A 135,222-nucleotide genomic window follows, 5' to 3' on the forward strand; every position below is an offset into this window, starting at 1 on the left:
ATAGCAGCAGCATCATTCAGGTAAAGGTATACAGACGGGTAGCACACGTGCATGTGTACCACAGCTGGCTGGAGGGTTAGTGGGATTACTATATGTGCAAGAAGGTGAATAACACATCAGTGTTTTGGGACGTGCTCTCTAGTCTTTGCTGGTGAGGCAGGAAGGACATGTGCAGGAGGGGCAGCTCATACTGTGGAATGCCTGCACACATATTGTTGTGGGACCATGCTGGAGCACACAGCAGTGACGAGCCCATAGACGAGATGGCAGAACTTGACCATATCTCAGCAAAGAGGTGCTGGTGCGAAGAGGTGGGCGGCTGGGAGCTGCACATGCAGGCAGGGAGAGTTTGCTGGTAGTCTGAGATGCTCCAGCACGCGGCACAGGTGATGGGATGGTGTTATGAAATACCTGTGTGCCCAGTGTATGTGTGGACTTCTTTTCTGGTGTGGTTTGGCAGCCAAAGCACAGGTTGTGTTACAGGATCTGTGATGGTCTGTTGCAGTCTATAGCAGTAAATCCCCCACTTGTGTTGTGAGATGTCTGCGTTGCACTGTGGTGGGACGGAACGTGCATGGGCACCACCAGGCACGGGACAGCGGAAACGTTTTTTCAAGGAGGAACGACTGCAGTTGTTGACACACACGTGTTTACTGGGAGAGGTGGACAGGGCTGTGCATCTTTGTTGAGATGAGCAATGAAGATGCTAAATGGGGGATAGGTGGCACTATGGGATGTGATTTTGTTTAATGGGAAATTAATGATATAGTTGCATGTGCATAATTGGGGTGTATTTATACCTATGGATTGTTCAAGTCCGTACAAAGTGATGATGAGTTTCCTGGTGGAGGGCCGCAGCAGGGAGCAGCATGCGGTGCTAGGTACTGGGTGAGAGAGAGGAATGGAGTACACGGAGATGCCGTGTATCCCTGGGGTACAGGTAGTTCTGCAGGGACCGGCAGTCAGGACAGGAGGAGGCCTCGCATTGCAGGCCCGCCTGTGTGGCAGGGAGGCAACGGAAGTCACCGCGGGCTCCCCACACACACGCTGGTGGTGGCTGCGCTGCGGGGTGTCACGGGCTGGGGACGGGCAGCCTTGGAGGGGCCCTGCGGGCACAGCGTGTGGGGTGGGGCATCGTGGGCGCGAGCCCAGTGGGTGCGTGAAGGCAAAAATGTGCCACGGGGGCCATACGCACCCCTCGGGGCACGGGACGGGGAAGGGGAGCGAGCAGGGTGCTCAGCCCCAGGACCGCGGGCCCACGGCGGGAGCCCGGCGCCTCCAGCCACAGGAGGGTGGTGCCCGCTGCGGGCCAGCCTGGGCCCTGTGTCAGCGGGCGGGCGGGCAGCGCGCAGGGGCCGGGCGATGCCAGAGCGCTCCGGGCTGCGTGGCTGGCCCCGTGCCCCGGGACCTTGACGGCAGCGCAGAGGGCCGGGGCCGGGCGGCGGGCAGGGGGCCGGGCGGCGGGCAGGGCGCCGGGGCAGCGCGCAGGTGGGGCGGACGGGGCGGGGCGGGCGCCAGGGTGGGCTGTGGGGGGCGGTGGCGGCGCGGGGCGGGCGGCCGCGGGTATTATGGGATGCCTGGCTGGACGGTGGCTCCCGGCGACTATTATGGGATGCCTGGCTGGGCAGGGTGTGGGGGGGTGACTATTATGGGATGCGCGCCCGCGGTGTGACTATTATGGGATGTTCTGGGGGTTACTACAGCGTGTGTGTGTGTGTGTGTGTGTGTGTGTGTGTGTGTGTGTGTGTGTGTGTGTGTGTGTGTGTGTGTGTGTGTGTGTCTCCGTCCGTGTCCGGCTCGAGGGACGTGCCTATTATGGGATGTCAGGCCGGGCGGCGCGCGCGCGGGCGAGGGGCCGCGCGGCGGGGGACGAGCTGCCCGGCGCGGGGTCCCGGGCGAGGACGGGGGGGGGGATGAGCGAGTATTATGGGATGCCGGAAAGAAGGGGTGCGAGCGTGGGGAGTATTATGGGATGTTTCTCGGAGCGGGTCGGGGTGGGGGGGGGGGTGCTGTATTATGGGATGTTCTCGGCGGGAGGGGTTATTATTATGGGATGCCGGGCCAGGCAGTGAGTGGGAAGTTCTGAGGGGAGGGTGAGTATTATGGGATGTCTCGGGTTGGGGGGGGGGAGTTGCCGGGGAGACGGAGGCGGGGCCTGTTGCCAGGGTCCCAAGGCATATTATGGGATGGAGGCGGGAACGGGGCGGGGCCTGGCTGGGTTTTTAGCCCTTTAAGAGGCGGTGCCGGGGTAGGAGCCATTTTCCCTTCAGCAGCTGCTGCAGCAGCGGCGGCGAGAGACGAGCGAGGGTCTGGAGCCGGGTGAGGATACGGGAAGGGACGAGGGCGGGCAGGGCCTTCCGTCGCCTCTTGGGGCATCTCTGCTGGTGGGCGCCCCCCTCCGGCGGGCGCCCCGTCGACCCCCGGCCGCAGCTTCCCCCCGGCGCCGTCCCCCTTGCCCGGGCGGCCGCAGGACGTTTCTCCCCTCCCCCACCCGGCACCGCGCCGGGGAGCGGCGGCCCCACCGGTCCCCGCAGCTCCGGCCGGCGCCTGCCGCTGGGCCCCCGCCCCGTTGCCTGTCCCTGGGGAGAGGCGGCCCCTCGCCGCATGCGAGCCGGACTTCCCCGGCCCCGCCCCGCGCCCCCGCCTGGGAGACCGTGGCCCGCCGAGACGCTGCCCCCCCCGCCCCCTCCCGCCGCCCCCGCCCTGCGCCGCGCAGCCCCGCTCCGGGCGGGGGCGCGGGTGCGGCGGGCAGCGGAGCGGGGCTGCCGGCGCCGCCGGGCCTGCCCTTGCCTTTTGTGTGCGGCCGGCGGTGAAGGAGCGTGAGGGCGACGCCGGGCTGCCTCTCCGGCCGCGGCTCTGTCAGCCCGGGGCCGGCGCGCCAAGTTTGGGCGGGCGAGTTGGGCGCTGCCGGCAGCGCCAGTTCCGCCGCTGTCCGCCGTACCGGGCCCCGAGCGGACTGCCCGCTCCCTGCCGCGGCTGGCTAGCAGCCTTCCGGCTGGCCCAAGGTCTCCTATGGAAGCCTTGCTGCCTTCTCCCAGCCCAAGGTTGAAATAACCGCGGGCACCCGGCTGCGGAGGAGGGGAGAATTTTCCTGTAGGACAGCTGTTTTGGTGTCCTCGTCGGAGATGAGTTGCTGACTCAGTTTAATATCTAGTGTCTTCAAAGCCCGCTTCATCACAACTCTAAGCTGATACTTGCTGCCAGTGTTTCTGTAAGCTCCAAATCCAGCGAAGTTGCTGTCTAAGCTTTCTCATGGATCCTCTTGGTAGCACTATTGCTTGGGAAAACTGAGTTCGGTGCTACTATAACTTTCTCTTTTTCTTTTCTACGAAGTACCGGCTTGACTGGCGAGAAGACGACGCCCTGTATAAGCCCAGGCCTCCCTTAGTTTGGAGGACATGGCATCGGGCATTGGATCTCCGTCGCCGTGCTCAGGGGGCAGTGATGATGATGAGATGGAGATCCTGTTGAACAACGCTATTCCCCAGCATCTAGGTATGGAGAGCCTGCACGGCATGCATGTGAAATGGGGATGATGCTGGTCTCAAGCTGAATATGTGAAATAAATGATGTGCAGGGGAATGTCAGTTTTTTACTATGAGTCACATATGTGTTTTTGGTTTTGGTATCCGAATCCTAGGGTTAATTTGAAGTGTGAGGCTCGTGGCTTTGTGTCAGGTGGAGCTGACTTTGTTCCAAGCTGTTGCAGGTTGTCAGGGCTTGTGCTTTGAGGAGGTGTTAAGGGGTGGAGGCACAGTGTCCAGTTCTGATGAGGTACCAAAATGCCTGTGAGTTTCATATTTTGTGAATGGAGGCCAGCGGGTGCAGTATGTGAAAGTGCAGGGTGCCTGACTTTCCTTCATCTGGGAACTCCGACCGGCTGATGTCCAGAGCAAAGTGCCTTGGGCTGTTGCGTGACCCACTTTCCTATGTTACCACACCCAATTATTGAGGTTTCTTGTTCTTGGTTCTTGCTCCATGCTGCTTGCTCACCTTTGCTTTTCTTGTAGTCTTTGTACCTTGCCTTTTCCCCTTGTGTTTGCATCCTTGTCATCAATATGAGACTTGGGTTAGAGCCCTGGGTACTCTTCTGTTTGGGGCTTTTTTATTGTTGCTGCTGTTGATAAATTGCCCTGTGGACCTACATCTCGATGCCCTGCTTTTTTGTGAAAAGGAATAATCTACATCCTGATGTGCTGGTCTGTAAGACAAGTTTGAGTTTTCCTACCAACTCATGGTGTGGTGTTGTAGTGTCATGTAAGAGAAATGTTGCAACTGTAAAGGGAGAATGTTGTGGGCTTTTTGAGGTTTTGTTTGTTTGGCATTTTTTCTTAAGCTTTGAGTCTAGGGGTTTCTGGCACCTCTGAAATCTTAGGCAGAAAGGGACTGTCTGTAAGCCTTGAAAGGAAAATCTTGGTGAAGAAAGACTGTTTAAATCCCTCCAAACTGGAGAGCTTTAGGTAATGTGTTGGAAAGGATGGGACACCAGAGACTCTAAACTGGAGCTTGGGGGAGAAGAAGTGGGATCCCTGAAAGGCCTGATATTGCAGGACCCTGGGACCGAAGAGGCATCCATCGCTTGGGAATATGGCAGAGGCCAGGCACAGGAACCCAGGTTCTGAGGGCTCAACCTCTGCCATTTCACCCCTGGCTGTGGCAGCTCCTCTGACCTGTGGCTTCCTCCATCCTGCTCAGCTCCTGTGGTCAGGAGGCCATTTTCCCTTGGAGGGAGAAGGAGCGACTCTGGCTGTGTGTGGTGGGCGGGGCGGCGGGGGAGGGTGGGTGGCCGGCAGGGCTGCGGGAGCAGCCACAAAGGGAAGGGCTGTCTGGCTGCCCCTGCCCCTCGGGCGGGGGACAGGCAGGGAAGGGGGGCGCACAGATGGGAGCCTGCGTGGTGGGGACCTGGCATGTGTTCCTCTGGCTGGGCAGTGAGCTTGCTAGCTGTTGGTGCAGAGAGAAGGGGGTTGGGGGAGGGTTGTGTCAAATCCCTGTCGGAGCTGCTGAGTTAACAACTTTCCTGTGGAGAAGGAAAGTAGTGGCTTACTGGCCTGTGTATGTAGGATACTCTCTACCGCCGAAGAGGCTAGACAGCTAGGGGTTTCTTTCCCGGATGCCCATGGACTGAAACAGTATCCTCATCAGGTTCTCAAATGTATTCACTGTTTTTGTTTCCTTTAGATGTGGCTATCTATGCTATGCTATTTCCTTTTCTTGGTGGGCTATGGCAAACTTCTGATCCCCAAGATCTGAGTGTAACTCTGCTTGGAGGAGGAATACTGTGGGAATAGGTGGTCTTGGGGGGCAGAGGGAAAACCATGTGAAGTGGTAACTTATGATTACCTAGTATCTGTTGTGAACAGTAACAGAGTAAGCTGTTGTAAACACTTTTATGTTTGTAAGTGTGTAACAAGATGTAGACAAGTTTAGTGATCTCTGAGAAGTGGACTATATGCTGTTTGGGGTTTGAATGAGACATGTCACATCTTTGCCTTCAGAGCCTGAAGAAGAGCCTGAGGAAGAGCTTCTGTCAGAGGCTGAGACACCCAAAATCAAGAAGAAGAAGAAGCCCAAGAAACTAAAGGAACCCAAAGTGCCCAAGCTCAGCAAGCGTCAGAAGAAGGAGGTAAGGAAAAGGATTTCTAAGGTCGCACTCTAAAATGGGGATATATGGGATGAGGGTGCTTACTGTCGTTGTTGGCCTATGGCAGCAATCCTTTGTATGAACCCTCTAGAGCCTGGGGAGAGTGCAGCGTGTAGTGTTTATCCAGAGTATTTTCTCACAGTTGCCTGATCTTCTCTCTCCCTCCCTCCCCCCCTAGCTGGGGGACAGCTCTGGTGAGGGGAATGAGTTTGTGGAGGAAGAAGAGGAGGTTCTGCGCTCTGACAGTGAGGGCAGTGACTACACTCCTGGAAAGAAGAAAAAGAAGAAATTAGGGCCCAAGAAGGAAAAGAAAAATAAAGCCAAGCGCAAGGAAGAGGAAGAAGAGGAGGAAGAAGATGATGACTCAAAGGTGAGAAGCTACCATGCTGACTGCTTGCTTCTCATTCCCATGTATCTGATTTTGGGGATCATTGTGCTCTCCATTTCTGATGGCACATGGAGTTGGGGCTGTTCAGTCTCTTCTTCCTCCACTAGACCTGCTTGACTTGACTGCTCTTCCACCTTGCATTTTTTCCCCTCTTCTGCCTTAAACATCTAGAATGTATGTTGAAGCCAAAGACCTTTCCCACCTCCACTGATGTTCTGTTGAGGCTGTGTCCTGTGGCAGTGATAAGTGGACGGGGGAAAAAAATCCCTTGATCCTGACTGACTGGATCATCTGTAGATGCATAACGTTCTACTCTTTCCTACAGCAGAACTAGAGCTCTTTCTCAGAGTTGCTGTGATTCTCTTTGCACAGGAGCCAAAGTCATCTGCTCAGCTCCTGGAAGACTGGGGCATGGAGGATATTGATCATATCTTCACAGAGGAGGATTACCGCACTCTCACCAACTACAAAGCTTTCAGCCAGTTTGTCAGGTAAACTGCAAGCCTGCACTTGGAAGGAATCTGGAGGGAAAAAAAAAAGAAGATTGGACAAGGACTAGGTTCCTTGTTTTTGGAACCTCAGAGTACATTAGAGACACTAGTGTCCTACTTAGAGCAAAACCTGAAGCAACAGTAAAATAATTGATCCACATCTTTTTTTGTTTTCAGTGGTCAAGATGATGCAAGTCCTCAGTCCCAGTCCCCTTTCTTCACTAGTATGCTAAATTCCATTTCACTTTCCAAGCCCTTGAGCATTTGCATCCTCCACACAGAGTGAAGGATGGGAGTGGAGAGATTCATTTGCTAGTGAGATCAGAGATAAGAAAGGAATGTAGTTTGAGATAGAGGTGCTGATGGGGGTGGTAGTGGGGAGGAATAATGATCTAGATTTCAGGGTGGTTCAATAACTTTTCCTTCCTTAACTGTATGCAGGCCACTTATTGCAGCAAAGAACCCTAAAATAGCAGTGTCGAAGATGATGATGGTACTGGGAGCCAAATGGAGGGAGTTTAGCACAAACAACCCTTTCAAGGGAAGTTCAGGTGCATCTGTGGCAGCTGCTGCAGCTGCAGCTGTTGCAGTAGTGGAGAGTATGGTGACCAATGTGGATACCGTCCTGCCACAGCCCCCTGTAGATGTGCCACTCAGGAAAGCCAAGACAAAGGAGGGCAAAGGTGAGATGAAGAATCTGACAGGATGGTAGAGAGTGAGTGATGTCAAGGCAATAGTCTTTCTGACTCGCAGGCTTCTCTGTTCCTAGGACCCAATGCCCGGCGGAAGCCGAAGGCCAGTCCTCGTATTCCTGATATCAAGAAACCTAAAACAAAGAAGGTGGCACCTTTGAAGATCAAACTGGGAGGATTTGGCTCCAAGCGTAAGAGATCATCAGTAAGTGATGCTCCTTTCTTGACCTGAGGAGGAGGTGATGATGTGCTGTTAGGTTGGTGCAAAAGGAATCGCAGTTTTTGCATTGTTGAAATTTGCCATTTGATATTGAAATACGTTCTTAAATGTGGTGGTGTTATACATCATTTTAATGCACTTTTCTTGCTTTATTTTGTTTTGCTACTGACTTATTACTTGCTGTTTATTTTATATTTATTTTAGACTGTGGAAATTATGTTAGACAAAAAGCAAATTCGAGCAGTTTTCTTATTTGAGTTCAAAGCAGTGGAGACATCTCAGAACATCAACAATACATTTGGCCCAGGAACTGCTAACGAACATGCAGTGCAGTGGTGGTTCTGGAAGTTCTGCAAAAGAGACAAGAGCATTGAAGATGAGGAGCGTAGTATCTGGCCATGGGAAGTTGACAATGACCAGTTGAGAGCAATCGTCAAAGCTGATCCTCTTACAACTACACGAGAAGTTGCCGAATAGCTCAACAGTGACCATTCTACGGTCGTTTGGCATTTGAAGCAAATTGGGAATGTGAAAAAGCTTGGTAAGTGGGTGCCTCATGAGCTGACCGAAAATCAAAAAAAAAAAAAAAAAAAATCATTGTTTTGAAGTGTCATCTTCTCTTATTCTGTGCAACAACAACAAACCATTTCTGGATCAGATTGTGACATGCAACAAAAAGTGGATTTTCTACGACAACCGGTGACGACCAGCTCAGTGATTGGACTGATAAGAACCTCTAAAGCATGTCTCAAAGTCAAACCTGGACCAAAAAGAGGTTGTGGTCACTGTTTGTTGGTCTGCTGCCAGTCTGATCCATTCCAGCTTTCTGAATCCTGGTGAAACCGTTCCATGTGAGAAGTCTGCTCAGCAAATTGATGAGATGCACCGAAAACTGCACCGCCTGCAGCTGGCATTGATCAACAGAAAGGGCCCGGTTCTTCTCCCTGATAATGCCCAACTGCATGTCACACAGCCAATGCTTCAAAAGTTGAAGGAATTGGGCTGCGAAGCTTTGCCACATTCACCTGACCTCTCACCAACCGACTACCACTTCTTCAAGCATCTCAGCTTTTCGCAGGGAAAATGCTTCCACAACCACCAGGATGCAGAAAACGCTTTCCAAGAATTTGTTGAATCCTGAAGCACAGATTTTTATGCTACAGGAATAAACAAACTTATTTCTTGTTGGCAAAAATGTGTTGATTGTCATGGTTCCTATTTTGATTAATAAAGATGTGTTTGAGCCTACTTATAATGATTTAAAATTCACGGTCCAAAACTGCAGTTACTTTTGCACCAACCTAATAGAAATGCTGGTTTGTGTGTCTGCTGCCCCCAGCATGTGTGCCTGAGTAGCATAGCTTTTTTTTCTTACCTCAGAGTGAAGATGATGATCTGGATGTGGAGTCAGACTTCGATGATGCCAGTATCAATAGCTACTCTGTTTCAGATGGATCTACAAGCCGAAGTAGCCGCAGTCGCAAAAAACTCAAAGCTGGGAAAAAGAAAAAGAAAGGTATCAATGGTTACTGTCAGTTGAAGACAGAAGCACAGCGAAGTGTGTAGGAAGATTAGAGGAGTGTCCGTGCAGAATTAGAATGTTTAACAACATACTTGAGGGAGGAGAATTGTGAAGGAAGAACCTAATATTATTTTTGATAAGGTAAAGGTTTTCAGGAGTTCTTTCTCAGCTTGGCAGGGGAACAGACACAGTGCTGAGTTTTCCTGGTCTCAACTACACCTTTAATGGGTGGAAGGAGGCAAAATGGGCCTTGTTTTACTCCTGTTCCAGCTCTTGCTCCCTGCCCTGTTTACTTGTATAGGCAGAGCAAGAGTTTTGGGTTCTGCTTCTCTATATCACTACGCAGGCTGTTGGGAGAGTACCTTCCCTTACTGTAGGAAGCCTGTACCTGTGGCTTGTACTGCTGTAACTCCTCATCACCATCTGCAGGTGAGGAGGACTCCACGGTGGCTGTGGATGGCTATGAGACTGATCACCAGGACTACTGTGAGGTGTGCCAGCAGGGGGGAGAAATTATATTGTGTGATACCTGCCCTCGTGCCTACCACATGGTTTGCCTGGACCCAGACATGGAGAAAGCCCCAGAGGGCAAATGGAGCTGCCCACACTGCGTGAGTACTGGATTTCTCCAGACTGTGCAAGAGATCATGGGGTGGGGATGTCAAGTGACTTGGGGCTGTTATTTTGTGGTAATAAAATAATCATAAATAGGTGATTGTTTGGTTTGGAATTTTGTTTTTCTGATTTCTCTTTCCTGTAGGAAAAAGAGGGCATTCAGTGGGAAGCAAAGGAGGATAACTCTGAAGGTGAGGAAATCTTAGAGGATGTTGTGGGGGATGCTGAGGAAGAGGATGACCACCATATGGAGTTCTGTAGAGTCTGCAAGGATGGAGGAGAGCTGCTGTGCTGTGATGCCTGTCCTTCATCCTATCATATCCACTGTCTGAATCCCCCATTGCCAGAGATTCCCAATGGAGAGTGGCTGTGTCCTCGCTGCACTGTGAGTTTCTGCCTGTACTGTTCTCCTATTGCTACAAGAGATGATTGATCTAATGCCTTTGGATCATCGTATTTTCCTGGAAATGCTTAATCCTAGGAAGACTCCATCTCTTCTCCCACTTTAGTCATAAAACATCAAGGCCTGGCTTTTTGTGGACGGATTGTGCCTTGTTGATTGGCTTTCTCTCCGGACAGCAGAAGGGACAGAGTTACTGCCATTGAGACTCATAAGGTCTGCCCATGTGCGGAGCAGTTGGGCAGTTTTGGGTCCAGGATGCCAAGGCTCAATTAATTTTCTTGGATCCTGTACATATGTAAAAGGAGGAGAGTGAGTGTGAGCCTATTCAGTGCTTAAGAAAAATACTTTAAACTGATGCTGAGCCAAACAGGTTTTTCACACAACAAGCTCTGTAATGCCAAGCCCTTTAGAAGTAGATGGTTGAGAGAAATGTGACCCTTTTCCAGGAAGTTCTTGAAATTAAGTATTATAAAGTGGTATTAGGTGCTTTCACTAGGTGATAAGGACTGTTAATGTGATGAACAAAAAAGCTGCTTCAGGACATATCCCTGTGCTGGGATATGTTTTCTGTACAAACTTTCATTGGAGTTGTAGTTGGATAGTCTACTGGGCTTGTCAAGCCTAGCAATTTCAGTATTTCATGTAGAACTACTGAATTGGTGTGGCCCTGGGGAGACAACTAAATTGAGATAATGGATTCAGTTTGAGGTTGTCCTAGGAAAAAAACAAAACAAAACAAAAAACCAAACAAACTGGAGAAAGCTCAAAGAAATGCTGGAGATTAGAGGACAAAAGCTTCCAGGTCCAAAAAGCAAGTACCATCTGTATAGCAAAGCTATAACTAAGGAAGGGAACTGTAACTCTGTAATACAGTTTCTACTCCTCAGTTGCTTGTATGTTAGAATATGTGCACTCTGATATAACAAGCTCAGTTTAACTTTTCAGTGCCCAGCTTTGAAAGGAAAAGTGCAGAAGATCTTGATCTGGAAATGGGGTCAGCCCCCAGTTGGTCCCCCACCACCACGTCCACCTGATGCAGACCCTAATGCTCCTCCGCCTAAGCCTCTGGAGGGCCGGCCTGAAAGGCAGTTCTTTGTTAAATGGCAGGGCATGTCCTACTGGCACTGCTCCTGGGTGTCAGAGTTGCAGGTGAGTGGAGAACTCTAACCACACATCATAAGGGTGGGTAGTTGGGGGAAAATATTTTAGATAGTTGGGGTGAAAACACCTACTGACTGCTTCTGTCCTTACTCCAGCTGGAGCTGCACTGCCAGGTCATGTTTCGTAACTACCAGCGCAAAAATGATATGGATGAGCCACCCTCAGGAGACTTTGGAGGGGAAGAGGAGAAGAGTCGAAAGAGAAAAAACAAGGACCCCAAATATGCTGAGATGGAGGAGCGCTTCTATCGCTATGGGATCAAGCCTGAGTGGATGATGATCCACAGGATCCTTAATCATAGGTAGGGGGAGGTAGCAAAGAGGATTTTCAACAAAGACCTTAAGCAGGGCTAAAGAAGAGTGAATGAGCTGAACTGCAGTATGACTGGGGGAAACTGTCGGAATTCTTTTGTTGGTATGACAAACATTGTTTTTATGTTGCTTCATTAAAGGATCCTTCTCCCATTTGCGTGGGTGAATACTGTAGTTTCACTGTGCTTAAGACTTACTGGTTTCTTCTGCAGTGTGGATAAGAAGGGGAATGTCCACTATTTAATTAAATGGAGGGACCTACCCTATGACCAGGCATCCTGGGAAAGTGAAGATGTGGATATCCAAGATTATGACCTCTACAAGCAAGGCTACTGGAATCATAGGTGAGAGAAGTATCTAGAGGTGGTGTTCCTTTGTCTTCCCTCAAGAGAAAATACTGGACTATGTCAACCACTAGCACTAACTGGATTAATATCTGGAGATAGCCAAGAAGCATCTTCTTGTTGCTGACTCCTTATTCCTTTGAGCAGGGACCTTGTGCTGCTGTACCAGTTCATGAAGGTTCCAGCCTTGTTCTCTTGAGCCTATCTGAGTTGGGTGATTGCCGTTGTATTCTTTGCAATAGTTTTTTCCTTGATCTGTTGCAAAAGCCATTAAACTTGCATATTCTTCTGTCTCTGCATAGGGAGCTGATGAGAGGTGAAGAGGGCAGGCCTGGTAAGAAGTTAAAGAAAGTGAAGCTGCGGAAACTGGAAAGGCCCCCTGAGACTCCCACAGTAGATGTAAGTTACTCTTTATTGCTTAGGAGCAATTTGATATAGCTGCTTATTTTGGGGAGGGAGGCAGGAAACTGAAGAGCATATGGTTTTGAGTTCTTTCCTGGCCCAAAGAATTAATGGGTTATAGAGCATGCAGACAAAGGCCCACCTTCTCCATTGGGTGAGACACTGGCTGGCTCTTGGTGAAAGGGTTTTACAAAAAAAAAAAAAAAGCTTTTTGGTGGATACCTTTGGCCATTTGGGAGTTTTGTCTGGTGCTAGTCTGGTTGAGAAGTCTCATCTGCACTGGGGAATATATGGGTGACTAGAAAAGGAGTCTTGGTAGCTGTCTAGCTAAGGTAAAGGATGTCAACTCTCTTCATTTCTGCCATAGCCAACAGTGAAATATGACCGGCAACCAGAGTACCTCGATGTAACAGGGGGGACCTTGCATCCGTACCAACTGGAAGGACTGAACTGGCTGCGCTTCTCTTGGGCCCAGGGCACAGATACAATCTTGGCTGATGAGATGGGTCTGGGAAAGACTGTGCAGACGGCCGTGTTCCTATATTCCTTATACAAAGAGGTGAGAGCTGGGAGATCACTACCCAGGGAGATTCTGCCTGTGTTAGTGATTGCACTCATCTAATGTTTTTACTGACTCTGTTCATAGGGCCACTCAAAGGGTCCCTTCTTGGTGAGTGCCCCACTGTCCACAATCATCAACTGGGAACGAGAATTTGAGATGTGGGCCCCAGATATGTATGTAGTGACCTATGTCGGGGACAAAGACAGCCGGGCCATCATCCGTGAGAATGAATTCACTTTTGAGGATAATGCCATACGGGGAGGCAAAAAAGCATCCAGAATGAAGGTACAGAACTCTGCTGTAACACAAGCCTGAACTGAAAGAAGAGATGCACTAGACTGGCTTTCAGCAGCTGAGATTCACATGCTCTGATGTCTCTGGGAACCGATTATACCTGTAGTTTCCAAGGAGAAATAACTACGAATTGACCAGTGGGTTTTTAGACTCCTGCTCTAGACTGTTTAAACACTCCTACCAGTCTGAACTAATTCAGTACTGGAAAATGGGTTGACTGAGGTAATAGTGACCCTAGGCAAGTCCCCCTCTCCTACTTAATCTGTGAAGTTGTGCATCGTTTTGAGATATCTAAGTCAATCTCGGAGTTGCCATTGTATGAAAAAAGGCAAACGTACAAAAAAAAGTATGAATGTCTTAATCTTTCTGAGGAACTGACTGACAGTGAGGCCATACAGAGACATCTGAGAAATAGCATTCTGTGCCCAGAGAGGAAGAAGAGCCTGTTCCTCGGTGGCTAGGTTTTTTTAGGACTTTAGTCTTCCTAGTAAAAGCAAGACGAGAGCTAAAGCTTTTTGTGTGACAGAGAAATAGGACTCCTTTGCTTCTTTTGAAATTGAGCTGCATTAAGTGCTAACAGTAATTTAAAGTTCCACAATAAACTACTTATCTTTTTAAGTCTTAGCTTTTTGATGAGCCACTCCTCCAAATCTTGTTTCTGTAACATGCCTCTACTCGCTGATTATTTGTTAAGCTTCTCGGTTACAATATTTGGCAACTGTCCGTAAGTAGCAGGTACTGAGAGAGTTGAGGAGACTTACATGTGTTACGAAGAGAATAATGGGAAATTAAAAGGATAGAATGGTTTGGGTAGTATTTTGAATCTTGTGACAGGAATCTGTGGGTGTAGAAAGTTTTTGTGATGTTTGACCAGGCAGGGCTCATCAGAATAACTTAGAGAAATGCTGCATCTACTTTGTCATGGGGCATTCCCTGATGCCATTACCATGTTTGTCCTTTTCCTTTGCAGAAGGAGGCTGCTGTGAAGTTCCATGTGCTTCTCACCTCTTATGAACTGATCACAATTGACATGGCCATACTGGGCTCTATTGACTGGGCCTGTCTCATTGTGGATGAAGCTCACAGACTGAAGAACAACCAGTCTAAGGTACAGGAAAGCAGAGGTCGTTTATTGGCATGGTGCATGTTCTGGGGGGAAGGGGCAGTGGGTGTACAAAAAATTAAATATCTGCCCCTAAGCACATAAGTTTCTCTTAGTAATTTGTTCAATAGTAAATCTGCTGTGTTACTAGAAAAAAAAATTATCATCCTTCCTTTGGAGGTTGATTATCATTGACAACAACTTCACATATCACTGGTTAAAACAGCTTTCTCTCTGGGTGAGCAGGCAATTGGTGTACACTGGTAAACAGAAAAACCTGGATGTCATTGTTGCTCTCAAATACAAACTGGCTTCTCTGAAAGCAGATTGTATATCTGTACCACCTCTCTTCTGGAAAGGCTTACCATAGTGAGCATGAAACAAGCATCATGAGCACAATTATCCTGCTTCCAGAGTAGGCTTGCTCTCTGCATTCAGTTAGCTTTGTAGCAGAACTAATTAGATGTTATAGAGATGGGAGAGGTGGGCAGAGGTGTTTAAAAAATGGCTGGGTAGATGCTGAAAGCCACATAGCTGCTTTCTTATGAGGCTGCACCTTAATTAAGCTTGTTTGAATTCAGTAGACTTGACTGTACTTTCTTAATCCAGCCCCTCCCTAAGACCTTGTACCTTAATTCTGGTATTGATTTGTCTGTCTTCAGCTGTGTTGTAGTGCTCAGTATGCTAAAAACAGTTGTTGTTGGATATACGGTTTTATAGGGACTGTATAAGACAAAGTTGCCTCTTTATTTCTCTTTTTTTAATTGTTGTTTAAATTGCTTTGGATCTTGGTGTGAGGTGTCTTTCCAAGACATCACAGCTGTGCTTGCAGTCCAAGTTCTGGATCTATTTTTTATTGTAGGCAGTAAGACTGGATGCCATTCTATGCTTAGCATTGAAATTACTGGAAGTAGTAATGAATGCTTAGTAGTAATATTCATTAATTGAAAGAGGATGTAAAGGCTCAAGGTTACATTATGACTAATAGTTACAATTGGTTATCCACCAAGACCGTTAAATCTACCTTTTTCTAGAGCAGTTTCCTGTCCCATAAGGACAGCTTCAGGTGCTTGCAAGACAGGTAAAACACACTTGGCAGATTGCAGTTATCTACCAAAGTTTTGCAGATATAATCAGTAACTTCCATATTTTATTCCAAAATGAGAATGTTTTTTGACTGTAACTATGTAGAAAGATAAACCCCCGTGGAGGCAACTAGAAGGATCATTCTGGTGTGATAACCGAAACATAAGTGATAGTGGGTTTCTCTTCTTTCTGTTTGTGGGGTTTTTGTTGTTTGCCATCTACAAGCTACTTTCATTAAGTTTGACCTTGTATCATGCGAAGTGTAAAATAAGTAAAGAAGTGGCCAAGCTCATGTATAAATTACTGCTTTATTGTCAATTTGTGCTGGTGAACATGGTACGCTTGTGCTTTTCAGTTCAGTACTTCAACTGCTCGCTACTTACATCTGGAATTATTTCATTGTAACCAGCACAAATTACCTTAAAGATGTGCTGGCAAACCCTTAGCTCTTTTTCTCCTCTGCTTGTTCAGAGCTCTGGAATATTGCCAGGATTGATATGAATAGGATGAGTGACTTAGCTGTTTCTAGAATTCTCAAGGCAGTGTAGTTGTAAAAATGTGGAACACTAACTTAGCAAGAAAATATACATAGTATGGCAGTCTCAAAACGACTGGTGGTCTGAAAGGGCTTGTAACTTACCAGAGCAAAGGAAGCCTACCAGCACCTGAAGGCTTGTAGGATTTGCCGCAGTCATGTTTTAGCTGTGCAGCACAATGATCAAAATGAGATCAGTCTCATGACCCTGACTGAAATGTGAACTACTTGGAGCTCTTGTCCAAACAGCTGATGTCCTCCAAATTGAACCGTAGCTTGATGTCAGCTTTTTTTATCTAGGGTATTTTTTTTTTGTAGGCCTATGACTTAATAAGCCTTTGACATGTTTGTGTGTTTTGTTTTGCGTGTGGTGGTTGGTTGGGGTTTATTTGTGGTGGTGGTTTTTTTTGTTTGGTTGGTTTGGGATTTTTCCCCACCATTTCTTCTCTGCTCTCTATTTCCTAGTTCTTCCGGGTGCTGAACGGTTACTCCCTCCAGCACAAACTGCTGCTTACAGGAACTCCCCTGCAGAACAACCTGGAAGAACTGTTCCACCTGCTGAACTTCCTGACACCAGAGAGATTCCAGTATGTCTTGCAGCGCAAGTCAGCCTGCCTGTCTTGTTGTTCCTATCCTCTTCCTTGTTTTTTGGTTTTTTTCTCTCTGTTTCCTTTGTGGCTCTTTCTGAGTGTCTGTTTCTCTGCAGTAACTTGGAGGGCTTCCTAGAAGAGTTTGCAGATATTGCCAAGGAAGACCAGATCAAGAAGCTGCATGACATGCTGGGCCCACACATGCTGAGGCGTCTCAAAGCTGATGTTTTCAAGAATATGCCATCGAAGACTGAACTCATTGTCAGAGTGGAGCTGAGCCCCATGCAGAAGTGAGTGTGGGGATGAAGAGAGCACCTGCTGTTGAACTACTTTTGCTCTGTTCTGCTGTTTCAAAGAGGATGCTAAAACAGCCTCATCCTCACTATAGGGCTCTCTACACAGTAGATAGGAGGAAGATTTCTTGCTGCCACTACAGCACAGGGAGATCTAATGCTGTACTCTGATCTAAGGGATAGAGAGGTGGTGAATGTCACTGGCAGAGCCTGGGTAGCTGGCAGGTAATGCCAGGACTTGTGCAGAGTTTAGCAAGAGAGTATGTTAGTCATTCTCATGAAGGATGTCTGAGTTGTCTTTTTTTTTTCCCCCTTTTCAGGAAATATTATAAATACATTTTGACAAGAAACTTTGAGGCACTGAACGCACGGGGTGGTGGTAACCAAGTCTCCTTGCTCAATGTTGTTATGGATCTGAAGAAGTGCTGTAACCACCCCTACCTCTTCCCTGTGGCTGCTATGGTATGTCTAGTCACTTATTCTATGTACACAAATTGCCTGCTGGCTGTTATCAGGGAGCTGGTTAGCTCCCTAGTGAAGGATGGAGGGGTTCCACTTCCTCTCTTTCTGCTTCTGTTTTTTCATCCTGTCTTTTTTGTAGACCCAAAATGCTGGAAGGCCTTTCCTCTTCCAGTATCTTTGTATGACAGGTAGAATCTATCTTGTGACTCATGTAAGACAGTGAAGACAATAAGAGTAATGGACTTAAGTCAGTAGAAAGAGGAGGGCATCTAGGAGTCAAATTGCAACAGAAGAGGCACAGGGTAGCACTGATGTTTGTTTCTTATAAGTAGTGCTACATGTTGTGGCTGTGCCGTGCTGAATGACCAGAAATGAGTCAGCATCTGATGAACACAGCTAGGCACTAAGACCAAGCTACATCCCTTCAAGCTGTTTTCTTCCTCTTCCCCTTATTCTTTTTCTCTTTTTCTTCTCAGGAAGCTCCAAAAATGCCAAATGGCATGTACGATGGTAGTGCTCTTATTCGGGCCTCTGGAAAACTGTTGCTGCTGCAGAAGATGCTAAAGAACCTTAAGGAAGGAGGTCACAGGGTGCTTATATTCTCTCAGGTATATGGGGAAAAACATTAAGGCTGGGAATTCTTTCTTTGAGAAAGCAGGCTGTTGATCCAGTATCCCTTTGCCTCTCACTCTACTGCGGTGTTTTTCTGGTGTGTAGATGACTAAAATGTTGGACCTTCTAGAAGACTTTTTGGAACACGAAGGGTACAAATATGAGCGGATTGATGGAGGAATCACAGGGAACATGCGTCAGGAGGCTATTGATCGTTTCAATGGTATGGAGTCTCTGACTTTCTCTGCAAAAGGAAAACTGCTGCCTTGTATGTGCTTAGTGGTCAACGTGGGATTGTTGTGGCCCAAGTCTTCCATTGCTCTCCTGGAATCTTAAATTAGGAGTGATTTTTCTGCCCACTCCCCACCCCAAGTTATGTGGATCTGATACAAATCCTTGTTTGAGTAATGCACTTTCCCTTGTTTACTTTTGTTCTCTCCTTTTATTGAAGCTCCTGGTGCTCAGCAGTTCTGCTTTCTGCTTTCTACTCGAGCTGGGGGTCTTGGTATTAACTTGGCCACAGCAGATACTGTGATTATCTATGATTCAGACTGGAACCCCCACAATGACATCCAGGTGAGTCTGAATGAGACCACTCACTATGGAGTAATCCTGAGGAAGCAGAGAAACAAAATCATCATCAGGAGTGAAGGAATGTGACACTTCTCTAGAAATATACAAAATTAGAGCAATGAGGATGGGTAGAGTGGGAAATGAAAGAATGGAGGGTTCTTCCAGGGCCCAGCCTTCACTAATATTAAGAGCCAACGTGAAGGTAACTGGAAAACTTGCTGGAGGTGGGTGGGGTGTATTGGACTACTGCTTGTATAGCTCTGGACTGTTCTGAGCACATCTCTTTTCTAGGCCTTCAGTCGTGCACACAGAATTGGACAGAACAAGAAAGTGATGATATACCGCTTTGTGACAAGGGCCTCAGTGGAGGAGCGTATCACTCAGGTGGCCAAGAAGAAAATGATGCTAACTCATCTGGTAGTGAGACCAGGGTTGGGCTCCAAGACAGGCTCCATGTCCAAACAGGAACTTGATGACATTCTCAAATTTGGCACTGAAGAGCTCTTCAAGGATGAGGCTACTGAGGGGGGTGAGTGCCTGAGAGTAGAACTGAAGGAGGTGGGGAGGTCTGGCTCCTTGTTTAGTGAGCAGCTGTAGGCACAGTGCTGGTTATAGCTCTTCAGAGAGGTCTAGGGTGGCATTCCTTTTCCTAGTCCCTTGAGATCCACGTGGCAGCTGTGTCTATTCTTTTCCCGCAGGGGATAACAAGGAAGGTGAGGACAGCAGTGTCATCCACTATGATGACAAAGCAATTGAGCGTCTGTTGGATCGGAACCAGGATGAAACAGAAGATACAGAACTTCAGGGCATGAATGAGTATCTCAGCTCCTTCAAGGTGGCCCAGTATGTGGTTCGTGAAGAGGAGATGGGGGTGAGTATGAGGTGGATGTCAGCTAGTATCTTCTGCTGAATGATGTAGGATCAATTAAGCAAATTGAGCTCTGATGCTTTTAAGGGCAAACAGGCATATATCTACTTAGGCTGGGATTTGGAGTGTAGGGCTCTAAATTTATTACCCTTCTATGGCAGGAGGAAGAGGAGGTTGAACGAGAGATCATTAAGCAGGAGGAGTCAGTGGATCCTGATTACTGGGAGAAACTGCTGCGTCACCATTATGAACAGCAACAGGAGGATCTGGCCAGGAATCTGGGCAAGGGCAAACGTATTCGCAAGCAAGTTAACTACAATGATGGCTCACAGGAGGACAGAGGTACAAATCCGCAGGAACATGAGGGAGAAATGGGTGTAAGTACATGTTGCTGGGAAGTAATGGAGTAGCGTCTCAGGCTCACGTGCTGTTTTTCTTTCAGACTGGCAGGATGACCAGTCAGATAATCAGTCAGACTATTCAGTTGCTTCTGAAGAAGGAGATGAGGACTTCGATGAGAGGTCTGAAGGTAAGTTCTGGTGAAGCCAGAGTTCTTGGGTCACTTACTCTGAGTGTGGGAACAGCTGGATCTTGATTTGGGTCATTTATACGCTTTGCTGTTCTGCCAGGGAAATATTCACACAACAATATGCTGTGCATTGTCTCTTCTCCTTAGCTGCATTTCTCTCTTCAGCAGCTCGTCGGCCTAGCCGCAAAGGCCTGAGAAATGATAAGGATAAACCTCTGCCTCCCTTACTTGCCCGTGTGGGAGGGAACATTGAGGTAAGTAGTACCAGGGTAGGTGTTTGCATCGTAGCTGCTTCTGTATGGCTTTTGCCATATGTGTCTGTCTTCTCCATTCTAGGTCTTGGGTTTCAATGCCCGCCAGCGGAAAGCCTTCCTCAATGCTATCATGCGCTATGGAATGCCACCTCAGGATGCCTTCACCACTCAGTGGCTTGTTCGGGACCTCCGTGGCAAGTCAGAGAAAGAGTTCAAGTGAGTCTGCAGTAGGCAGGGATGGAAGGTTGGCAACATCTGGTCGCTTTGGGGAAGAAAGGGAATTGAGCCTCTTTTGGCTTTTCCTTAGCAATGACATCTTTTCCTTAATGTATTAGTTGATTCTTTGTGGAGGAATAAAGTGTAAGCTGGGGAGAGACTAGGGGTTGTTCCTAGTTCTCTTCCTTGGACTAGACTTGCCAGTCATCAAAAGCAAATGCTTTTAGAGGAGTAGCATGGCCACACAGGCATGTAATGAATACTTTCCCTGAGTCCTTTTTGGCTTTATGGCTGTTTCTGGCTCAAGACTCTGAGTCAGCTGTGTGTCCCTTATGCATGTAGTAATTCTGTCAGGAAATACTCTCTTGAAAGGAGGTTGGAACCCCAGAACTTGTGTTACTACAGGTTAGGAGTCTTGGGGTGATTTTCCTTATCTGTTGGAAGAGATGTGATAATGTGTGTCTCTAGCTAACCTGGTTTATAGTCTAACTGCTTGTCTCTTAACTGCTACAGGGCCTATGTCTCGCTGTTCATGCGTCATTTATGTGAACCTGGAGCTGATGGTGCAGAGACCTTTGCAGATGGGGTCCCACGGGAAGGTCTTTCTCGACAGCATGTCCTTACTCGCATTGGGGTCATGTCTCTCATACGCAAAAAGGTAGGTGCCTAGCAGACCAGTGTAGCCTTCACTGTCTATACAGCTTGTAGTCACTGGAGTCTTGAGCTAGTGAGTTAATCTCCTTTCAGACCTATTTTAGTTGCGTGCTAAGTGGTCTGTCTCTTCTGGTTTGAGAATGAGCTTTGTATGACTTCCAATGATATGTCTTTCTATCTCATGCAGGTGCAGGAATTTGAGCACGTGAATGGCCGTTGGAGTATGCCAGAACTGGCAGAGATAGAGGAGAACAAGAAACTTTCACAGCCAAGCTCGCCCTCTCCCAAAACTCCAACTCCTTCAACACCAGGGGATACGCAACCAAATACACCTGCCCCTGTCCCTCCGCCTGGTGAGAGCTCCTCTCTTGCACAGTCCTGTGTCCTGACCCCATCCTGGCTGTTCCCCTCACCGGACCTGTGGTGGTGGGGTTTAGGGGTGGACGCAGATCAACTTACCTCTCATGTTAGGAGGGCTGCCAAAGACATGTGTAAGCCCTTAAAGGCAAGAGAGGACACTAACTTTCCTTGGATAAGCTGACATCAGTAAGAGGAGAAGCCCTGCATTTGTGCTGAGCAGGAAAGGGAAGGGGGGGGTCATCTTGAGTGGTGTTGGTCCTATTTTGATGGGCCTAATCTCTGGGAGCAAAGGAGATATGTGCTTAGTAACAGAGAGGGGAAGACCTTACTGATTGGCTTCTCTTCTTTTGTCTGCTGTGCTGCTCTGTGGTGGGTAATACACAGAAGAAGGAGTAAAAGTAGAAGAAGGAGCCAATGCAAAGGAGCAAGGAGAGTCATCTGAGCCAGAGAAAGAACTCAATGCCTCTGCTACTGAATCAGAGGTCCCTATGGAGGTGAGTGCTGGGTTGCTTGTTTGCCTCGTGCAATTGCAAATGTGTCTGCTTCTGCCCCCTCTTCTGTGTTGTTCAGCTGCTGAGACAGAGGTGTGTTCTTGGAATGATATTTAAAGATAATTCTCAGGTCCTCAGAACTGGCCTGACAGTTTTGTGCATCTTTGCTTTCCAAACTGCTGTGACTATCTTCTGTTTCCATGCACTGCTTCACCTTGCTTCTCATTGATTTCTGTCCTCAGCAATGTGTCCAGCCTGTGGAGACACCACCACAGGAAGCAAAATCCCCGGTGAACCCCACAGAAGCAGATGAAAAAAAAGTAGAGGAACCAGAGGTGAAGGAAAGACCAGATGAGCCAATGGAAGTAGAAAGCAAAGGTATCTCTAGGGACATTGTTAAATACCTTGAACAGCGATTAAACCCCACTTCCTCCTCAAGTACTACTTTTCCGAAAGTTGTATCTTGTTTGCTTCAGCACTTCATTGTAAAGAAATGGGATAAATGTAGACAATTAGTGGGGCTTTTCTCCAGGACTTTCAACAAGGAGTTAGGGAACAGTAGTAGGTTTCACAGGCTGCAGAACAGAACCTTGGGCTTGCATGTTGCCCTACATCTCATGTTCCCCTTCTCTCCTGCAGCTGATGTGGAGAAAGTGGAAGACAGAGCAGCGATTGAGAATCCCCCGGAACCTCCTATAATCACTCTGGATGAGAAAGGTGAGTCAGGAGATCGTAGTTCTATTCTCTCCGTTAAGTCCTCTCCTGCAAGGATTCCTTGTGGGTTCAACTTGCTGGGGTATCTGCCATGTTCTTTCTAATAATTTCCTGTGTATACAGATGAGAAGAAGGATGATGATAAAAGAGATGTGGTGATGCTGCAGAATGGAGAGATGCTGAAAGAGTCAGTAGATGAAAGGCACAAGAAGGGAGTAAAGCAGCGCTTCATGTTCAACATAGCAGATGGTGGCTTCACTGGTATGAGAAATCTTTATATGTTTGAACTTGTTTATATGCCCCTGCTTGTGTTCGTGAAATAACTTTCAACTCTTCTGGTGTCTCTTGCCTTTCCAGAACTACACTCCCTGTGGCAGAATGAAGAGCGAGCTGCAACTGTCACAAAGAAGACCTATGAGATCTGGCATCGGCGTCATGACTACTGGCTCCTTGCCGGGATTATCAAGTATCCTTACTCTGCCAGTTCTCTCCCCTTGTACATAAGCTGTCACGGTGAAGGTGACTGTCCTGGGTCTCACTGGAGAACATTAAGTGAGAGAGTGCTTTATCCTCTTTCACAAGAGTGAAAGAGATGGTGGGAGGAGGTGTTTCCTGCCAGCATAGTTAAGACTTAGCAGGACATAGTTCTCATTCCTCTTCCTTGGGTCCTGTTCCTCCCCTTTCTGCACCCCCTTTCCCCACCCCCTCTTGAGAACTGCATCTGCCTGGGCTGTGTATTCCCTTGTTCTCACATTGCCTTTGTTTGCCTGAGCTCATCCCATCTCAGTCATGGCTATGCCCGTTGGCAGGATATTCAGAATGATCCACGTTACGCCATCCTCAATGAACCCTTCAAGGGTGAGATGAACAGGGGTAACTTCCTGGAAATAAAGAATAAGTTCTTAGCAAGGAGATTTAAGGTAAGGATTTCTCTTCAGTGTGATAAGGGTCTTTCAGCCAGCTGGACCTCTAAGAACAAGAGCTTGCCATTCTGAGTTTCTGCTAAGAAAGTGAAGCCTTCTGCAGTGCCTTTCTTTTTGGGGGGAGTGGGAGGTGGGGGAATAAGCAATATCTCTCAAGATCATGCAGTAGCTCCATGATAGGAACTCTCTTTACTCTAGGACTGGTATTGAGGAGCTTGGTTCAGTGCTCTCCAATTGTTTACTGAACAACTGGTATGCGGGAGGCTTATAGCTCAAGTGGCTGTTTCCATCACAGCTTCTGCTTGGTGTGCAACAGCCTACTCAGTGTGCCTAAGCAGCATGTAGAACCACCATATGAATTGGTGAAAGGGTTGCCTTCAGTCTGTGCTGCAGCCTATTTGGGAGTGACTGTAGCTTAGTTCTGGGAGTGATTTAAGACCAGCCCAAATCAATGCCATGTAGTTCTCAGTCTTGGGGCAAAATGTTAGTTCAGTGTAGTCTGATCAGTTCTGCACTAACAGGATTCAAACTGATTTCTCCAAATGTCCCTGCATGCTTAACAGTTTTTAGACTCCGTATGAGCATGGGATACTTCTCACTTGGATTCAAAGAGAAAGCTCTATTCCCTTTGCTCTATAAAGAAAGTAAAATAGCAATCAGCTTGGTCTTTAAAAAGAATCTGAGGAGGAATGAGAATCCTGCAGAATTTATAGTAGTCTTCTATTAAACTAGATGTAGCCTGGTTTTCTTCTGTACGTGGCCTAGCCTAATGGAGTCCTTAATTGTTTTGGGCTCTTTAGGCTTTATTCAACTTAAATAGAAGCTGGGGAAAGGAGGTTCAGCTGCAGGATCTCACCTCATGAGATAGTGGAGAGCTGGATCAGGAGAGACTAGGGGTGCAAACACGCTGCTTTTCAGGCAACTGCTAAAAGACTTTTTCTCATTACTGCCACATCTTGCAGCTCCTGGAGCAAGCACTGGTGATTGAGGAGCAGTTGCGGCGAGCTGCCTATCTGAACATGTCAGAAGACCCATCTCATCCATCTATGGCTCTGAACACACGTTTCGCAGAGGTGGAATGCCTGGCTGAGAGCCACCAGCACCTCTCCAAGGAGTCAATGGCTGGGAATAAACCAGCCAATGCCGTGCTGCACAAAGGTAATGCAGTGTGTTAAATAGGCTGGGATAGGTGTTCAGCACCGCTGTCCACTCTGGTCTTTTCCCTGTGGGGTGTCCCTTTTCTCTCTGAACAGATGTCCCTTTTGCTTCCAGTTTTGAAGCAGCTGGAGGAGCTGTTGAGTGACATGAAGGCAGATGTGACTCGTTTGCCTGCCACCATTGCCCGTATCCCCCCCGTGGCAGTGCGCCTCCAGATGTCAGAGCGCAACATCCTCAGCCGGCTGGCCAACCGCAGTAGTGAGCCCCCTCCGCCACCCCCTCCCCAACAAGTGCGTACCCTCTCAGGGGAGCGGGGACTGCATGGGGAAAGCTGAGGCCCATTGACCAGCCGTTGAGTCTCAGATCGTCTTCTCTCGCCCCACAGGTGGCCCAGCAGCAGTGAGTCACTGGCCCAGTGCTGTTGACCTTTCAGCCAAGCTGAAGTGACCCCTCCCCCACCCCACACCCCTTCACACTCTACCCCTCTGCCTGACATTCCTGACTGGGTGCTGTTTCCCTCCATGGAAGCTGCTGCGCAGGTCTCAGGAAGGAGAAGAATCTCCTGCCTCCGCAGCCAGCCCGTTGGAGCAAGGAGTGTGCTTAGGAGAGAGGGGGATGTATGATGGACTCTGTACATAGTGACTGGAGGCCACAGCGCCATGTCTGTTACACGGAGAACCTGGCTGCGTTGCTCGCTGCCTCCGCCTGGAATTCCAGTTTTTGTTTTTAATTTTATTTTGAGTTTGTTTACTAAGAAGAGTGCACAGGTGAGACCAAGCAACAGCCAGGACAGAGACAAAGCTACCTCCATCAAGATCCTTTTTAATACAAAAACTGACTGGACTTGTCCACTAATAAGCAGCTTGAAGACAAAAACAAACAAAAAAAAAAATCAAAAAACAGAGCAAAACCTTGGTAAACTGAAAAATAAAGTTTCCTTGTATTTTATTTTGTTGCCTCTATTTAACAGAAGAAGGGTGGGGTAAGTACTTCCCCTAGTTACCTTTCCCTGCACAATTCCTGAGGAGTCAGGGATGTCCTTTTCCTGCATGCAGCAAGGTTTGGTGTATCCCATGCCTCTATACATTCTTGCTTCCTCCGTGTATATGCTGCAAGCCGCACTCCTCTACTGCCTGCTTCTCCTTACCGGCCCGCAGCTGGAAGCAGGGCCGCTCCACCCCTACCCGGGCTCGGGAGGGGGCGCTGGGGTCCGTAGCCTCCCTCAGCAGGAGCCCAGCCGCCCTTTGGGGCAGGGCCACCTCGACCTCCCTCCCTGTTCTGTTGCACTTCGTCGAGCTGCTGCTGCGGGCCCCGAGACGCGCGTCCAGGCTCCTGCGCGGCCTCCTGCCGGCGCGCCCCCGTGACGCCGTCACCGCGCAGCTCCGCCCCGCGCCTGGCCGGGCGTCTGACGTTCCTGTCGCCGAGCCACTCAGCGAGCAGGAGCGGCGGCAGCAGCCAATGGGTGGGGGCGGGGGCGGAGCCGAGGCCGGGCGCATGCGCCCGCGCGGTGGGCCCGCTGGCACGTGTGGCGGCGGGCCCGGTGCCGCCGGAGGGTGCCCGGCGCCATGGGGCGGAAGCTGGATCCCACCAGGAAGGAGAAGCGCGGCCCCGGGCGCAAGGCCCGCAAGCAGCGCGGGGCTGAGGTGGAGCTGGCCCGCTTCCTGCCGCCAGGTAAGCCCGGCCCGGCCCGGCCCGATGCCGCCTCGCGGCGCTCGGTGCCGCCGGAGCGGGCCGCCTGACCGCGGCGTGTCTTTCCCCAGAGCCCGACACCGGCAAGAAGAAGCTCTCCAGCCACGGGCGGAAGAGGTAAGGGCGGCCCGGTGGGGCGGGGGGGGGCGGCCGGGCTGGGGCTGACCGCCGCTTCCCCTCCTGATCTAGGGCTGCGAAGAGGCGACTGGGAGCGGGCGGCGCCGCGGCGGGGCGGAGGCCGCTCGGAGGAGGGCGAGAGGCGGCAGGTGAGTGCTGGGGCCGGGCCGGGGTCTGGCAGCCCCTCTGCCCTGCTGCCCCCCGGGGTGCCCCACCGCCCCCCGCCACCGACCGGCTCCGGCCTCCTTTTTGTGGCACGGGACAGGTGGAATTTCATTATTTTAAACTTTTTTTTTTTCCTAATTTCTGCCCCCTGCCGTGCCAGGCGGCAGCGCTGTCTGAAGAGCGAACAGGGAAAAGGTATTAAAACCACTTCTGACTTACCCTCTGTTGACAGTGAGGTTACTGCAGGCAGGTGGGGTAGCTGAGGTTTTTATACTCACTGCATTACATCCTGCATAGCCTAGGAAGCTGTCGTGGTAGGAAAAAGAAAGGAGAAACAAAGATTTGGGAAGGAGACTACTATAATATGTCTAGAGTGAATACCATAAGGATCTTGTAGCTGTGTTTTTCTATGGTAATTCTAGTTAGGTCTCTCTAAAATTTTATCAGAATTACCATAGAAGAACATGCTCTTGTTTATGACTGAGAAAACTGATGTGGAGAGCAAGCAGTCTCATCTCTTGGACAAGCAGTTCGGGACTAGGGTTAAGACCTGTTTTGTATAACAACTGAAAAAAACCAGGGCAGCTGCTTTTGAGAATAGCGTCTAATTTTTAACCACTTCTTCTGCCTGTAGTTGAAGAGCAGATATCCCCACAGAAGGAGAAACGTGCTGTAAAGGCAACAGGACAAACCCCTCGTGGCCGCTCTGGCTTCAGTGATGGCAATTCAAAATGGCTGGCTCCAGCCAAAGCCAAGAAAATCCCATCTAAAGGAAACAACATGGAGTTATCCAGCGATGGTGAGGTGGAAGAGGGCAGCTGGGAGATGGAGGAGGAGGATGGGAGCAGCGAGGAGATGATAGATGACTATGGTGCCTCTTCAGAAGAAGAAGAAGAAGAGGTAGGAGGTTTTTGCCCTTAATTACACAAGAAATACTTGATTTTGTTGACTGAAAGGACCCAGCAGGCCTGGGGAAAAAGAGTGGCTTTACTAGGGGGTGGATGGTGAGGTGGGGTAGAGCTTTTCCCATCTTCCCATCACAAGCACAATTTCAAGTTTAGCAACTGATCCCAGTGTACCATCTGGTGCTTTTGTTTGTTGTCCATTTTGAACAGAGCAGATAATTTTCCTGGATGGTGGGGAGTAAAGGGGCACCTGGAGATGTTGTTTGATTAATTTTTTTTGTCTGTCTTTAGTTGCTGCCTATTGAAAAAGCTGCCCTGAAGCAGAAGCCTGACAGGTGAGGATTTGAGAACATCACCAGTCTGCAGAGTCATTCCTGGTTAGAAAAGGAGCCTGTGTTGTTCGTTATTCTGTCCTCTCTGCCATCTAAGAAGTGGTAGTTGTGAACTGCCTGTGTGATACTGTTCTTGTGTAAAACTCCCATCCTGTTCTTCATCCTTAGGGGAGGCCTCAGTGAGGATGATAGTGAAGAGGAGGAGGAGGAGGAGGAAGAAGCAGAGGTGGCAAGCAGGCAGAAAATGGGACAGAAGGAAGAAGAGGGCCCAGATCTGCAGCTCAACCTGGATATAGATGAACAATTTAAACTGCCAACTAATGAACAGATTGAGAGAGAGGATATCCTTTTTATCTGTGACATCCATAAGCTGTATGCATGCAGCAGCACAGGGGTTGGATATGGCCAAAGAACTTCATTTGGACTTTATCATAAGTATTGCTTAGCAAGAGTGTTTTGCGTATGACAAGGTATTTTTAGATGAGCTGCCCTAATAGATAGCATACAACACTGTGCTTCTGTACAACACAGTTAAGAAATCTGTTACGCACTTGGAGCCTGCCCCAATTTCCTTTCTAGTCCCAAATGTGTGTGGATATCTTATCACGTGGTTCATTCCTCTGTACCCTGATTTTCCTGGCAGGTATTTGTCTAAACTATTCCTAGAGCCTCTGATGACAGCAATTCTGGTATGCAAAGTGCTTGGTCTTGGGTGATTTTGGTTTCCTGCCCCCAGTACAATTTAATCCTGCCTCTTCTTGTTCTCCTCTGTACCGCTTAGTTGCCTTTGGGGAACCTTTAGTCTGCTTTCTGATACAGGTAATGTCTTCAGTATTGAAAGACTCTTTTTTATTGTCTCTCTTTCCCAGTTTTTTCTGTTTACCTAAAGTAACTAACCAAGTTCTTTTAAATGTGTCATAGTTTCTGCCTTGCGAACCTTTTTGTCCAGCTCTGTCCTTTGAATGCCCCCCTCTGCTGAGCTTTGATGAAAGCGTACTCCAACAAGGCCTGTCTGGTGCGGGTGTTGTTGTGACACAGGAGTCCTGCATGATTGATTGTGCTCATAGAGAGCCTGTGTGCGAGTCTCTTGGCTACTTTTAATTCCTTAATGGTCCTTCTACCTGCTGAGCCGCCTGACCTGCACATCATTCACCAGCGCATCAAGGGCAACATGGAGGTGCTGCAGGACTTTGCGGTGAAGCGGGAGGAAGGACGCACGCGAAAGGAGTACCTTGCATTGTTGCGCCGGGACATGGCTGCCTACTATTCCTACAGTGACTTCTTGCTCACGAAGCTCATGGACATCTTCCCGCTCCCTGAGGTAAGATCTTGCCCTGTCCATGTCTTTGCTGACTGATGAGGATTTGGTTTCCTCTCTGGGTCTTCATTTTTATCTCTGTTCTCTGTCCCTTCTTTCATCCAGCTGATAAACTTCCTGGAAGCCAATGAGGTTCCCCGCCCTGTGACCATTCGCACCAACACACTCAAGACACGGCGACGGGACCTGGCACAGGTGAGCAGGAACCTGTGGTTGCCTCTTGCGCTGCTTGTCACACAGGGCAGTGTCTCAGTCCCATCTCCTTGTCTTGCAGGCTCTAATCAACCGTGGTGTGAATCTTGACCCCTTGGGGAAGTGGTCGAAAACAGGACTTGTTATTTATGACTCGTCTGTGCCCATTGGTGAGATCACCCTTGCTGTCGTAGGGCTGAGCTGACCTGCTCTTGGCTCCCTTTCTTTCACATGTCATCTTCTTTTGTTCTTCTTTCCCCGCCCAGGTGCCACCCCTGAGTATCTGGCTGGGCACTACATGCTGCAAGGCGCCTCCAGTCTCCTCCCTGTCATGGCTCTGGCTCCACAGGAGAACGAACGCATCCTGGATATGTGCTGTGCCCCAGGAGGCAAGACCAGCTACATAGGTACCACCCTGGAGCCTTGGGTGGGAAGCTTGGGAGGGATGTTCTGAGGAGTGGTGAGTTTCCACTGGTCTGTACAGAAAGGGGGAGCAGAGGGAGACTGACCTTGGGGAAAGGAGCTGGGTGGCTGTCCCTATGAGCAAAAGCGTAGGAAGTTTTCAGTCCCTTGCTGATGTGTTTTGCCTTCTGACAGCTCAGCTTATGAAGAACACGGGTATGATCTTGGCCAATGACAGCAATGCCGAGCGGCTACGTAGCGTGGTAGGGAACTTGCACCGGCTGGGAGTCACCAATGCTGTAGTGAGTAACTGCGATGGACGCCAGTTCCCCAAGGTACGTTTGTGCTGGCTCACCAGGGTGTCCTTACCTAGAGCTGCTGTGCTGAACCTTCAGTGAAGCTGTGTTCTCCAAAGCCACTTGTCACAGGAGAATGAGCAGAGCTGCTGGGGAGAGTTTGTTATTTGATACGGCGACAGGAGGGTGGACAAGGAGGAGTGAGGGATCTTTCCCGCCTTCCCGGTCCTCTGGTTCCCCTTGTAGTTTTGATCTTGTTCTGAGTTTTCACCTGTGAGCATAATTCCAAATATATATCTGCCTGTAGGTGCTTGGAGGGTTCGACCGTGTCTTGCTTGATGCTCCTTGTAGTGGAACAGGTGTCATTTCTAAGGATCCTGCTGTCAAAACCAACAAGGTGAGTGATGAGTGGGGACACAAGGTGGGGACTCAAGTATAAGTCGAGAGGAAGTACTTTAGGGCAGCTTTATTCTTGAGAGATGCCTGCAATAGGGACATGGATTTTTCCTTCTCTTTTCTATTCAGTATGTTGTACCAGAGCTAGTTTCTTTGAGGTTAGTTCTGCAGAAGACTCCAGAATCTTCTGTATTGTTTGTGCTTTTCTCTCCTGTCATCCCTTCATCCAAAACAGAAGCTTGGGGTGCTTCCCTGTGCCTCTGGCATCCTAACCTATCTTTCTCTTTCAGGATGAGAAAGACATCCTGCGCTGTGCTCACCTGCAGAAGGAGCTGATTCTTAGCGCTATAGATTCGGTCAATGCTGCCTCAGAGACAGGGGGCTACATTGTCTACTGCACTTGTTCCATCATGGTAGGTCCCTTCCATGTTCTGCTGTGGCCATCTCCTGCTCAGGGGACTGGTGAGCTTCGTATCCTAATGCTTAGTCTGTGGCAGGTGGAGGAGAACGAGTGGGTTGTGGATTATGCCCTGAAGAAACGCAACGTTCGTTTGGTGGCCACAGGCTTGGACTTCGGCAAGGAAGGCTTCACCAGGTGCGTGCCAGGTCCCAAGCTGCACAGGTGACTTGGTGGCCAGTTTTGAGCAGAGGCATTTTATCACTTCTCACCCCACTTTGTTCTCCAGGTTCAAGGAACGTCGCTTCCACCCCTCCCTCAAGTCTACGCGGCGTTTCTATCCCCACACACACAATATGGATGGGTTCTTTATTGCCAAGTTCAAGAAATTCTCTAATGCCATTCCCCAGGCACAAAAAGGTAACCTAGTGCTGGAGCTCAGCTGAGCTGCGTGGGCTTGCTCTCACAGGCTGCTTCCCCTGCAGAAGCCTTGTGGGTTCTTCTTACAGCACCTTTCTCTCTTGTTTTAGATGAAGAACCTGCTGTGGAAGCAGCAACTCCATCCACTGTCCCTGATACCGTCTTGGAGCCTCAGCCAAAAAAGAAGAAACTTGAGGGATCAAAAGTTGACAAGGAGCAGAAGCTGCCACAGCCTGCTTTGAAGAAGAGACGTTCATTGCAGGCACAGAAGAGGCCCTTGAAGGCTAGCCAGCCTTCTCCCAAAATGATGCGTCCTCAAGTCCCTACCAGGAAGAAGCACAGAGTGAAATTGAATGGACAGTGAGAGGAACTGCTTTTCCAGGTGTTGATCCCCTCCTTGGAGAGCAAAGGCTGGGGACTGCTGCAGCTGCACATGTACCACTGTGAACTGCTCTATGCAGATCATCTCTGCAGCTCTGAGCACCTGCAACAGTGATGGCCCCGTTTGCTGCTTCCCCTCCGCATCAAGGACTGATGCGCTGACCCATTAAAAGTTTTATACTCTTGCACAAGTCTGGTTCTTCTCCCTTGAACACGGAATACAGAATTCTACCCTGTCTCCTTACCCCTTCCATTCCCATCCAATGTTCTGGCATTTCTGGTGGCTGTTCTTGCACTCTGCAACTTGGATGTTTGTGAAGCAGCAGTGGGAGCTGAAATCCTGGCTGCCTGGATGGGGGCTGTATTGTGTGGTGCCTGCCAGCAGTGCTTCAGCAGGGCTGGAGCTCCTAGGGCAGTGGTCCTGCACCGGCCCCTATTCCCGGTTATCACTGTGTGCTAATCCAGGTCACTCTTGTCATTGTCCCCGTTTCACCCTTGCGCTGCTCTCTTGGTTCTTGGCCTCCCAGACTGCAACAGAGATTGCTGCTCATCCTGGAACTGTATGATCACCTCCTTTCTTTTTGCCTTTTTGTTCACCTAGATGTGGTTGCTTCTTGAGATATAACAAGCAGTGTTCTGGGCTGTTTCTATTTAAGTGTTAGCCCAAGGTCCCTTTCCCTTATCAGTGTGAGTTGATGTTCTCTTCTTTGGTTCTGCTCTCCAGTAAATAAATATTTTTCTGGAGATAATTCATTAATGAGCTTTCTACCAAGTATGCTCTACAGTTTCTGTTCCACCACAGTGTGCGTGGAGTTGGGTGTTTAACAGACCTGAGGCATAACTCTTTTCTGTGTATTTGCCACGTGTCTCTGCTCACATGAAGCTTTGCCTTGATTTGTTTTCCTCACCAAGCTTTGGGGTTGTGGCAGAACTTGATGTGCTATTCCAGTGTTTGCTATTAAAGACAGCTGAATGCAGTGGACCGTAGGATGTAGGGAATCCTTTCTGTCCCGGTTTGCTACATGTGAGGCTGCTGCTTTCCCAGGCTCAGCAAGTGATGAGGCTGAGTGTGAACTCCAGAACTCCCTCAGACACAAGCATAGATGCCAGAGATGCAACCAGATGCAGACTGATTAGCAAAAAACTAAGAAAGTGCTGTGGCAGGTGCCCAGGAAAACACAAACAGCAGTTGCAAAACAGGCATGGCAAAATAGACCTAATTCTGTTCTTGCTCCCTGTCCCATCAGACCTGGAGTGTGCTTGTCGGTTGCATACATGCACTTTCATGGATCACTGCTGGCTCGTCCTCAGACTTGTGGTCTGTCCAGAGGCTCTCAGACCTCTTCTCCTACTTAGGGGCTTGTCCAGCTTGCAGTTTGCAAGCAGCTCGCAAATGTGCATGCGTGCAGAGGAAGTGGCTGGGATCAGTTTAATACAAGGCCGGGACAGATGGTGATAATCAGGTGAAGGGCTCAGCCAGACAGGAACACTGACCAGCAGCCAGTCTCTGTGCCTGGCCCTGTCTATTTATTCCCCCTCTCCACTTCCCATGCTCATGTCTCCCTGATCTAGCCTGATGCCTTCTTTTCCCCTTCTTTGATTCTTCCCATAAACATCCCATAGTAAGTTTTACTCCCATAATCTTCCTTAAAACATTGCATGATAAACTTTACACACACTCACAATTCCCCTCAAGCATCCCGTAACAAATTTGTTCTTTCACATGAAGCCCACAATAATTTTGCTTTCTTATCAGTTGTGAAGTGTCTGGCTGAAACTCTTCGAGGTTGCACTTGAGTGGTTCCCGTAGTTGTTCAATCTGTCAGTGCCTCAGGAGTCCTGGTCTTTGTTACACCCTGTGTTATCATCTGCTTTTTAGGGCTTATGTATCTACCTGTTTAATTTATTATAACTCTGGTTATAAATAAAGACTTTGTCTTTTTGTGTTCAACAGCCATCAGCCAAATATCCTTACAGTTGAATATTACTTTTTCCTCATGCTTCTCAGTGAATTAGGGCAAGGAGGAGCCTCTGCATGCGACTGTCTCGCTCCAGGTTTGTGTGGTGAGGTTGCCTGACATACAGGATCAGAGGGAAGTTTTCTGGGGTCATTCAGAAAAATTAAATAAATGCTAGGTGCTATTAGGAAAGGAACTATTAGATAGCAAAATCGAAAAAAATTATTGCCTCCCTTTATAAATTGCCTCCCTGTACATGCACTTCAATACTGCGTTTCTAGTGCCCTCCATCCAAATAAGGGTTGTAGAACTGGGAAACGTTCAGGGATGACAGATATAACCGAAGTTACAGAATGATTTCTGTGAGAGGAACAGCTAGAGTCTAGGTCTCTTTAAGCTTGGAAAAGAGACCATGGGGAAAGAAGTGATATAATGGTATATAATGGTGTGTAATACCGTTAGTGGCATGGATATGAACAGAGAACAACTGCTTGCTTATTTCCAATAAACAGGAAAACCCCAAACCCTAAATGCACCAAAGGTGTAGGTAGCTGTGAAACTCCTTTCTGCAGGGCATGGTGGATGCTCGAAGCTTATGCAGGTTGAAAACCCAGCTGTATGCACACGGGAAAAACTTGTTTTGTAAGGGCTGGTAAACCCAACAGGCTCAGAAGACCCATGAGCTGTGAACTGCAAGAGGCTGGAAGAGCGCTGTGAGGAGGGTTTGTCGCTCACTTGCCCTGGTCACAGACCCCTCTGTCCTCCTCCTGCACTGGAAAATGAGTCCTGGGCTTAGATGGACCATCGGTCTGACCCAGCCTAGTGGCTCTTCTGTCTTTAGGAGGTGGCTGCTGCATTGGCCCTTGATTGTCCCAAGATGAGTCATGAGCTCTGCCTAGCACCTCGTATCCCTCAGCTGCGTCCTCATGGTACAAGGTTTGCATGGCTTGTGGCAACACCAGCTTCCAGGTAGGCTGAGCCCTGCCTCTGCTCCTCCAGCATTATTGCTGTTCCGGTCCTAGCAGATTTCCTCAGGAGTGATGAAATGCAAGATTTTAGGATAAATCTCAAACCTGGAGCCATATGGTAATCTTCAGCTACAGGGTGACTTGTATATAGAAGGGCCTTTACCTCTGGCAAGCCGTAAGCCTGTCGTTTTGGGAGTGATTGCTGACCTGTCCTACTTTGATGTTGCCGCCTATCAAGGTTCCTACACTAGTGTATAGTCTCAGCTTGATAACCAGTTTATCTCGATAAGCCTAGTGGCAGGGATAGAAAGTTCTTGGTCAGGATCCCAGTGTAACTGTCTGGTTCCTAGTGGATCTGCAAATTATGGTAGTCCTCTCTGAAAGGGGGGAACAGATGCTGCTTTAACCATGTGAGTCAAACTTCTTTCTTACTAAACATCATCCCACTCACTTGGCTTGCCTGCAAACCTTTTGTTGTAGGTGGAGAGAGACAGAAGAAACTTTTAGCTCTCTCAGGCGGTTCACTGCCCTTTTGCTCTTTATTTCAGCCATTGCAGTTGTCACTGCTCAGAGAGACAGTGTTGAGTGTGATGCTGAAATGCTGCCTTGGAGCTTTGGGGACAGCAGTGGGGATGCGGCAGCGGGGAATGAAGGGTGGTGGCTTCCCTCTGTGTTCTGGTATGAGGCTGCTGGTCACACTAGACTTGTGTTTGCAGCTGCCTTCTTACTCTGGGAATCTTCTGTTACCTGAAAGCTGAGACTTTGAGAAAATGTGAGTACTGGAGCAGCTTTCCATACCTTTCTTTAATGTATTTGAATCATAGAATAGTTTGGGTTGGAAGGGACCTTCAAAGCTCATCGAGTCCAACCCCCTTGAATGAGCAGGGACATCTTCAACTAGATCAGGTTGCTCAGAGCCCCGTCCAGCCTGGCCTGGAATGTCTCCAGGGATGGGGCATCTGCCACCTCTCTGGGCAACCTGGGCCAGTGTTTCACCACCCTCATTGTAAAAAAAAAATCTTCTTTGTGTCTAGCCTGAATCTCCCCTCCTTTAGTTTAAAACCATTACTCCTTGCCCTATCACAAGAGGCCCTGCTAAAAAGTCTGTCCCCATCCTTCTTATAGGCCGCTTTTAAACACTGAAAGGCCGCAATAAGGTCCCCCTGGAACCTTCTCTTCTCCAGGCTGAACAACCCCGACTCTCTCAGCCTTACATTATCTGAACATCTGAAAGGCAGAGCAAAGCAAGAACTGAGGCAAAGCAGGGGTTGAAAGCAGATCTGAGGAGTAAAAATGCCATCATAAATAAAAAGCTGTTTGAGAGCAATCGGTGTAATGTGTTGTGATACCTGTTCCACTGTGCTGTGTACAAATGTTACCAGGGTGGCATTTAATAAGTTGGAGGGGAAAAAAAATGGGTAAGCAATTCTGTAATAGAGTTGCCACATGGTGTAAAGTTATTTTAGACTAAACAAGGCCAGAAGTGTGCAAAACAAACCAGATGCGTGGAAGAGGTGAGGATCTGTGTTAATGACTGCTGGCACAGTGGGAGAAATATCACGCACACAGTAAGATCTTGAATTAGATGTAGTTTCTTCAAACCCTTCTCCCCAAACAGAGAGGAATGAGTCTATCAGAGAAGCCTTATCAGGGTGCAATTAAGATGGCCAGCTGGCAGCTCCTACCAGCCGGGCTCTAGATTGCTGCCAGCTCACCTCTGCAAAGCGGGAGGGAGAGGTAGGGGTAGGGCGCTGCGCTGCTGCACCCTTGGCGTGGCAGGGGAAGGAAACCGAAGACTTCTGGGGACAATAGTGCATAATGGAAAGAGAAGAGACTCCAATACGAGTCAGTCACTAATTCCAGTGATGTCATATGCTGTAATGTCTGTTCCGTGCTGGGATGTGTTGTCTCATGTCAGGGTCTTTTCCGCAGCCTGTGGTTGTGTTGTCTTGTGTCAGGCTGTATCCAGAGGAAGGGACTGAAATCCTGCACTGCACACTTCAGGGTCTTGGGTATAAAATTTAAATCCTTGAGTACACGCTCCGTTGCACATAACCTCATAGATATATATGCTTTTGTAGGGGTTGAGTCCACAAATGACCATGCTCCCACCAGTATGTTTTGCTCCCCCAAGCTGTCCATCCCCACTAAGGAGGGTGTGGAGAGCCCCCAAAGAGGATGTCTGCAAGTCCTACCTGCCTGTTGCAGTCAATGGGGTATTGTCGAGTAAGGTCAGTTAGGTCCCTGACTCCTGGCTGTAGTACCTAGAACTGCTTCTACACACAAGACCTGGCTACAAAACTCCCTCCTGGACTGGTGTTTAGGGTTTTTTTAAAACAAAATCCATTGCCTCCTTTGCTGTTACACAGGGGCAATTTTGTATGTTGGTTAGTGTGGTGATCACCCAGCTTCTCTTGGCAGCTGCTCCACTGTGCCAATTTCTCCCCATTTGCACCCAAATCTAGGCAGCTAACTCTGGGCTGCCAGCTTTGCTAGGCAGCAAGGTGCCCAAAAGTTGTGTGTTCATTGCAGCACCTGCCTCTGTGAAGAGAAACAATTTTATGGGTTGGTTTTAGTGAAGCATCCTGCAAGTTGGAAGACTTGGAGAGTTTACACTGAAATGTTCCAGCAGTGTGGTGCAAGGGAGAAGGTAGCGCTGGGGTACCCAGAGGGAAGAAGAGCAGGGAGGTGGGGTACACACACACTAATGTGACCTATGCCTTAAAAAAAGATCCTCGAAGAAAGCTGTGGAGCCAATTTGAACAGGTTTCACCTATGACACACCTTTGCAAGGAGGATGCATTATCTAGTAAGAGGTTCTGTGATCTGGGAGGGGGTGAGCATCTCAAACTGGCAATGGATGTTAAAACTAGGCAAATTCAAACAATGAAGCAAGGCAAAGCTCATGATTTTGATAGGTGGTTTAGCCACCTGGGAAATCTAGCTTGATATGAAGGGTAATGGTAGAGGCTCAGTCTCTTCTTACTGTGCTGTCAGCAACTGGAGACACAGTCCCACACAGGTACCTGACTTGAGCTACAGAAATTTGATAAGATCCCCTCTCAGACTTCTCCAGGCTGAACAGACCCAGTTCTCTCAGTCTGTCCTCTTAAGAAAGAAGCTTTAGGCCCCTAATCATCTTCGTAGCCCGCCGCTGGACTCTCTCCCAGCAAGTATCCCAAGCAGGGGAAGGTAGGAGAAAAAAAAAGGCTCCACGCTGCCCTGTCATCTTCAGTAGACAGCAGGAGTGTTAGTGGGAAGAGGCGCTGCAGGTCTGTAGCCCAGCCTGCTGCTGTAAGCAGGACCGTCCCAGCACTAGGTCACATTGCTGCGGTTTTGTGTAGCTAAGCCCTGAGAACCACCAAGGATGGAGATCCCCACCACCTGCTCCAGTGCTGCGCTGGCCTCCTGGTGAAAAAGCTTGTCCTGATGGATGGCGATGTCCTCCTCCACTGGCATTTCATTAATCAGCTCCACTTGCCACGTTTCCTCAGCAGGACAGAAGCAGGCCAAGCAGAACTTAAGGAAGGGCTTGCCCCATGGTTTTTGGCATTGCTCTCACCCATGCTCCCCGCTGGCTGCATGCAGCAGCAGATCACCTGCTGCCTGACCCTGCTTGCCTGCCTGCAATAGGAGGGAATTGCAAAGTGGGGGGGAGTAAAATCAGCGGTATGCAAGGGGGGAGGATGCTGGTAGGAAACACGGGTTGCTGTGCGTGCAGGCACGCTGCAATAGTGTGGGGGGCAGGTGAAGGGATGTGGCAGCAAGCAGCAGGGAGTCAGTGACGGTTTCCAGGGCACGTGCTGGGAGGTCTGGAGCTGCCACCACTGCTTCAAAGCAACCTTCTACACCAGGATCCCTCTTGTCCATCTGTCCTTCCCTTTCCCCTGGCTGTTGATTTGGTAGTAATGCTGCCGGGAGCATGGCTCCCTACCAGTTGCTGTTTCAGCTAGGGTTTTTGGAAGACAGGGATCTCCTGCAGCCCCTGTGAGAAAAGCCTTCGTGCCCTCCTCTCCCTTGACAAAAGCACTGTTTGCCATGGCTTGGCCTCTCTGCTCAGAGGCAGAGCAAGGTAACAGCCACTTAAGAAGAGGAAAAAACATTAAAAAGGAGGTGACAGGAGAAGGAAAACTCACTTCTTTGCCCACTCTAAGCCCATGTAGGAGGGACTGAAATCCAGTTACGACTTCCAGAAGTCACAGGTGTGCCAGGGAGGATGCAGCCAGGTTACTGGCAGGAGAGGAGGTGTTATACATGCAAGTGGGAACTGCTCCAGGGAGCCCAGAGTTGCGGGCAGGAGAGGGGAGACAGGCAGGTCACAGGACAAAACTGATGCTGGACACAGCAAAGCAGGAGAGGGGACCCAATTTCATTCAGTCTGCTCCCAGGCAAGGAAGGCAGAAGAGTAACATAGGGATGGAGGAGCTCTGCAGGCCTGGAGGAGAAGCAGCAGGAAAAATGCAATAGGCAGACTCCCAGCCAAGACTAGCAAAGCTGGCTGTCCTCAGTGGGCCCAGGAGGTTTCTGGAAGTGTGGACTCAGCCATACCTCAGAACCCAAGAGAAGGGCTGCAGCACACTACCCCACCGGAGCCTGCTTGCCTTCTGCCACAGAGTTCAATGTAGTGCAACACCGGGCTTCTCCTTTTAATTCAAACCCATTGCTCGCTCATCCTTTGCTAGAGGCTCAGCTGAAATGCCAGAGGCCGGTTTGCACAAGTGCCATGCTCAGCTGCGCAGGGGAAGTCCTGGGGGAAGAAGCCAAGAGCACACAGACACACAGGTGCCCACGTCCATAAATGTTTATGTATTGATCAATTTGTGCGCAGTCTCCTCCCACCAGATAATGGGGTGAGGGATCATGCCAGTGCTTTTTGCAACATTGACCTAGGGTTGAGGTCAGGCTCAGGGGGAAGAGACTGTAGGAAAAGACCTAAAGAAGGCTAAAATAGCGGGCAGGAAACAAGACCTGAGGCTGCTTTGTGAACAACAAAGGAGAAAGCCAGTCACAAGCCAAACATGATATTTGAGAGGCTGGCTGCCTCCACACAACCTCCTCTGCCCTCTGGCTCGCCGTTGTCTGGTGGCAGCTCTCCGTAGGCGTGCTGCTGGTGGAGCAGGACTGCTTTTAGAGGGGGGCTCGAGTGATGATAACAAGGGGGGCTTCAAGAGTGCAAGAGGGAAAGTTATGCCGTTTTTACGGGAGATGGCATAGGGGAAAGCACTAAAGGCTACGCAAAAAATAATAACAATTCAAAACCAGGAAAGCACAGGCACACTGGGTTGGTGCTGGGTTGATGACGGGAATCGGTGCCCGGCGGGACTTCAGCTTGCGGTGCTGGAGCGGGGCCCCTCCCTGCTGCTGCCGGGGCTGGCAGCGCGGAGGCCGGACGGTGCCCACCGGGGGCTGCGGCCGGAGCCCCGCTAGACGTGGCCGCGCTGCCCGCCTGTGCCACGTCCCTTTCCCCTGCGGAGTCCCGAAACCCGCCGGAGCGGAGCGCCGGGAAGACGAGCCGCGCCCCCCGGGGCGGGGGGACGGGACGGGAGAGGAGAGGAGAGGAAAGGGAGGTTTCCGCTTTGTCCCCTCCTGTTTCTGCTTCGTTCCCTCCTCTGCTCGCTCCGCCCGGGGCCGGCCGGCGGGGCGCGGGGCCGGGCGGGGGAGCGGCTCTCCGGCCCCGCCGCTGCCGCCGCATCCCCGCCGCAGCGGAAGCCGCACCCCCGCCGCCGGGGCCGCCCGGGCGCAGCCCCCCGGCGCATCCCGCCCCCGCCGGGCCCCTGATTGGCGCCGGCGGGCTCGGCTCCCCCCCGCGCCCCGCTCCCCGTCCCGCCGCCGCCATGAACCCGCTCTTCGGCCCCAACCTCTTCCTCCTGCCGCAGGAGCAGCAGGGGCTGCCGGGCCCCGAGCTGCCGCCGCCGCCGCCCGCCCCGCGCCCCGCCGAGCCCCTGGCGGGGGACCTGGCCGCCCCGCCGCCCCCCGGCCCCTTCCCCGCACCGCCCGCCGCTATGGCCCTCCGCAACGACCTGGGCTCCAACATCAGCGTCCTGAAGACGCTGAACCTGCGGTTCCGCTGCTTCCTGGCCAAGGTCCATGAGCTGGAGCGGCGCAACCGGCAGCTGGAGAAGCAGCTGCAGCAAGCGCTGGAGGAGCGGGGCGGCGGCGGGGGGAGCCGGGGCCGCGGACCCCCGCGCCGCGACCAGGCGGTGCAAACCGGCTTTGTGGGCCCCATCCGCACCCTGGGGCTGGGGCTTGGGCTGTCGCCGGCCCGGGCGCTGGGTTCCCCCGGCTGCCGCCTCAGCGCCCCCGCCCAGCCGTCTCCTCCCTTCTCGGCCGCCTCCCGCTTCATGCCCGGCACCATCTGGTCCTTCTCGCAAGCCCGGCGGCTGGGCCCGGGACCGGAGACCACCCTGGTGCAGGGACCGGGGGTCTCCTGGGTCCACCCGGACGGGGTGGGCGTGCAGATCGACACCATCACCCCGGAGATCCGGGCCCTCTACAACGTGCTGGCCAAGGTGAAGAGGGAGCGCGACGAGTACAAGCGCAGGTGAGAAGGGGCGGCGGGAGCCAGAGGGTCTGACCTGCGTCCCCCGAGGGACCATGACTATTGCTGGGGAGGCTGCAGGGCTCCGTCCAGCGGGTACCGGTGTGGGAGAAGCAGGCAGGGGTGGAGAGGCAGCCCTGGTCTGACTGCCTGTGAGTGCGGGCTCCAGTCAGCAGTGTGAGGTGAGGGAGGTTGTAAGGCAAAAATGTGGACTCCTGAAAGCATCTGCCTATGCCTGGGTCTCCTCACTTGCCATCTGGTGGTTGAACCCGCGTGGGATGCTCGCTGTGCCTTTTTCAGTCTTGTCAAACTGGTGCGAGGGACTAGAAATGCCTTTCCAAGTGGGGAAGAAATAACGTGACTCCAGGAGCGGCGTTTTAAAGGGAAGGGGATCTGGAAACACTCGGGAAGGAGGAGCAGCCAGAAAGTAGGTGAGGAAGGTGGATGTGCAGCAGTGAGCGGGGTGGGTTGGAAAAGGCTGCTGGGAGAAGGATGGTGCTCTGGGTATGTAAGATGATGCTGAGAAGCCCCTCAGCAGGACGACTGACTCTCCAGGCCCTTTCCCTCCCTAGTGGTCTCCCAGCTGGTGCCTCAACAGGAGCAAACTGCGCAGGAGCACCCCACTCCTCTGGGGCTTTCCTCCCAACCCAAAATAGCTGCGGCTTGGCATGTGCCTGGGAGAAGGGTGAAGCAGAATGGAAAGCTAATCTCTTGGCTGGTTCTTCTTTCCCATGTGGGGCAGTCGCTGCTCTCGCATCGCACTGGCGGCGCTTTTGTTTTAAGCCAGTTTCCGAGGCTGCTCTCAGATCTGCACATAGGATGAGGTTGGGCAGGGGGCTGGTGTCACTGGATCAGGGTGAGGGGCAGAGCGTGGGGCTGGGTGAGATCATCACTGGCAACTGACACCACCCTAGCGACTGTTTTTTGTTTTTGTTTTTTTTTCCCAGAAGTCACTTTATGATGCTTTAGAAGCACTTAGAAAGTAACTGATTATGTACTCAAAGGGGCAAACCAATGTACTCTAGCCACAGGAGCCGTACCGCTGACCTGGTGGGCTCTGGTGCCAAGATCAAGGTTGGGAATCTAATACGACACCTTCTGGTTTTGGCTTTGTAAGCCTTTGGCTGAGCAGACTTGCCTGTCAGATGCTCTGAATGCACTAGGCAAGGCACATGGAAAGGCGAAGTTGGCATCTCTTCTTTCCCACTGATTGCTGCGTGTGCCTAAGGCCTTTTATTATTAAGCCAGAGGTCAGGCTCCTTCTTCAGGGTTGGGCAGCTCTCCTTGCCTTGTGTTCAGATCAGATGTCGGGTAGCTGGAGGCACCTTATTTGGCACAGGGGGCTCAAGCCTCACCTATTCAAGGCAGGTCAGCCAGTGGGGAACAAGTTGGCTTTGTTGCTGCTGTAACTTTGGGAGAAAGGAGAGCTTTTGGGGGTTGTCCTGCTCTGGCAAGCGGACTTTGGGGAAGGCTGCAGGGGGGTGATGATGAAGGGAGCGGGCACGCTGGGAGCAGGCAGGGGGACACCATAAGCTGCTGTGGGCCAATGTTGTTGGTGGGATCTATTTTTGGACTGTGTTACCAGGAGCTGGGGAAAAGCAGACCCCACCCCCAGACCCTTTCCAGCACCGGAACTTTCTGACGGGTGCAGCCAGGTCCCAAACAGGGGAACGGGACAGGAGGATCCCATTTCCACACCCTTCCCCATGCTGAGGGCAGATACCAACATCCCCCGTCAGCAGAGATTTCCCTGCTATGGCAGGCTCTGATCTGCCGTGGGGACAGTGTGGCTGGTGTCATCCCTTTGCCGCTCACCTGGGGGCAGAGGGAAGAGATCGTGTTAACAGAGGACTTCCCAGTTCTCTGGCCCACGGCTTGGGTGCTTGAGCTTGTGCTTTTTTCAGGGCAGCATTGCCACCGTGCACCCCATAGTGCTCAGAGCAGTGCAGCCAGAGGAAATGTGCCGGGCCTGAAATTCAGGTCTGGGGTCTAGAAGGGATGAAGGGGCAATAGGGCAGGACAAGAAGAGATGCAGCAGCAGGAGAGAGGCTCACAGGAGCCCCACTTGGGAGAGCAGACTGAGGCTAGGTGGCCTGTGGGGGGCAAAGGGTGCCTGTGAGTATCATATAGACCCACAAAGTGCTGGGGATCTGAGAGTCTCATCAGGTTTGTGCTGTCTGCTACATCTGTGTTCCTGAGTAGTTTTTATCTTGGATGCTGCAAAGACATACTGGAGGTGTGGGTTGAGTAGTGTTATGGCACAGTGTTAAAGTCACAGAATGGTTTGGGTTGGAAGGGACCTTTAAGTCCAAGTCCCTGCCATGAGGTTTCACTAGATCAGGTTGCTCAAAGCCCCGGCCTTGAATGCTTCTGATGATGGGGCACCCACAACTTCTCTGGGGAACTTGCTCCAGTATCACACCACCCTCAAACTAAAAATATTCTTCTTTATGTCCAATGTAAATCTATTGTCTTTCAGTTTAAAACCGTTGCCCCTTGTCCTGTCACTACAGACCCTGGTAAAAAGTCTCTCTCCATCTTTCTTGTAAGCCTCCTTTCTATATTGAAAGGCCACAAGAAGGTCTTTTGTTGTTGTAATTGCCTTCCAAGGAGATGTGCAAGATGTCAGGGCATACACCATTAAGGCTGAAGTTCAAACATGGTGAGAGCGGAAAACGTGCAGCTTCAAGCCCCAAGCAGCCTGAAGGGTGCCCCACAGCACCGGTGTGCACTAGCTGTGCAGCACAGGGTAAGGCACCCCAGTGCCTTTCGCAGTGAACAGGATTTTTAAAGATGTAGGGGGTTGTTTATTCTGCTAAGTGAACTTCTTGAGGGGTCACACCTGGAGGAGGGACAGCACTGCATCTGGTCACCTCCCCAGCTTCGGGAGGACTCGCCTGTCACTGGCAAGGAGGTGGCCAGGTCTGTTTGCTGCTGGGACCCTCCTGTCCTCGCTCTCTGCCTTCTCCTGTATTTCAGCCTTTGGGCAGGTTGCTGCCTTGCAGCAGTGCAGGAAGGAAGCGTGTCTTCCCTTGGCGTGCGCCGGTGGCTGTGGGGTTGTGTGGGGCAGCCTTGCTTCCAGCCGGCAGTGACCTGGCAGCGGCGGCGGCCGCGCAGGGCTGCGGGCACAGTGCTGCAGGCGGGTTATTATTAGGAGTGGTGCATTGCAGGAGGGAGCAGGGAAGAAGGAGCCAGGCAGGAGGTGATCGGGAGAGAGGTTCGTAAGGGATGGGCGTGCAGATTTGTTGCTTGTGGGGCGAATCGCTGTTGCCTCCTGCCTTTAAATTGGCGTTTGTCTGATCCACACTCATCTTCTGTAGGATTGGTGTGAAATGAATTCTTCCAAGCATTTGCAGCTATGCTTTCCTTCCCCAGTAAGTCCAGGCTATATAGAGACCCGGAGGGAGGCGGGGACCAAAAAAGAGAGAGGAAGTGCCACGCTGAGAAAGATGCTGAAAATTTTTTCGTGTGGTGGAAGGCGTTTTTATCCCCGGGGAGGGAGGCTTTGTTTGCACAGTTCCCATATAAGGGCAGTTCTACCTTTTAACTTTCTCTTTCCCTCTTTCTTCATCTTCCTCTTCCCCCAAAGAGATAGGAACCCCTTTTGACTCCCTTTCTGTAGCTGCGGGATGAAGCCAACACCAGCACGAGGACTGCACACTTTCTCCTTGTTTGAGTAAGCAGCAGTGTTGCCAGCCTTAAGAACTTGGAAATTAATAAGCTGGGACTCTCTAACATGACCAGATTGTCCTGATATCCCAGGATAACAAGTGTGAGGGCATTTCATATGCTTTCTGGTCTCCTAGACCTCAGGATTTATTTTTCAAACTTGGTATAAGCGAGACATTTTTCACGTCTTCGTGCAGGGTCACAGTGCCTGTGTCAGTGCTTGAAAGCATTAAATAGAAATCGGAGATCACAGCACCAGGCAGGGCCCAGCTCTGGTTGCTTTCCCAGAGAAATCCTGCTTTCTCAGAGAAATCTGGCTCTCCCAGAAGAGCCAGGAGCTGGGTAAGAATGCAGCAGCCCTGCCCCGTGCCGCACCGCAGTGCGTGCCAACCCGTCTGCTCTATGGGATAGTCATTTAGCAAAGAGCAGTACAGCCTGGTGGCCTCCCAACAGACTGTGGATGGGGCCAACACCGCAGCATGGCCCAAGATGATGATCTCATGCAGTGAAATACAATATAATAATTGCTAGGCGATGTGTCTTTGTATAGCAAGGCTGGGCACCTTGCAGCTCAGCCTTTTGCAAAGCTGCAGAGCCTAATACAGTACCCACTGGCCAAGCTGGCATAAATTCGGACAATGCATCCTGTTTCCTTGTAGGATGAAACAGTGTTATTTAATCCATCATGTTATGTGGCAGTACTGCCAAGGAGACTTGTGCCCCTGCTCACGTAGCTTGGCCCAGTGCAGGGCAGCCTCCTGCACTGGTACGGGCAGAAGATCAGCCCTTCATGTTGACACACATCATGGCCACTCACACTGTAACATGGTTTGGTATTAGGTTGGGGTTTTGTGCTTCTGGACAGCCTGAACTGCAAGACTGCAGACACGCAAATGTGGTCACAAATATGACACAGGTGATTCTGCCCCTCTGCTCGGGTGACACCCCACCTGGAGCACTGCATCCAGCTCTGGAGCCTTCAGCACAGGAAAGACATGGATCTGTTGGAGAGGGTCAAGTGGAGAGTCACGAAAATGATCAGAGGGATGGAACAGCTCTGCTTTGAGGACAGGCTGACAGAGTTGGGGTTGTTCAGTCTGGAGAAGAGAAGGCTCTGGGGAGACCTTATTGCAGCCGTTCAACATAAAGGGGGCTTGCAAGAAATATGGGGATAGACTTTTTAGCAGGGCCTGTTGTGGTAGGACAAGGGGTTATGGTTTAAAACTAAAGGAGGAGAGATTCAGGTAAGACAGGATGAAGAAATTTTTTACAATGAGGGTGGTGAAACACTGGCCCAGGTTGCCCAGGGAGGCGGTAGATGCCCCATCCCTGGAGACATTCCAGGCCAGGCTGGACGGGGCTCTGAGCAACCTGATCTAGTTGAAGATGTCCCTGCCCATTGCAGGGGGGTTGGACTAGATGAGCTTTGAAGGTCCCTTCCAACCCAAACTATTCTATGATTCCATGATTCTGTGTTTCTATATGATGCAAGTGGGGGAAACCGTGCAATGTCTGCAAGCCTGTTATTGAGCGTCGGACCCGAGGCCAAGGGGTTTGAGGGTGGATGGAGAGGCCGGTGGGCTACATCGGGCCACAGGCCAGCCCCAGCGTGGCAGGCCGTGCAGTGCAGCTGCTACACAGAGCCTGCAGTTGGTGTCCCCAGCTTCCCTGTTGTGGAGCAGGCAGCTGTGGGCCAGCCCATGGTAGGGACAACGGAAAGCATGGTGGGGAAGGGGTTCATGGCTGGGGGTGGGTGGAGCTGACAGGCGTTTGGCAGCTGCCATCGTCTGGAAACAAGCGGAGATGCATTCCTGGGCACGTTGTCCTTCCCACCCTGGTGCCGTCATCACCCCCTCTCAGATAGCTTTGGGGTGAGCAGCTGCTGCTCCGTCCTTTCTGGCAGCCGGCGAGGCAAGGCCGGTGGGATCTGACCAGCGTGTTTGTCTCCCTAGATGGGAAGAGGAGTACACGGTGCGTGTTCAGCTTCAGGACCGGGTGACCGAGCTGCAGGAGGTGAGCATCGCTGTCCTCCCTGTCCCTTGCACCCCAGCTGCCCCACACTGATGCTGATCTGCACATCTCCCTCTGCCTGGGACAGGAAGCCCAAGAGGCTGAAGCCTGCCAGGAGGAGCTGGCCATGAAGGTGGAGCAGCTCAAGGCAGAACTTGTTGTCTTCAAGGGACTGATGAGCAACGTGAGTCCCTAACCCCTCTCCAACCCAGCAGCAGCGTCCTGCCAGAGCGGTGGGGCTGCATAGAAAAGCAATTCCTTGGTGGGGCACGTCCAGCACAGAGGTGGTCTGGCAGAGTTGGTCCAGGGTGCAGTGAGCAAAGTGGGGAGGCGGGTGCAGTCATGCAGCACGGGGGAGAGCCTGGGGGCTCTGATTGCTGTTTGCGTTGCCCAGTCTTCCTCCTTTGTCCCCCTCTTGTGGCGCTGTGGGTTCAGAACATCACAGAGCTGGACACCAAGATCCAAGAGAAGGCCATGAAGGTGGACATGGACATCTGCCGGCGCATTGACATCACTGCCAAGCTGTGCGACGTGGCGCAGCAGCGGAACTGTGAGGACATGATCAAGATGTTTCAGGTGAGAAGCGCCTGCTGCTGCTCCAGGCTCAGCCACTGGTTCTGGGGAGGAGAGTTCCCAAAGGAGGTAGAAGAGGCAACACCAGCTCCCTGGTAGGGGAGACGTTTGGTCACCCTCACCCTTGCTCCTTGCTGTCCTTTGCTCTCTGCCTCTCTCGGGAGGACCAGGCGAAAGGGCATGGAGAGGAGGTGGAAAGCTCCAGATGTTGCTTTGGGCATCACGAGTCCCCTCAACCTCTTGCTGACCTGTTGTGTTGGGATCAGGGACCCCTCAGTGGTAGGGGAGCAGCTGCAGGAGGGAGACGAGTTGCTTGAGTGTCTGTCTCTAACTCCATCTCTCTCCTTCCCCTTCCCCTCTCCGTCATCTTCTCTCTGTCTCTCTTTTCTATCTCTGTCTCTTCTCTCTTTCTGGATGTTGCTGCCTTTCTGTTTCGCTCTCTTTGTCCCTACAGAAGCAACTGGTTAGTTCCATTCAGTTGGGAAAGCATACAATTTTTAAACTTTCTTTAAATAAGGTCGGATTGTAAATATTGACATATTTCATCTTTTTCAGACTCTGTCTCTTTTTTCCTGTTTCTGTCACTGTGTTTCCCTGTCTGTGGACTGGGGTGGTGGGCAATTTGAGTTTTTCTGCAGTAAAATCACATTGTTTTTTCTCATCGGGTTCATAGATTCCATCTTTAGTTGCTTAGTTTTAATTTTAGAAAATGCTAAAACCATGTTTTATCCATTGCACCATCTTTAACCTGATCATAACGAGCCCATCTCTCTCTTTCTCTCTCGCTTTTCTTCTTTTCTTTCTTCCTTCCTTTCTTTCTCTCTCTCTCTCTTTCCCTGCCTTTCTGTCCCTCTGACATTCCTTTCCCCTCCATCTCCTCCCAACTACCTGCTCCCGACCTCGGACCCGGCCTCGTTTCTGTAGTCTCTGCACTTGTCTCCCGTTAAGGTCCCAGCCTCGGTGGGGCGGAAGCGGGAGCGCAAGCAGGTCAGTGACGAAGACACCTCGCTGTCAGAGAGCGATGCCTCCCGAAAACCTGACGAGGAAGAGGAGGACGAGACCACGGCCATGAGTATCAATGAGGAAATGCAGAGGATGCTGAACCAGCTGTGAGTGCGGCTGCTTCACGTTTCTGCCGCCAGCATTGAGCGAGGCTCTGGCACTGGGATCACCACCAGTGCCCAGGATCGGGGTGGGCAGGGGTGGGCTGTGGGCCGTCTGCCTGGGGGAGGGTGAAATGGGAGGTGCTGCCAGGGGGTACATACACCCTGTGCTCTGTGGTGCAGTGGGACTGACCTCTCAGGACACCTGAGCCCACCTGTGCTGTGGGTGGGAGCTGGTCCAACTCCCCTCCTCTTGCCCCCCTTCTCGCCTTTCAGGAGTCCCTACCTGAATTTGCTGGGGCTCCTGACCATGAAGCTAGTCCCTTCCCTGTCAGCTGTTGCGTTTGGCCACACTTGAGCCCACCCTGGCCAGACCTCCAAGAGCTGCAGCCCTGCCTGTGATTGGGGCAAGGCTTTCAGCACCGATGGTTTTCCTGCTGGGTGCTGATGTGTTGTTCCTTTGCCCCTAGGAGGGAATACGACTTTGAGGATGACTGTGACAGCCTCACGTGGGAGGAGACAGAAGAAACGCTGCTCCTCTGGGAGGACTTCTCTGGATACGCCATTGCAGCCGCAGAGGTGCAGGGGGAGGTAACAGTGGTGTCAGATCCCTGCGGGGATCCAGCCCTGGGTTGGGACACTTGGTTCTGCCTGAGACTGGGAAGGTGCTCCCTCAAAGACCAGACTTCAGCCCCTCCATCCCTTGCAGACCTGTAGAGATGCTTCCCCACCACACCCCATCTCCTCTACATGAATACATTACTGCATCCTTATGAAGGTCTCCTTGTTAGACAGACCAGGGACACGTAGCCTGAAAGATGTGCTGAGAGCATGGCCTGTACATGCAGGGAGAGCTGTGGCCCTCCCGTAAGAGGAGACCTTCTCTGGCTGGTGGTCCCTTGCTCAGGCTTTCCAGCCCACCTGCCCACTGTGCAGCAGCACTGCCCAAACAGTGACCTCGGTGTCTGGCCAAAGCCCTCACTGTCCCGCATCTTTGGCCCTCTGCAGTTCCCTGGGGATGTGTCATGCTTGGGGATGGTCTCCGCTCTCCAAAGCTTCTGTGCATTGGCTGGGCTTGTTCCGGGCTGAGGTGCTCACTGCCCGGCGTGGGGAATCCTGGGTCTCTCTACCCCATGTTGGCAGGGCTGACTCGTGCCTTATTTATACTACATTGCTCATGTTTCTTCCCCTTTCCCAACTGCTGCTAGTTCTTTCTCTGATTTCTCTCTCTTCTGCCTTTGGTTCCTTGTGTTGAATGCTTCCCTGCCTCTAAACATGCCATCTGCTCTCCCCAACAGCAGGACGACAGTCTGGAGAAGGTGATCAAGGACACAGAGTCGCTATTCAAGAGCCGCGAGAAGGAGTATCAGGAAACCATCGACCAAATAGAGGTGAGAGGAGGAGGAGGAAGTGGGGAGGACGTGGCACAGAAGGATGGGAAATGAGGTAGTGGGTCCCCAAGGGAGGGAGACACCATGCTGGAGCAGGTACTTGGTAGTGGGGGACAGCAGCCTTGGGTCTGGCCGTGCCCCCTGCCCTGCACTGCACTGTGCCTTGGGCTCATCTCTGCACTGTTTTCCTTGTGCAGCTGGAGCTGGCCACGGCCAAGAACGATATGAACCGGCACCTGCATGAGTACATGGAAATGTGCAGCATGAAGCGCGGCTTGGACGTGCAGATGGAGACTTGCCGGCGGCTCATCACCCAGTCTGGGGACAGGTGAGCTTCAGCATGAGGGCGCCCTGGGCAAGGACCAGAGCCAGTGTGGTGGTGCGTGGGAGCTGAAGCGCAGGGTAGTAGCCCTGCCCTGCTGTGGCCTGGGGAGAAGAGAGTTCCCATAGGCTGCTGGACTCATGGTGACCAGCCTCTGTGGTGCCACCTCAGCAGAAGGTGGACTGCGTGCAGGAGTCAGTTTTGATAGGTGAAACGAGACACCCCCAATGGAGAGAAGGGCTGCTGTTTGTGCAGGGATGTTGTACAAGTCCCCACAGGTGTGTGAAGCCAGGGTGGCTCCAGGCTGGGGACCTTGGTGGTGGGCTTTCACTGACCCCTAGCCTCGCCTGCCTTGACAGTGTCCTGCTCTGAGCAGGCTCCCCCCTGCACCTCCCCCAGCTTCATGCTCTGGACCTCTTGGCTAGTGTTCTCTGGGACACCCTTCTTGGCACCCAAGGATTCCCATGGACCCACACATGTCCCAAGGGAGTAAGAGGGACACTTCAGCTTCTCTTGTTGTTCTGGTGCCCACTGCCCACACCAAACGGGGTCCTTTCCCTCCCCTGGGCAGTGCTGTGACTGCTGCCCTTTACTCTTCTCTGCAGAAAGTCTCCTGCCTTCACCCCAGCCTCCAACAGCGAGTCAGCCCCGAATGAGGAGAGTGAGGAGTCCGACCGCGACCCCCCCAGCGATGCTTCCATCAGATAATGAGGGCAGGCCCTGCTCCCTCGGACCCCTCTCCTGGCACGGGGATGCCTGAGCTGCACCTGGGAGAGACTGTCAGGGATGTGGAGCCACTGGTAAACATCTCTTGCCCAGGCTCACTCCCGTTTTGGGGTGCTTGGCAGACCCCACGCTCCCCTGCTGCTGGATATTCTGCACATGGGAATAGCTAGATAGACCTGAGGGCCCTTGCTGGGGCTGCTCAGCCCCCAGCCCCTTTTCTGTTCTCTTCCCCTGCTTTGGTTAAACCGTGGTTCGGGCAGGGAGGCTCCAAACCTGCCGTGGTGGCATTCTCCAAGGACCTGTCCCTGAGCCCCCCAGACTCATCTCGTCCGGTCTCCATCCTGGTACGCTTGACCCATCCCCTGCCCTCCCTGCACCACATGGAGCCGAGCGAGAGCCGTACCTCCCTGCAAACTGGACCTGACACTGGTGCCAACTGGACCGAGCCCTGGGCTTTCTCCGTCCTTGCTGCTGGCTGGGCGCCTGGCTGGGGGTCCCCATGCTGCACAGGGCACCCTGAGCCCCCCTGCCTCCTCCAGGGCGGGGGCCGAGTCCTGCTCACCGTGCACTTTGCTTTGCCGTGCATTGGCGGCACGCTCACTTTCTGTGTTACGGGGATGAGGGGTCATTAAATGGGACAGTTTCCTTTTCTACAGCTTCGCCAGGTGTGGGCTCTCCCTGTGCTGCTGTGGGCGCCGTGGGGCTCAAGGCAAGGGGTGTCCTTTGCTGGACCCCCAACCCCACATCAATGAGGACCTCCCATGGGACACTTTCATCCCTTGGATGTGCCAGATGGGGCTGGCAGATGGGACAATGACAAGATCCCTGTTCTGGGAGCCACTGGCTGTCCCTGTGTAACACTGGTGCTGTGTGGGCCGCCTTGTTCTTAACCATGGAGCAGCACCAATGCTGAGGCTGAGGGATTGGAAAGGTCTTGGCTCTCGTGGGGAAAACAAAGCTGAACGACGCTTACACCTGCAGACCTTCCTCTCCCAGAGCCTGGCCTCCTCTGCCATGTCAGCTTTTTACCAGGGCATCCCAGAGCATCTTCTTGCCTGCCCCCAGTCCCACATCCAACCTTGGCGTAACCACAGCAGGGGTTCCCCTGTCCCGTCATCTCTTGTAGCATTTGCTTGGGTGGCTGTTGCATGTGCTTCTCCAGTGACGGGAGGCTGGTGCCTGGCAGGGTCGCAAGATGGGGTGAGCAGCCTGCTGAGAGGAATTGTTTTCTGGGACCATCTGCTGACCAGTGGACCCAGGCTGCACAGCCAAGGCAGGTAAAGCTCCAGAGAAAAATGCTCCTCATGAAAGTTCCTGAAGGAAGGAGAAAGTAGATGGCAAGTAGAGTTTTTGGATCATCTCTAAGATTAGGTAAGGTAGATAAAATGGGGACTGGGGGATGCAACACTTTGTCTTCACAGGTTTGGTTTGGGTAACTAATGCTGCTCACTTGAGCTGTGAGCACGGGCGCATCCTCACAGCGCAGTGCAGGGAGTCGGTGTTTGGACAACGTGAGGTCCTATGCCTGGAAGACGTGTTAAGACACATGTTGGCGTTTCAGCGAAGGCTGAGCTAGGGGTGGTGAGACAAGGCCCTGCAAATGGCAGGACAAGTCAGCAGCCGAGGAAACCTTCCAGGCCAGGGCGCAGCTGGGGCTTTGCCGCTGGCTCAGGGAAATTGCAGTTAATCAGACAATGGTCTGCTGTGCTTGGGCTCTGAGTCATGAGTGCCTCACGGGAGCAGCAGGTGTGGGACAAGAGCAGAGGGGTGCTCCCCCTGCCCCAGCAGTGTGAGGCTGCACGGGACCTGTGCCTTGGTGCCTGCCCTGGGACAGGGCCTTCTCCATGTGCCTCACCTGCAAGCCTTGCCCAATTGCTTCTGGTTTTTTCCCTCTTCTCTATGTTTCTTCCTAAAAGGGCTGAAGCCAGAGGAAATATTTTAATCTGGGCTTTTTCTTTCTAGTGATGATGCCTCACATGCAGTAGCTCAGGGATGACTTTATATCCTGCCTGGAGGCTCTTTTGGTTGATGAAAATCCTCTTTCCCATACATTTCTTTGCAGCGTTTTCTTTCTCTGCTGTGGAGATCTCTCTGAGTGGCTGGATAAGTCTGGCTTCCCCTTTGTGTAATCCATGACATGCATATCTTGGCCTCTCAGTACTGCTTAAGAAATCCACAGGACTGTAGAGCATGTACGCTGAGAAATTTCAAACATGAAGCACAGAAGGACCAACCACCTCTGCCTCGAGCAGGGATGCCCAGAGGAGCAGCTGGTGCTGCCAGATGCCCGTGTACAAGGACATGTGGGGACCCCAGTCCCACATTGCTTGTCAGAACTTCATTTGCAGTGAAACCAAGATCTCCTCTGCCCACATGTGCAAGATGCTGTTCTCTGGTGAACTGTATTGCCAGCAGTAAGGTCCATTCTCCGACCAGTGTGAAAGCCCATGAGATCTCACAGGCAGGACACACCAATCTTTTGCCTCAACAGTTTCTCTGCATAGGAAGCACAGCCCAAGACCTCCAGTGTTATCTGGACCATCTCCCCTGCATCTGTCCGTCCATCAGTGGTGACCCCATAGCCTTGAAGCCAGATATGAAGAGATGTGGACCTTCCATTTGTCCAAGTCTTCTCTGTGGGCTCCTCTCAGTTCTTTGGGGAGTATCTAGACAGCTTTTCTCCACCATGAGCCCTGCTGGGAACTGTGCTGTGTTTCTTCTCGCTTCCCTAACCTCATTCCTTTCCCAAGACACCAGGCTCAGGAAGCAATATTGGAAGAAATTGTCTAGACAAGACCCAGGCCTCAGCTGCTTGATCTTTTGAACACCTGCTGGTCTGTATTCATCTCACAGGAAATAATTGTGTATCTTATTTACCCTTAGACCCCAGCCCGCTAAAAAAATCTTTGTTTGGCCTAAACTTTCTCCAAGTCTTGGTTGCAGGGGCAGCTTGGCCTTTTCCTATTCTTGACCCAGCTCATGAGTTGAAATGATGATGATGATGATTAAATGAACTATGGAGGAACAGGTCAGTTCCTCTTTCCAGCTGACCATGCTTACCCGTGAGCGTGTTGCAGCTGAGCCTGGTGTGGTGCTTGGTGTACTAGAGCATACCTTGGCATGTCATGTCTCACTTGGCATCCATGGATTAATGGCAATGTTTATTGCCCAAGTACAGCCCAAGCACAGATGTCTCTTACTGAATGGGGTCTCATGACAGGATGCATCTGGGCAGTCTCTCTGTCAGCAGCCATCTCAGGACTCTTCAGATGTGGCTGCTCTCTGGTCACCTCCATGAACATCTCTCCAAGACCATCCTTTTAGGATTATGTCTCTCTGGATTGGCAGTGAGGTCCTCTGTCATGGAGGCGTCCCAAATATAAGTTTAGGCGGACTAGCACTCTGATAACATAAGATAAAGGTTCGGATATTAGGTTAGGAAATTATTTGGGGTGCAGCAAAATAAGAATGAGGATCCACAGCGTGCATATACGCACTCATGAGAAAACAAAACCAGAGCCCTCTCTGCCCCGTTCTGCTCATAAGAGAGAAACACTAGCCTACTGCGGCCAGGACTTACACTCGCCTGCCCCAGACGAGGAGTTCACACTTACCTACCAGGCAAGGACTTATTAGAGCATATAATCAGTAATTTATCACTCACCCACACACGGAGGTGAGGCGCTCCCCATCCCGGGAGGTCACCTTAGACGGCTTCTCCGTCTAAGGGGAGGGACTCCGGCAGCATGGCAGACCTGCAGCTCCAAGGAGACCACACAAAGGGGGTCGCTGGCGGGAACCCCATTTATAGTCTGCTCAGATCTGGCTGTGGGCATTCCAGAAGCTTCTTGGCTTCTCTACACCCCGCCCCCTCAAGCGTGGGCCTTCAAGAAGCTTCTCAGCTTCTCTGGGCTGTGGGCGCTCTGGGCCCCTCCTCTGCTGACGACCCTGCCCAGCGACCCTGGGTCTCCACAAAGAGCCGTCAGCTGCCCCATTGAAGGCCGCAGTTCTGAGAGGGCATGGCCAGCTACCAGTGCGACTGCCACACCAGTTCTCAGGGTGCGTGGGGGAGGAAAGTGCAACTGCCAACACGTCCTCCCACTGAACATTTAGGCAGGCCGGTTCAGCTTCCCCACCCTACACAAGTTTGTGTTGGTGGAGACTTACTTGGGCAGCCTGAGAACATGCTAGTGATTGCTCTGGCTTCCCACTCCCCAACATTTGGACTGTTGTGTCTAGGTAAGGACAGGCACAACTTGTGTTTCAGCAGCGGGAGTGGCACAAAAACCCTCCCTTGAGGCAAGAGCTGTCCCCAGGCTGGGACAAATCCTCTTGTCAGCATCCTGCCTCCATGAGGTGATAAGGGACACGATCAGGCTTTGAGCTGGGGTGGGAGATGCAGTTCTCCGTGCTCCATGTGCTGAGATCAGCCTCTTGGCAAGCGACCAGAACAGGCGGTGCGAGGCATGTTGCAGAAGTGAGCCCTGGCTCCCTGCTGAATGTGTTTCTGATCTTGTGGCATGCCGAGTGGCCTCCCCTGTCCCTTCTCTAATGAAGTTCCCTAGAACTCATCTCAAGGGTGAGCCCTCATCTTCAGAGATGACACTGTATGGCAAGCTAACTCTGAGACCAGGCCCACTGAGTTTCTTGATGAAGACCACCAGATTTTCCCACACAGAGGGCAGAGAGCATCGCTCTCATTGCACCTCGCCACGTGGACGTGAGATGTTCTTAGTGACTCTAGAGAGGGTTCCGTCAGCCTAACCATTAAATAGCCCAGTTCATCTTCCCTGTGTTAAGCAAGCCTGCTTCCTCCCATCTCTCATTCCTGGATCCCATCTATTTTAGATCATATCTCAGAACTGAAAGAATCTAATTTGCCTCTCCATTCAGTTAAGGTCCTGTATTTTCCACCCAGCACCCTTTTGCTGAAGACACTTTGTTATCTGTCCCATACGACTCTGCTTTGTCTGAGTTAGCTTTTTTCCCCTTTCAGGATTCTTTAGGTGGACCTAAATGTGATGCTGACAGCCTTTGCTGGAGCAACTTTTGATTCCCTGGTAACCTGTTTATCTTGTTTCTTAGCCAAGAGGTAGGAGAGATCAAAGCTGCATAGAAAGATGTTCTTGTTTCTAGATTTGTGCTAGGATATTGGCTTTCCTAAGCCGCCTACATCTGCCACAAAAGCTTTGATTGTTCTCAAAAGGCCATGTTTGTGGTCGTTGCTGCCTTGGGTACCTGTGGCACAGAGTGTCTCAGAACTTGCACATGATGATCAAAGATGTCAAATGCTCTGGTTGCGGGTAAAAAAAAACCTCCTTTTGAGAGGACAGGTCAGAATTAACGCAGAACACAGTGGAGTGCTGTCTCCTTGGAGATACACCTGAATGATGCACAGACAGGCTCCTGAAAACATCTCGCAAGCCCCTATACACAGTGGTAAATGCTGGGAGTGATAGTAAGACAGCATGGAGAAATCGATGAGCTACTGACAGCTTTAGGGAAGCCCAGTCACCACTGACAATCTTCCACTGGGTGTATGAGACTGTGAGGAGTGTTTTTACATGTGAATTTTCTAAATGCTTAGGCCACTTTCTCTTGGGATAGGAACAAGGAGAGGATGTCGTAGTCCACTGGCAGAGGGGAGTATAGATTTCAGAGCTGGGAGAGCCGCTGCAAGAGCTGGGAAGGTACTAAGGCAACACTATGGAAAAGGAGCTCAAGTGGCCACTAAAAGTATCGTGACCAAGTCAAACCGGTATCACAACAGATCAGAAGAGGTAGCGTTTTCACCTTCCATGGCAGACTGCATCTGGGCAAGGTGCAAGAGAAAAACAGAAGTTCTTAGGGAAGGAAGAAATGCGTTTAATTGACATTTTTAATGTTCATGGACACATTGTAGAACTGCTAGATCACCATATTAGTAAAGGTGGAATAGGCAAGAACAATTGTGAATTGGGGTTGCAAGCTGTGCTAAAAAACACATTCACTCTAGAATTAACAGCAAAACAACATGATCTGACACACAACTTTGTCAAGGCATTGAAGGATCTTTTATATACTCCTGAATCACCAAACAAAACACAGTGATTTATTTGTTAAGTACCTCTCTGCTTTGTGTGAAAAGGAAAATTATGTTGTCATGGGAGACCTTGGCTGGAGATCCTGAAAAATATGCTGTGCCATGTAGAGTTTCTCATCAACTTACAAATGATGGCATGCCCAAGTAAGGCAATGATTTTATATGTCCTTATGACAGATGAAGACTGGGTTAGGATTGATGGTTGCCTAAAGACAAGGAATCAACTGAGAAACAAATCAAGATACTACCCAGGACAAAAATGCCATAACAAGGAACTGCATGGTGTTATGTAGCCTTTTTCTACAATCAAATTACTTGGGGGAAGTATTAAAAAAGTATGATTAAGTGGGAGACCTTTGGAAATAAGAGAGTTTTTCCAGTTATCCAAAAAGCTGTGATTTAGTAGGCATGAGAAAATAGCTTTCAGTAAACTACTTCCTTGAATAAGTGGCCATGTGACAATTAGAAATAATAATAAAAAAATAGTAATTAAGCCTGACCTTAATTAATTAAAATAAACCCTGTAACAACTGCAGCAACTGTGGGTGCAGGAAAAGGAATAGAGGGACAACAAAATAATTCAGCTGTATAAAAAAGTTCTTCAGCTACTCCTATCACCTCAAGAAAAAAGTGACAATGTCTAAGGACACTAACAAGTTGATATAGTTATATTTAAAGAAAAATCAATCCTAGCAGTAATATAAACCTTTCTTCTTGGCTGATATTGGGAAAAAAAATGAAAATTAGGGAAAAAAAATATAAGTACTCACCAGATATGTCTGTTCTGCATTTAGAAAGAGCAGAATGTGGTCAGAGGGGCATGATGAAGCACTTTCCAGGCCATTAGCAATTAAGGAGGATCCTTGACAGGATCTTCTCAGAATAAACACTTCTACATTTCCAGGCACAGATGCCCTAGAGCAGCAGAGAGGTGCACGGGGTGCCACAGCAGCGAAGGAGCCACTGCACAGAGCCTGAGGCTGCTTGGGGAGAGGGAGAGAGTGGTGCTGGCAATGAGCACAGCGCTGCAGCTGCCTTCCTGCAAACAGTGTTTTGCAAAGCACTCTGACCCTGAGCGGTGATGAAGCAGCGTTGACTGCTGAAATCTGTGGTTTGCTGATGTCAATTTTTAAATGCACTGGAGAAGACATTTTGAGAAGACAGGTGAACAAATGACATCAGTGGTTAGTCTGACAAGCCATGTACGAAAACCAATGAGAAGCCAGGGAGGAGAGTAGAAATCATGAAGGAGTAGAAAAAAGCTGCACAGATTTATAGAGGGACAAGTAATTGACAGCCAAAACGGATACCATTTTTGATACATAGGAATGATATAGATTCTCAAAAGGAGTAAATATCTCAGTCAAAAATGCCAGGAGGAATTAAAATGTATTTTAAAATAGAGTCAAAGCATAGGTTCTATTGCCATACATATATAGCCAATACTTAAGCTATGCATAGATACATCTAAGAGCAAGAAATACTAGTGACTCATCAACCTTGGGGCAACAGGAGGTTTGGAAAGACTTAGGAAGCAGGGCTCGCAAGCAACCTTGTGTGAGTTCCCAGCCAGATGCTGAAGCTGATGGTATCTAAACATCTTTTATCCCCATGTGACATTGGTGTGCTTCGTCGTGCTTTGCATCACAAATTGGAGCAGGTGGAGCAAAGACTCCTAACCATGATTCCAGGCTGGAGAAAAATGTTTTGAGAGTGAAAAGTTTAGTTATTTTGGTCTTTAAAAGAGAAAGGTGAGTGAGCATTTTTGCCCAGTGCCTAAACTCACTTCATGATGTGGTCTAGATGGCAGTGTAGTCAGGCTGAGGAAGGCATACCAGGAGTCTGAAGGAGATGGAGGAGCTGGGGGCCACATGCATTCAGTGAGATTTCAGTGTCTGCTTAGGGTCCAGCGCCTAAATCAGTACCCAAGTTGGCAACTGAAAAGCTGATTACAGAGATTACAAACCACCTATATTTCTTCTGTCCCAGGACTCGAGAGCAAGGCCAATAAAGTCGCTCTTTTGGTGCGGAGTTTGGTAACATTACACAGGGCTTTGAGACCTGCAATGTCAGAGTTCCCCCCTCCCCACATGTATTGCTTTTCACTTAGCAACCTTGAATTTTACCCATCATTTTTAATAACCCAGTCACAAGATCTTTCTGCACCTTTCTACAAGACTGATTCAGTGTTAAGTGTGTCTACATCATTTTGCATAATCAACAAAGCAAATTGTTCTGAAGGTGCTGAATGGGAATGACACTGGGGCAGTGTCCTCAGATGCTAGTTACTTGCACCTTCTCTCTCAGTCACCACCAGCCTTGCTACTAGTTTTCAGCATGGAGAGCTGTCCTGGGGCAGTTCAGGTTCTTTGAAAGTTTTTGCCAGTCTGGTTTTTTTTTCCTAAATCCAGTTGTTTTTCATCACACGGGAGCTGATGTGAGTCATGAATTACTTATAGCATGACTATCTGTTCACCCATTTTGTGCTGGAGACCAAGTCTGGCCACCTGGTACTGAGGATTTGCTGCCCTTTAGGTCATGGACATGTTCCCAAGTCCTGACACTTCAGTTTGCAATGGTGGCTTTGTTTCATTGCTGCTGAGGAAAAAATTCTCTCGTCTAACAATACCCCAAAGCTCTTCTGATGGCAAAACATCGGTTTTACTTTTCTGCTGTGCTTTTTAGCTTCCTTAATCAGTCCCACACCATCTTATGGCTTTTTGGTAGCTTTCTGGTCTCCGAGATGCGTTCAAAAAAGGTTTTCATACTACTTTTTCTATTTGTCACATAGTTTCCTAAAAAGCTGCCCTTTTTTAGGTTCAAGTTTAATGTGCTAGTATTTATAAGTTTTTCTTCTGTATTCATTTGACTACAGCTTCAGCTTTTTGAATGCTGCCTTTGCAAATCTTATTCGGTAAAGTATAATCCGTACTACTCTTCCTTCTAGAAACATTTAATTGAGAATAACTCCCTCAAGAAGATGACACTTTTATAGCAAGATAATGTATGGACTTAAGTTAGCTGTCCTGTAGTAAGAAATTACATTCAGCTCAGAAGAGTAAGAAAGAATTTATTGGGTTTTGCAGTGTGTATACAGTACAATTGCACAAAGGCAGGCAGCTTGTTTTTGATGAAATGCCTGCTTTCTGTGAGTATTTACATACCCCGAGTTCAAGTCAGGAACCTGCATTTTTTGAATGGCATCTGTTACAAAGGAGTTTGGAGCATTATCATTTAAAATGTTTGATCTTATACGACTTCCAGTATATGCCTTGTGTCATAGTCTTTCCTATCAGAGACCCGTATCTCCTCTTCCTTGCACAGATCTTGTCAATTGCTTTGCTCAAAGACTCATTTACTTCAGAAGCGGACAGAGTATTTTTTAAATGTCCAAGACTGTTTTTACTGTGCTTATGCAGTCATCATTTTGTTACATTTTGGTGTGATTTTTTTTCAAGCAAGCTTATTTAGTTTCCACATCTGCTTGAGATGGTTTTCACTACACGGTATCTTCCTTAATGCTGAAGTTTCGTGCTGGCATCTTGAGAAGAAGGTGGTCTGAGGACAACCAGCCCTTTCTTGGGGGGAATAGTGCACGTTTGGTAGTGTGTGCAAATACCAATGAAGTATAAAATAATTTCTCTAAACATTCAATGTTGCCATAAAAGGGAATTTTCCTGTAACATCACTGCTAAATACCATACAGAAGCATCACTTGAATTTCCTCTGTCTTAAAAAAGAAAACAAGAGGTGCAGCTTACCACCCCTAGAAGTGGTTGGCTGCCCATCAGAGAAGTTGTCCCTCGGGTCAGCTGGAGACCTTTGTGTTGGCACAGCCCTGCAAAGGGGTGACCCTGTGTCTCAGGTGCATCCCTCTCCCCCGAGGGCCCAGCGCAGCCAGCCCCAGTGCCAGGCCAGTCGAGGAAGGCAGAGCCGAGCCTTTGGCCAGGGTCAGCATCTTTCTATACCTTCCCCTTGCAAGGTGTTCATAAACCAGGATGGATTCTGGCTTGTCGCAGCTGCTTTTAGGGCCGGTTCCTCCCAGCAGAGTAGCACGAGTGGTTTTAGTTCCTTTGCTGAACAAGAGCCTCTCTATGTCTCCCTGAGCGCCTGCCTTCCCTGACCAAGCATTTCTATCAGTTTTCCTTATAAATGCTTTAAAAGCAAAGCTAGAGCTCCCCTCGTTAAGGAAAAACTTCTCCAGAGAGAGAAGCAGCTGCCACAGCAGATCTCCCATCTTTATCCCAATGCCATCCGCAGTCATGCATGTCAAAAAAAAAAAAAAAAAATTAGGACAGGGTTGCAGTTCCTGGACAGGCTGGCCACTGAGCTAGCTTTTCCATCTGTCTGGAGAGGCCTTGCTGTGGTGCCATCTGCAGGCACAGTGTCTGGACACAAAATGGGGATTGAGGAGAGCTGTGCTGCTTTGGAAGCTTATGAGAGAGGAAACCAAGCCCTCCAGGCAATCCAAAGGCAGCATGACTTGTTTGCTGTGTGCTTACCCTGTTTCTATATAAAAGCAAACATGTTTTAAATTCTGTGATTCCTGGCTTGCATCACCTAGATACCATTATCATTTTTCCAAGAATTTCAAGCAAGATTGTAAAACCGTTGAAATAGCATTTTAAAACACAGTGAACCTTTATCTGAGACGTTCTCAGCAATTGTTGGTCTGAGATCACATACTCTTCTGCCACCTAACCCCCCAGGCAGCATGAATTTGCTCATTCTCACAGCAATTTGATCTCGAGTTACATAGGGCTCTTGTTAAATAACAAGCATTCTTGAGTTCTTTGCTCTAGGTGAATTTCCAGGCAGTCTTAACTTTCTCAGGAAACAAGGCTTTTTAGAGGAATAAGGTGACTTGTTGAACAGTTCCTACTTTAAACTCAGTTCAAAATCTCTTTGCTTTACATGGAAAAACAGGCATCCCCCACAACAAGGAGTTTTGGTAGCCTCTCTGCACTTCCAGATTATCAAGCAAGGTACTCGCTGGCTCACACACACAAATGGGCAGGCAGCAGCAGCAGCACACAGGACAACTGCTCAAAGCACCCAAGCACAGCAGTCAAGGACAGGATAAGACCAACCCAAGACTCTGTAAGCCTGACAGGCCCACAGGCTACACCTCTCCCCAGCAGAAACCCAACTCTGCAGGAGGGCTATCACCAGTTAGCCCTAGCATCAGGCAACCATTTAACCCCAAAGTTGCCTAAATCTCCCCTGGGGCAATTTGTGGGATAAGGCAGGTGTTGCTGCTGTCCCAGAGCTAACAACCTGCTCAAAGTCCCAGCTCCTATCCAGGGCCAGGTTATTCAACCTGTTCGTCCTTGCAGAGCAGCTTTGAGTCATTGCCCTCTAGCCCAGTAAACATTTAATTTTTACACAGCCCAACCACTGGAAATAAGCAGCTCCAGGAAACTGTGTCCAACATATCCCAAACCTGGGAGTTTTAAGTCCTCTAGCTTAAGTCCTTGCTCCAGATCAGGGTCTGAGGCTCCAACCCTGCCTGCCAGGGAAAGGATGACACACCAGCCTTGAGACAGTAAACTGAGCTGCTAAAAATGGAGGGCCACATGTTTCTGTGCAGTGCACCTTCTATCTACCCCAGTGCTCATGGGTTACAGAAGACTTGGTCGCTAGGCAGCAGCAGAAGGTAACATGTTCCTGGCCTCGGGCTGACACTCACCTTGCAGAGATCTGCTGCTCAGGGAGCTTAACTGCAACAGCCTCTCCTTCTGCAGAGAATTAATCCAGAATTAAGACCAGCTACCACCATGCTAACACTGGCCTCCCACACGTCCCTAGGCAGCCATCTCCTCTGGGGCAAGTTGATTATCTTAAGAAGTAAAAGCAAATTAAAGATCCTCCTTGTAACATTTATGCTAAGGCAGGGGGAATGAGAAGAAATAATTCCTGTTTCTTGTACCCCTTTGCCAAACCAAATGCAAAAGTAGTCAGCTGCTTGGCACTTCATTCTGCCTACATCAGACAAGCAAATCCATAGAGCCACAAGGTGGATGGAACAGCAGAGCTGCTTTTGATTCTACCACATAGCAGTCCTGCAAGTGCAGCCCTGCACCACACCTTAATTTGGCTCACAGGCAGGAGTCTTGCTGCTTGCATCTGGCACAGGTTGCTCACCAGTCTGCATGCCACAGCTCTGCTCACTGCAGCCCAAAGATGGACTGTCCCTGCAAGTCAGGTGTCCAGGGCTGTGCCATGCCTGTGCATGACTCCAGCTGTCCTAACAACTCCTTACAGCACTTCCCATGTCTCTGTCACCTAGGTTCACACCCTCAGTGTTCATGTGCCACTGCTTAGAAGACCTGGCCCAGCAGTTGCAGCCAGGCTGGCAGGGCCCATCTTAAAGCAAGCACCTACATTTGCTCATTACCCCCCACTTTCTCCCATTTCCCACTGACAGATAAGGCATTTCAGATGGTGATCACTTTTATTGATGTAAGGTGGTACACAAACAGATCAGTTTCTATCAGCCTCTCCACCTCCCCCAGGCTCGGGGAGAAGTTGGAGGAGTGGGGGAGACAAGGGAACAGAACTGGCCTCTCACTGCAGGATGCAGAGCTAAGCGGTGGTGAAGAAGGGCAGGGGCTCCAACAAAGGAGAGTCCTGCTTCCCTAGGCAGCAGGGGGGGCTGTGTGCTTGGCTCACTCCTTGGATGCCATGTGGACCATCAAGTCCACAACACGGTTGCTGTATCCATACTCGTTATCGTACCTGCAGACAGAAAGAGAAGAGCTGTCAGGACTGACCCATTTCTTGCATCTCATTCCTCAATTGTTCCTGCTCCTCTGCCCCATCCCACACAACTGAACCAGGCAGCTTCCCATCTACTTCCAGTAAAGAAAGCAGTAAGCACCCCGTATGCCCTCCAGTAGGGTAAGGAGAAGGCTACAGCAACTTCAGATAAAAAGCAATCTTGCTCCACAAGAGACTGCTAGTGTTGGAGCCACCCTACTGAGCAGGGGTCTATGTATCACCCCACATGGACAGCTGACAGTGATGAACAGAAGTCTGTAACTTGTCTGTGTCAGCCTCCCCAACCACTCCCAAGGCCATGCCTACCAGGAAACCAGCTTGACAAAGTGGTCGTTCAGTGCAATGCCAGCACCCGCATCAAAGGTGGAGGAATGGCTGTCACCATTGAAGTCACATGAGACAACCTGGAACAGAGAGGAAATTGTAATACATATGCTTGATCTAGAAATCAGGATCCCAAAGCAGCTGCTACCATCAGGAAAAAAAAAGGCGAGCAGCAATAGCCACATGCCAAGAGACTACAAGTTACCTGGTCCTCTGTGTATGCCAGGATGCCCTTCAGGGGCCCATCAGCAGCAGCCTTCACTACCCTCTTAATATCATCATACTTGGCCTGAGAGGAGACAAATTTAAGATGGTCAGATGCCAAGTAACACAAAATGTCTGCCGGGGAGGGGGAGGAGACACATGGGAGCACCAGGGCAGCAGTCATACATGGCAGTAGTCATACATGGCAGGTGCTATTTTCACCAAGATCAAATCTTCTTAGGGAAGAGATAAACGCAGATAGGGCAATTCCAGGTGAAAGTAGTTTAGAGGAAGCAGGGGCAGATCTGGAGGCTGTTGGGCCTTGTCCATAACACTTACTGGTTTTTCCAGACGGCAGGTCAGGTCCACAACAGAGACATTGGGGGTTGGCACACGGAAAGCCATTCCAGTAAGTTTCCTGTACAAGACATGAGTCAGCACGGAAGAGCATCCAGCACCCTTCTGCCAGCCCTCCATTCTGCTGGGAATAGGTCAGAGCTGGCCAGGCACTGGCTGCCACCTCCTGACACCCAAGAAGGGACACCACTCACCCATTGAGCTCAGGGATGACTTTTCCCACAGCCTTAGCAGCTCCAGTAGATGCTGGAATAATGTTCTGGGCAGCACCTCTGCCATCCCTCCACAGCTTCCCAGAGGGCCCATCCACTGTCTTCTGTGTGGCTGTGATAGCATGGACAGTGGTCTGCAGGAAGAAAGCACTGGAGTAAGAGCACAACCGATACTCTTGAGAAGAAGCATCCCAAGCACCTTCACCCCACCCCAAGGGACACAGGGAATACAAATGCTTTTCCTCTCACATGGGCACCCTCCTGAGCAGCAAGTTCCAGACCTACCATAAGACCCTCCACGATGCCAAAGTTGTCGTGGATGACCTTGGCCAAGGGCGCCAGGCAGTTAGTAGTGCAAGAGGCATTGCTGGGGAAGAGAAAGAGGAAGGCTCATCAGCCAGAGGCATCTACAGAGGTGAGATGAGACCCTCACACAGCTGGTGGGAACTGCAGGCCAGGGAGCATCTTCCTTTCTCCTTACCTTACAATTTTCAGGGACTTGTCATACTTCTCATGGTTGACACCCATCACAAACATGGGAGCATCAGCTGAGGGGGCAGAGATGATAACACGCTTAGCACCACCCTTCAAGTGAGCCTGCAAAAAAATGGAAGATTAACTCAGAATCCATCCAACAGCTCACTTCTTCAGACAACCTGTTCTCCCTCCCAGTCCCATCTCTTTCCCAGCTTGAGCAACTCTATACGTGATGATGTGCCTGACAGACAGGAGCAGTGGTCCCTTCGCCTGTGTGCCACTGTGGCATACTCACCCCAGCCTTCTCCATGGTGGTAAAGACACCAGTGGACTCCACAACATATTCAGCACCAGCATCTGCCCACTTTATGTTGCTGGGATCACGCCTGCAGAGGGACAAAACTGTAAGAGCTGCTCTGCAATAAGCCTGCTTTCATCCTCCAAAGGGGCAAGAGATACTTACTCCTGGAAGATGGTGATAGGATTCCCATTAATCACGAGTTTCCCATTCTCAGCCTTGACAGTGCCCCGGAAGTGACCATGAGTAGAGTCATATTTGAACATGTAAACCTAGCAATGAGGAGAGAGGAAGATCAGTCACCCCAGCTGCCATCTCTCCAAGCCTTGTTCTACCTACACCACAGTCCCAGCTCCCCACCTCCTCAGTGACCTTGTCAAACTGCTGCGCTGTGCTTGGTTCTGCCGAACCTCTCATCTCTGTGCCTCCACCCCATACCCATTTTTCCTCAGAAGCTACTAGAACAGAGCCGGAGGAGCCCTACTTGGAGAGGCCTCAAGAGGGCACTGTAAGGCAACTCACCATGTAGTTCAAATCAATGAAGGGATCGTTGATGGCCACCACTTGGACTTTGCCAGAGAGGATAGCAGCCCGGGTGACCAGGCGGCCGATACGGCCAAATCTGGGGAGAGAGACACATGGGTGAGGAGGAGCAACAGAGAACCTGCTAGGCTGGGCAGGTCCTACTGTGTTCCCTCGGGAGCATCCACCGCTCCCTGCCCAGGGGGTTGGGAGGGAGCCCAGCAGCATGTTCAAAGGCCGAGGTGCCTCAGTTAAAGATTAAGAGTGACCCTGCACCGGAAAGGTCAAGCTAAATTTACTGAGGGCCCTGGGGATCTGGTTACTCCTCAGCCCGGCGGGAGAAGGTCACATCCCCCGGGCCGCTGCCGACACACGATCCACCCGGTGACCTTTTGGTGGGGGGCTGCAGCCCGCCGGAGGGGTGCAGAGACCCCCGGGGGCGCCAGAGCAACGGGGGAGCAGCAGTGCTTCCGGGGTGAGTCACCCCGAATCTGCAGGGGGAAGTGACTCAGCAGCCCGCCCTGCCCCAGCCCCTCAGCCCGCCACGGCGTCGACGATGGAGCAAGATCGGGGGTACACACAGTTCCCCCCCGCCCTTGAAGCGACCTTGCCCGCCCCCCCCCCCCCGCGCCTCCCGCTGTGGCAGCCCAGCGCCAGCGCTCACCCGTTGACTCCGACTTTCACCATCTTCGCTTCTTCGGGATGTTCCTGCGGGCAGAGACCGCCGGTGAGGCGCCCCGAGCGGGGATGGGCGGGTGGGGAGGGCGGGTCACCGGCCACCGCCCGCGGCAGCCGCGCCTCGCACCCCCGCCCGGCGCGCCGTTAACGGCTCGCCCACCGCCGGGGGACAGGGAGGGAGAGGTGCGCGCGCTCCGAACCCGCCCCCTCCCGGGGCGATCTTCCCCCCCCCTCGCCCCCAACCAGCGACGCCTACCCGCCGCCCCCTCCCCTCCAGGCGGCCTGTGTGTGTCCCCCCGCTCCCGCCCTCCAACGCCTCACCGCCCCCCTCACTCGCCTCACGCCGCCTCCATCTTACGGCGCGCCGCTCCGCAACGCCTTTGTGCCCGCAGGCCCCGCCGCCACGCGGCGCCGCTCCGCCCGGGGGCTGCCGCCCGCCGCACCCCGCTCCAGCCCGGCCCACCCCCGCGGCGCCGGCCCCCGGGTGGGCGATAGTGGCGGCTGGTGTGCGGTCTCCCCCCCCCCCACCCCCCTGCTCCCCCCGCCCGTTACCTGCTGCCTCTAAGCCGCCCCGGCGCGCAGTGAGAAGGTGGCGCAGGAGCCCTTCACCGCCCTTTATAGCCGCGCAGGGGAAGGTCTGGGGCCCGCCCCGCCGGGCCGGCGCCGAATGGGAGCGCGGGGGCCGGGCCGGGCTACGTGCGCCCGCGCTGCGGGTGCGGCTGCCTCGGTCCCCCCAGCGACCCCCCCACCGCCCCCGAACAAAGGCCCCGCGCCGGGTAGGGGGGTCCGCGAAGGTCCCCGCGGAGCGGGGGTGCGCGCTGCACGTTCTCTCCGAGCCACCCCTGGGCTGGGGGGTGAGGGCGATCGTGGTGGTGGTGAAAGATGCTCTGGACACCGAGGACACCGGATCCTCGCTCTGCGGCGGGGAGGTGTCCCCAGGACAGGGAAGGGCAGCTGGGCCCTTGTCTGGGGAGGTGGGAAAGGCCCCCATCCCGGTGAGGAGCTGCTTTCTCAGGGCTGGCTGCCGCCAGCGACCGGTGCAATGGTGTGTGCTGTTTCACAAAGGAGAGAACCCCCCAGCTGCAGCCTGCGCCCTGCGCCCCTTCCCCAGCCTGACCCGCTCCCCTGACATGGCAGTGAGGACAAAGGGGCTGCAGAGATGCTGGAGACACCCTGAGGGAGCAGCAGGTCCCCAAGCATCTCCCATTCCCCCCAGCACTAGGAGGCAGCAGGTGCTGGCTAGGAGCTCTCTTGCCCCCAGGCTGGGGACCCCCTGCCCGTCTTTGGCTCCCCTGGTGGGGGATTTAGCCAGGCATGCTCTGGTTGGGGCCGGAGGCCCAGCTGTCTCCCCGGCAGGCCATGCGCCGCAGCGTGAGCACCATCTTAATGAGGCACTGCGGCACTGCTGCTACCCGCGGGACGTGACGGCGGAAATCCTGCCCGTCTGCCGCCTCGGCCCGCCTTCGCCGGCCACCTGCGAGGAAGGAGCGCTCCCTGTATGGCCACTGCTGCTGCCCTCCGTGCCAGGCTTGCTCTCTGAGCCACGCCAGGCTGCATCCCCCTGGCTTTGCACAGCCCAGGTGTGGTGGGACAAAGCCACACTAGGCACAAGATCCAGAGCACACTGGAAAGCCTCCGTCTGTTGGGGAGGTGGTTCTGGAGGAAAGTGTGGGAATGGTGGGGATGCAGGCTGGGGGTGGTGGGAGCAGGCCTGTCCCCCCAGCTGCTTGGCTGATCTGGGCTCCAGGATGAGGAAGGAGGAGCTGGCTGGGGGAGCCACTCGGGCACTGGGAAGGGGGTCCAGAGATGGGTCACACAGCTTGAACGTAACCCAACTCTCCTTATACTGCTGCTATTCCCGGTGCCACTGAGGGGCTGGTGTCTAAGTTTAGCCCCAGCCGAGGTTACGACCTTTTCTTAAAGGCCAGGGGATGACGGCTCCCGTGGTCCAGCGCAGGGCTCAAGGGGTGCAAGCCCGCGCCGGGGTTCGTGGTGCCCCAGCCGCAGCACGGCGCGGGGGGGGGGGCCTCTCGGGGGCAGCTTCTGCGCAAACAGGAGGCCGCTGTGTTTGCTCGGCAAACACCGCAGCGCCCGGGGGCACAGTGCGGCCGGGATGAGCCAACGCGGCCCTTCTGCCCCCGCCTGCGGTCGATCCCTCACCCGCCGCCCCCCCCGCGGCCCCGGCAGAGCCGCGCTGCAGCCGCGCGTGCCGCCCGGCCCACCCGCAATGGCGGCGCGTACCCAACGTGGCCCCGCGCCTGCGGCCCGGGGTGGCGGGCGCTGCCGCCGGGTCCGGCCGGCGCTGCCGCCGGGTGCGGCCTCCGCTCGCTGCCAGCCCCTCGGCCCCGCACCGCCCCCCGGCCTGGGGGCAGCCACGGCCTCCCGCGGGGGCACTGCCGCCGAGCTCGCACGCAGCAATTAGCACAGCTCCGTTTAATTAGCAAGCGCGTCCTCATTCGCGGCGAGGGCGCAGGGGCCGTGCGGCCGCGGGGCAGCCGCGGAGCCGGGCAGCTCCTCCTCGTAGCGCCGCGCCGCTTCCCCGCCGCCGCCGTGCTCCTTCGGGGCAGGAGCTTCCCGGTTTCAGCCGCCGGCACGCCGTGCTGGTTCCCAAGCCGGTCCTGCGGGCGCCTGGGTCTCCTCCTCCGGCTGCGGAGAAGCGGGGCCGGTGAGCCGCGCAGCGGCGTGCAGCCCGCCCGCTCTGGCACCGCGGCCGGGCCCCGCTAGCACGGAGGGTCCCGCGTCCCAGCCTTCGCCCCGGCTGCTGGCAGGTGGGGGCTCCACAGCCTGCCCTGCTGTCCCCGACCCTCGCTCCTGGTCCTCCCCACCATCCGTGCTCTCACATCGCCCCGTAGTTCTTCCCTGCCCGCCTGGCCAAGCCCTCACAGCTGGCTGTCTCACCTCAGAACCCCTCCAGGGCTAACACCCTAAACCACTGAAGGTCCCGATCCGGTCCAGTTTCAGCCCAAAGCAGCCCCTGGGCATGGCCTTCCAGGCCCAATCTCCAGGCAGTGCCCACTTGCGACTGGTGAGGGTCTTGCGCCAGAGAGAGGGACGGGCAGCTCTAGTCCCAGACGGGAGGAACGGGAGCGTGGAGGAGAGCAGCTGAGGGCCAAAGCTGGACCCCTCCTTTGTGTCCTCTTCAGCCAGCGTGGGCTCAGGCTCCAGGGGCAGCAACTGGGAAAGGAGCATCTGGGAAAGCGGGATAGAGAGGAGAGAGGGGTGAGAGTAGAGTTGCCTGTGCTCCTGATGATAAGCTTTGTACCCCTTTGTACTCCTCTGCCCTACACCTTCCCTTGGGCTCAGGCAGGACATAAAATGGTGCCAATACACAGGCTTTGTGCTCGTGATGTTGCATGCAGGCAGAGGGAAGGGCTAGACCAGCAGCTCCTGCAGTCTGAAATGATTTTGTGGTCCAAAAGAGCAGGGAGGTAGCTGCTGTGAGCCTCTGCCTCTGTGCAGATTGCCCTGGTCTTGTCAAACCGTACCCCCCTCATACGTGGAAGGTGACAGGCTTCAGTCCTTGCTCCTTTTGCTGATGCTGAGCACCTCTGTGTGCTGCTGCGTGGCATTTCTGTTTGTCCAGAGGGGTGGTGGAGACATACCTGCCCAAATACCTGCCTATGGGGGGTATAGAGGAGCAGCAGCATCAAGGATGCAGGTGTGAGGAAGGGGAGGCTCTCCATCTACTGGGAATCCTCTAGGGTATCTGTGTAGGCGGGCACATGCTGATCACACACCCCCAGCAGCCTCTGGCTGTAGGGAGGCGAGGGTGCATTGGGCACAGCAGAGGCATGGCGCGGCTGCCCAGGGAAGCAGCCTGCAGTAGCCATTCCACATCTGTCCCTCACGTGGGTGCTGAGCTAAGGCTGAAGATGCCTTTGTGCACCTCTTTCCGGTAGTGAGTTAATTGAAGCGGACACGGGCATCCTCAGCAAGGAGTAGAAAGTGGTGAGTCATAGCAGCATCGGTCTTGTGATTTTAGTTCATGTCCTAACTACTTCCCTGTAGCTTTCCCAGGATGATGTAAAAGCAAGGTGTTGGGGCTCAGGTTAGGATTTGGGTAAGAGAGAGCTTGGTAGATTTGAAAGCCAAAGTATTTTTGCTGTAATTGCTGAGGGTTAATGATTTACCCAAGTGAAGAAACCCTTAGCTGGCATCCTGACGGGCTCTTGGCCTTAAAGAGGGTCTACTGGAGGGTAGTACTGACTTAGGAGTGAAAATCCTGACCTAGCAGGGTGAGCCTGCCCTCTGAGACATCAGAACCAGAACACTGCACATGATGAGGGACACAACTATAATTTCTGGTGGCTGCTGACACAGGGCAGAGTTAGACAGCACTGGTCTCTTCACCGTTAAAGCCTCTGCAGGCAATGTGGGGAGCCCCACAGGCAGCCTGCCCCAGACCAGAGCTCACTAAAAAGCTTTTGTCTGTCTGCTCCCTTGCAGTGCTGGTGGTTCTTAGGAGCTGGGTTATAAAGACACAGTCACCCAAGAGCTGAAGCTGTTGGAGTGGAGGTGAGGGAGCAGTGAAAATACACAGTAGCCTCCAGTAGCTGGAATTTGGACCCCCCACTTATTCCAGGTTTGACCATGACCTTCCCAAATTGCCCCTGCTACTCCTGAAACCTCCCTCAGTGCTCTCCCAGTCCTTCCTACCTGTAGCCTCTGTGCTGGTAAGGACACAGTCTGAACGCTGGCAGAGAGCAGAACTAAGAGAAGGAAAAGCGAGCAAGGCCACGACTGGAGCCCCAGCATCTTCTTTTTATCCCAGGGCTTGCGTGAGGCGAGGCAGGACCTGCAGCATCTGTGTCAGATGCAGTCTGTAGCCCCTCTTTGCCTTTATAGTGTTGGTTCTGGCAGGCACTGGGCCCCCAGCTCTCTGCTGAACCACCCCCTGGAGCTCCTTAACCTTTCAGCCCTTTTGTCCAGGGTGATATATTTCAGGGTGAGCTCAGCAAGACCCCTTCCTCTAAAGAAAAGGGACACAAAGGTGTTTACTGAGTGTCTGAGAAGACAAATGTGAGTTGAGCTGCTGCTGGCCAGGACCTGGAGGTATCTGTCAGGGTCAGGAACGAGGTGACACTTTGAAACACATCCCGAAGGAGGGTATTGGAGGCTGCATTGTATAGTGATATTGAACATACTACTTGTAGGCAGAGTGCTGTTAACACTATTTCTCTAATCAGCATGAGCATGAACTAGCAGTAGCCACACTGCTGGCTGACACAAATTCAGCTCTGTGACAATACAGGCTTTTGTTTTTCATATTTATATCTTGGTGAGCTGGTTGGCCTGGGAATGAAGAGCTCTCGCTGCAGAAGGTGTGTGAATTCCAGCACTAACTCTATGGGATTTGTAGTGGGAGTGTTGGTCTAGTACTAGGCAGGCATATAACTTGCAGGCTGGTTGTCCTGCGGCACCATCTGGAGGGCTGGGCTGAGTTTCCAGAGGAACCAGCACAGAAAAGAGCTCGTCGAGGCTCAGCTTGCACTTTCTCAAGCTCAGACGCACAATGGAAGTGGGATGGCAAGGAGCAGATTCATTCCTCCTAAATCTTCTGGCCATTAGTTTCCCCCCACTTTGTTTACCTCTCCCATTTTACTGTAGTTTCTCACCAACTGAACAAGGCAATGAGGTCACTGTTTGGAGACCAGGGTGCAGAAGTCAGCCTGGATGTGAAGACAGAAACTAATCAGGAAAGTTTGTCAGGGGAGAGGAATGGAGGGACTGTACCCCAGTACAAGATTAGTTGTGAGTGTGCTGGGTGAGTTTAATAACACCTTAAACTTCCCTTTCTTCAGTACTGTTGCACAAAGCAGTTGGGTCAAAACTTGATAGTGTTCTGCTGCCTGCTTTTGGGTGGTTGGTTGGTTTTGTGTGGTGTTTGTTTGCTTGTTTTTTAAGGAAAGAAGAAAATTAGAAGAAGTGTTTTGCAGAGATAACAAAAGTCACAGGTCAGATATTTGCCCCTTCCTTCCTTCCGTCCTTCCTGTACTTGCAGATGCAGATTTGTGGGTCCCTTTTTTCCCTACCCAAGAAGCCAGAAAGTTTTACAAACCATTTTACATCCAATCCATGAAAAGTGGGCATGGGGCTTCAGTGTGGAGCACTGATGCTGGAATCAGGAAAGGTAAGGTTACCCAAGTATGTTAGTTCCACCTGATACCTGTGACCCAGGGGTGGTGCTGGCTCCAGAGCAGTGTTCTGGTGATCCTGCCTGGCAGTCCTGTCACCCCTGCATCTGGGCTAGCTCTCTGGGGCATGCCAGCAAATGGGCTCCCCTGGCTTACGGCCTCAACTGACACATTTCATGGGGAATGGGATTACTTCGGTACCAGCCTTTTAAACCACAAAGCACAGGTGTCTGCTGGAGAGTCACGGGATGCACTGTTCGTGTGGGCTTTCAGATGGGGTGCCTGTGTAGAAACGGAGTGCGGGATGTGTGTGGACAGCCAGCCCCTCCGTATGGAGCCTTGCAGTTGTGAATGTTTCAGAGGGGTCGGAAAGAGGAGGATGGGAAGTAAGCACGTGTCCATCCCACATGCAAGATGTCTCAGAGGATGTTGTTCTGCACTTTCTGGTCACATTCAACCATCCAGAAGCAGCTGAGTCAGTCTGCTAGGGTATTCATGCTGCTGGCAAGACAGCCACAGGCAGATGCATCTCAAGTTGAATGCACTGGTTCCGGGAGTCAGCCTGTCCCTAAGTGCAAGGTAAGCACTAAAGTGGTGGTTTGATCTGGCATCCTTTAAATGTGGTGGCCCCCATACTGAAAGAAGAATGCCAGAAATGTGTTTGCAACTTCTCTGAATTCCAGCCCACTTGCACACAGACTGAGCTCTGCAGGGATGGGCAGGCTCTGGGCTCTCAGTGACAGGTCCCTGCCTTGGGTCCAGCAGGAGGGAAGGAGTCATCATTGTCCCATACCAAGCAAGAAACATTGGGGTCTGTAGAAGATTTGCAAATTTTCTTGCAAATCCAGCAAAGTCTGGATAAATTGCAGGTGCTTAATGACTCAGGTGCTGTGAAGTTGCAACTGCTGTGTCCCAGATCCTTGCTGGGTCTGCAGTAGAACTGAATAGTTGCTCTGATACATCCTGGCAATGACTGTGGAGCGAAAAGGCTTTGGCAGACGAGTCCCCGATTGCCCCAGTTTTCTCAGACTCAAATAGGTTATTGTCCTTCTTTCCTCTCTGGTACTAACAAGTTTCTTCTGTAAAAACCCTTCCCCCTCTGATGCCAGCATACCAATTCTAGAGCTTGCAAGACCACCAGAAAAGTGGCCTCCTGCTGAATCAGATTTTTACAAGCTGTTGCTTACAAAGGCAAGGAGCAATACCCTGTGTGAAGTAGCCTGGGGGAACAGCCCCTGGCTTGTGGTGATGCAAAGGGCTGATGGTTGCTGCAGGCTCTAGAAGCAAGGACTATACTCATGCCACTGCACTAGTACCATGTGTAGGAGCCTGGAGCCTCCTGTGGCTGGCAGTCCCTCAGAGAATGGAAACTCCACTATCTCGGCACTGAGAAATCCCACTGCCTCAGAAGCGAGGGAGTGGGGTTACTCTCTCAGCAGCAATTCCTGGTCATCATGGCAGCCACCAAAATAGTTGCTTGCCAGGAACAGAAGAGCAGCAACCAGCTGCTTAAGGCAGCAGCCACTGTGTAGCTGTTTTAACCCCTCTTGGTTTTTGCTGCATCCTTCTGCAGACGCCCACTCACTGACTTTCCATGCTCACTTGACCAGGCAGCGCTGTGCCCAGGAAAGGGCAGAAGACAGACTGCAATGCACTGAAGGAGCCACCGTGTCAGCCCAGTCATTGACTGCCAAACCTTCCGCCTCAGAAAGGTGGCTGCGTGTCTCTCCCGAAGGAAAATTTTAACCACTTGTAGTGGAAAAGCATGGCCTGAAGGTAAACCAGTGCTTAGACAGTTTTATGGCTACCTTGTTTCCTCCATCCACTCATTCATATCTCTTTAACTGCAGTATTATCAACATATTATCTTATATAAACAGAAGATTTACTGCAGACTTGTAAAGCCTTGAACCTGGGTAGAAATCCATTTATGCTTTTTTCTTTTCATTCCCACTTGTGAGTGACATACCTGTGGGTGGTGGCGGGAGAATCACGTACAGTATGCATGACTGTGTGCCGTATTTACTGTTAATGCCGTAGCTGCTGCCTCTGTCTCCTGTAGCCTTCAGTGAGTATTATAGCAGGGAGGACAGGCAAGAGGGACAATATTGCTGTAGCTTTCTGACCTTTGTATTTCATGTGATTTTCTGGTTCTCACTAGGGTGCTCTGGAGCTGGAGAGCATGTCTATATTGGTATCTGGCTATTACACTAGTGGCTGCAAGGGGGCAGGTCTTTCCAGTGAGTTGTGGGACTCGAGTGTGGTATTTGGTCCCCATGTCCCAGCCCAATAAATACACTTGTCATCCCATCATTCCCTAGTCTACTCATTTCTACAGCATTTAACATGTTTGTCTATTCACATGTTGGCATTTAAAAAAAATATTATTAAGGCCAATGCAAAGCAATGCAATTCCTAATGCCTTTTTTCTTTCTTTTTTTTTTTTTTAAATAGAGATAAAAATAAGCTGCAGTAGTCTTTTATCGCTACTCATGCAGCCAGCCCACAGAACTGAGCAGCAGGCTCTACTTGCTGGAGAACCAAGGGTGACCATGACAACTGCAGGAACTTGGTAGATCTCAGAGACAGAGAACATGGAAGATCTGCACAAACCTGCTGACAGGAAGACCCTTCCAATGCCTGCCCAGCTAGTGATTAGTCTGCTTTCTAGGTAACTGACAGGTAAGAGGAAATAATTCTGTACTAACAGCTCTAGGACAAATGCCAATTTGTCTGTGAGACAGGAGGTTAAAGGTTGTTTACGTGATTAACCACTTCATGTTCACATAGCAGTCCAAGGAGTGCCTGGACTGACTTGAACACCAATGTGGCATTCCTGGAAGGAAAGAGCTTAAGTGCCAGTCTTATTTGAAACATAACTGGATTTGCAGCAAATACATTACAAAAAGTGCAGTGAGACAACCCGCATTACCAGTATACTTAGTAACCTGAGCAAATCAGAGTTAGGCAAAGATAATTCTGAAGCTAGGTTTTTTTGTTGTTGTTGGTAGGTTTTTTTAACTTTAAGAAGTTGTATTCTTTTCCTACTCACTTTGCATATTCTCTGTTGAAGCACTCTAGCTGTAGCCCAAGTCTGGCTTTCTCATCACTTCTCCAATCCCTCAACTCTTAAGATCTATATAAGATGCAGGTAACTTCCTCTCAAAGCCCTGCAGGGCTTTGCAGGGCAAGAGCTTCAAAAAGGATCAAACATAAAAGGGTCTAAAGTCAGAAAAATTGTATTGGTCCTGTGTTAAGAGAAGCTGAATGGTGTACTTATAACCACATACAAAATGGAAGGGAATGAGCATTTTGTACTCAGTGGTTAGTTTGGCTCTTCTTAGAAAAACTTTCTTCCAAAGGTGTTTTTTTTTTTTAATCAGTGGTTTACTTTCATGTGCAAAGCCAGTGTGAAAGCAGTCAAAGCAGCAGCTATGCTCATCACTGCCTTTCTTTGTGGGGATATCAAAAGACAGGATTTGAATTGCTTTAGTCTGGTGTGTAGCTTCCATTTTGTCCTCATTTAAAGCACTGTCATATTACAGGGTGGTTCAGACAAGAGAAGACGACTGCTGCATAAACCGAGTTTTATTTTTCATTAAAGACAGTGGCAGATGGTTCCCTTAGCGCAGCCGGGAGACTGAAGATCTGGTGATGGGAGTTGTTTTGGTGGGGGTTTCCTCCTCCAATTCTGCCAATAGCTCTAAGGGAGTAAAACATGTCAATAACCAGCACTCCATGGCCTTGAACAGAGAAATCTACAGGCAACCTAAGCAGCGCTCTGAAGCCCTGCATACCTTCTGCCCATTACCAAAGGAACATCCCTGATGGGCCCAATCTATAGTCTTTCTCCACATTCACCTTTTGAGCATACGTGTACAGTGCCTTACCGTCCTCAGAGCTGTTCTCCTCATCACTGGAGAAGATAATAACAGCTTTTTTGGGTGGAGGGCGCTTTTGGGTACGCTTATGGTTTCGGAGAGCATGAGGCTGGGGTGTGACAAAATCTTCATCCCTGTTGGCTGTGCTCAGGGGCTGGCGACGTGAACCTGCCAAGAAAAAAAAAAAAAATAAAGGTAGCGGCCATTCTGTCTGTAAGGGTCATCTAGGGAAAAGTCCCTAGGTGTTTCTGCTGGACTGCAGGATCAGGGGAAGGCTGCAGTCTCACAAAAGGAACGTACTTCCTGTTGGTTTCCGCTTGGCCGTCTCCGGCATTGGAGATTCACTACCTTCCTGGCACGTCTCCGTTGAATCCAGCCCTCTGTTACGGGAGGCTGACAGCTTCTGCTCCAGCTCTTCAGCCAGAACCTGATGGAAATGTAATGATGTAACAGAGCGGGGAAAAAAGAAGAAAAAAAGGAAAAAAAAAAGCCAAAGAAAGGGTGGAAGGGTGGGGAGAGAAGTGTTACATCCGTAGCAGAATTGTCACCAGGTTCTCTGATAAATTGTTAGGGTCAAGGAGTAGCCTGCTTAACATGGAAAACTGCAAGCCTTTCCCATTCATCGTGTACAAAAAGCAATTGTTTTCTTGGCCTGAACACTTGCCACCCATCCTTACTTTAGTCTCGGGTTTGCTGCCTCCTCTGCGGAATCGAGCCAGCACAGTTTGGAAACAACTGTAGACGGCTGGGTCTTGGAGCTTGTCCGCAAAGCAGTCAAAGTTGTCCTGCAGCTTGTGAAGGCCCCGTTCTGAGAGGGGAAGCAGAGTGAGGCAGTGGGACAGATCCCGATATTGACGCTCAGTTCTAGGAAAGACAAAGATTGCTCTTATGAAAAGGGATGCATAAGGATATGCACATCCCACCTAGAAGCACAGCCCATGAGGATGAAGCGTTTCCTGCAGATGCTTCTGCCCTGCAGAACATGAGATTCAAGTTGTTCTGTTACAGGTCAGAGGCCACACCATACTAACCACTTCACAACCACCACTGTATTCCATCGAAGACACTGACTTAGTGTCTGTCAGACAAACATGAAGGCTTCACTGTTAGAGAACACAGTCCCTCGTTTAAAAAGCGTCAGAAGTTTTTTCCTCCTAGCTGGCAATAATACATTCAGTGAGGTGAGGACTCTTCTTGAAGGGCCTTATTTCAAGTGAATAATAAAAAACCCCTGGCTAGTAATTTTTGCATGTTCGAGATAGTTTCAAGTAGAAGTTTTATTTGATATTTTCTCTCTCTTTTTCCTGCCCAGGGACAGACCAGATACATAAAGAAGGCCATTTTCATTAGGATATAAAGTGAACAGATAACAACTCCTGTTTCAAAAAGGACACATTCAAATTCCAGAAGTAGTTACTGAAAAAAACCCAAGAAAGGCAAGCTAACGTTCTTAACGTAGCTCACTGTGGTGGAATGGGAGGAAAAAAAAGCTAGGCCAAAGCCCTTATTAATAATATATACAAACCAGAGGGCCAGAAATTTGTCTTGCATATACCCTCTCAGAATGCACTGTCCAAACACAGACAGATGGAGAACAAAGCTGCAGCATCCAGTTGCTTCCATGTCTAAAGTCTGAACAATACTTGGCAGGTTGCTATGTTTAGAGCTCCAGAAATGCTGAGGAGCATGAAGGTGGCTGCAAAATCTTTTCTGATAAACTCCTGTTTTAACCTGGGGTGAGAGCCTTGCTCTAGCATTACTGACAGCGTGTATTAAACTGATCATCTTTGTGGTATAGAAATATTAGGGCATTTTAGTAAAGGCTACACATGGCCTACACACAGATGGTTCTTTACAAATGTGAAGAGCTCACCAGTGTTCCCAGAAGGCAATTTTGGAAAGAGAGACCACTTTCCACTCCATCTCAGGAAATAAAATCCAAATATTTCTGGGGAATATGCAACCCTGAGGCAGCTGAGCAGGTCACATGCCCAGGCACTGTGTACAAATGGCCAAGATAAGCAGACACAGCTTAAACCTCAAGGGCAAAGCCACAATGATGGAGAAGGAAAACCACAGGAATGGAGGAAAGCAGGGTGCACCAAATCCAGTAGAAGGTAAAATGAAGATACCACTGAAAGTACATGACAGAGGCAGATAAATTTCTACTATCTTGGGGGGGTGGGGCGGGAAAGCGTGCATCTGTGTCAGTGAGGTTACAGCTTGGGAAAAGGAGCAAGAACAAAAAACCCCTCAAAACTCAGGAAGCAAAACGATATCTCAGATTCATGGGATGGGTCCTGCACTCTTTACTCTGTAATTAGCACCATGAGCAAGACACACACATCTCACAGACAGAGCAGAGCAAAGGCATAAGCACAGAGTGGCACAAGCCCTCGAGTAAGAAAAAAGTCTGAGGCACTGAGTTAGTTCTGCGCAGCCCATGCACACAGAACAAGGACAGGTCTACATCAACCAGATAGTTGAGATCACTCCAGGCAGGACTGCTGGAGAGACCCCAGCTTCTCAGTTGAACACACCAGTCTCTTAGCTGAGATACAAGGGAAAGGACCACAGAGGTGCATAAAACACCCACATGGGGTGTGTCCTTGCTCAGCTGTAATGAAGACTTAAATTGTCACAAAATATTTTCCCTAAGAAAGGTGGGAGGGGAGAGTGGCCAACAATAGTGTAATAAGACCAGGAGCCTTAATTTATACATATTTATTAACATCTTTTTAGGAGGAAGATAGGGAAAAAAGAAAAAAAGAAAAAGGGACCTAATGTGGGTTATCTCAGCATTTGTCACTTTGCCACATGAAGAACATGATGGGAACCTGTTAAAAGCACTATATGCAAGGCAGTTTCTTCTAACAATTCCCAAGAAGCAGACCTGCTTGTCAGGAAAATTAGGATTACAACTGACCTGGCAGTCCGGAATCGCTGACAAAGTTTCTCCACCAAGCTCTCTGTCTGTTTGTCTTTTGTAATATATGAGAAGAGATGTCTGCAAAGGAAAAAAATGACAAAGTTGAGAGCCCAGAGCAGAAACCCCATTTCTGCCTACACCATGGGATGCTTTGCAGCTATGCTATCCAGTGATCAGCTGGCTGGTCTTCAAAAGAAGACGAGAGAGCTCTGCATGCCTCAGACTTGGTTCAGTTGAAGCTATAAGCCTATATACCTTTCAAATAGTAATCACAGTCCCTGTTGGGGGACAGCTGCTATGACATCATGTATAATTAAAACAGCATGTTTGCATAATAGCATCTGCCTAGGTTGAAATGAAGAAATCCAGCTAGAGCAAAAACCCTGGCAGGCCTCGAGTGAGAAGTGCTAATATCTGATTGGGGTCTGAGGTAGGAGGGACACTGAAAAGTCCGCAGTGTCAACTTTTGATGAGCTCCTTCCATCCAATCTCCTCACTTCATAAGTTCCACTGGCAGACTAGTGTGTCTTACAAGCAGACCTTGAGGGGAACAGGCTGACATGCAGGTTTTTTTCCCTCAAAACTGTTCCTGTGACTTTTTCCTTTCATTATATTTCTTGAAGGTATGTTGCTGTATTTTGGATCCATGCAAAAGTGAGAGTTACTTTGCACTAAAGTGGAAACAAAGCCTAACAGAACTTAAATGCTGAGGAATAGAGAGACACGGACTTTAACACAGTTAAATACTTCTGCATTTTGCATGATGTCCTTACAGAAATCACTGAATAACTTCTATTTATTAAGAAGGTCCTGATGGCCTCCCTTTTTCTTGTACCACCATTCCTGCTAACTCAAGCTCAGTCAGGTTGCCACTGGCCTTGATATAACTGCTCTAAGCACATCCTTGTTCAGTCTTTGTTATGTCTACAACCACCAACACCAAGCTGCTCTTCTAAGATACGGAACAGAGACCAGATCCTCAGTAGTCCTCCCTTTGCATTTTTTCCAGCATCAACTCATCTTTCTTTAAGGGACCAGAACTGTGGCAGCATTCCAGGCAAGGTCTCACCAGCACCTCCTATGCTTCCCTATACATAAACCAGAAATAACCTGACTGCTAAAACAGCAAGTAGGATATATCTCTAACTTTAGCCATAGCTTTACAGCAGAGGTTAAACAATTTCTAAACATTCAATCTTAGACATTTTTCTGCTAGTTTTAATCTTGGTTATTACTGTAACCCTCTCATTCTGCGCAAGTTAGTCCTTTAACAGTGATGATCCCCCCACTACCCCAATCTTTTTTACACTTCTCTGTTCTCCAGTCTGGCAAGTGTTCCTGCAGCATAAGCCGCTGCTTCCTTCCTAGCCTGTGCTATGTCCACCACGGTTTCCAAGTTAAGCTGGATCCTTTCCACAATGTAAGCATTTTCTATAGTATTATACAGGGAAATAATTCAGTTTCAATTACTCTCCCCCTTTTTCTGATTTAAAGCATATGACGTGGTGCTCTGATGATCATGCCTTCTTTAAAATTAATTAGCTTTAAACTAACATGATACCTGTCTACTTTGTTAAATCAATACTGCCTTTTTTCTTACTTGCCATGCATCTCCAGTTCTCTCCCTGAATGCCGTTGGAAGTCAGAAAAGTCCATCTACAGCTGTCTTAACCACACTAATCGCACTTATTCTCTAGGTCTGTGGCAACACCTCCAGTTTGACATTTATTAAAAATTGTACTGAAAATTCAAGGATTATGTCCCATTCTTTTTATACATGCCTTATTCATGGTTCTCTGATGATTTGCTTCCACATCAGACACTAACTTCCCCTTTTATATGTGATGTCAGTAGCCATGTGCTGTATTTCCAATTATTTCACAGTACCCTCCTTACTGAAAGCTGAAGCAAAACATCCATATATTTTTGCAGCCATACATCATTTTCAGTCTCAATTTCAGCCTCACTAATAGACGTTTTCTGTGCCTTGCAACTCCTACCTGTCCGAAATTCCATCCCCCTTCCTAAATGCACTAGAGTCTCATGGACAGAAAGACTCTAGTTGAAAAAAACACTGGAGATTTTATTGTTCCTCTCTTCAGCAACAGCAATACTTTTGTTTTGTCCAACACTCCCCTCTGCAATCCACAGGGATTCAGGCAACTCAGAAAATTCCTCCTGTGGTTAAGTTTCAGATATGAAAGGAAGATTTCTGTAATTTACCACTAAAGACATTCTTCATGCTGTCTATGAGCAGCTGATGCCCTCAGATTAAAATATTCCAATGTATCTCTATACTATGGAGGCATTATTGAAAACAAATAAACACCACCACTACCACAAAAAACACCCACAAAACCAAAAAAACCCCCTCAACTCAAACAAACAAAACCAAACAACTCAAACACAAATCTGTTACTTTAATTACAGCTTTACTAAACTCCAGCAGGCCACCAAAATGACAAAGGCGGCTGAGTCTTTCAAATCTGTTGTGTTCTCCTAATGTTGTATATACATGTTCCCATGCATAAAACCAACAGATTTCCTTTTCTAGAGGGAAAGTAATTTTGAATGAACTAGTGGAAGTTCTGTGGAGTCTCTCCTCACTCCCAACTATGTGGACTTAGAATCGATTACCCTCAGCATGACTACATTGCAGATACAGACTGAAAAAGATCAAGGAGAACAACTGAAGAAGAATTTTGTACGTTGCTGTAGTTCCTCTTCCCTGGATCTGGCACTCTCCCTTTGCATAAACATAGATCTGGTCAAAAGAGATTTCTTTAACCCCAGAATACCTCATAATAGTGTGGAATGATTCCTCCTCTATGCCACAGTCAGGATCTGAGAGACGACTGATTACATCTGGAAGCAGGTTATAGATGGCATTACCCTGTGCAGAACAGAAGGTTCTACATGAGCTACAGAATTACAAAGGACAGCTTGAGTAAAGCCAAATAAGCTGCCCACTTAAAATTACCTCCTTTCTCCCCATTCCAAATCTACTGATTGAAAACATCAGCTTTTTGAAACGAGCTGTATACCGCCAGCGGAAGCTAACCAGGACTACTTGGCTGAAGCTAAGGAGGGAAAGAAACAACCAACAGGATAACAGCAACTGCAACCCTTGGTTTGCAACAGCTCTGGTCTTTGACAGACTTGGATGCAGTTTCTTTCCAACCTTGTCACAATCCAACAAAAAGCTTCCTCATAAAGGAATCTTACACAGCAGTTCAGGTCAAGGAACTGTCTCTGATCTTGCCTGAAAAGACCCAATCCAGATTTCCTTTCCTGCTGCTTTTACATGGTTTTGTCATAGACACTGCAGAGATAAGAAGTCAGTGCAGTCACGTGGCTGGCTCTGCTTTTAACAGAGCAAGCCAAGATAGTAAAGCCTCAGTATCACTGCAGCTTTTCAGGCAGTAAATCTCAAACTCTGAAGGGCCTGCAGCAGCCTTCATGTTGAATGAGCAATGTATGGGGCAATGCTGCTACTGTTTTTACCTGCTTCAATTTAAGTGTCTCAGTGTCACGCAGCCAAGAACAACTTTGAAAGGTTTCAGAGATAATGCACTGCCTGAGCCATAAGGTCAGGGAACTCTGTTGTAAAGTCTAAAGGTAAAACTGCAGAAACCTGCTCCCAACTCCCTGCTAGGCATAGACAAGGAAGCAAAGGGACAAGGCACTGGTTTGGAGCTTGCCTTCCGATGTGAATGGATGAAGTCAAATTCAGCAACATCAGAGTTGAAATAAAACTTGTGTTGAAAAATTTCCTTTATCTACCCTCATTTAGGCAACACAGAGGGACAGAGAGCTGCTCTACATCACTGACACACCTTCTCCAGGACTCAACTCGTGTTATTGACCCAACCTCCACCAGCCCTTCCTCTCTCTTGTAAGGTCCCTGAGCATCCACTTGCCTTGTTGGAGAGTTCACTGAAAAAGTTTAGAGCCACTCCCATAATTGCCTCCTCTGGGTCTATTAGCAGAGTTGCCATTTCGCTCACTTGGCCTTTCACCTTTACCATGTCTTTGAGGATAAGATGAGTCATCACCAGTCCGGCCGTCTGCCTCACGCTTGGGCAGGGGTCCCGCAACCTGTGAGAAAAACAGAGAGATACTCAGCTGCTTTCTGCAGTAACTATGTTACCAATATGCATGACAGCCTACTCCACAGCCCAGGGCTGTTGTCTACCTGCACTGACACCTTCAGATTTGGTTTCCTGGACCATTCTCACCCTCTGGAGGCCCAGTGTCACCCTTCTACAGAGCTCTCATCACCTATTCTCTCCCAGCAATAAGCATAGCATTACCTGGCATAGAGATGCGATGTCCAAGGCTCCAGCAGGTTGGGGAAACGGATGGCCAGATCTCCTGCTGCAATAATGAGGTTGGATCTCACAGCAGGCAGAGTGGACTTCTCCATCATAGTGAACAGCAGGCGCAACTGGGAGTCACAGAACTCAGAGCTGACAGGACAGGGTACAGATAAGAAGACATAGATACCAAAATCCCATCTCTCAGAGAGTAGAAACACACAAAACCACCCCCAACCCAAAAATCTATGAACACACTTATGTGTTTGCTCTCTCCGCAGGAAAGGACTTGCAACATCTGCTTGTGCTTTAGTATTAGGAAGGCTGGGAAATGAACACCAGCACGACTAGGTGTTACCTGATCATGCAGACTTTGCCAAGGGCCAAGGCTGCAGCAGCTGAGAGCGCCGAATCACTGTAGAGCCCAGGGTTGTTGCAGATCTTGAGCACCAGTGGAACAAGGGCAGAGAACAAGTGCTTCCCTAGAGAGTGGGGATGAAGACAGCAAGTATGAGAGCAGTGTTCGCACATCCCTCTTTAAGAACAATTACTCAATTTATCCCAGAACTCCTGCAGATTACAGAAACTGGTTGACTCAGCATTGAAAAACCACCTCCGGAGAGGTGGAGCAAGGAAACAGGCAGCCCACATAGAAACAGACACTGGACGAAAATGGCAGTGTTTCCTTCTGAAGGCAATAGCCTTCGTCCTTCTGGATCTGTTACCCACCGTACCTGTTCTTTCACACAGGCAGCCAGAGCCAGTGCTCCTTGCTGGCGGCCACACTTACCATCTAGAAGTTCTGTCTCACAAATACTGCGGATGAGCTCAGCCTCTGTGTCATCAGCTGAGGCTCCCACGAGGCCCAGCTCCTCCTCCATAGTGGTCTCGTTTCCTGTGCTCTGGGCAGAAAGGAAAACTGTGAAAAAGTGACAGGCAATGATAACCCCTTCCTTCATGAAGCACTCCTCTTGGGCAAGAGATGCATGGATGTTACCAGCAGCATGACTAGAGCTGAGAACAGACTGATGGAGAATTTTATAACCTGCTTTTCCCTGAGATCTGAATGAATCTGTGAAGTGTAGTCCAGGATTTGCCAGTCCACATGCCACAGAACACCAATGAAAAGAAAGCCTAAGTCACTCACGCTACTAAGCTGAGACAGACATAGGACACATCTGGCATCAGTGCCCGAGTCCGGCATAGCCTAAGGGACATGCAAATCCTAAAAGCAAGAAGTTCAAAGCAGCCTTTGAATCGTTGATCTTGTGAGCAAGATCATAGGAAACCTTGCAGCAAGGCAAAAGCAACATGAGACATGGGCGTTGCATGGCGACCAAATCTGCATCCAACTGCTGCTTCTTGGAAAAAATCTCATAGTAACCTCCTCCTATGTGGGCAATGGTAGTGGCACTGACATGCAGAGTGGGTGAGGAAATTAACTACAAATTTCTCTGGACACAGCACTGTAGGCAGCTAACAGAGACTGGATACCTAGGAACACACAACATTTTTCTCTATTCTTACCCAAGAAACTCAGCCTCACTACACTCTGGAAAATGTTCCAAGACGGACCTAACCAAATAGGGCATTTCTATCTTACAGATCCCATTAAGAAGGCTACTATTAAACTTTCGTTATTACTACCTGAGAGAAGATAGGACCATCAAGCCCCATGGCATAAGTTTCCAGAAGCTATTTTCCAAAACTCAGAGCACAAATGGGTGTTCTTCACCACTAGCAGTAATTACAAAATATTGCACTGGTAAGAAAGGAGGTGATGGAAAGCAAATGTTTGACTGAAGAAGGATAAGCATGGCCAGGACATCAGCCTTTATTCCCTCGTCTCTGGCTCTTCAAAAGCCAAGACCAGCGTGAGAGTTTTATTGAACAGGGTCACTGAAAGACCTCAGCTCTCCCTGTCAATCCTGACCAACACATGTCCATTTCTATTCCCAAAGCGCACATTACCCTGGACCTTGTGCACCCTCAGGAGTGCATTCTCCAGAAGTCTGCTGTGGCAGTAGGTGGAACACTAGAAGAGCTGCCCATAGGAAAAAAAAACAACAAAAACCCACACCTCCTCATTTCTCACCCGGGGTCTCTGCTTCTTCGCGCTGCTGTTAGGATGCTTTTTGTTCTTCTCCTCCTCTCTGAGGATGCGGCGTCTGCGTAGCTCTGCACTCACTGACACTTCCAAATATGCTACATGCTGCAGTGCCACCTGTCCCACAAGGGACACCAGATGCATCAGCAGGAATGTGGGGAGACTGCTAGCACCATCAGAGACTCTGCTGGGGGAAACCCCTGGATCTAGTGGAGAAAAATTACTACAGTTCAGTGACCTCTTCTCCCATCAGTTACTGCCAAGTCTCACTGTATAGCCCATCTCCATGCTCCACAGACTCTTTTGCAGTGTTCACACCCTAACACGCCAACAACTCCACTAGCCTCTCTGCCCTGTTCTCCTCATGCAGTTACTCTAGGCCACCCAATTGCAGCACTAGAAATCACGGGTAAAAAAATTTCCTCCACCAGCTTTTTTCCTCACCAGTGTTCTGCCCATCAGCCTCCTGCAGCTTCTCCAGAGCTTGCTGAGTGCACACCTGCAGGATGTGAGCACATATCTCCTCTGCCCCTTCTGCTAGCTGGTAGATGAGTTTTATCGCTGCCTCCATGAAGGGGATCCAGTGACCGCCTGGCTGAGCAAAGCCTGACGAGGAGAAGGAGCCATGTACCACAAGTATCAGCAACAACATGGGCTGTCTCACAGCCCAACTCCATCTCCTCCAAACCTACTGCTAACTTGAGCTCACCTTTACTCACAGCCTCACGCAGGCACCCAAAGAGCATGTGGTCCTGTGGCAGCCGAAAAGGTGCACTGTTCTTCTTCAGTGCTGGCTGCAGAGAGAACAGATGAGTTACTCTTACCACATAGGAGATCCCCCCATGCCCTTCCCAGTACTTAACCTTGCTATGTGCACAATGCCAATCAAACCCATGGCAGGGACATCCAGTACTGCTCTGCAACTAAACACACAGCAGGGACATCACTGTCTCTTTTGAAGGCATGGTGGCAGCACTGGGTGGATTTGAAGCTTGGCCACATGATGATCCCAGGCCAACCCCAAGAGATCCACTACTTCATCTTAAATCTAAATAACTCTTTCGAAATATCAAAATGTTTCTCTTAAAATCTGATGTTATTTACTCATTCTCCACAATGAATGAAGAGGGAAACCTTTAGAGCATCTTCAGAGTTACCAACAGTAAGTCAACTACATGCTCTTGCCTAGTAGTAACTCCAGAAACATGAAGTTTTGTTTAAAAGCAAAATATCATCAGTAGAAATAACAGAGGATAGCTCTGGATCCAACACCACCTCACACTTAGGCTATTGCATATGCTCTTTATCAGTCCCACCACATTTTAGGGAAGGAATAAAATAACCGAGAAAACTACTAAACCAAGTATGACTGACAATGCCCAAGATGTCCTAGCACATTTGTGGCTGCCTAATCAAGATATACTTGACCAGAACAAGTTATTGCTTGAGGGTTTACCAGCTTTCAGTAGCTGGAAACAAAATCTCTCAATTCATAGTCCTACTGTCTATACTGAATTTCGGGAGGAAGGGGGAATGGAAAGGAAGAGCTATTAATACCACAGTTATTCAACTATCTACAGTTCAGTCCCTTCTCACTACAAACTTCACTGCAGAGCTAACCTAAAATTGAACTACAGCCATCTTCAGAACATTTAGGAGTGTTGTAATACATATTAATTTGTGAAGGTCCTGTAGTAACATCCCCAGTGGAAGGGGAAAATGCAGAATGACAGTGCTGTGTGAAGGAGGGCTGCTTTTATGCTGGAACGCCTGAACCAAAATGCCCAAAATGCTTGAGTGAAAAAACAAAGAGGTTTTTTTTCTTTTTTCAAGTGCATGAAAAAACCCAAAAAAGTATAAATTGTTCTCCAGACAAAGAAGTCATCAACCACCATGCTGTTGTAAGTACAACATGGGCAGGTTTGAAAATCCTTCATGTTTTATATTCAGCTGTACAGCTGACAACTCCCAAATATCAATTAATAGGGAGGGCAAAAGAATCACAACACCAGAAAACATCAGTAGAGGAAAGGGCTTCATGGTTGAGGAAACACAAATCAGCTTAGAACTCAGAGTCTGAGGAAAATAATTGAAAGAAAAACATATTTGCTTGTGCACTGAACTCTTTCTAATTGAATTCAGCCTGTTGCCTAATGAAATTTCTTTTATTATCTGTTCGCTGATGTGTGCTAAGCTTTCCAGACAGTGCTGCTGAATGGTCTCAACCTACTTAATTTCAAAATCAGTAGAAACTTTATCACTTCTCTCTCTTCTCAATACAAAACATTTCCCTCTTTGTCTCTGGACAACTCTATTTCTGGATGACCTCAAGAACAAGCTAAGAGTCTTACCTTAGGGTTACCAGCAAGTTTGGAGATGGCATTGCATACTTCTTGAGCCAGGCAATAATCTTCACATACCTTCTCAGACAACCCTACTGTCACCAAGACATCCAGGTTGCTACCAATGATCTCTGGCTTCCCCCTATAGAATGGAAGGGATAGGGGTATTACAGGAGTTGCTGCTGAAAGTTTACAGGAATATACCTAACCAGTAGAAATATTCCTTGTGCCTTGCGAAAGGCAGTGGTTTGAGTAAGAGGGGTGGGAAAAAAATTCCATCCAATGACTCAAGATATAGCTCTAGGAGCAGCAAGCAATATTCCACAGAAGCCAGTTTAATCCATACTCCACTAAGAGAGGATGTTCTCCAAAGTGAACAACACTGGGCATACTGTCTCTTTGCAAAGAAAGAAGATTCTTGACTCTTCTTATCAGAAAGGAGCAAAACTTAAAGGGTAAGAACAAAGTAAAATGTTGCAAAACAGAAAAGAGTCCAGCAGCTCAGGACTGGTGATGTGTGACACTTCCTCCCTTACTGTGGGAAACAAAACAGAACAACAATACCCCCCACAAAAAAACATGCCCACACACCTCCCTTTCTACCTCTGAAAGGCAGAATTATGCAGGCCTGGTCTGAGGAACATACAATTAACCGGGTGAAGATGGCAAGAACAGAATCTAATGCATTTAAAAAGAGAATCTTAAAAGTTCATAACTATAGGACAAAAGCAAAACCGCCTCCTTTAGCAGATTTGTGAAGAAAGTGATGCTGTTCTTATTTTACACACACATATCCATGGACTCCACACAGGATCTCATGGGATACCCCGGAAACCTACAGTTTTCTTTAAATCACATTATTTTAGGGAAGGATATTAATTTTGAGACAGTGTCTGCAATTCTGCTACAAGTACATGGGATGGGGTGGTAGAAATACTTTGGAAGGAATATCTAATACTCAAATTGCAGAACCGGCTGTAAGCTGCAGAAATGGCTCCAATTCCAGAGCCAAGAACTTTAAGATCATCATTATGCAGACCTGTTTTTGACCGATGAAGGACTGAAGTAGGAAGAGCAAGAAGAAATCAGCACATAAACTAAATGCTACAGGGTTACTGGGCTGGGAAACTGAGGGAAAGAAAACCTTACAGTGCAATTACACTCTTTTTACCCCCAGAATAGGAAGCAGATTCATTTCCCTCCATGGTAAAAGCTCCAGACATCTCTAATCAGCAGCTTCTCACTGTTCTTATCCAAACACAGACAAAGCTGCAGAGCTGTGACACAGTAAACCCTGAGGAGGGATGGGCATTCAGAACACAAAGAATGTAACGTTGTCATACTTGTTCAGAGACCGTGCTGGTGGGACTCAGCACAACTTTGTTTAATTCCAGGCTTCACTACCCCATGACCTGATTACAATTTTGAAGCTGCAGGACAAAAGGTCAGCTGATGCAGCACCCACAGTTCTTCAGTAAAATCAACTCTCTGTACATCCTCCCACTCACAGGGTTAGACCAGGCCCTGGGCTCACCGTGCCATCATCCCCAGCAGCATCACAGCAGCACGTTGTTCTAGTTCCGAGCACTGAGATTTTTCTGTGAATCGCTCCCAAAGCAGCTGGATCACAGCAGGCTTTATTTTATCTGCCTGCACAAACTCTGAGAGCTGGAAAAGAAATGCAATAAAACAAGGAGGGAGATGCAGAGGAAGACAGACTTCGAACCAAAGACATTAACTGCAATGACTATCATTTTAATAAAATGGACACTTAAGATCAAAAATGCAATCCAAACCCAGGGAAGGCAAGTACTCACTATTTCTTCTAAGCACTGTATCGTTCCTAGTGATGCATCCACCATGATGAGAGAGAGAGAATGCACCAAACTCTGGGCCCTGGCCCTTTGAAGGGGGAAAAAATAAGATAAGATTTTAAAAAAATACTAAAAGAAAAAACAACTGTCACAATTACTCTCCTATTCAGAGAGCTGAGAACATATATTGGATGACAGACTTGATCCCTGGGGACAGGAAAACTTCTCCCTCCACAAGTTGGAGCTTTCCAAGTCACCCAGTTCACGTTCCAACAAGCACAACATGGGCTCAGAAGTCCACTGACTTGTGCACTGCTGCTCTTCCTGGTGCTCAAAGGCCCAACAAGGGGCAGCCACCACCCACTTCCCACTTTCCTCTCAACCACAAGTACTATTCCCTAGAGCACAAGAAACTGAAAATCTTTCTATAAAAAAAAAAAAAAGGCCAGAGCTCAAACTGCAGGAGTCTTCTCCAGGCAACACTATTGAGAAGAAATAAAAAGCAGAGAGTGCTTTTTATTGCCCTGACGGTACAAATGTGGGTGAGGTATGGCGAGTCTCACCAGGGATCACGCTTATCTGAGTCAATGTGTATCCCACAGGATTTACACGTGGCCAAGTGCCAAGAAAAATATAAAGTGCCATCCTAGAGAGGAGAGACAGCTCCTCTCTAGCGTGGAACAAGCATGAAAGTGGTACCCAGCTCTGACCCGCAAATCCTCAATAAAGATTAGCAAAGAGCCCACTAACATCGTCTCATCTGCCACGCATACAGATTTGTTACAAAAACATTTAAGATCAGTTTGAACGAAATACAAATAGAAATGTGTGTGAAAGCACCTATATGATAATAACAACTAACCTTGTATAGTGGGAGGCATAAAGAAACCGTGTATGTTGAAAAATCAAGGACACAACTGATAGTAAGAAAACCAGTAAACACCAAGGAATGTGTCAGAAGTAGAAATGTCTACACTCAGATAAGGCCACAGCACGTATGTCTTGTCAGCAAGAAAACTGAGCTCTGGTAACAGAAAGATAGCTCCAACTTTAGACCACACTGTACACCTTTCCTCTTATTATCCCAAAACATGGGAATAGACAATGGGCAACAACTTCACCCAGAGGGTAAAGTATGAAAGTCTCTTAGACACAGGATGACTCCGTAACAACAGCTGAATCCCAAAAGGGTCATCCAAAATATCAGTTCATTGTTGCCAAACAAGAACTCCACTGACAAGACAAACATTCATAAGTGACATTCCTTGCTCCCTATCACACAGGAACCCTACTCAGATCATCTGGGCACATGTGTCTTGGTGCAGTGCCTTGTATGAGAGTGAAGTTTATGAGAATGTTAAGTGTGAGTGCCTGATAACAGTGTAATTTAAAATCATTCTCAGCTTCTCTTTCCATATGGTCTCACATGATGTTTTGCTGCATAGATTTCCTACACATGAACACTATGACAAACCAAGAGCAGAGGCTCAGCAGAAGGCCCCAGAGGAACACTGGGATACTCAGATATATAACCCTACATTTCAGCTCAGCACAAAGTGTGGCAACTTCTCTTCTTGTCCATACCCGTTTCCCAACAGCTCCCCAAAAGAAGAAATGGGGAGAGGGGAGAGAAAAAAAAAAAGGAAAACAACCTTATGATTAGGCAGAGCCATACCTCTCTGAATCCCCGCTGGGGCTCAGATAGAGCCGCCTGTAGGCGTTCAGCACAGCCTCCTTAATACCAGGCTCTTTCGACCATATGAGGGGGAGCATCCTGCGGACTCCAAGCAGTGCCTGGGGCATGCCAAACTGCGAGACTGTCACAAAGAACTCAATGGCTTCCTGCACCACTGAGGAGAGAAGAACAGTTGCATTAGTGCAGTTATTTCCTAATCCCCATCAGAGAGGCCATTAAAACAAATCCATAGATGTATTGCTCTCACAGCAAACTCTGCAAGCATCTAAGATCACTGCTGCTGTCTGCAGAGGGCTCAGGTCACAATGGGGCCACTAGTACACAGATGTAGATGTCCTGGAGGAAACCACTGCAGGTTAACAATGTTACAGTTAAATCTAATGTGATACATTTAGGAGAAGAAGCACAGAGACCATGTTTGAGAAAGAACAAAATTCTCATCTGTGAGACAGTAGCTTTGGAAAAAAGATCTCATGGTCACAGCAGACAAGAGCAGCTGAATACAAGTCCCAGCGCAATGCCGTAACCAGAGGAACTAAGCTATTTGATGTATAAATGGGGTAAGGAATAATGTATTTGATTGCAGCTTGACTACTCATGAAATACACTGCCCAGTCTTCTGCTCATAAGGCAAGAAAACCATTAAGTTGGAGAGCATTCACAAGAGAGTCACAGCAATGGTTAGAGGGACTGTACAACGAACATAGAGTCTGACCTCTGGTTAAGTAGGAGCTTATACCAGTATAAGTTTCAACTTATAAATCTGAATGAAGATCCCCTATCAGACAAGCTGGTATCCTTCCCCTGACCCCAGTCACACCACAAGACATATTTGCAACAGAAAAAATAAAATTAAGTCTTTAAATCTTAAATCTTAATTAAAAACTGTAAATCTGAGCACATGCATCATTTAAACACTATCCCCCCACCCAGCAGCATACCATGTCTAAGACAATGTCTTAAAATGTCTCGCCTGTCCAGACACTCAACTTGCCTTCCTTATACTATAGCATAGGACAACAGGGAGGTGGAAATTTAGTAAAATTTGTGCAGCCATACAAAAAACATAAACCAAACCCCAGGTATTTAAATATTAGGTGAGGGGCACTCTCTCAGGCTGGAACTTAAATGATCTGTAAAGACACAACTCAGAAGTTCATTTTTGTGTGTGCAAACAGCTAATGACATCCAAACCTTGCTGGGGAAGCCCACATGCTTATCACGGCCAACACATGAGTTCTTAACACAGATGAAGCCTCAGAAGTGCCTGCATGAAGCTAGTCCGCCGTAGTGCCCAGATGCACCTGTACCCCAGAACTATATGAGTGGTTAGCATGGGGATGTGCCAGGGAGGACGGGAGAGGAGGGAGCTGTGTCCCTCCATGCCCCACCCCCCTGGGGGGTGCTGATTCATGATAAGCATTTAAAAAAAAGTCTAACTGCTTACAGCAATTCTAATATTAAATATGAATAGCTGAATTAACTCAAAGGCCTACTCATCACTACCTTTCACTACAGCACTAGAAAGGACCAAGCCATACAAACTGTTGATCAGGATCAATTTTAGCTACAGAATAAAGTTTAAGTAAAGGTGAAGTGGACAAGACAAGCTGCTCAGTTCCCCTCTGGTGGCCAGCATAACACCTGAAGCTGCACTGGGGCATTAAGCAGGTAACAGAACCCAGCTTCATTGGCCATGCTTACTTTGTGAGAATCTGGGCTGAGATTATGACCATACATCCCCTCCCACAGGATGGGGGGAGCCTCCATAAATTCAGTCATTTTGGTCACCTGGCTTTTAAAAACATTTTCAACCTTGATATTTAAAAAAATGGATTCCTAAAAAGCCCTTTTATGCCCTAATGTAACCTCTTCATGACACTCATTTAGATGGTGTTTGCTGTTCCAATATTCTGGAAGTGCCTGTGACATCTGCTCAGTGAAGAGCAGCTCCTTCAGCCTTTTCCCCTTCCCCTGGAGCTCCACCACTCTCATGTCTCCTGTTCAGCAGAGGAAAAGATCTGGAAACGCTGAATGGGGGAGAAAGGGCCCCATGGCTACTTTACTCACCTGAGACACAGTTTTCATACATCATCTTGCTGATCAGGCTTAGGGCTTCTGTGATTTTCACTGAGAAGTTGTAAGCATCTTGCAGGTATTGCACCAACATCTCCTGTTTGACCAGCTCTGTTTGAGGCTGCTCCTCCGGTACAACTTCTGCAGTCTTAGGATTACTGTTGCCACGTGGAGAATCCTCACTGTTCTCACCTGGGCATGAGCCTGCACAGCACAAACACTTGCTTGTGAACAGTATTGAGGGTACAACAGAAACAGGCACAGTTTCAACCCTTCTGTCTTCACCCCATAGTGACACCTTCCAAGAGCAAGTTTTCCACAAAAATCAAAATTCTGCCATCAGACTTAGCTACAAAGACAAAATTTCAACATGCTGTAGACCAAGTTCCAGTACTACAATGGGATGCACTACAGAAATGACAACTTAATGCAGGGGTGGAGAAATGCATGGTTCAGTTGGGGTAAGCTCCCCATAGCAGTTATTATGCAAGTTAAAGTATCAGAAATGCACTTCTAGTGGGAACACTGAGCGATTCCGACCAGAAATGAAACAACAGGACTACTGTAATCCAGCCAAAATGTCAGGTCACTAGACAAGCGAATGATCCAGAGATGGTGCAGCTCTATGAGCTGTCAAGTACACACAGACTAAGCTCCACAGGTCAGAAGGAGGGGCAGGACATTCCAGAGGGTTTTGGTCTAGCTCTGGCATCAGCTTGGACTTAGGGAAGAGACAGAGTGATCTGAAATAGTTACCTGTGTAAAGCCTCTTCAGAACACCCAGGATAGTTGCCTCCTCGTTTTCCTCTGTGAGACCACTGAAGAGCTCCTTCCCCTGGAAGCGACACAGGGCCTTCTGCGTAAGGCAGGCTGCACTCCTGGACAATGACATTGCCCAAGAGAAGAACATCAGCAAGCCGTTAGGGCAGAACACAAGAGAAATCAACCAACTTTGCCCAGAACACCTGGGAAAGCAGCTCCTGCCAGCACCTTGTGCTGGTGCCCAAGTCAATCCCTTCCTACAGAGTAATGTTACTGGAAATCACCCCTCTACCCTGGAGCTCAAACCTTTCTTGAACAAAAAACTGGAGACCAACACATCCCTTTGTGATACACACTGTCAAACTACAGAGCCTTCTTACTTGTAATTCAGCTTCCTCAGCAGCCCAGTGATTTGCTCCAACGTACTCTCCACTGTTTCTTCAACTTCCAGCACCTCCTCTTCCTCTTCCTGCAGTGGTTGAAAGAGCTGCTGTATGGCAGCCCTAACTTCTGGCAGCATTGCTTCCCATTCTTCCTCTGGGGTGATCACTGGAGCTATTAAAAAAATGAGAGAACAAAGAATACAGAGACTCAAATGACACCATAAATAGGGAGAGAAATTAATCTGGAACTTAGGAATTCTACTATTTATTTTTTGTCTACAGGCAGGCACTATTCCCATTGCTGATCCCACCCAGACTGCAGTAAGACTAGGTAAGAACTCTCTGGCATTAAAAAAAAAAAAAAAAAAAAAAAAGGAAACCACTGAGAGTAAAAAAAAAAAAAAAATTACAAGTAAGACAGAACCACCATTTGCTATTTATCATTTTGTAGGCAGCACCAGGTCCAAAGCTACTCAAGTTTAATTTTATATTTAACCAAAATCATGGCTCAAGCAGTCCTTGAAGGGTTGAAAATGGAAACCTGGGAGGGTGTTCATAGGTATTTTCAGATCTTACCCTGAAAATAGGATATTCAGCTAAATGGACTCTTGATCTAGATATGGACATTCATATAGTCCTTTTATAACACCATTGTACAAAAAACTTGTGAATTTAATCGCAGTTATCTGGCCTCACCATCTCACATGAGTTAAGATCTGAGATAAAAGCCACCACAACCTAGGAGCAAATTTAAGATGACGAAAAATAAGCCCTGGTATGCCCTGTGAAGGGGAAAGAGGAAGAAGGGAAATTACCTGCTGCAGATCTGCTATGGTTCCTCATTTCCTGCAACTTCTGCACCTCTTTCTTCAGTGGCTCGGCCAAGTCAGTACAGCTTAACTGAAGATGGCAGGAAGAGAATAACAAATGTGTTACTTATTGTCCTTTTTCTGAAATGCTAGAATTCGCTGTCTTCCACTCTCTGCTTTAAAGTTCTCAATCCCCTCAGATAACCCTGGTTTTGGAAACTGGAACAGTAGACTCCAGCCATCATCCTAGAATGGGACCTGCTGTAAATTGCCAGTTTGAGGTTCAGAAGCTCAGGTGAAAGAGCGGTAAACACAAAGAGCTGTCGCTCTGTGCAGAATATTCTAAAAGACTAATTCTGATCCTAAAGAAACTCACTCCACAATGGATTCAAATCAAACTGCTGCACGTTTTAACATGATCAAGCACAACCCTCCTGGCCTCCAGCATCCCTCCCAATTACACCAAGAGAGGGAAGAGGCAGGGAAAGCAAGATCTGAATCTGGGAAAACCAGAAAGCTCCCACCTGCAGAATCAAAGGCTATGTTGTCCCGCCCACAAGACACAGAAAAGCTGCTTCCCTGGTTATAGCACACTGCAGATACTCAGCCTGCAAACAGACACCTAGCATATCCATCTGACTGGTTGCAATTACCTTGCAGGAGAAGGGATTGTTGGACAAAAACGCAGCCAGGAGTTGGATTGCATTTTTAACTACTACCACAGATTTGTCTTTGAGACGCCCAACAGCCAGCGATACCACAGACTGAAACTGAGTGAGAGGCAGGGCCTAGAACACAATAAGAACATAGACAAAGTTAGCAAGAAGGCCTAGAGACTCATGAAGTTATTTTACTGCAGACCTATTAAGGTACTAAAAGGCAAGGATTTGTAGAAAAGTTTAAGTCTGAAGGGACCTCTAGACATCGTCTGGTCCAACCTCTGTTGAGAACAAGGATTTAGATTAGGTTATCCAGGGTCCTGTTGAGTCTTAGCGTATCTAGCATGGGTGATATTTTCCCATACCAATGTCCAAAAAGACCTTATGTACTGTGCGATTCCTTCTAGCCTGTCCCAGACACAAAGAGCAGAATTTAATTTCTGTTCCCCAGTGCCCTCATCTCTAGGATCTCTGGTCTCTTGGGAAAAAGGAATTGCAGATACAATGTACACAGGGACAACATCTTTCTCTGTGAAATTTCAGTCTCTGCGAAGAGCCGGGTGACAGAAATTCCCTTAGAAAACACAATAGGGGAAAGGCAACACCATTTCCCTAGCACAGACTTACCTTGCATTGAACAATTCGAGTGAAAAGCTGCAGCACACGGCTGCGCACAAAGCCATTGATGTCACAGATGTGGGCCTGCAGCATATTCAGGAACTGGTCCCGAGTACCACGGGCAGCCTCCTCCAGCTGGTCACCATTCAGCACCTGAACCAGCACTTCTGCCATAGCCGCCAGAATGGCATTTCGCATCATATAACTCTGCAAAAAGAGTTGTTGAACCAGGAACAGACAAAAAGACAACTTGATATGCCAAGTGGAAAGATGGCCCAGAGTTTGGGCCTTTTAAGTCCCAGGCTGCAGCCTTAAGTGAATTTCTCCACTATGAACTTTTTATTAACCTTGGGTGAACGTGGCTGTGCCTGCAAGACAGAGTAATGCAACCCTGCTATCAACTGAGTCCACAGAAGCCAAGAATTGATACAAGAAACACGGCTTTTAAGGGCAGTTTAAGAAATGGTAACACAGTGACAAACTCATTAAGTACCAAAACAACAAGGGACAACAGTTGGGATCTCAGACTAGTAAGCAGCTTCTCATTCTTTGATATCTGAGAGTAACAACCAGACAGTAGATGTCACGGTTTCTGTTTCCTTTACATTTTTTAGGTAAGGGCATAACCTATTCCAAGGGGCAGGTTTTGGCTATTTCTTCTCTGTCAAAGAGGTTCTGTTTTCAGACAAAAAAACTGGATAGCAGCACCTCCACCACTTGACTTCTCTGGACAGGTAATATTGTGGAAACGTACCTCCCCATCCAAGTGACACAGGATAACGCTTATGTTAGATAGCACCAGAGCTGGAATCTGTTCAGCCAGTTCAGTTATGAAGGTAGCATAGCCCTTCATTCCAGAAGCATCACGAGCGGAATCCTGCGGACATTTCTGTCCAATTTCCCTGTGCAGAAAGATAACACAACGAATACGGTACCTCAAATTGCTAGGGACAGAAGGACAAGCCTCAGGGTATTTTTCTTACCTTAGCAACTCACCCACCAGGCTTTTCAGACCATACTCTGTAGCCCAGAAGCTCACGGCCTGTGCAAACACTGGGGCTACATGTTCAAAGTGCTGCAGCATCTGTGTGATCTTCAGAGTGGCACCTTTCATACACGAGAAGAAAGAAAGAGGTCAGGGAAAGTAACTGGGAACGTCTTCGGGAAGATGGCAGAAGAGCAGGAACTCACTGAACTGGTGATCATAGTGATTCAGAGCCATAGCGAGCAGATGTGTCACAGTCTCCCGTGTGGTCCGGTACTTCTGAAGACCGATACTTGGATTCTCCAGGATACGGTAGCAGCTTCCTGTCACTAAGCTAAACCCACAGAAGAGAGACAGTGAACCTCATTGTCACAACTTGCATCAATATCATTCCAGCACACTGCACTAGGCAAACCTTTCCCTCACACCAGAGAGATTCTCCAGTATCCTTAAACATTGAGCAAACAACATCTGAATTTTAGAGGCCTGCATGAGGAGACTAAGTCATTCCTAAACATATCTGTAAGGAATTAAGCTTATTGAATAAGTCTTAGCTTATTGAATTATTTGGTACATTGCTTCTTATAGAACTTGTTTAAAAACTGCTTATATAGAATGTGCTTAGCATAACTTCTGCAAGCTGTGAATGTTTGAACCTTTGGCTTCATTAAGTAAAAAAGGTCTCAGAAGATAAGTGGATCCGTGTCACTGGAAATAAGTAAATGAACAGAACAGTGTCTAACAGAAAACAACAAACAGAAGAATGTTTTGGCTGTTACCAAGAGCTTATTTTCACCAGCTGCAGGTGCAAAATAGCAACTAAAGGTCAGAATTTTGACTGACAACCTGCCTGACAAAAACAAAGGGATCCAACGAAGAACAGGGAGACCCCAGACTCTAATTTTTCTGTTGGCCCAGAGTGACGTGCGGGGAGTGGGGGCTTGGATTATGTGGGTATAATTGTCCCAAGTTTTTTTTCTACTGAGGGTCCCTCCACAGGAGGCGCCCACCTTGAGCTGCTCTATGCTGTACCTTGCAAATAAATTGTTTATTTTATCTCTGCTACCAGAAAACCTAGGGAAAAGGAACTACCCTAATGCACCACTTTTGCCTCAAGATGGTTTCCTCAGTTCCCCGGTGATATGCACCCCACAGAGGACTGTAATACTACCTCATTGGTGAATTTAACACTTAAGTCTCCCTTCCAGAAAACCAGTCACTCACCCACCTTTACATCCACTCCATCCCATACCTGACAAACTCTTCTTCCACCACCAAACCACTCCAAAGCTGACGGAGGTCCAGCTGCAGCAGCTGCATGAGCAGCCGTAAAAGCGGCTCCCTCTCCTCTTCCCACACAGATCCAGAGGTTTTAGTACGATTTTTCTTGTTCTAGAAACGAGATTAGACGATGAGATACATCAGCAACTTGACAACAGAAAAAATGCCATCACTACCCTGTTTTCCTCAAAGAAGAAAACGACTGTTAAATTCTACAGCATTAGAGATACAGTCAGATGTATCAGAAGCTGATATGTCCATATCAAGTGATCGTTGCTGTCATCTTTGACCACAGAAAGGAACTCTTAAGAAAATACTGGCACTCTAAGTACCAGCCAGACACTGAAGAGTGAAAGAGAGGCCTAGGTATCTGAATCCCTGATGATGTTTAGACACATGTTGTCCCTTTGGCTGTTTTCCATGTACAATTTCACAGAAACACCAGCACTTCACAATATACACTGCTCTTGCTGGCATTAGGTCTAATCTGATAGATACCACAGAGTTCAGTAAGCTTACAACATTTTCTACTTTTAGCATCTCGGTTTCCCCGCAGTCCCCTCACCTACCTTCCCACCAGGATCCACCTCCAACAAACCATTCTTGCAGGTTTCCATTTCAAAGGCATCCACCAGACCAGCAAGCAAGTAGCAGTTCATCTTGAGAGCATTGAGGTGAGCAGCGCGGTCTGCATGGCTCAGCCCAGAATCGCCCAAGATGGCGGGAAGTTCATTGGAGTGATGGGATGCCACTGAAGAAAGGCAGAAAGCCATGAGCACTCCTTGCCAGGCCCCTCAACCATTGTTTCTTTTAGAGACTTAGAGCAGTCATCAGATTACCAAAGATGTGTGCTCACATCTCGACAGCTGCAACAAGGGCTGCCCCCTGCAACCCAAACCTTGGAACCGCTGTCCAGTCCTATCTCCACAACCCCATATCAGCTCATGGAAACACTCACCCAGAGCTGATGCATCCCAAAGATGTATTTGCCAGAGACATGGGGAAGGGGACTTTTTGTCGGCCTGCCCTTACAGCGAACATGCACAGCTCAGCATTGTCCACCAAGATTACAGACCTGTATTACTGGAATGGGCTGAGGGTGCAACCCAGCTCGTCAAGTCACATTAGCCTTTATGTCATCATTGAACTGCCAAAGGAGAACAACCTCTCGATTACTCCTGCTGGCAATAGCAGATACCCACCCTGCATCATCAGCTCCAGGGCATCCTCCTTCACAGCAATCCCCACAGCTTGGAAGTGGCTGCAGGGCAAGCAGAGTGCATAAGAGCAGCGAGTAAACAGCATCAGGGAGAGAGGCGAGCGCCCGGGCACACCAGCCTCTCCACTCCCAGTTTCCCCGGGAGCCCCAGCCCCGTGCTCACGGCTCTGTACTCACTGGAGCAAGCTGTAGATGGGGTCGAAGTGCTGCAGCACCGCCAGCGCTCCCCGCGCCCGGAACGCGGCCCGGAATGCTGCGGAGGAACACAGGGAGGGGCGTGGGGAAACACAGGCGGTCGCAGCCGTGAGCCGGCGGCGGGACCAGGCCCAGCGGGGTGTATGTGGGGGTAGGGTCTGGCCTTACCTGTGAGGGCGGGCGGCAGCTCGCGGGCGGGCAGAATGTCCTGCACCACATAGCGCCCAGGGCCGCCGTCCCGCAGCAGGTCGGCGGGGGCGAGGGGCAGGTGAAACTCCCAGGCCGCCGCCATGGCCCCCGGCACAGCCCCACAGGCCGCCAGTTCAGGCCCAGGCACTCAAAACAGCGCGCGCGGGCCGCGCTCGCCCCGCCCCCCTCCACCAGCCTATCAGCGCCCAGCAGCGCGGCCGCGCGCCGGCGCCTCACCCAATCGCTTCTCTCCTCCCTTCGACCGTTAGCGCGACGTCACCTATGAGTCCTTCCGCTTCCCGACAGCCACAGCCGGGGGCCGGGCGGGCCGGCGACGCTGCTGCTCCTCCCCCGGGGTCACCGCAATGGCGGCGCTGGCGGTGGGGCGAGCCCTGCTGGGCCGGGTCGCGCCCCTGCTCCAGGCCGAGCGGAGCATTAGCGGTGGCGGAGGGGCGCGCTGGGGGCCCGTGCGGCCTGGCCTCCCCGTGCCCCTCTCCTCGCCCCTGGCGGGGCTCACCCGGGCATTCCGCATCAAGGAGCCCCCGAAGCGCAAGGAGGTGGATCGGTGGACAGAAAAACGGGCCTTGTTTGGGGTTTACGACAACGTGGGGATTCTGGGTAAGGCCCTTCCCCCGACTCGCTGTAGCGCCAGGGCAGGAGGGGAGGGAGGATAAACTCACCTGCGGGCGAGCGGCGGCTCCAGGAGCGAGGGCGGGGGAATCGGGCTGGCAGCCCTGGGAACAGCCTCCTCCAGTGCTCATTTTCATCCTCTCTGCTTCTGCCATACTGTTCTCAGGCGGTTTCCAGATGCACCCGAAGAACCTCATTGTGGGGCCCAAGTGGCTGCGAGGCTGGCGGGGGAACGAGCTGCAGAGGTGCATCCGCAAGAAGCAGGTGGTGGGAGATCGGATGTTTATAGAGGACTACCACAAGCTCACCAAGAGGATCCGGTACTTGTACAGGCGCTTCAATCGCACTGGGAAGCACCGCTAGGAGCAACTGTGGGTTCAGCACATGGAGCGTGGTTTTATGGCATCGTGGTCAGAATAAAGCCAGCTTTCACACAGTTTGGTTCCTAGTGCTTTCTGCAACCTTTGCTGTGCATTTCTGGCCCTGATTCAAGATCCTGCTGCTGCTCCAAGCCTGAGCTCCTCTGTGCAAGTTCTGCCCCCCACAATCATTTCTGACGTACTTCTCAGAGACATCTGTTCCAGCCTGCGTCCCTGAACTTGACTTGAGTCCTCTGTTTTTTGGCCAGGCTTCTAGCTTCCTTTCAGTCTCTGTGAACCCCAGGTTCTCATGTCCTACTTGACAATTTCAGTACACTCCAGTTGAGATTTTTCCTTGTAGTCAAATTTTCAAATTAGTGCTAAGAGTGCCTGCCAATACGTTTTTGTACTCACTGCTTGCCCCCCTAGCCTCCATTTATCGTTGATTAAGTGTGGATGATCCAAATATCAGTTGAAATGCATCAGAACCTGTCTTAAGAGCAGGATTTTTCTCTGTTTCACACTGGTGATGGCTTAATCTCATACTAATGACACTTATTGACCAAGTGGCTTTTTGTTTATAATTTAGTCAGGATTTGCAAAAATAATTCATGCACTTAACTGTTTTTTAAAATTCTGACTTCTAGTTTTCCATAACCGTTATTGGTTCCTTTAGAGGACAAGTCATAGTGAGTCAAAGCTGACATCCCTGTAGTCCAGTATCACAAAGACTATTTTATACTTCAGAAAAATCTGTATGATGAGCAGGCATTGCCTGCTCTTTTGCCTGCCTCATTTGCCTGTCTCTTCTCCCTTAGTTGTTATTTCAGCTGCTAGGTATTTGGGGAGTTGTCTGCGCACTATGAATCCTGTTACAGAGCAATGCTACTCTGTCTTCAAAACCACTTAGTTGGAAGAGGCAGGGAGTAGAAGAACTTTCTTTCGGTCTAAGTCTTAGGAAGGTGAAGCCGAAGCCTCTGTTCAGGAAGCTGAAGTCCACATTCTCAGGAGCATGGTGGGACTCCTGCAGTAAGGTGTTGTGGTTTTGGGAAATGTGCACACATCCAAGTGGAGACGGAGTAAGCACCTGGAAGGCAACAGCTGGGGGTTATTACATACATAAACCACAGGGGTAGCAAACCCTTGGCTGAAAGTGTCAGAAACTGGAAAAGTGTCAGAGAAAAGTATGTTGTACCCTTTGCCAGCTCTTAGTCCCTAAGTACCAACTTGGCAAGGACTCTGTGCAGCAGTTCCACAAGCTCCATCTTCTGTTATTTACAATGGTTGTTGGAATGGTCCTCAAACTGCGGTGGGAAGGTCGCCAAGCTACAGAAGCTTCTTCTATGACTTGTCCCTTCACAGCTTGTCTGAAGGCACAGCTGAAAAACCTTCAGTTCTGCTGAGGCTGGTACTAGGTTGCTCCTTAACCCTCAGTAGTCCTACCTGCAAATCACTTGGCTCTAGTCACGGCCCTGTATCAAGCTTTCCCCTTCTTTGTAGCCATAGACTTTTGGCTCCCAGGCTATAATTTAGAACATCTCTATCTCGTGTACCTGCTAACCTGTCAGATCTGACACTAAAAACTTATTAATGGCATGTATCGCCTTATGAGAGGAAACTAAAGTTCAGTGTAGGTGTGAACCAGTCACTTGCCACACTACTCACCACACCAAATGCTGTCTGGAGACTTCTTGTGCCAGCACGCTCCTGCCTCCCTTTTTGTCCTGATTCGAAGAGTCCTCCCTTCTGATCCAGCGGGCTCCTCAAAATATTTAGAGGGGGTAAAAGCAAACGTGTAGCCGTTCTTGGGGCTGCTGCTGGAGCCTGATTTCCCCCCGTGAGCAGCGGAGGCTCAAACGCAGCCGCTTCAGGGACTGGTTTGGGTTCCTGTTAACGCCATGCTGTACGGTGGAAGCGGGCCAGCCACGCCATACCGTAATTGCACGGACAGCGCTTTAACCCGAGCCAACAAACGCGCTGCGGCGGCGGGAGCTGCGGCGGCCCCTCTGTAACGGCACTAGCGCAGGCGAGGTTCCGTGTTCGGGCCCTGCGTGACCCGCACGGAGGCGGCAGGGCCTCCGCTCACGGCCGGCGGAAGCAGCGGGTCCACCGCCAGGCCGCGGGAGGGGCCCGGCGGCCACCCAGACCCTTTGGGGCCGGGAGAGGGGCGCTAGCGGCCGCAAGCCCGGCGGGGCAGCGGGAGGCACCGGGCAGCCCCGCCCCGCTACTCACCGGCCCCGCCGCAGTGGAGGGGCGCCGCGCGGCTCGCGCATGCCGACCAGGGGGTGCGGACTCTGCTCCCATTGGACAGCCCCGGGGGCGAGCCACAGCGGAGCGGAGCTTATCCCCTCGGAAGTCCGGGGAGGGGGAGAGGAATGATTGGTTGTGGAGGTACTCTAAGACGGTGCTGATTTGCTGTTCCTGGAGAGTCCTGCCTATGCCTACTTCTGATTGGCTGCTAGCTCTAGGGGGTGGGGCCTAATCGCCCATAAGTTCGGGGCCCCAGAAGCAGTGCACCCAGGTGCCTGGGTGCAGCTGTCCGTTGAGGTCTGCGCGGGGGTGCTGGTCCGGCTCGGCGATGTGAGTGTCCGCCCGGCCGTGGCGGGCGGGCTGTGGCGGGCGCGGTGTGGGGCTGGGTGGAGCGGGAGGGAAGGGGCCAGCGCGGAGCCCGCGTCCTGGCCGGCGGCGGGGCCGAGTGGCGCATTGCAGCAGCCGCAGGCAGGGCTGCCCGCACCGCCCCCCCGCGCCCTGGTGCTCGCCGAGGGCCTATAGCGTGTGGGGGGGGCGGTTTGCGTGGGCCGTGCCCCACCCGTGATGCGCGGCGCCTCGGGCCGCCGCGCCCCCTCCCAGCCCGGGGACTGCCGTTCCCCCCGGGGCGGCCCCGCGCTGCCTCCCCCGGTCGGCGTGGCCCTGTTCCTCTCCCTCCCCGCGGCGGCTGCAGCACGCTGGGGCCGCCTCCCGGTCACCTCCGCGCGGCCGGGTGGCTGTCACTCTCCTCCTCGGCCCCGGGAGGCTGCAGCGCCGGGCACAGCCGCACTCCCAAGCCCCCCCGCCTCTGGGCTGGCCCTCCCCGCTGCCCTCCTGGGCCTGTCTTCGCTCCAAGCCTGCCTGCTCCTGCTCTCGGGGGACCCAGGGAGGGCACGGACACCCGGGGCTGCTGCCTGCGCTGCCCAAGCCTGGGGACACTGGGGTTCAGGTGGATTTGAGGGACAAGGTGCCCTATGTCTTGAGTAGCGAACTGGGTTTTCTCTTTGCCGATATGTGTGTTTCCCTAGGTCTGACCCAGCTCAGCAACCTGCTCCCGGGGCCCCTGAAGGGGGAGCCCCTGGTGGGGGCCCCCCCGGGCCACCCCCCAATCTGAGCAGTAACCGTCGGCTGCAGCAGACGCAGGCCCAAGTGGAGGAGGTCAGTAGCTCTGCCAGCCGCCCTGGCTTCCCACAGGCTGCCTGGAGCCATCTCCTACTGCTCTGCAGCAGCGACGCTCCTGACAAGCATCTGTTGCTGAAGGGGTGGATGCTTTTGTCATGCCAATACCAGAAATGCATTAATACCCAATACACAAAATATAATGGCAGACCTATAGAGAGGCTGTAAGCCAGAATGCTTTATATTTAAAAACTTTCTTATTTCAGCTATGACTTCGGAGGAGCAGGCTTGTTATACTTTTGGTACCATGTATTGTGCATCTGTTATGGAAATACAGCTATATGGCATCCAGAACAGCTCTTAATCCCTTCTAGCTGCTTCAAGGGAGCAGTGTATATGCAGGCTCGATGTGTAGGGAACATTGCCTGACTTTCCAGCCTCAGTCTCTGTAGCGTGGTTGCTGACATGCAGTAACGCCTTTGTGCCTCACTGGGGCAGCAATATGTAGCTCAAAGTTGTCTTTGCAGCTAGCGGGCAGTGAGGATATGATTAATGAGGGGGGTGGCTTAGGTTTGCTGGATTTGAGAGCTTTTGAAAACAAGTGAGAATGTGAGACTGAGGACCTGGTTTAAGTGTGGTTGAACTGGGGGTCTAGGTTTTTTACACCCACTTCAGTCTAGGCAACAGCTGGGAAGGTGTTTCTTATCGTGACCTTTCTGCCTTGTTTGGGGCTTTCATTTGTTGGTTATTGGCCAAGTTACTCCTCTTACTTTTTCCACTCTTTACCAATGCAACTGCCGCTACTATTCTTACTTCTGCAGGTGGTTGATATAATGCGTGTAAATGTAGACAAGGTGCTGCAACGAGACCAGAAACTGTCAGAGCTAGATGACCGGGCAGATGCACTTCAGGCTGGTGCCTCACAATTTGAAAGTAGCGCGGCAAAACTCAAAAGGAAGTACTGGTGGAAGAACTGCAAGGTGAGCTTTCTAGTGCTATGATCTCCTTCATTAGCAGGAAATTTGGCTAGTCCTGTCCTTCAGGGCTTTGAAAGCATAGTTGGGGCCTAATTATTTCAAATGTATAGGATTTTTTTTTACTGTGGAAAGACTTTGAGGCCTTGGCTGTCTCACCTTCAGGGTCTGGCATAGGTTCCCTGGCTGTAAGGGAAGATGGGAACTTGTCAATTTGTTCTAAGTGTTACTCTTTGACAATCTCTCTCTTCAGATGATGATCATGATGGGAGTGATTTGTGCCATTGTGGTGGTGGTGATTGTAGGTAAGTAATGAAAAGCCCAGGATCAAAGCACCAATTTTGGTTTGAGATCTGGAGGGTCTTAGTTGCATAAATGTTGTCTTCAGTCCTTGGGGAAGGGAGGTGGTGGTGTTGGAACTCCCACACTTATTGTGGAAATGGTATGCTTTACATGTAACAGAAGGAATTGGGGTTGGCCATCACTTTAGAAATGGGAAATTCTGTCTGCCAGATCAGGTGAACCCGTAAGTATGAGGGGCATTTACCCTGGAGTTGGGTGGGTTGGCAAGTCCATTCCCTGGTCAGGGATTTTTTAGGTGTCTGGGGGACCTTTGGTGTAACTTGCCCTTTTGTTCTTTCCTTTTTTTTTCCCTATTGCTTTGTCTCCAGTCTACTTTTTTACTTGAATGTAGCTCCTTCAGTCTGCAGCCTACTGTCCCCTGTCACCTTGCCTGTCTCTTCTTGCCTTTAAATCTTTCCTTCCCTTCCACCTAGCTTCTTCATTTATTTCTTTATTGGTTTTAATTTGTCTTCTGTATAGGACTCTGAAGTGCTCTACTGAACATGGTTAGACTCTTCAACAGCTGCTGCAGCTTTAGTGGGGGTCATCTAGTTTAGAGGAAGGGGAAGTAGAGGAGGAGTGGGTAGCTATTGCTCCTTCTCTTCTGCAGGGAATTTTTGTGGTTTATTGTTGGGTGTGAGCTTGTCAAATAGTGCCTGTGTGGACTGTAGCAACAGAAGAATGCCTTAACGCGGTGCCTTTGGGGATGAAGGACTTCGGCATATAAGATTATTTGGTGTTCTGCCTAAAAAGAGTGGCAGCATGACTTCAGCTTTTCATTGAGCTTCTGAAATAAAGGCTAGTTCGTGTTGGTCAGTGACTGTGAGCCATCTGGCTGAGCCTAGAGACAGTCATCTAGACTTCTCTAGCCGTGGAGAGATGAGCACTTAAAGAAACAATTTATTCTTCCTGTCCTTATTTTCAGATGACTTGCTGTCTGAACATGGCCATTTCAGTTATTATAAAGGAGAGCCTACATGATTACCTCAGTCAAGTGCAACAGATTAAACACAGTTAAGTGAAAGGAGCTTTGTTACTACCAAAAAGACAAGTTTTGGAGTAAAATCTCCTGCCAGAAGGAACAAAAGAACAACAGTAAGGAGTCTGGGGGAGGTGTCAAATATTCCTTTCATCTATGCAGACACAAGCCAGGACCCTGTGCTTTCTACTGTCTTGTTGCTTTCTGGAAGACTTTGGGGTAGTGACAGAGTGGGAATGGGTGTTTTTCCTTTGTGTTACTGAGTTGAATGTCAAACGAAGTCCACTACATAGCAGATGGAGGTGGAGGAGACTGGAGGTATTCCAGATTAGACTAAACAAGCCACGCAGCTTTCTGATTACAAACACCTGTTCTGTTTTTGCTCCCACAAAGCCCTAACTTTCAGCATGAGTTTGAAAATATGTGGAATGGTTAGGTAGGCATCCAAAGGTAAATGCTGCTCTGGGCATGGGTCTTGCAAAATTATATCAGATGTCCCAGTACAGCAGCTTAGATCTCTAGAGATCTTGCTTATCGAACTGAAATCTTCCTGCTTGCCATGGGTTCCTTTGAATTTAGATCCAAGGTGGTCTCTGCTGGAAGTAAACTTGCAGCATGGAATGCTGTGGCTTTCTTTAATCAACTTCATCGTTCTTCAAAAATTACAAGACCTGTGAATGCTTTAATGTGTTGTCAAACCTGGGATTAAATGAGCTGCCCTGTTCCTCAGTTTCTGCAGAGTTTTCTGAGGAATGTGCTTTTTTAAAAATTTTTTTTACAAGCTGAGCTGTAGCTTGTAATTGAGACTGGAAAGAGGGTGCTCCTTTTAGGAAGTTCTGCCTTGGTTCTAGAATACACTGGGATCTGTCTAGGCTTAAGAGGATGCAAGGAGGAAGGAGAGAGCATCACTGGAGTTCCCAGATAGGAGTGAAGTACAAGAGCTGGGAGGAGCAGATGCTTTTTGTTTCATTGGGTGTGCTGAGGAAGCCCCTTTCCTCTTCACAGAGCATATGGGAAAGGGCTAGGTTTGCATGCTTACTTCCATGCCCCAGCATTTCATTTGCGCTGAGTTCATCTCCCTGCAATTCCATCCCTCTCCACCTTGGGTGAGGGCAGAGGTGAAGATCTGGAGCGAAGCAGCCCTCGACCCCGAGCACTTCCCTAATTCCCCATGGAACTGAGATGTGATGGACGGTCAGAAGTGCATCTACTGAAGAGGAGCCAGGGCCTGCTTGTACTACTTACTGCTATCATCTTAGGGGGTTGGGCATACAAGCTTGAGGCCCCCAGACCAGCAATTCTCTTGAACTCTTCTAAACAAGCCTCTGGTGCCCCATTCCTCCTGTTCCTCTGGGGGCTGAGGTCCCCCTAGGCCATCTCTTCCATTTCTTTCTCTTAGATGTTGTATGTTGCCTCTTTTGCTCCCTTCCCCCTCCTTTGTGTCTCTGCATGGACAAAAAAAAAATCACCAAGGCCCTCTGAGTAAAAGCAAGGGACTTTGCTGTCCACAGCGTTACAGCCACTCATGCACGTGCAGTTTATTTCCTTCCTCTATTAACACAACTGTAATCTCCTCCGGCATGATATAGTAATCAGCTCATGTATTTTAAATGGTCTCTAAGAAACACAATTCACCACCTTACTGAGTCTGTCTGGTCTATCAGTGGGTGGGAAGAGGTTGGGATACCAAATGCTTCTTGGAACATCATTTTTATGTCACTTCCATACTCTACACACACCTGAAGTTCTGGCTCTCAAAGCACTGGGTAGTCTTCTGTTGCAATGGTGGTAGTTCCGGTTGTAGTGGAACTAACTGTGTGCTGGACCAACTCCCTGGTAAGTCTGTAACAAGATGTATGGACCGACACCTCTGGGGAATAGGCTACCCAGTCTAACTCCTGTCCACCAAATGTCCAGCCACTGCATAATGCATGGGAAGGTAGTCCCCTGAATGGGAGGGTGCGTTGCTGATAGCTCTAGTTTCTTGAGTTGTGCTGCTTTTGCACTTCAACAACCTATCATCAGATCCTTAAACACAGAAAACAATTCTTTGGTGTTGGGACATCATGATCCAAATGAAGACCTCCAAGAGTAGGATACTGTTCACAGCATATCTTGGAGCATGGCTGGAATAAAGGTAAGTGCTCCCTTGTTTTGCTTCACTGTATACTTGAAACTCATTAAAAAGAAATGACAGAGCTTTGTCAAGTGCAGACTTATTTTAAAATGAGGTACTTGTGCCCTTATCTGTCCATGCAGTTACAGACTTTAGGTTGTAAAACAGTACTCCCTGTGGCTTGTGGATCCCTTATGACCAATCTTTGTCCAATCCTCAACATGACCAAAATCATACCAGAACAATGTATGGTCTGTGGTAAATTTGGAATGGTGCACCCAGGCTAATTCTTTCAAAGATGAAAGCGTTACTAGGAAAGGAGGATGTCTGGACTGGGTAATGGATTAAAACAGCCTGCACAGTCTGAACTTCAGCACAGATCAGGCCTGCATAACCAGAATGAACTACTCATGCTACAATTCCTGCCACATTGTGTGTTGTCTTTCTGTTAGTTCTCAGCCTTGTTTATGTAGGGGTGTAGGAAAAGCTTATTTTCTTACAACAGATATGTTTCCAGACCTTTGACTACACAGTCTCTAAGCCCCTAGCCAAACCTAGGGACCCAAGTGCTTGCTTTCAGAAGCTGACCAGCTGCTCTTGAGCATGGAGCTGGGGCTGAACAAGCTGCTGAAAGCTGCCCCAGGGTTGTGGCCAAATCATGAGTCATATTGTGCAAGTTTGCAGAAAAGAATTGCATGTCTAACTATAAATCCTATACATGTTTGAAGTACTGTGCTCTTCAGGGAGCTCCCTTCTGAGGTGCCATCCTTTAAACTTTTAGCACCTCTGCTGCTCCTGCAGAGTCTGTTATCCTGGTTTCAAATGTGCACTAAAAGCAAGATTAAGGCTTTGGCAAACAGTAGTTGTTTAAGAGTATAATTAGATATTCAAGCTTGGCCTTTACACATGCAACTCTTGTATTCAACTGCTTCATCCTGACACCTTCAGATTTGGTGGGACCTCAACTCTACTGCTTTTAAGTGGATGTGTCTTAAACATTCATGTTTCTGGATGCCCTAGGCCTTGTTCTGGTCTTTCTTGATATTTCTATGTACTGGTTGGAGAAGGCTGCATACGCTCATCAGCTGGAGGGATTGTTGGTTTCTTGTCTCAGCTGGACACTAAGCAAAAGGTAGTGGGGAAGATGCACAACATTTTTCTCCAGAGTAGGAATGCAGCATCAATGTTTGTTTAACAGACCTGGCTTCCCTGTGAAGAGACAGAGGTCCCTGCTCTGAAGTACTCACTGAGGCTGGAAGCCTTATCTTGGAGAAGAGGGGTAATAATGGGGAAGTACAGAGGTTTTATCTGTTCTGATCTCCAAGCAAATAATTACTCTGTGAGAGATGCAACAGATAAGGATGTAGGTTTTACAAAATAGGCAACTCTGCTGTGTGTTGGATACATGAGATTCAGTGCAGTGTTTTTTCCAGGTTCCCTACAATGCTTCCTCTAGAGGATGTAAGTGGTTGCCTTCATAAAACTTGTTTACAGGTGGAAATGAAGTTGTACTTCTGTTAATCTTTGAACTTTTTTTTGTCAGATGTAGTTATTCAAAGCACTCTTATTTGTTCCCAAGCTTTCCAATGTGAATAGCCTCATAACATTCTTCATTGCATAGACCCACTAAATTACTATTGCAGAGGCCAAAATGACTGTCTTTTCACATTCTCTTCTGTCAGGTTTCTTTTCCAAAAACACTTGTAACTATTTTTTTGATAAATCTGTCATAATCTCCAGATACTAAGTTTTTTTTTTTTTTTTTTAGTTCATTGCCTTCCAGCATGTACTTGGAAGCTGAAGGCTCTTTCATCTCTCGTGCTCACAGGATCCTTTTAAATACTGAACATTGGTAACTATAAAGAACTGCAAGACTGAACATGGCCATCCCTCTGGTGTGTTCCTGAGCCCTGGTTCCCTCTGTCCTTTCACCAACAGCACTCCTGCCCTTTTCACCTTTCACATCTCCACTCCTTAGATTTTATTGAAACTGTCCCAAGAGCCTGGTGGCCCTTTCTTCAAATTTCTTCTATGTTTTACTTCAATCTGTGCAGACAAACCTTGCACCTATCTGTTCAGCTTCTTTAAGCACTCCAGCAAGCAGAGTTTAGTTCTTCTAAATGTATTGCTTGTTTTCTGAAGTTGGTTTTTTTTAATCACTTTCCAGCTTCCCTAGACACTTAGGTTGTACTTCCATGCATTTCCTGTGTTACCTTAATTCTTACATTAAAAAAAAAAAAATTGATATCTGTCAAATTGTGACTGTGATGCTGTTAAGGAACAAGTTTTCAGCAGAGAGCAGGGCATGCCTGCCTGTGGTGTTGTCTTGGTGTTTCCTGCCTTCTCAACCATCCTGTACTTACTTTTCCTGTTTCCTGGAGAGACTGGCTCATTCTTCCCTTTCTTCCAGTACTTTCCATTCCCGCTGCACACCAGGTTTTCTTATAGGTTCTCAGATCCTCCAAATTCTCTGATCTCACAGTTAGAGCCCTCAGAAACTTCAGTGTCCCTACATTTCCCAGGCTCCTTGTATCCTTTTCTTTGCTAGCACGACTTCCAAATGCCCTTAGCCCTCAGCCCTCAATCACCTTGCAAATGCCACCACCGTGGTCCCACAGACACTGGTGCCCTTTATACCCTGTCTCTGTGTGCTGTTCTGCATCCTAAAAGGGCTCACATCTTGTTCCTTGTATTTCAGCAGCACCAAACACTCCCTCAGATCCTTTGCTATTAGTTTTAGCTCTTAAACACTCATCCCTCTTCTCCCTTTGTAATTTCTGTCCTATAAACCTTTTTCTCCTCCTTGTTCTTCTTAAGCATGTAGAGCCACCTACTCCTGTGCCGTTTACTCCAGCAAACGAAACCACTCTAATACTCCAACTTACCCACAAAAATATTTTTCTCCTCCTGCACTTCCCTTCCCCCTTCAAGCAGTTGTATTTCTACTTCTCTGCTTTCCCCCTGCATGACAGATGCTCCCAGTCTAAGAAGACACAACTTGCCTTTTCTTCAGTGTCCTATAACATGCAGTTGCTCCTTGCATGCTTCTATGCTTCTAACAAACCTATGACTACTGAGCGTTTACTTCCCCTCAACTTTCTCCTCTTGTACAAATTGACTCCAGCTCAGACCTTTAATTTACCTTTTGCCGACAGATGAGTCCCTCTAAATGCACACTTCCTGTAGTATTTCACATTCTCAGTGAAACACTCAATTTTCCATGCTCTCACTGCAGTGCTGGTGGACTTGCCTCTTGTTTTCAGCCAGACTGAGCTTACTATACATCTGTTGAGCTGAGAATTTGTGGTCTTGTCAGCCTACAATAAGTGTAGGGATGTTCCTGGGAGGATCACCTGATTTCTCCCAAGATTACCATTTTTGCACTGATCCTCAGGACAGGGAGAGCTAGTCTATTTACCAACTTGTATAACAACTTTGTATTTGTACAGGCTTTTAACTCTGGATTTACAGCTATGCAGAATGGGGCCATTTTTTTTTCCATTTTAACACTTTTACAGAAGAGAGAAATAATATGGTGCAAGCTTCCCCTAGGGAATACATCATCTTCTACAGCTGTATTTCTTTAGGACATTAAAGAGAATGTAATGTTTCAAGTAGTTATGCCTCTGATTAATCTTCCTTTAATTACCCACTTATCTATGTGTGATGCAATGGGTCACATCAATGATATTTTTTTATGGTTATCACAAGGTACTGTGTGATGTGAAGAGTTGTCTTACTATTCAGATATTCTGAAAAGATCACGTTCAATGTATGAATCATAGTATGTTTGTGATACACAGAGACTGCTTTAGATGTTGCACCTGCTCTTTCTCCTTTCTTGATTTGGAGGTGGTTTTGTGAAGCAAATGGTTTCATGTGTCCAGTGTCAGGTTTTTGCTCATTCATGTGCTAGAAACTATGGAAGGCAGTAGTCTGCTGTACTGAATTCATGACCAAGAACTGGTCTATGAGTGCAGCATCTTAATTCCTCTATTTGCCTTTTTTTTTTCTTGTTTTTAATTATGACCAAAGCTGCTTTTTTTGTTTTAGCTGCTAAACCTAGCTTTTAACTCTGCCTCTTAGGCAGTGTTTTTACAGAACATGAAAGTCCTTTTATTAAGGCAACTTCAAGTTTTCCTTTCTTTCCCCACTCTTTTTCTTCATTTTGAATTGCCCATAAACACAGAAATTGGAATTTTTTTTCATGTTTGTAGAAGTCCCGATTTTGCGCTCCTGCCCCCGCCATGGGGGCCTCCCAGGGGGAATACATGTTCCCACAACTGAGTGCCTGTGGTTGCAGGGCTTTCCCTCCTGCTAGGCTGCCCCTCTTGCTGAAGGACACCCCTGAAGTGTTTGCATCTGTTCCCAGCAGAGAGATATCTTCACTTTCATACAAGGGTCATCAGCTGAGCACTGGGATAAAGTTTGAAAAACCATCAATATTTGTGTAATAAATATAGTGTTCACGTCTGTAAGAAGGAAGAAAATCACCCTCTTCTGGGAAGTGAAAAGTGCATTTTCAAAGCAAGACCAGTACAACAAATGTGTTTAACATATCAAAGGGAAGGATTAGGCAACAGTTTATATACTGCAGTAGCATCTTCCATCTCCCCAAGGGCAGTGTATCGACCTTAATTTTAAAAATATCTGAAGTTTTTTTGAATTTAAAAACTAGTTAATCATAACAAAAAAAGCTGTTTGCAAAAAGATTTGGTACATGGTACCACAGGTCTTTGCCTAAACTATATGCTTAAATTCTGGTATTTGTGTTTGTGTCCGGTCAGGTGGGTAATCCTGTTAGTTAAGGATGTCACCCTTGCTCTCTTGATACCACATAAAGTGCTGTGTAAACATCATTGCAGCAGAAGTCTGAGTATTTGTGTAAAAAAAAAAAAAAAAAAAAAAAAAAAAAAAAGTATGGCAAGCTTACTAAGCTTACTGCAAGAAATAAGATGTGTGGTCTTGTGCAAAGTTCCTGGGAAGAGGACATTCTTTGTCCTGACCTTGATTGCCTATGCAGTCCCTTCCAATAGGCTAATACATCCTTTGAAAGGATCTTCAAGTCTGCAACACTTCTCCTGTGCTTTGCAATCCTCAGAGCCTCTGTGGGTGAACCAGAGGAGGGATGAGTGGAACAGAGCAGACACTACCTGACCTGTGCTATTCCGATCCTCTTTTGCAGACCCTCATGGCAGCAGAGATACTGCTTGGGATGTTTTTGAGGGTGTGCACTTTGTTTTCATAGCTCCTATGTAGAGATGAATTTATCCTGAATGCTCTGGCAAATGGTAAAATAGCTGGACATCCATATGTGTGGTATATCACAAGGAAGGAGCCTGCTATACAGCTATGATCTACTAGTACCACGTAGGCAGCTTATAAAGGGAGGCCATATTCTGCCAGGGCTGTTTTGTCCTGATCTGAGAGTGGCAGCAAGCATCAACCACCTCCCCAGAGTATTGTGCATAATATAAATAAGATTGTCAGTGGCTGTCATGTCTCAGGGCTATACAAGCAGCCCCTCCTCTCCAGGAGGAGAGGGTGGGTGACTTGATCTTTGGATCAAAGCTAGACAGTAAGAACTAGGAAAGAGCAACCACTTTCCAACCTTAAGGAGAGCTTAACAAAGCTCATCCTGTGGAGAGCCTTGTACCCCAGCTGAAAGGCCATTCCTGTCCCTTGTCATGCCACAGAGGAGGCCACTCATACCTGCCAAATCTCTTTAATTAATGACATAATGACAGTCCGGAACTGTGACAGCATCCTTGTTGCGGGGACAAGAAAGCATGCATGTATGTGTAGGTGTGCAAGGAGTATAAGGAAACCAAGTTGATATCTCCCCCATATATACACTAGATTAATTCTCATCCCTGGTGAATCCCAGAGCACTAGTATTTTATGAGACTGAAGAATTCAACTACAGTAGTGAAAACAATGAACCCGGGCCAACCATTGTGCAGTCTTCTGCTGTGGTCCAGGTAGAGCACCCCAGAAGTAAAGAAATGCAGGTGCCACAGAGAAAGTGTGAAGCCTCTGCTCCAATTGTCACCCATCTGAGCTGTGGAATAAGCCACTGCCTCACTTGGGTCCCACCTGCCCATCCCTGCTCAACCCATGTGGTTCCAGGCTGTTGTAGGATGGCAGTGTGGTCACTACAGCCTCAACAGTGAAGCGGTGTGGAGTACTGAGACCTGGTGCCTCGTTTTGGAAAGCAGTGTTATCATGGCTGTTTGGAGGGGATGCAGGTAGGGAGAGCTGCTGCTGGGAGCGGAACCAGCGTAAGGCCAAGATAAAGGTGATGGCGATTAAATCCAGAATCAGTTCTGCAAGCTCCATCACAGACAGGACAGAGGATCCGAACCAGAGACTCCACTGATTCCCAAGCTGGGACAGCAGAGTCACTACCTGCAAGAGATGGAGAGAGGGCAGTGAGGACAGCCCTCGTTCCAGCCTTTTGCCTCCCTGCCTGCTCCCACTAGCAGTGCCCCCATGGTGGTGGGGGGTTCCTCCCATCCTGCCACAGGAGAAGAGACTGGATAGCCAGCAATGCTGCTGGGATGAACACCTGCCAATACAGAGGGACATCATGGGGGAATGGGTGGCTGGAGAGGACATGGCAGTAAAATGTGTACCGTGAAGGCCGGAGACTCCCCATTGGTCTTGTAGTTCCACTCCTTAAAAAAGATATTCACTTTGGCAACTCCATTCCTGTAAATGAAAGATGGGGCTCAATAATCCCAAATCCACAATCCCTGCAATTCTTCGTGAAGCTTGTCTTCTCTGTCCCCTTCTGCCACTTGTCCTCCTCCACATATACCACCCAGAAGCTTTCCCCCACCTCTGCAGTTCCCTCATTCTGCACTAAATACAATCTTTGGTACTTGCAGTGCAATTCTGAGACTGTGCTGTGAAAACCAATGTTTGTGGCATCCTACATTGGCTAAGTACAAGCTCCTGTGTGGCTCTCATTCCCACTCTTGCACTAGCCCTTACCATGACTTCAGACCACACGGAAGCAGCCTGGGGCTTACTATTTTCATACCAGCAGCTGACCCTTTTCAGACTCTTTGTTTGGATTCCCAGTCCTTATTGAAGTCCCAGTTTACTCTGACTCAAATCCACTGGCCTTGTCCATGGGTCTCATGTCTAATCTCTTCCTAGAAGTGAATTAATCTGAACTATCAGCCCCCAACACACACACTCCACTAGGATGGTTTCTGGTTCAGATGCAACCTCTGTTTAGGAGCTCTCACCTCTTGGATGTGATATTGTATTTGTTCTGTTGTGAAAGCACATGAAAAACCCAGTCCTGAAATGAAAGTGCAATAAATTGTGTTACATGACCACAGTCACCTCCTGTAGGTGGAGTACCAGTTGAGGAAGGACAAAATGGGAGTTTGGAGCAGTGCTGGGGAGCCCAGGAAACCCTCTTCTTACCTCTGAGACAGCAGAAGGCCAGCGGGAATATCCAGCTGACAGATGGTATTCTGTCATTCTGGAAGACAAGAGGCTGTGTTAGCTGTTGAAGCTCTAGGAGCCACAGGGCCAGGTCTCTTAATCCCCAAGCACACCTGGAAACTCCCTCCCATTCTGAAGTTCTGCCCACTTCCCACCGAGCTTCTGCACAGTCCTCAGGAGCTCACCCCCGAGATGACACTGATGCTTCTCAGCTATGTTGGCTTCCTGATGGGAGAAATATAATTTTGGGTTGCAGCTCAGCTATTGACTGAAGCTTTTGCCCTGGTCATTGAATGCTTTCCAGCACTTCTAGGAATAGAGTTCCCAATCCACCTGACGGATGTTCAAACTTACTTGCAAGGTTTCCGACATTTGTGGAAACAGCTCAGCACGTCAGCTTTGAATTCAGCCAGGAGTTTGTAATAGCAGTAGCCTGAGCAGCAGAGAAAGTAGATCCAGGTAAGCTCACAGTATCTGTATACAAAAGGTGATCTGTGACAGTGAGGGGAATCCAGTGAAGGTTTCCTTCCACAAGCTCAGAGGGAGTAACCATCTAAGACAAGAGTGTCTTTTGGATGTCCTGCACCAGGAAGCTCGTTGAAGACAGAGGTACTGGGACATGAGATGGACCAAACAGGTTCAGATGGGCATGAGCTTTACTATTCCTCCTGTCCACTTACCCCAGGCCACGTGCTTTGTGTAGTCACAGTACTCTGCTCTAGCAGGTAAGGGATAAAAGTAATAGGCACAGCCACAGCGCTCTATCATGTTGAGCTGAAAGCAGGAGCGAATGCAGACCTGGAGGTGAATGAGGTGGAAAAGGTTGAACAAGGCAACCAAACCCACTGCAGCTTGTATCACATCACCCTAGTTAACAGTGCCCCCAGACAAGTGTTAGGGCACTGAAGGATTTTGGGAAAGTAGGGTAGCAAGCTGGCACAGGACCAGGGATAATGAGTTACCTGTTCGGTGTAGCGGGATGAGTACAGGTTTTGCACTGGCACGTCACTGCCATCCTCTGTGCAATCACTGTAACTGCCCCCGAGACGCATAGTAATCTCCTAGAATATCATAGTCATTACAGTCAAGAACTGGCACTTTGTTGTCTTCCTTCTACACTTCCATGCCACTCACTGCTTGTCCATCAGTATCTGCTCTTTACGCTTTCCTCTGGATGCCAGCTCCCCCTGCTTCCCTCCATTTCCTTGGTCACTGATAAATTGCAATCAAATCCTTCTCATCTAATCCAATAAGCTCCTCTTCTTCCCTCTCTTCACTCCATGTGATTAATCCTTTCCCTCACGCACTGAGTCCATGACAACCCATCTGTATCTATCTACTAAGTTAATCCTCCCCTACTGAAGTTCATATCTCCGCATCCACAGCTCTTACCCCTGCTGCTTCCTCACCTTTCTCATGCTGATGGAGGTCTCAATACCCGGACGCACATTGAAACCCCCATCATCCATGAAGGCTGGCTCATTCTGATCATGGACCATGACCCTGGCTCCTGTCACCGTGGACAACAGAGGGATGAAATCATTCTGTTCAGTGCGCACCACCAGGGAGAGACCTGAAGGAATGTCAGAGGGCAAGGGATGTCATGGCTGGCCATCGTGTGGGGCAGGAGAAAGAGCAGAACAGTTAGAAGTCAGTCTGCAAGAGAGAAAGGAAGAAACATCAACCAGGGCTGCACCAAAGCTGGGCAGGAATGGAGGGTGGCAGCAGAGAAGCCAGAGGCAAAGCTGGAGGTTCCAGGAGAGACCAGAGAAAACTGAATTTCTTCATTGTGGCTTAGAAAAAGCAGAACTGGCAACTGAGAGAAATTTCATGGAGAGGCTCAGAGCCATACGGAAGAAAAGCAATAAGACTGGGCATAGAGAGGTTTCAGGAGGTTTGGGAACACAAACAGGTCAGTTGCTGGAAACAGGAAAATGGGGAAGGAGGAGGTCAAGAACAGGCTCTCAGGAGCACAGCACTGGAGCTCAACAGAGGACTTGAGGAAGGGCCAGCACAGGTCCAGAGGGAGCAATGAACACAAGGATCAGGCACTGATGGGAGAGAGAAGAGCTTAGTGGGGCATCAGCGAGGGACAGCCATGTCCATGAGACAGCCATCTCCACATGGGTGAAAACAGCTTGGCTAAGACAGAGCAGGGCTGCAATCTGCCACTGCCAGGGAACGCGCAGCAGGATGCCTCTAACTACTCTTGGGAAAACAGAGATGGCCTGTTCTCCCTACTCACCAAAGAGCGCCTCTCACCCACCGTTATTGATCCCAGGCATCGAGGAGGTCCACAGGCTGCTGCTGTTGTCGTTAAAGGTATAGCAGTTTCCATACAAGGGATGGTGGAAGTGGGTATAATTCCTGAGATGGGAACAGAAACATTCATACGGGGTGAGAAGGGCTGGGAGACCAAGGGGAAGAGCTTTCTGAAAGGAACAACTGTTTTCCACCTGCAGGGAGAGGGGCTTAACAGCAGATGGGCAGTATTTGTTATGTAAACTCACCCAAACCAGGAAAAGCAATAAAAATGTGCTGTAAAAAATGTCCTGGAGCTGGACAGGTTTTTACACCAGGTTTTTCATATTGCTAACTCTTGAGAGCCTGAATGGGTTTTAGCAGTACTAGCAATTATGGTATTATCTTCCTAATATTGAAAAAACTCTTAGCTCTTCTTAGCCGTTGCTGATGGGTTTCATTTCACTACCTCTTTGCGACTTTTTGACCATAATGTCAGGAGAGAAGTGGGATATTGTTTTTACTGTCCTTTTGTAACAACTTTCTTTTCCTCCTTCTGTATGTCGGCTGATGTGTACCATTCTACCACTGTAGACAGCAGAATAAAGAGACTTCTACACTGTACATCTATACCCACACCAGAGTTTGAACAACTATTTAATTTGTGTGAAACCCAGGAAAAGGAGAAACCATCCTCTGAGGTCCACAGTCCACAGAAACTGTGACCCTTGTGAGCACAACCCACAGGTAACACTCATGAGACATTATCTGAGACAACAGGAACTGAGCAAGGAACAATCCCACCTTGGGAAAGAGGTTCTCTAATGTGGGTTACTTGAATTCCCCTCGACCCAGGCACAAAATATGGGTGGTGTTAGGAAGACACGTTGGGATGTTTCTTCCACTTACGCCTTGTCACATGTTGCTTCATTGAAGCGGCAAGCATAGATGAAATTCTCAAAGTCAGACTCATCCAGGGCTTTCGCATCAGGCATCTGTGCCAGGATATTGATGTAGTGAAAGCTGTACCATTCCCTCACGGCATCCACCCCTGAGGAGTAGGCCTGATGGAAACAGTCCGTGTTGTTCTCACTGCACTGTTGAGAAGGAGAAAACCAGCCATGTCAGGGAAGTCCCATCCCAGAGGTGAGGCTGTGGCTGTGGGTTAATTGTGCTTCCTCAGCACAGGCAGGAAATGAACCTGAGGGAGTGGACAAGATCTGCAGGGCTCCTGTGCTCGATCAAAAGGTGATCAGCAGTATGGGGAAAAGCAAACCCAGGGCATCTCCTCAGTGGAAGGGAAACACTAGGTGAGTGAGCAAGGCTGAATAAAACCCAAGAGGCAATGAGTCCTAGTAAGGTGTGCAGAATGATCTGCTGCACATAAATTCTACATGGTATAAAACCAGAAGCTTTAAATTCTGGTATGGGGGGCTCTTCCTTCAGGGTGTGTCCAGGAAAAAACGCTTTTGATCCTGTGGGAACTCCAATTAACTGGCAAGGATTAGCTTCAGTCCTTCACTGCCTTTTTAAATGCAAAACCAGATAGCCTCAGGTGAAGAGGCTGCTACCTGGGAACAAATGCAACCATGACCACATTTCATGTGGCCCACAGCCATCCAATACTTTCCCCTTTGCTATTATTGGGCAACACTGGGGTTGATGTTAATAAATGGCTCTCCAAAAGGCAACTACAAGCCTGGTACAGCCTTCAGGAAGGAAAAGGTTTCCCTGCCCTACCTGGGTCAAAAATGGGTTCTGACATGGACAAATCTCCAGGAGCCCACATGAGCAGGGTCAGGACTTGGGGAGCAGGGTTGCATTGGGCAAAGGATTAGTCTATACCTTTACCTGCTATTAGCAAAAGCCAGTGCAAATGAATCAGACTTCTACATAGGGAAAGGCACGGTCAAGGGTCTAACAAGACAGAAGTAGCTAGGCAGAGACTGGAGTGGGAAGGACGCAGAATACCTAGGGATCTCACCAGGACAAAGCCAATTTTCCAGTCGTTCTTGTCCACTGAGGGACTGTTCTCTGGCAAGTTGACTAAGTTATCCCGCTTCTGCCTTCGCAGCGGATGGCGCTGGACATGATGGAGCAGGCTCCTTGAGATACGCTTTCGGGTGGACGGTGTGGACCAGTCGCTTTGTGCCAGAGACATGTTGTAGTCATAAAGGTCTAGCAGTGTCTGATGGGTGATTTGGTCCAGCTCATCCAGCTTCTTCCGGATGGCACTATATCTATATGGGGGGAAAGAGGAGCCTGCAGGTTTAGGGTTGGATGCACATAAACCATTCTGAATAAGACATGCAGCAAATTTTGCTGGCATGATTCAGGACATTCCTGCCACCAGCTGCAAATCCAACCACTTGCTGCAGGCTACCATCCTTGCAGGAGAGAAATAAATACATCCGCTTTTGCCCTGTGGCAGTTTACAGTGCAGCCTGCTAACGTACACCACCAAGTAGAGCTGCCTAAACTAATACATCTTACTGTGAATGCCCTGCAGCAGCAAAGGCCTGTGAAATGTGGCCTTTTCACTGCCACTGCTACTTAAGTGGACAGTCAAGGACCATCAGGAGAACAAGCATTACACGCTTTTATCCTACGCCTGCAAAAGTCAAGGCAAGACAACAGCTCTGGGAGTCTGTTTCTTACCTGTATGGATTGAGGGTGCACAGTGTCACGGCTGGGAAAATCAGCCTGTCGGAGTTAAGGTTGAGATTGAGGTTGACAGGGTAGCTGAAGTACTCCCTGTAGAGGATCCCAAACTGCCAGTACATTAAGCCGAAGGTGAGAAAAAAGAGGACGGACCAGAAGGCTGTCTTCATCTTATTCTTTTTGGAGCACACCAGGCGGATAGCTCCATGGATGGTTGTGTTGCTGCAGAAGAACTGGAATAGCTCCTTGTAGGAACTGTAGAATTCAATGAGGCCCTCACGCTTCTCTTCTTTCTGCTGCTGGTCCTCTTCTTGCTTCCATTGCCTTGTTTTCTCGCCTTCTGGCATCTTCCCTGTCTTCACAGACCCACCCTACAGCACAAACTCAGAATTAGGGGGAAGCTCTGCAAGATCGTGGCTCCGGGAAGCTGTGCCTGGTGCAAAAACTGGCTCTGCACCCCCGTCTTCCCAAAACCTTGCTGCTTTCACCCCCCTCCTCCCTGACCCCGTCCCAGTCCGCAGGTCTCCGGCCGTCCACGCACACGATCCCTCCCACGGGTGACAGGGGGCAGATCATCCCCCACCGAGCAGCCCCCCCCCGTCCTCCCGCAGCTCCGCTCCCGGCCCGCCCCCCCGCCCAATGCCGCGGGACTGACGCGGGGCTCTGTGCCCATGGCGGGCGACGGCTGCTCGGGCCGGGCCCGGTGCGCTCTCCCCGAGCGCTGCCGGCTCTCCCGCAGCCTCGCCGGCTGGACTGGGACCGGTTCCTTTCCAGTTCGAGCCAGCACCCCGCCCGGCTCCTGCGCTGCCAGCCTCTCCCCGCCCGCCCCTCCTTTCTTCTCCTGCCCCTTCCCCTTCCCCCCGGCACCGCTCCGGGGGAAGAAAAGCCTCTTTAAGCTCTCAGGTGTCCGCGGCCGGGCAGAGGCGGCCGAGGGACCGGGGGACCCGCCGGGGCGGTGACCTTGGCGGCGCCGGCGGGGGTCAAGGCGCGGCCGCCTTACTCCCGGCGGGCAGCAGGGCCCCCCCGTCCTCTCCAAGGGGAGCCCTGCCCCGGCCAGGTACGGCTGCGGAACAGCCTGTCCCTCCTCCTCCTCCTCCTTCCACCCCCCCGCGGCGGGGACGCGGCGTCCCGGGGAGCCGAGGTGATGCAGGAAGAGAGCTGGCAGCGCTCGTCCCAAGGGCAGCTGGAGGCAGCGCCCGCCGGCCGGGAACGCTCCGCTCCCCGCTCGGCGGCGGCAGGACCCTGCCCTGCCCTGCCCTGCCCACGGATGGGGTGCACACACCCCGGCTTTAGTCGCCAAATCTTGCTTTTCAAGGGCAAAGCCGAGGTAGATGGAGAGTTTGGGGTGAGATTTGCAAGAAGGATGGTGCTGGGGCGGAGAAGGCTGGTGGCGACACAGTGATACGCATGAGGTAGCATTGCTTTTGCTGGTTCATTAACTGAAGAAATCTTTCGTATCCAGAACTACCTGGCCCAACCAAGAGCGTGAACATGTTTCACTGGTCTGTGCCTGGGAAATTAAGGCTTCCTGTCATTACCCAAAACCTTGGGGCATTTGCTGAAACCACGGAAATGAACACCCATACCCAAATGTGACCAGGAATCCCATTATAACGGTGGAACCTCTTTCCCAATCGTTCCTCCAAATGATTTTCTCTCAAACTAGCTCTTCCTGAGGTTTTCACTTCTTTCTTTCCTTTATGAATACCTCTTTCACATTAGTCCTTGTTCAGAGCTGTCTGGCACTGAATTTCAACCCTTATTGGAGTTAGCAGTGGTTTGGTTAATGACTCAAAATACGCAGCCACTTTTACCTCTTCATATTGCAAAATACCAAGCTTGAAAATGGCAAGGAGTGCACTTCTGAGGCAGGCAGCTAAGTGACAGCATGCCAGGAACAGCCTTGTGACATCTGTCTGTTAAAAACCCGACTTAGGGCTTTCCCTTGGCTCTGTCCCGTGACAAAAAGCAATGCAGAGCAAAAGCATGGCTTCTTTTGCAGTTCTAAATTAATTATATCTCAAGGAATTTATTTTGAACTGTCATCAAAGATGAGTTGCCAAAAGTGGGAGGGATTGGGGGGAATAAACTAACATTGTGTTGAAAGCCCATTAATGCTTCCTCACAGCACTAGACATGTCCTCCTGGATCGGACCAACACTCTGTGTATCCTGTCTCAGGCAGTGCCATAGGAGATGCCATTTAGTGGAGGGATGTAAACTCTTTTTACCTGTGCCTTTTGTGTGTTTTGTGCACTCAGATAGACTGGAGAATCCCTGAAGATGCACGTGAGCCTTTTGAACCAGCCTTGTAGACTGTTCCTGGGCCTCTGTGAACACACACAGAGGTACTAACAATTATGCAGCATCAATGGTTACAGTTACTACTGTAACCTATGGAGCTACAATCCAGTCGCTTCTTAGAGATGATGTTTATAACTTGTTTGATTTAGATTATTATAATCTGTAATGACACAGTTACACTAACGGACCATCCTCCCAAACTGCCTCTCTCTTGCTGGAATTGTGGCTCTGTCTTACTGGAATGACAAAAATGATTTTGCCCCTGAAAATGACCATTTAATCCTAATTTAAGTTGACAACACCCACAAAGCGACTACAGCCAAATTTAGTAGTGCTGGTAGTTTGACATTCTCTGATTTCCATGGTATTTTAAAACATTTTAAACTGTCTTCAAGTGGTCTTTGCAAATGACTTCAGAAACACAGTCCTTTTTGCTGAGTGTGAGACAAAGTTAACTTATACTTTTTTATTTCTTTTGACTTGAGGAATAATTAAATACTCAAACATCTAGACTGATTTGCTATATCCAAATGACAGTCTAAAGCAATTTTCTCAGCATTTTGTCATGGCTGACAATTTCCATCACCATGTTGTTTGAAAGAACATTTGGCCTTTGCCAGTGAGGACAAGAATAGCAGATAATTAGGGTGTGGGTGCATGTATTGTATGTTTTATTTTTACATTTGTGTAAATGATGTACATCATATATCTATGTCTCTCTATGTGCACATCTAGATACATATTTGTTTTATTTTTCTGAAGACTTTTCTGTATGCTTTTTTTCCCCCTAAAGAATTAAAAACCCCACTTATTGGCTCTTGCACCATTTCCCCTTTCCCTCTTTCTCCAATGGGTGAGCTGCTCAGGCTGCCGTACGTCACCTGCTGTTGTGGCACACCTCACAGCACGGATCAGCCCTGAGGTGACTTCCAGTCATTTCAGTCATGTGAATATCGTGCTTTGGCCGTGGCTTTGTAAAAGTCTTCACCTTCCTGCGGTCCCTTAGATGTGCTGCACATTGATTGCCAACTCAAAAAGGAACCAAAAATGTATTTTTAATGTTTTTGCAACCACAGTTACCACTTGATTCCCCAAACAACAAACCTGTTGCCTCCTCAGCTGCCAGTCTCAATCTCCACCTGCAGAACACCAGAATTTGCTGCCTCTTCAGGTTTGTTTGTTTGTTTGTTTGATTTACATCTTCCCAGCTTTTGTTCTATATTTTTTCCTATGTGTAGATGAACTAGGTCATTTGAGTTACCGTCTTCTGGCCAAGATTGTCAATCATAAATTGTATCATTTTCCTCAGGCATGCTTCAGTGTGACAGCAGATAGTAACATGGAATTACCAGTGTAGTTTGCAAAAGCAACTCCTGTTGATAATTTAAGTTATTAGATTCACTTTTATCTCAAACTTCCGTCACCACAAGAGTCTTCTGAGCATTTTGCCCATCCACAAGTTTCTGGATATTTATATGATGTATTGATCTATCAAGGTGAGTCACACTTGGTGGAACTGTTTTTGACACTGATGGTTATTTCTCCCACCCCCATTCAGGCTCAGCAATTATGCGATAAATGGTCTTCTGAAATCCCGAGTCTTGCATTAACGTGAAAGATCTTCCATCAAGCATAACAAATCATTTTCAGAACTTTTGATTCATAGTATTTACTTCACCTCTAACAACATTTCGAATGCTGAAAACATCCTTCTCCTTCAGATGTTTGTCACCAGGTCCTTCTCTTTCAAAGAGGGAAGCACCCTGCTGTTCTGGGCAGTGCTTCTGTGTATTGTATCTTCACAAGATGAATGCATGATCGCTTTTTATTGCTACTGAGCAACCTTTGAGTAAACATGAATCATTTTTTATGGCATCAAATTTGAAATGTTTCCTTACCAGCTATGTCTATTATCTGTCCAGGTAGGAATGTGATAGTGATCTGTAATGCACACATTTTAAAATAGAATGAACTTTCTTCAATGCAGTGCTACTATAGTGGGAAAAAAATGAAACGCCTCTCCTCTTCCGGTCTGGATTCCAAGCATAACAATTTATACATGTTTTTGAACTATTTGAAAGACCTTAGATCAGTTTAGTTCTTTCGTATATCCATATATGCAACTGTGTTTTCATTCTGCTGCAAGGTAGAAGCCAGTTATTATTTCTGGATTAGCTACAGCTGCTTATATTTTTCTGCATTAAAACCAGCAACCCAGACTGTCAAGGAAAGTTTAACTGAAGAGTTTGGCCAAATAAACACCAGCCTAGTGGCTGATAAAGATGGGTAGATGTGAGGCTGCACTTCGTAGTGCTTTTCAGTGGGGAATTGTTCACCCAGGATTCATGGACTCCCTTGAGGCAGAGGTGGTGATCTCTAAAGAAGATCAGTATTAAAAAGCTACCAGGGATTTGCAAGCCAATCTAATGGGCTGTTGAATACCTTCTACCTTCCTGCTGATGGAACCTGCCAGGCAGCAGTGGTGTCTGTCCCAAATAACCAATGGTACTACAGCAGCAGGAACATGTCCGTGTATGCACTCCCACACTTTTGTGTCCCAAGGAGGCTGCTTTTCAATATATTTGTTCATATGTACCTTGTAGGAGCAGAGTGGCTGCAGAGAGCTACTTTGGTGACACAGAAGGGAGCCCTGGCAGAAAACCGAAGCAGTGTGTGTTATCTCTATCTTTCAGCATGAAAGGTGGCAGACTGGATGATAGAGCTCATGAAAATAATACTGTAACACCAAACGAATCCTTCTGGAAACTGTGTGGAGGAAACCCAGTCTCTCTTCTTAGGAGAATGAAGCTAGCAGAGTGAACTCCAGAAGACCCATATGGATCCTCTTTCATTGCTCTTTGCACACTGCAATGTGGCACGAAGCCTGGAGGAGACCCTGTATGGTGGCTGCTCATGCTCTGCTTTGGCTAGCATATCAGAGTCAGCTCCTGAGAAATGTAGCTCTCTCCCACCTGTTGTCTGTATTGCAGGATGAGGGATATTGCCTCCTGAATCACCCTGGGTGCTGAAGCAGCCCAGTGACCCAGACCCTGTGGTACCTCAGCCATACTGTCAGAGCCAGCTGCTACCTTCGCTGCTAGTGACCTGTTCTCCGTGAGAAAATCACCAGGCTCTGAAAATGGTTCTTCAAGCTCTACCTCTGCTGCATATTCCCTAAAACCAGAGTCTTATGTAGGATCACTCAGCCAGATCGACAGCTTCTCAGATAGTGATCTCAGTCGTGTCCTATTGCAATAGGATCAACTGTGCAAATGGACAGATGGAATTCCCACCCACTGGTGTAGCTAAGCTTAGACTAATGCCCATCTGGAAGCTGGGTGTACGGTCAGGGTGAAACAGCAGTAAGGAAAGCTCTAGGACTGGATGTCAAAGCTGGTGATTTCTCTGGCTGCTTTGTCCTGTGGGGCAACTAATAAGTGGGGAGATCAAGATGGAGCCTCCTTGAGTTTCGTGTCTCCCCCCGCCCCCCACAGCTGAAACCTTTAATTTCCTCATTCCAGCCTTAACAATATAACTATTACTACAACCACCTGACTCCCCAGGCCTGTGTCCCCACCCCTTTCATGATCTCTCCTGCCTGTTCCTGGAAGTTGGAGGCAGATGCAGCCACCTCAGACCAGTTTTTCTTCTGACACCTGCTGCTCCCGGGCTGACGGAGATCTCAGGGTTGGGGCTGGTCACCTGCTGAGCCCAACCCAGCACCTGGCAGAGCATAGCAGGCATTTGCTTGATGGACACAGATGCTCACTACTGCCCACCTGGAGCTTTCTAGAGCTGACATTAAGACAACCTAGTTGATGTTTACCTTCATTTTTGACACCGCCTCATATAATTCTCCAGGTGCTCCCCTCAGTCACTCCAGCCTCAGTGGTTTCACGTTGCTTCTGCTTCTCAGTTTTGCTCTAGTGATGGTGATCCTCTCCTCCCCCAGAATATAAACCAGAAGTTATGCCTTCAGGAAATAAGCCCTTAAAAAGAGAAGTTAATCTATAAATCCCATTTCTTTCATGGTTAAGATTTTGTAGCCAAATGGCTTAATGGAATGCTTCCCACCACACCCTTCTGAAAAGGCAGAACAGAAGGCATACCCCTCTTTTCCATCTCCTTTATAATTGTCCAAATGTGTTCAACTCATTCCTCTGCTTGAGGTTTTATGTCTTCCCAGGCACTATGAGCCCTCAAAAGCTCTGAGGCTAGCAGTGACATGAAGCTCTGGAATGGTTCATGAAGCAAAGAATCTCCATTTTTTTTCAAGATATACCTCGATCAATTCGAGTTAAGGGTTAGAGTGACAAGATCCACTTTGTGATTATCTTCATTTTTATAAACTAATCCAAGGTGGTGTTTTGTTTGTTTGTTTGTTTGTTGTTGTTGTTTTTGTTGTTGTTTTGTTTTGTTTTCATCCTTTATTTTAAGCAGAAGTGGTTGGCCCACAAAACATAGATCTTAGTTGAGCCATGTGACCACTTCTAGTGATAATGAGAAGAGTGAGATTTCTTCATGATAGTCACTGCTCCATTCTGTTGCCTTTTCTTTTAATTCTATATCAAGACTGCAACTGTTTCAGATACAGCTCATATATCAAGAAGTTCATACTCCTGGGCAAATTTGGGGGTCAGGATGGGATTTTCCTCAAGTAAGACACATAGAGTTTCTGGGTTGTTTTTAGAGAAAGAATCTTCCCCTGTAGCTCGAAAAATAGTCCACTTCGCAGAGTCTAGGGCCTTTTGCCTTCCAAATCCCCTGCCAGTAAAGGATCTCAAAATATTTACAGCGTACCTCCTGATATGAGGCTGAGCATATTTATCAGCTGAGGCAATTGGTCTTTCATGCTAAGGACTTAATAAGATGTTGATGGTATTTCATGGGAGGGCAGGTCTGTGAGAATGATTTAAATATATACAAAAGTATAAAAGAAATTCATAAAGAAATCAATACTAAGCAAACCCATAACTTCACAATTGTTTGAAAAAGGGGAAAAGAAAATGGTAAAAAATACCGCTGAAAACAGAGGAAGGAGAGAAAGCTGAATGGAAAGAACAGTAATGAATAAATTAAAAAAAATAAAACTGCGGCCTCTTTCACCATGAACTATGCCTGGTTGTGGTGGGAAGACCTGCATTGCCCCGTGACACTGAAATGTGTGCTGGCAAGTCACATATCTCCCAGAGGATGACTCATGCCAGACAGTTTGCAGCACAGGAGGCTGAAATTAGTCCACAAATTCTTAAAACAATGATGTGTTGCCTTTCTTGCCTTTGCAGTCTTTTCCCCTTCCTTTGCCGCACCTTGTAACTGTTGATCCAGCCTATGTGGACCCCTCCTCAGCTGTCCATCGCATTGTCCAGTGCTGCTCTGCTTCACTGACGGTCATTGCTTTGATCCGCCAGATGTCAATGTGATCATCCCATACAGTCCTATGCCACTACTCTTCATTGTGAACCCTGACCCCTTCCGCCACCTCTTGTAATGCTACATCACTGCACCAACTGTACCTGTTGGGGCAACGTTGTAGTTCTCTCTTACTTCTCATCCCCGCTTTTGGTGTGACATCTCAATTTTCAGTGTCATAATCCTTTTTTCCCACCTGATATCTTCACTGCTCTTAGCATCCTGCCCTCTAACTCTCATTGTTTTCCAGCCACTTTGCTTCTTCCTGCTCTGCTTTGGAAGCCTTTGTTGTTTTGACCTGTTGCCCAGTGTTGATGGCATATGCCAACACCTACCGCAACTATTTTCTTCTGTCTGTCCAATAGTGGCACCCCTATTGTTTTCATCTTCATAATCTGAATTCACTCTCTGGTCACCCTTTGCCATCTTTACTAAGTAGGCGTGCTCAGGAAAAATGGGATGAACACCTTTCTTGTGGGATAAAGAAACTATTGTTCAGTGGGATAAGGGAAGTCACTAAAAGCATCTATCAAAAAAACCTGAAGTTGTCCACACATGGGAAAAGTAGAGAAAGATATAAACTTTGGCAAGTTGTCTGCAGAAAGACAGACAGAGTCAGATCAAACAAGGCTTCAAGGTACAACTAGCAAAAGGAATCAAAACTAACTTTCTTGAAACCTATCAGGAAGCTGGCAGGTGTTCTGTAGGGCAAACTGGTGATCAGGCTATGAGAGGAATGCCTGGGGGAGGTAAGGCCATCGCAGAAATCTCTGCTTCTGTGTTAAGTGTTGAGTGAGAAGATCATCGTGGCAGAAGCCATTCTTGCGCAGGGCGAGGTTCGGCAATGAACGTGTCTGAAATTGAAGCTGCCGTAGAAAAGGCTGTTCAACACACTGACAAAGTGAACAGTAACGATTTGCTGGGAGCAATGGCGTTTGTCCAAGACTCTTAAAGGATCTCAAGAATAAAATAGCTGAGCTACTCTGAGCAGTGTCTAACCCATGCTTACAGCCACCATGGTACCTGAGGAAGGGAAGGTGGTGAATGTGATGCCAATTTTTAAAGATTCTACATGGTCTCAAAGTGAGAATGGACAGCTTCATGGAAAAAAAAAATATATGGAGCGTGACTGAACCACAGAAACCACATCCAGTCAGGAACCCTGACCAGAAAATATTTGAAGGTTGGAACAGAATTTAATATTATGAGATATATCGTATTAATGAGAAGTATGATATGTTTGCTCTATTCATCTTGAGCTCTGCCTGAGGAGAGAGGAGGAGGCTAGAGGAAATCAGGGGAAAATTCAGTTATTATGGTGAGGAATGAGTGGAGTGGGGGACATGTTAAGGTGAAAACATAAAACAGAAATTTAAGAGGGGTCACAGAGCACAGCATCTGCAACAGTACTCACTGCTTCCTGAAGGGACCTGAGGGTGCCAGGTGGTGGATGATGCCCTGTGATCCTCTGCATAGAGTTGTAACAGCACGAGGGAATAGAAATAGGCTGTGCAATCACCAGGAACACCCCTGTAATCAAACATCCTCCTCCTGGACCTGCAGGTGGCCAGTTTGGCAGGGGCAGGTAGTGGAAGGCAAGTTCTGGGACTTGTTTGGGCTTCAGATGAAGATAGCATGAATAAAAAGGTGAGAGGTAAGTACAGCTAGAGTCTAGGAAGGTCTGGAGGAACTAGAAGAAGGTCTGAGCCTCTCACACCACTCCATGGTGCTTGTGTCCCCAGCGGGCTGTGAAATCCATACGAGCATCTGTGAGCCTAAGGGGAGGTGTGTGCTGTTGTCCATCTCCTGAGGACTTGGATGAATGCTGCCTGGTAGCATTGGAGCCAACAAGGACCTGCAGAGTTTTTGGTTCTTGCTGTAGCATGTAATGGGTGTTGTGGTACAGGCACTTTCACCCAGCTGCTGGCGAAGGGGACAGCAGCAGTGACAGAGGAGTTTGTGTCAGCACCAGAAATGAAGTTGCTGGTGGTGGCCCTCTACATTTTCCTCTCCTGATTCAGGGGTGGGTAGGGGCAGAGTACGAGAGAAGGAGCTCCCAATGCTGCAACCGTTGCATCTGCCTGGGGACAGGGGTGGGGATGGTCCTCATTCCCCTGCTGTCTCTCCTCACCAGGAACTGCTGGCAACTACTGCTGGTCCTAGAGGCTGAAATCAGCCCTCTCCACTCCAGATGTGCTTTTTGAGCTTCTCAGATAGTTTTTCATCCTGAAGGGGCATCTGCCATTTTTCAGCATCTGCTCATCCATTGTTGAAGTGAGATGCATGGGAACCCACCATCCTATGTGCTGGGAGAAGCTGAATTTTCAGCTGACCTGGGAGGAGAAGCATAGTTCTGCAGTGGATATGAGCTGGACTGATTTAGCATGACACATCTGCAGTGGAAGGAAGCATGTGTCCCATGCTTTTGTCTGGCTCACAAGTTAGGGGGTGGTTGTAACAGAGCTGGAGGCTTTTCAAAAATAAAAGACCAATCCTTTTCTGTTTTCCTTTTTTTCCCTCTCTTTTTATTTTCCTTTTTTTTTTTTTTTTTGTTTTCCATTTTCCTTTTCCCCCCTTTCTTCTTTTTTCCCTTTCCCCCTTTTTTCCTTTCCTCTTTTTTTCCCCTTTCCCGCTTTTTCCTTTCCCTTTATTTTTCCTTTTCCTTTTCCTCCTTTTCCTCCTTTCCCCCTTTATCTTTTTTCCTCATTTCTCTTTTTCCTTTTCCCTTTTTCCCCATTCTCTTTTTTCCTCTTTCTATTTTTTTCTTTTTCCTTTTTTTCCCTTGTTTTCCTTCCTTTTTTTTTTTTTTTTTTCATTTTCTCTTTTTTGAGAGGGGGAGAGTGGAATATTACAGGAGATTATTTACCCACTGTAGCTTACCATTACTTCTGTCAGTGAAGCTGAGACGAAAGGTAGGCCAGAGAAAGTGATCAGTGCAGAAGATTGCTGTTACTAAGAAAAGCAAAGGCACAGTGCTAGTGAAGATGCGTCTTTGATCAGCGTTTCACACTCCTCACAGACAGAAGCCCAGGGGCAGCGTTCCTGCAGGCAGTGCTAGGGAAGCGAAGCAGCCATTGTGCAGCTGTGAGATGACCTTCTCTATGAAAAGAGGTCATCCAGCTATTAAGAAGAACTACCTGATGTCCATGGACTTTCAAGAAGCTGTAGCCATGTGGGAGTCACCTCGCTGTGTACATGTGTGAATCCCTTGCTGCTCATTGTGCTGGTCCAGCCAAGGACTGTGATGCCAAGCTCTTGCAATGGAGCTTGCTGCTTCAAGCTTCTGATCTGGAAGAAATGCACAGTAGGAGAGCACGAATGCTGGCCCTGATGCTTTGTCCTGGCCCACTCCTACAAAGCAGGTTGCAGTGATTCATTGACCAAGATGGGAGAAAGTTTGGTATCTTTTCTATGGTCAGTGTGGAAATTGGTTTCCTCTTCCACGCTAGGCTTGAACGAGTTACTGTCTGTCATGCCTGGTGGACTACAGGAGAAGGTGTTTAGCTTTGAAGTGCATTAGGCACTTGACTGTCTCTTCTAGTTAGTGCATGTTCTCCTTGAGGCACAGGCTAGCTGAGCTTCAGCTATGTTCATAGTGCATCTAAACCAATGTGGTTAGAATGCCGGATCTCTTTTGCTAGCTTAAACTGTACGAGCAGAGGTATAATCAAGCAAGGGGAACCTATGTGGAAAAGATAATATTGAGCTTGGCTTTGTTGTTTGCAATGACTGCTCTTTCAATACCACTTCAGAAGTTTTGGCTTGTCCATATTCACAACGCAGCCACAGACCCTACCTAAGTGATCTTGAGTCAAGTGCAAATAACTTAATCTTATGTTTTGCAGGTTGACAAAATCCATATCAAATTTCATGTTGTATATCAAATATTTATCCTAAAGAACTTGTTTAAAACACCTACATTTAGTATTTATTTATAGAGACACAGCATACCTTATAATGGCTTGGTCTGCCTAGCAGCTAATCAGATGATAACCGGATTCCTGCTTCTCAATTCACGTGGCCAGGCATCGATGCCATGTGGCACTTGGCCATGGCACATTCGACCTTGGAAGGCAGTGTGGCTCTCTCCCAGAGATGCAGAACTTATAATATTATTTATACATGTATTTATAATGCAATCAGGTTTATCTTTGATGAACTTCCAGTTTCTTAGCGGTATTTTCTGTAATAAGTGGCTTCTATTTAAAATATAAGGAAGATTGTTGTTAAACAGAACATCACTTTATCAGTAAGTATTACTTTTTCTACTTTAGGTTATTATATATGCTTTACTTGTTTTTATGGTTTAAATTCAGTCTGAGACCTGCAGAGACATAGTAATTGTGGACCCCTCATAGCAACTCTAGTGGGGAGCATCAGAGAACAGGTAGACAAATAAAATCAAGTGCCGTGGTGTATTTCTCCTCATGAGGAAATACAGTCACTCTTAATGCATTTCTTACATCTCCCCCTTATTCTTTTCCTTTGTTTTCTTTTCCTTTATGTTGATTTATGGGCCAAAAAGACAGACAAACCACCAGTTCTCACTTCAGGTGTAACGCGGGCCTTGGAATTTTACCCTTTTAACTGATGCCATTAACTTTTCAAAAAAAATTATTCTTGAAGGACAGCTTGAGAAAACTATATTTATTTTAAGACCTTGAGAGATAGTCTACCATTTTTATTCACAGATGTCTAGGACAATCATCCTCATCGTTGAGTATATTACGTCATTCTTCTCTGAACATGCCTAAATATAACTTGCAGCTGTTGGTACTCACTGTGCGTTTCTCTGCAGGTTGCGGTGCCACCAGTACTCCATATTTTCTGTGGTGTAATTGAGAGATAATGGTTTAGTATGACCAGAGTAATGTATCAAAGTGCTCCCTGTAAGGTGCTTTCTGGCCTTCCTAATTGGTCCTGTCATTTTGCTCTGGACCACCTCCAAGCTTTCAACATGTTAAAAACCCATGTGGGCTCCTGCACTGCTGATGGGTGTTTCAGCTTCAGGCTTTGCTGGGCTTCCAACTCGGTGTTGGCAGTCACAGGTGACAGTGACTTCTCCAGTGGTCGCCAATGACGTTCCTGCACTCGGCAGCTTGTCCATCCTCCCTGGCTGCACAGGAGCCGCTATCACACACCCACCAATTATCTGGCGGTGTCTTTGAATACAGCAGGCACTATGAAAAGCTTCTGTGAATCCTGCTCCAGAGGAGTAGCCTGTGGGAGTGAGGAGGCCGGTACTGACACCCAGGGTCCCTTGGAGCCACCCTTCCCGAGTCCAGGTGGTTTCCCCCTCTGTGTGGGGCTCAGCC

General features: G+C 49.0%; 9 protein-coding genes and 2 non-coding genes across 32 annotated transcripts; 6 read left to right on the forward strand and 5 right to left on the reverse strand.

The window, feature by feature from the left end:
- Positions 1 to 1,467: 1,467 nt before the first annotated feature.
- Positions 1,468 to 24,935, forward strand: CHD4 (chromodomain helicase DNA binding protein 4). Of its 6 annotated transcripts, XM_065641112.1 has the most exons (41): positions 1,468 to 1,488; positions 2,274 to 2,319; positions 3,334 to 3,495; positions 5,496 to 5,623; positions 5,820 to 6,011; positions 6,402 to 6,520; positions 6,962 to 7,203; positions 7,290 to 7,417; positions 8,813 to 8,948; positions 9,384 to 9,565; positions 9,715 to 9,954; positions 10,918 to 11,121; positions 11,229 to 11,434; positions 11,657 to 11,788; positions 12,091 to 12,187; positions 12,558 to 12,749; positions 12,837 to 13,037; positions 14,017 to 14,154; positions 16,235 to 16,356; positions 16,476 to 16,649; positions 16,973 to 17,114; positions 17,591 to 17,722; positions 17,832 to 17,949; positions 18,178 to 18,302; positions 18,591 to 18,828; positions 18,998 to 19,170; positions 19,329 to 19,509; positions 19,610 to 19,696; positions 19,844 to 19,950; positions 20,033 to 20,166; positions 20,680 to 20,824; positions 21,008 to 21,173; positions 21,565 to 21,674; positions 21,914 to 22,049; positions 22,311 to 22,388; positions 22,509 to 22,646; positions 22,743 to 22,851; positions 23,173 to 23,305; positions 24,271 to 24,466; positions 24,581 to 24,756; positions 24,830 to 24,935. In XM_065641112.1, the coding sequence occupies exons 3-41, from the start codon at positions 3,399 to 3,401 to the stop codon at positions 24,911 to 24,913; spliced, it is 5,838 nt and encodes a 1,945-aa protein (XP_065497184.1). In that variant the 5' UTR covers positions 1,468 to 1,488; positions 2,274 to 2,319; positions 3,334 to 3,398; the 3' UTR covers positions 24,914 to 24,935. The 6 variants fall into 6 exon arrangements, with proteins under 6 accessions (XP_065497184.1, XP_065497104.1, XP_065497412.1 ...); XM_065641032.1 differs by lacking the exon at positions 1,468 to 1,488 and having other exon boundaries at positions 2,224 to 2,319; XM_065641340.1 differs by lacking the exon at positions 1,468 to 1,488 and having other exon boundaries at positions 2,224 to 2,319; positions 24,852 to 24,935.
- On the forward strand, positions 21,201 to 21,340 carry LOC135984654 (small Cajal body-specific RNA 11). Its single transcript, XR_010605699.1, has one exon. It is a non-coding gene; the product is annotated as a small Cajal body-specific RNA 11 (non-coding RNA).
- Positions 24,936 to 25,965: 1,030 nt separating the features above from the next.
- Positions 25,966 to 31,661, forward strand: NOP2 (NOP2 nucleolar protein). The gene is made up of 16 exons (XM_065657003.1): positions 25,966 to 26,137; positions 26,227 to 26,272; positions 26,345 to 26,421; positions 27,072 to 27,337; positions 27,634 to 27,677; positions 27,843 to 28,015; positions 28,796 to 28,995; positions 29,098 to 29,187; positions 29,267 to 29,354; positions 29,451 to 29,591; positions 29,782 to 29,921; positions 30,190 to 30,279; positions 30,569 to 30,691; positions 30,776 to 30,873; positions 30,965 to 31,095; positions 31,206 to 31,661. Exons 1-16 carry the CDS (start codon positions 26,032 to 26,034, stop codon positions 31,457 to 31,459), a joined length of 2,067 nt encoding a protein of 688 aa, XP_065513075.1. The 5' UTR covers positions 25,966 to 26,031; the 3' UTR covers positions 31,460 to 31,661.
- Positions 31,662 to 40,157: 8,496 nt separating this feature from the next.
- IFFO1 (intermediate filament family orphan 1) lies at positions 40,158 to 51,385 on the forward strand. Of its 3 annotated transcripts, none has more exons than XM_065630491.1 (9): positions 40,158 to 40,943; positions 46,562 to 46,622; positions 46,708 to 46,803; positions 47,055 to 47,195; positions 48,117 to 48,301; positions 48,766 to 48,886; positions 49,594 to 49,686; positions 49,884 to 50,014; positions 50,614 to 51,385. In XM_065630491.1, exons 1-9 carry the CDS (start codon positions 40,237 to 40,239, stop codon positions 50,714 to 50,716), a joined length of 1,638 nt encoding a protein of 545 aa, XP_065486563.1. In that variant the 5' UTR covers positions 40,158 to 40,236; the 3' UTR covers positions 50,717 to 51,385. The 3 variants fall into 3 exon arrangements, with proteins under 3 accessions (XP_065486563.1, XP_065486572.1, XP_065486583.1); XM_065630500.1 differs by having other exon boundaries at positions 48,766 to 48,874; XM_065630511.1 differs by having other exon boundaries at positions 48,141 to 48,301.
- An 11,866-nt stretch (positions 51,386 to 63,251) lies between these two features.
- GAPDH (glyceraldehyde-3-phosphate dehydrogenase) lies at positions 63,252 to 67,278 on the reverse strand. Its single transcript, XM_065627083.1, has 12 exons — positions 67,221 to 67,278; positions 66,655 to 66,698; positions 65,991 to 66,090; positions 65,634 to 65,740; positions 65,466 to 65,556; positions 65,175 to 65,290; positions 64,979 to 65,060; positions 64,676 to 64,827; positions 64,464 to 64,542; positions 64,126 to 64,209; positions 63,903 to 64,000; positions 63,252 to 63,554 (listed from the first exon to the last, which is right to left on the reverse strand). Exons 2-12 carry the CDS (start codon positions 66,675 to 66,677, stop codon positions 63,485 to 63,487), a joined length of 1,002 nt encoding a protein of 333 aa, XP_065483155.1. The 5' UTR covers positions 66,678 to 66,698; positions 67,221 to 67,278; the 3' UTR covers positions 63,252 to 63,484.
- A 1,851-nt stretch (positions 67,279 to 69,129) lies between these two features.
- LOC135984485 (C-type natriuretic peptide 2-like) lies at positions 69,130 to 71,423 on the reverse strand. Its single transcript, XM_065626820.1, has 3 exons — positions 71,325 to 71,423; positions 69,567 to 69,857; positions 69,130 to 69,314 (listed from the first exon to the last, which is right to left on the reverse strand). The coding sequence occupies exons 1-2, from the start codon at positions 71,421 to 71,423 to the stop codon at positions 69,585 to 69,587; spliced, it is 372 nt and encodes a 123-aa protein (XP_065482892.1). The 3' UTR covers positions 69,130 to 69,314; positions 69,567 to 69,584.
- A 4,967-nt stretch (positions 71,424 to 76,390) lies between these two features.
- On the reverse strand, positions 76,391 to 101,176 carry NCAPD2 (non-SMC condensin I complex subunit D2). 2 transcript variants are annotated; one of them, XM_065648743.1, is made up of 31 exons: positions 101,043 to 101,176; positions 100,857 to 100,932; positions 100,663 to 100,721; positions 100,030 to 100,211; positions 99,432 to 99,571; positions 98,386 to 98,513; positions 98,178 to 98,301; positions 97,949 to 98,096; positions 97,204 to 97,401; positions 96,571 to 96,705; positions 95,924 to 96,008; positions 95,106 to 95,280; positions 94,720 to 94,841; positions 93,958 to 94,167; positions 91,867 to 92,041; positions 90,195 to 90,279; positions 89,912 to 90,045; positions 88,387 to 88,519; positions 86,745 to 86,829; positions 86,480 to 86,641; positions 86,024 to 86,241; positions 84,719 to 84,830; positions 84,287 to 84,410; positions 83,926 to 84,081; positions 83,533 to 83,710; positions 82,411 to 82,505; positions 79,610 to 79,690; positions 77,361 to 77,547; positions 76,984 to 77,110; positions 76,693 to 76,851; positions 76,391 to 76,505 (listed from the first exon to the last, which is right to left on the reverse strand). In XM_065648743.1, exons 1-31 carry the CDS (start codon positions 101,164 to 101,166, stop codon positions 76,426 to 76,428), a joined length of 4,197 nt encoding a protein of 1,398 aa, XP_065504815.1. In that variant the 5' UTR covers positions 101,167 to 101,176; the 3' UTR covers positions 76,391 to 76,425. The 2 variants fall into 2 exon arrangements, with proteins under 2 accessions (XP_065504815.1, XP_065504807.1); XM_065648735.1 differs by having other exon boundaries at positions 86,009 to 86,241.
- LOC135984660 (small nucleolar RNA U85) lies at positions 100,286 to 100,608 on the reverse strand. The gene has a single exon (XR_010605705.1). It is a non-coding gene; the product is annotated as a small nucleolar RNA U85 (small nucleolar RNA).
- Positions 101,177 to 101,378: 202 nt separating the features above from the next.
- Positions 101,379 to 102,129, forward strand: MRPL51 (mitochondrial ribosomal protein L51). The gene is made up of 2 exons (XM_065648755.1): positions 101,379 to 101,681; positions 101,860 to 102,129. Exons 1-2 carry the CDS (start codon positions 101,429 to 101,431, stop codon positions 102,054 to 102,056), a joined length of 450 nt encoding a protein of 149 aa, XP_065504827.1. The 5' UTR covers positions 101,379 to 101,428; the 3' UTR covers positions 102,057 to 102,129.
- A 2,432-nt stretch (positions 102,130 to 104,561) lies between these two features.
- VAMP1 (vesicle associated membrane protein 1) lies at positions 104,562 to 134,753 on the forward strand. 13 transcript variants are annotated; one of them, XM_065639246.1, is made up of 6 exons: positions 104,562 to 104,632; positions 105,328 to 105,457; positions 106,240 to 106,398; positions 106,646 to 106,697; positions 109,753 to 109,850; positions 134,706 to 134,753. In XM_065639246.1, coding segments are annotated over exons 1-5 (399 nt in total). In that variant the 5' UTR covers positions 104,562 to 104,630; the 3' UTR covers positions 109,809 to 109,850; positions 134,706 to 134,753. The 13 variants fall into 13 exon arrangements, with proteins under 13 accessions (XP_065495318.1, XP_065495303.1, XP_065495295.1 ...); XM_065639231.1 differs by lacking the exon at positions 134,706 to 134,753 and adding an exon at positions 118,676 to 120,050; XM_065639223.1 differs by lacking the exon at positions 134,706 to 134,753 and adding an exon at positions 111,598 to 113,362.
- SCNN1A (sodium channel epithelial 1 subunit alpha) lies at positions 115,549 to 123,237 on the reverse strand. 2 transcript variants are annotated; one of them, XM_065639164.1, is made up of 13 exons: positions 123,153 to 123,237; positions 122,190 to 122,563; positions 121,516 to 121,771; positions 120,441 to 120,628; positions 119,557 to 119,657; positions 118,700 to 118,863; positions 118,253 to 118,351; positions 117,971 to 118,088; positions 117,645 to 117,723; positions 117,270 to 117,327; positions 117,086 to 117,141; positions 116,465 to 116,540; positions 115,549 to 116,237 (listed from the first exon to the last, which is right to left on the reverse strand). In XM_065639164.1, exons 2-13 carry the CDS (start codon positions 122,537 to 122,539, stop codon positions 115,911 to 115,913), a joined length of 1,872 nt encoding a protein of 623 aa, XP_065495236.1. In that variant the 5' UTR covers positions 122,540 to 122,563; positions 123,153 to 123,237; the 3' UTR covers positions 115,549 to 115,910. The 2 variants fall into 2 exon arrangements, with proteins under 2 accessions (XP_065495236.1, XP_065495229.1); XM_065639157.1 differs by lacking the exon at positions 123,153 to 123,237 and adding an exon at positions 122,848 to 122,960.
- Positions 134,754 to 135,222: the final 469 nt, after the last annotated feature.

Source organism: Caloenas nicobarica, chromosome 1, assembly GCF_036013445.1.
Source record: "Caloenas nicobarica isolate bCalNic1 chromosome 1, bCalNic1.hap1, whole genome shotgun sequence".
NCBI classification, from domain to species: domain Eukaryota; kingdom Metazoa; phylum Chordata; class Aves; order Columbiformes; family Columbidae; genus Caloenas; species Caloenas nicobarica.

Coding starts and splice junctions, on each gene's coding strand:
- VAMP1 (XM_065639178.1), top strand. Junction 106,399..106,645: donor ACTGGTGGAAGAACTGCAAG/GTGAGCTTTCTA, acceptor CTCTCTCTTCAG/ATGATGATCATGATGGGAGT. Junction 106,698..106,854: donor TGTGGTGGTGGTGATTGTAG/GTAAGTAATGAA, acceptor TACATGTAACAG/AAGGAATTGGGGTTGGCCAT.
- MRPL51 (XM_065648755.1), top strand. CDS start 101,429: ATGGCGGCGCTGGCGGTGGGGCGAGCCCTGCTGGGCCGGGTCGCGCCC. Junction 101,682..101,859: donor CGACAACGTGGGGATTCTGG/GTAAGGCCCTTC, acceptor TACTGTTCTCAG/GCGGTTTCCAGATGCACCCG.
- NOP2 (XM_065657003.1), top strand. CDS start 26,032: ATGGGGCGGAAGCTGGATCCCACCAGGAAGGAGAAGCGCGGCCCCGGG. Junction 26,138..26,226: donor GGCCCGCTTCCTGCCGCCAG/GTAAGCCCGGCC, acceptor GTCTTTCCCCAG/AGCCCGACACCGGCAAGAAG. Junction 31,096..31,205: donor CATTCCCCAGGCACAAAAAG/GTAACCTAGTGC, acceptor CTCTTGTTTTAG/ATGAAGAACCTGCTGTGGAA.
- NCAPD2 (XM_065648735.1), bottom strand. CDS start 101,166: ATGGCGGCGGCCTGGGAGTTTCACCTGCCCCTCGCCCCCGCCGACCTG. Junction 98,302..98,385: donor TCACTATGATCACCAGTTCA/GTGAGTTCCTGC, acceptor CGTGTATGAAAG/GTGCCACTCTGAAGATCACA. Junction 84,082..84,286: donor GGCAAAGTCTGCATGATCAG/GTAACACCTAGT, acceptor CTGTCCTGTCAG/CTCTGAGTTCTGTGACTCCC.
- GAPDH (XM_065627083.1), bottom strand. CDS start 66,677: ATGGTGAAAGTCGGAGTCAACGG. Junction 65,291..65,465: donor CCACCATGGAGAAGGCTGGG/GTGAGTATGCCA, acceptor ATTTTTTTGCAG/GCTCACTTGAAGGGTGGTGC. Junction 63,555..63,902: donor TTTGTCAAGCTGGTTTCCTG/GTAGGCATGGCC, acceptor TTCTGTCTGCAG/GTACGATAACGAGTATGGAT.
- SCNN1A (XM_065639157.1), bottom strand. Junction 118,089..118,252: donor CATCCCGCTACACCGAACAG/GTAACTCATTAT, acceptor ATTCACCTCCAG/GTCTGCATTCGCTCCTGCTT. Junction 117,724..117,970: donor CACAAAGCACGTGGCCTGGG/GTAAGTGGACAG, acceptor TCTGCTGCTCAG/GCTACTGCTATTACAAACTC.
- IFFO1 (XM_065630491.1), top strand. CDS start 40,237: ATGAACCCGCTCTTCGGCCCCAACCTCTTCCTCCTGCCGCAGGAGCAG. Junction 40,944..46,561: donor CGCGACGAGTACAAGCGCAG/GTGAGAAGGGGC, acceptor TTGTCTCCCTAG/ATGGGAAGAGGAGTACACGG. Junction 49,687..49,883: donor AAACCATCGACCAAATAGAG/GTGAGAGGAGGA, acceptor TTCCTTGTGCAG/CTGGAGCTGGCCACGGCCAA.
- CHD4 (XM_065641112.1), top strand. CDS start 3,399: ATGGCATCGGGCATTGGATCTCCGTCGCCGTGCTCAGGGGGCAGTGAT. Junction 9,955..10,917: donor GGCTGTGTCCTCGCTGCACT/GTGAGTTTCTGC, acceptor TTAACTTTTCAG/TGCCCAGCTTTGAAAGGAAA. Junction 24,467..24,580: donor CAATGCCGTGCTGCACAAAG/GTAATGCAGTGT, acceptor TTTTGCTTCCAG/TTTTGAAGCAGCTGGAGGAG.
- LOC135984485 (XM_065626820.1), bottom strand. CDS start 71,423: ATGCTGGGGCTCCAGTCGTGGCCTTGCTCGCTTTTCCTTCTCTTAGTT. Junction 69,858..71,324: donor TACCAGCACAGAGGCTACAG/GTAGGAAGGACT, acceptor CCGCTTTCCCAG/ATGCTCCTTTCCCAGTTGCT.